We start from the raw sequence: 138,868 nt of genomic DNA, 5'->3' as shown, positions 1-138,868 counted from the left end.
TTTGAGTTAACTAGAATGTAAACTAAAGTTGGGCCAAAATATGACTTATTTGGATTGCTCAAACATCTAACTCGGACCCAATTTGACTTGTAGACTAATGCTTTCCAGACCAAGTCCTTGCTCAGCCAAAAATATTTTGTTTCAAGCTAACCCAAGCTATACGACGGGTCAAGTCTTTATGGTGTGGCATGGCCACTAAATTTAGTGAACTAAAAAAGAATTGTACAAGAAGAGCTAGTTTGGAAGACCAGCTAACTTCTTTTATTTTTTATATTTTTTTGGGAGAGGAAAAAAAAAAGGGAAGACTAATCTATGTTATAATTAACCAGATTCCAAGTCCATATATTTAACTTCCATTTATCATATAAAAGGGCCGGTCATTCTATTTTTGCAAAAGATAAAAGCTCTTAGCCGTAATCTTCTAAAAAAAAAGCGAGAGAGAGAGAGAGAGAGAGAGAGAAACAAACTTTTGGTGTTATTGAAGACATGGATGAAATAATTGTGTCTCACATGCGAACAAATTAAAATATTCTCGTCTCCTTCCAATTAGATAGAAGGTAGGGCCGTAGGGGTAAATGAAACCGTTGGCTCGTTCCTCCTCTTCCCCTTTTTTTCTTTAGTCTCTTTCAATTTTAATCATTTTATTACTTTAAGCAAGCGAGCTAGTATGGACGGACAAAACTGCTGGTCATCGCACTTAATAGATTCTCTAGAAGGTGGTTCACCTTTCACAGCAGACTGCCTGGTGCATTAAATTAGATGGCCCAAACGTAATCAAAGTCTTTCTTTTCTTTTTTTTTTGGATAGAACCAACCATAATGAAAGCCAGGAGCTCAGCGCTCAGTAATTTGGTATCAATTTTTAAATTCCCGGAAAATCAAATGCAAATATACACTTTTCTGGAAGAAAAAAACTAGACACTTCCTGGAAGCAAGCTTAGAAAGAAGTTGAAAGGATGCCTTCTCTGTAACTCGAAGTTGGAAACAATGGATGATCTCCTTTCACAATGCAGCTTCTTTTGGACTAATTAGAAAAGCTGTCTACTCTTTCCCTTCATGTTCTCCGGCCTCTATCAAATTTTGAAATGATGTGTTGGATTAGAGATGTAAAAACTTCCATAAAGCTGCCCAATAGGTGATTCTTAAGCTACTGGCAGCCATGGCATGGGTGTGTTGGAAAGAAAGGAGCATCAGAATTTTTCTAAACAAGCAATCTTTGACGAAAAAAGGTGAAGAACAGGCTCATAATTCTTTTAAAAGAGTTTTTTCGAGCGATGTGCAGTATAAGAGGAGTGTTGTTTGTTTTTTTATAAAAAAAATTGTAAACTGTCAGCAAAAGATTAAGAACTGTTTTTCGGTCGACGCAAACAGTCAATTTCCAGATGCTTTGGTTTCGGCCACAATCCATTTCGCGGGCTGCTGTCTTTATCTTCGTTACATTAAAGAGGCCCGCTCTCTCTTATGGGCTGCTTCTTTAGATGGCCTCTTCCTGGGCTTGATGTAAATAGTTCCCCCCAACCCCCCCCCCCCCCCCCCCCCCCCCCCCTCTCTCTCTCTCTCTCTCTCCTCTCTCTCTCTCTCTCTCTCTCTCGCAATAAAGGCCAGGTGGCTCTCTCTCTCTCTCGCTCTCGCAATAAAGGCCAGGTGGCTCTTTTATTGTCCCTTACCATCCAAAAAAAAAAAAAAGAAAGAGCAGTAACAGCAATTAAACATCAAAATCAACCTCAAGCCAACATATATAGAATTCTCTTCAAAATGAAGACAATAATGACTAATTTTTCTATACTAACACAGAGAACTTTTGGAATATTGCTTTGTCTGCTTCTAAAGATTGTTTCCATGATAAACTGTGTCCATCTTATTCCAATTTCAGAGCGTCGCACCATCTTGATTAGGGATAAGATCCAATAAGATCCAACCTTTGCTCCTCCTATTGCTCTATGATTTATTTATTTATTTATTTTCTTTTACGGTTGTTGACCAAAAAAAGTCATAAACAAGCATTGCAGTAGATCATGCAGCATGGGGAACATGATTAAAGGATGATCAGCCTAGCGATAGGCAGCTCCACATTGACATGGAGATTGAGACCATGTAACGCAAAATCTGATCTCGATCCATGATAATGCAGAAGATGTCAACAAATGTTCGAAAAGAAACAGGTATAGTTGGTACAACTCAAGGAAATCAACAAATATATTTCTGGATGCCATTTTCGGACCCAACAAGGAAAAGTGATCATCAAAGAACTCAACCTGATGATCAAAGCCAAGTAGTTCCCATGGGTTAAAAGTCCATGGATCTCTGAGCAGGCTATTACCATCACAATTTTCTTCGTACATACATATAATGTTGTACCTTTTCTTATTGAAGTTTCTAAATTTTGTGAGGAAGGTTAATAACGCCTACCAAGTTGATGCAAAGGTTTGCGAAGCACAATATAACAATTCAAGTAATTGGAAGAGGGGGAGCCTTCCGTAGAATAGCACAATCATATTATATAAATGAACTGCAACTCTAGCAAATGTACATGGATTTGAACGGGCAAAACTATTAAGTTAGGCAATTGAGAGAAAATTATTACACTGTTACTCAGCCGTTAAAATGAGGGAGATGATAATGGCTAAGAATTTCTAGATATACGTGGCCATGAGGGAAACTAGGTTCATAAATCAAATATGAGATTTGATTTCTGTGTTCTTGGGTGTTCGCCATAAAAATTTAGTTAGTTGAACAAACAAAAGACCATCATTCTTTTACTATTCAAACATGGATTGTTCCATTTATAATAAACATATTTTACAGCATATCAAATTGGATATCTGTTATAAACTATAGCACCTTGGTTCATTCAGAACCACTGTCACATTCGACATGGTTTGATGTGATTACTCTCTCTCTCTCTCTCTCTCTCTCTCTCTCTCTCTCTCTCTCTCTCTCTCTCTCTCTCTCTCTCTCTCTCTTTCTTTTTTTTTTTTAGGAAAAGAGGACTGTTAAATTCTCGGACATCAAAGCAGGACCGTATGGACAGATTGCACACGGCATTGACCTTTACTATTCACAGGACAAGGCTCTAGTCTTTTGCTTATTTCATCATGAATGCACCAATCAAGAAATTAAGCTATGTATCTAGGATGGGGCGTGGAGTGGGGAACACGAGAACCAATCAAGGATCATCAATCAAGGATACGGACATGGAATCTTTCCATATCTAATTTATCATGGCTCCTTGACTGGTGCAAAAAGATCATGTTGGTTGATTTTATTTAATTCTATTCCCTGCTGTTTCTTATGTATATATATATATTTATTTATTTATTTGACTCGAACCACCCCATGCCGAGGTCGTTGCCCCGTTCCAGTAATCAGAAGCCAAAGAGAAACCAACCCGGATACTTGGTACCTTAATTAACTTCCAATCTTTCACTAGCTTCACAGTATTGGTTTGGAGGCTAACTAGATACCGAACTAGAAAGATTACAGTAGACTGAGCTGCTGCCACTTCAACTGAATTGACATCAAAACACGGAGAAGTAGGGGACTAGGAAACACACCAATGGCTGACGACCGAGTATGATTTGCACTGCACTGAACTGAACCGCTGAAGCTGAAGAGAATGAAGTAGAGGGAAGCTATTCATGGGTTGACGTGGAAGGCTACTTGGTCCTCAAACTCCTTGGCGTTCCCCTTGGGGTCCTCCTCAAACCTCCCCAACCTGAACTGCTTCAGCTCAAACCCTGCCACCTTTCCGTCTATCGCCATCTCCGCCAGAATCCTCCCCACCGCAGGCCCCATCTTGAACCCGTGACCGGAGAACCCTCCTGCGACAACCACGTCCTTCCCGAACTCCCCGCCGAGGAAGTCGATGATGAAATCCCCGTCGGGTGTCATCGAGTACAAGCAAGCCTGCTTCATGACCGGCTTCCCGGCCTCGACGCTTCCCGGCAGCAGCACCTGTTCGATCCATGGGACGACCGGGTCCACCAGCACCCCTGAGCCCGACGCCCAGTCCCTCCGGTCGGGGTCGCACGGGTGGCCTCCATGCATGGCAATCTTGATCAGCCCCGGGAACTCCATCGATGGCGTGCCGTAGACGTAAGGCTCGCCGTAGCTCGCAAACGTCGGGAACCCGGCCTTCGGCGAGAATTCATCCTCGTGCCCCTCCTTGATCTTCCAGTAACAAACAGTTGTGTGGAGAGGCTGGATGGGTAGGTCCAGCCCACTAACTTCTTTCACTAGCTTCCTCATCCAGGCTCCGACGGTGAGCACGCACTTCCTTCCCCGGAAGCGCTCCCCGCTGGCAGTTGAAACCCAGATGCCGCCTCCTGCCTCGTCTCTCCCGATGTCCTTCACCTCCATATGGTCTCTGAGAACGGCCCCTCTTCTGATGGCCAATGCCTGGAACATGGCGACCGCCTTCGTCGGCTTGATCACGCCGCCGACATCGGTCTCCACCCCGATCCACTGCTCCGGCAGCTGGATTACACCAGAGAACATGTCATGAAGCTGGCTTCGGTCGAGGATGCGAGCATTGATCGAATTCGGCTCGCAATTGGCGATCGCGCACTGGAGGCTCTTGTTCGCCGCAGGGCCCATGTCGAAATGCGAGGTCCTGGTGAGGACACGGTAGCCGATCTCCGACTGTGCTTCTTCCCAGAGACGGTAGGATTCGAGGACCATCGAGGCGTAGTAGTCTTCCGGGTAGGTTGCTCGGATCGTCCGGGACTCGCCATGGGACGAGCCAAGGTGGTGCAGGAAGTCGAATTTCTCGAGGAGGAGCGCCTTATGGCCGCGCTTCGCCACCTCGTAGGCCGTGCAGCTCCCCATGATCCCCGCACCGACGACGATCACATCGAACCAATCGCCGCAGACCTCCATCGCTCCTGCTCCTCCTCTCTCTTTAAACCGAAGGGGACGGACGGCTGTTGAGAAAAAGAAATAAAAAATGAAAGCGTAACAGAGGAAACGGCGATGTTGAGAGCTCCAGCTGAGATTTTTTTTTTTGATGTGGTAATTTTCTTGGATTCATCCTAACAAACTCTGAACCAGCTTTCAGACCCGTAACAAACTCCAGAACTCGGGGGCTAACGGACAAAAAGCATGTCTGAACGCAGTTTGAACATTTTCCTCGTCAAAGTCTTCCACTTGTGTCCCTTTGTATGGGATGGATTTTGCTGATGTGGCAAAGATAGCAACAAAATATCATTCTTTCAAATTTCTTATAATCTTTGCACGGTATAATGGACCAGATTTTGCATGTGAGAGTCGTGTAAAACCGACTCCCTTCACCATGGCTTCAAGCCAAAGAAAAAGAATTTAATTCATGCAATCAAATTTTATCTTCCTACAAAATTATAAAGAAGTGCCATTATATCTCTACTCTACCACAGGATTTTGGAATGTAGTAATATATATTATGGGTTTATCTCACAGGTAGGAGCCATCATCAGATGCTTCTTTCATCACCAAAAGCGAATATCATTTTACTGCAGCACCGGAGAGAAAAGGAGGTAATTTTTTTTTTGGTACATTGGCTGCTCACACTAATCTTGTGTGAGTATAGCCATCTGAGTCAAGAAAAAGAATACGATACAGAGGTGGAGGAATAGATACAAAACGAGTCCAGAGGATCTCTCCAGAATGGGAGCAGCATAGGAGGCGACCCAATCAACAGATTTGTTCACCTCCCGATATACATGTACAACCTAAAAGGCACCATACTCCCTCATCAGCCTCCGGATGTCATCTAGAAGTGGGTGATCTGTCGCTCCCAACCCCTCCTGTAGAATCTGCTTAATCACCTCCGCAGAGTCTTCCTCAAGAATAATACTCCCAGCCTCTAACACTCGTCTCACATAAGAGATTTCCTCCTATGCGACCCTGAGTTCCGCCCCAGGTAAGCTTTTTTTATTGATATGAAGTATTAGCATACATCAACTAAGCATCTGAGGAGCCAATCAGTAGCCAACACGAGAGGTAAGAGAAGTCTTGGCTGTCAAAAAGAAACTCAGGACGTGATGATATGATCAGAAGACCCACATCCAGAAGGAAAGATCAAGAGGAGGAAATCGTTCTGTGAGAACCACCATGTTGATAAAACATAAGATAATTGGCTCAAAACACCATCTTTTTCCCATTGAGCATTAACAGAGACATATAAACATCCCACGTGGAGGATGAGTATCATGGATGGCGAGTCAGTTCACATTGAGACAGGTAAAGAGTCATGCATGCTAGAAGCCGTCAACATTTGACTGAAGAGTTCGACGGTGATCGGTGGAAAACCTAAGATCTCATGCCTGATGAAAGATTGGCAAAACTTGACCTAGGCATCGACATGCCCGACAATGCCGTGTGAACGATGCAAGCATCTTAGAACTAAGTCATGACTCAACTCCATTCAACTAATCTTTAATTCCAAACTTAACATGAATTCTTTTCATTCATTCAGCTCTATTTCAAGCTATACTTTCTGAAAGACGTAGCAATATTAAGTTTTTTGTTTTACTATAATTTCATCTCTTATTATTTTTAATCTATCTCTATGATGTGACAAGTCACTTATTGATATAAATTTCAAAAAAACCTAGGATCTCCATGTCTATAAAACAAACGTATTCTCAAGTATCGCCATTTTATGAAATCCTGATGTATGAAATAGAAATCGGTAATGATGAGTACAAACAGGGTTGGTAAATGTATTATAAGGAAATATCATGCACTTATACTGTAAGGAAAAAAAAAGCCATATGATGAGGCAACTAACTAACATGCATGCATCTCCAGTAATCTCTCGCACTTTACGCACGCCATGTTAGTGTCGACTCTAGTCCTCAATCGGTGTCATTCTCACTGTCACCTTCCACCATCACAAACAGATGTCTTATTTCTACTATGTGAGTCAGTCATTCTGGCCCATTATTCATAGATCACATCTACCAAGATCTAGTGGATCAGATCTGTTTCAATCATCTTTGTCTCCTTTCCTAAACATGGCCAGCATCAAACAAGTCTTTGCTTCTAAGGAATGCCTCTCCTTGCGTCAGATCGATAGTACCTATGCATAATATGACCCTACTTGATTCTTGACACCACATATCTTCTGTTGTTAATTTCTTAGGCTGTGCCTGGAGGTTGCTAATTTCAACCTCGTGGTTCCATTGTTCTTCTTGATTTCAAATTTTCAATTCCAAAAATTGAATCTTCTTACGAGATTTCTGGTTGCTGAGAAGGATGGAAATTTTGCAAGAAAATTTTAATTTTATTTTTTGTTTTTCTCAAAAACAACTCACCTTTGTGGACCATCAGGCCTCTTCCCTCATTGTTACCATAAGAACATCTTTATGTGTGCACCAATCTATATCAACTTATCATTTATCAAGTGAAATTAAAGTGGCCCACTTTTGCAAAGATGTAGATGAGTTGATTTTTCCCTCCAAAATTTCTAAAAGAGAGATCTATAATTGGAAAAAAAATCTAAGATTATACGCATGAAAAGTTATCAATTTAAGAAATATTACTCGACATATAAGTTTCAATACAACGATTTCATGGAAATTATGGATTTTTATTGCAAGCAGATTTCTGCAGTACGTTCAAACATATCCTTAATTTTATAATAACCTCATGTCCTTCTTTTGGAAAACATTTCGACTAAAGAAGATGACTTTGTTTGCAGTTTTTATGGCTTAATTCCCGACTACACCAAATAAATACAACTATAGAATCAACTTCAGAACTTTCAAACCCAGCAACGACAAATAAAGTATGAATTAAATCAAGTTTTGAAAAGGTTTTGAACTTCATCTTCTACATGAAAAGATAGGATTTTCAAGTGAAAAAATGGGAACCAATTAAAAAAATCCAAAGGTGATCAATGGTGTGTATATATATATATAAAGATTGGATTTGTAGAAAAAATTAGAGTACCTAATAATGGATTGTAACTTCCAAGCCAAATTTTGGCCGCCACCTTCTCCTCCTCCTGCCTCTTTCTCTCTCCCTCCTTCTTTCGCCCTTCTCCTTTTGCCCTGTGGATTAGGCTCAGCAGTAATGAATCTCGGCAAGCCTGGGTATTTGGATAGAACATGCGCACATGTCAGGGGACCTATTGGTACATAATGATGTTTCTTGTATTATAGGAGACATCTAATCTTTTTCTTTGTACTTATCATGTGGATGCGGATTAAAAGTATCTTTGTCCCGTGTTACATGCTTACATTGTATTAGGTCCAAATAAAAGGTGAACCAAATAATATCCATTCATATTTATTTTTATATTTAAATTTATCTAAATATAGCTATAAATTTAAACATTCGACTAATCTCTCTCTCTCTCTCTCTCTCTCTCTCTCTCTCTCTCTCTCTCTATATATATATATATATATATATATATATATATATAAAACAAAAATAGATATAAATATGTATAACCAACTATTCGATGAATATATGAATATCCCAATCTATTTACAATACTATTAAATTTTATATAGTAAATAAAAACTGAATACTACATTAATATTCTATTAATTTGATTTATCTTTTACTTATAATTTTTTTTGATGTTGTGGCATTAAAATTTAATTATCCAACTTATATTCGCATTAAAATCTATATTTTTAATATCAAATTTATATATATATCTATTTAAAATAAATAGAAATATAAAATTTTGTATCTGATTAATATTTATATCTATATCTATTTATTAAAAAATTAGCTATAAACATGGACATACTAGTATCCCATCAATGTCTGATTCAGGTTCAAGTCAATCAGGATTGGGATTTGGGACTCCCAAATACCAAATCCTCAAGCCAACATTCTTTCTTTTCTTCCCGCCAGTCTCCGATCGCTCTCCTGTCCAAAGCTCCTGCCTTTGGATATTGTGGATTCTTGAAGACCCGAGGGAATTTTGATGTCTCGAGGCTCTCATCATCGTCGGAATCGGGCGCTCGGAGGTCTGGCCCATGACGTCTCCGGCAGCAATGGGGGAGAGGATGGGGCGCTCAGGAATGGGTCCGGCTTCATCGCCAATGAGGTTTTGCCTCCGGTTGAGGCATCCTTCTCGCCTTATGCTTCAAGATTCGATTTTCTTGTTATATGAGATGGTTTCTTGATTCCCTAGTTTGATTGTTGAGGTAGGAATAGAATCAATTACAGCTAGATTGATGGTTTGATTCAAGAACGGTTTTCGGTCGGTGGATTCTTAGATGCCTTAGTTTGACAGGGAATTTATTGTTTGTATTTTGTGTCATTGTTTGTATTTTGCCTCCGGTTGAGGTATCCTTCTCGCCTTATACCAAACAAACTATTTGTCCAAGAAAACAATGACGAGAAGATGATAGGAACCACTCGAGCACAAATGCTGAAAGTTTTTCATTGCACTGTTGCAGGAATTAGGAATGAAGGGAAAAGAACATTTATCAAAAACAATTTCCATCCCTACAATCTCCTCAAGCTCTTTTTCCTCGCATCTATCCTCTTCTTATCCATGTTAGCTTTCACAGCCACCACTCCTTCCTTCCTCTGACTGGCTGCTGCCCTGACCGAGGGCTCTGCTGCTGAAACCACCACCACCACATTCTGGTCTTGGACCGTCAATGGAGTAGGTGGCAGCAGCGCCTTGCTGCTGCAAACTGCATCCTTCTGATCAGCATTTCGAGCTGTGGTGGACTCGGATTTTGCTCCTATCTCAGGTTTGAATTTTGGTTTGAGGGCATGGATACCAGTATATAACCTGAAACAGAGTCGTTGCAAAGCCAACGATAAGCACCTTCTACATTTCTGTGTAAAAACAATGATGAGCATCATGGTCATCATTAAATAACTTAAGCTTCAGATCATTGCTCTCTATTATATGCTTAATAAAAGAAGGGAAAGAGATTACTATCTCAAATAGATTTCAAATTTAAATATCAAAAACAATGTCTAAAAACAGCAGTTTTCAGTTTTACTATATCGGTTGAGATTTTGTTTTCTGGCAATTGAGGGGTGAAAGCCCCATCTGACAATGCCGAGAAGGCGTCAACTCTTGTAGCAACACTGAAAGACTACCAACTTGGCCAATTTTAGCTGAGCTTTTGACTTCTTGCCCTGACATAGTCGATCAAGATTCAAAATATCCCATCTCAGCTGAAATAAACTGAGATCTCAATTCATTTTGGTGTCAGTTACCCATGATTGCTGATATTCTCATCTTCCAAAAGCTTTCTTGTTAAGAAATTGAGGGCATCATTGGTTCATCATCAGTGGCCAAAAGTGAAAGAAGTCAGATCACAAAAACGATTTCTGTGTGTTTGGTTTGGTGGAAGCAGTCTCTGAAGTCCCCAATTTAAGCCTTAACCTCTCCAAAATGTGCTGAAGCGACTTATGTTGCAAGCAAAGTCACTCCAGGAGACTAGCAACTTTCGCTTCCAACCACATGATGTACCAACCATGCCAAAATGCAAAGTTCTTCCCCTTGGGTAAGGGGAAGGGAGTGAATCTTTCCTTTTTTGACGCAAATGGAGGAAGAAATTCTTCCCCAGATTTATTAAGAGAACCTTCCTCTCTACGAAAAAAAGAACAGTTCGCTTAGTTATATACTGCATTGCCCTCCATGCAATTATACATGGAATCACCAAATAAGTGGATCTTGCCTTCTGCCCACATTTCTCGCCTATAGAGAAAGAACACTATAAATCTCACAAAGAGATAGACATGGACAAACTAAATTTTATAACACCCAGTCAAAGAGTGAAGAAACCATCAACGCTTTCAGAACGTGACACATATCCTGACCTAGGAAGATGGGTAGGGTGAAAGTTTATTAGACATTGAAACATGAAAACTTTCGCCTTTTTTCCTTCTTGCGAGAGAAAGGAAAACTCCCCCGCCCCTCCCTTCTGAAAAAAGATCGGATTTGCTCAGGACTATATAAATGGATACAAATTCTATAGATTATTGAATATTCTTGATTTATTCATGTACTTTTCCTTCGCACAGCGATTCATCAAGCTATTCATGCAAACAAATCAAATTTTATGATTGTTCACAATTATGCATGACTAACTCAAGAATTGTCTATGAATTACAAATTAATACTAGTTGGTGCGTTTTCTTACAAGTGTTTGAAGTTCTGGCTCGAATCAAATGGAAAGTTAATGCATCTAAGAAAGTAAAATTCATTTGGGTTATTCTCTCAATTCCAATCAAATGCAAGTAGACCTAGTAGAGTATGAATTGGCGATCAGAGCATATATGGATACATCTTATAACAAGGTCTCGAAGAACAAGTAATTTTTTATGGGCTTGTATCCTTTTTTTAGGTTCACTAGGATTCTTAGTTGTTGGAGCTTCCAGTTATCTTGGTAGGAATATGATATTCGTATTTCCATCTTAGCAAATTATTTTTTTCCACAAGGAATTGTGATGTTTATTATAGTATATTTATTGTATGACCAACCAATTACTTATAATGAAATGAAAGATTCAAACAAAAAAACTTTTAACAAAAAAGAACGTTCATAGATTTCGCATATAATTGAAATGTGTGAATATGATAATACCTTTCATGAATTATTAGAACCCATTAATTCACACTTTTCCAAGAACTTTACTTTCTATTACGAAGCCAATAATAGAAACACCTTATAAGGAATTTGAGGAATTTTCTATCGATCTATTGAATAACATAAAGTTATGCCTAGACAATGAACCAAAAAAGAGTATGAAAAAATGAAAAAGTGCTTTCGTTGCCATGGAATAAGAAGCTTTCGTATCTTAATACATATATTTAATTTATTAGAGCTATTAGAGCAAGATCCACTTTTTGGGGAATATAAGTCGAAGCAATAATAAGAATATTTCTAGGGGAATATCCTTCGCAATCCCTAGAGAGAGAGAGAGTTCTCTAATTCGACTCATTCACATACAGATCATGAATGTTTAGAATCCATATTATGCAAGGACATATTGCTTTTGCTAATTCGAATTGAAGGGTGATATCAAATCGGTCTATTTTCGGCATCATATGCATAGTTAGCACATACGTCATAGTTAGTAGCTCCATAAACAAGGTCATCATCAATATCATCAACTTTCCAGACTTTTTCCACATTCTGAATCTTTACTTTTAGTTGAACACTAGAAGTAATTGAAGCAACAGAAGAATAATACATGACTATTTTCTACTATGTTATTGACTATCCGTTGAAGAATAACAACTGCAATGCATAATATTTCAACTAATGAAAAATTATGAAAAATAATTGTTAAAAAGGAGCTGACCTGGCATGCCTTGCATACTCCTCGTAATCTTCTAGCAACATCTTGCCAGCCTGTTCATTCAGTGCAGATTCAGGGAATGGTTCAATCAGCAGACATCTGATAACCTGTCATTAGCGCAGATGTGCACTCAATTATGTTAGAACTTCCACACACCGAGATGAAAACCAGAATAAGGGAAAAAATTATAGATCATAATGGCATTCCTCAAGGTCCAAATTTGACTGTACTGAGACAGTTTTAAAAAAGCCATCTTGCTGTGCAAAGACACCAAATTGACAACTTACGGTAAGAACATGCCGCAATCCAAGACTAGGATTCCAATCCTTTTTCAGTGTGTTCACACAAATTTCACCATTTGTTGCAATATTTGGGTGAAAGACTTTTGTCATGAAGTAACCTATAAAAATGTGGAGCAGAGATGATACAAATGTTCCATTTTTTATGAGAAAGGTCATGCAATAAACTAGAAATGTCTTATATCCAGTATAAAAGGCATACCTTTGGGAGGTGACTGAGGGAAGTCATGAGATAATAACAACTTCATGCGGAAGATACCATTCTCATATGGAGTTCCAGCTACAATTTTCAGATACATAAACAACTCGTCAACCATGATATCAAAAGCTTGAGGGTGTAAGAAGCGATGCAGTTCATGGCTGTGACCTACCAGGGCCTTCAATATCAGCGTATATTGTGGAAAAGTCGTCATCATTTACAATCACTTTAATGCCTTCTGGTGGTGTTTCATTGAGATTCTTGAGCTCCTTAGCAAGCTGTTTGATGACATTGGGTGGTAGATTTTCATTTGCTGCCTGTCAAAAAAAACGGACTATATAAATGCCACTAGAACAGAGTGCCACATAGCTTAGGTAAACTATACACAGTCTTAAGAGGACTGAAATATGCAACACATATGCATGTCTAACTATTGTGTACTTCTCTAAGACTAACATATAATGAAAAGAGAAGCATAAAACATGGGTTCAGATAATTAAAATAAAGACCTTGAAGGGCAAGATATTTAGATAAATATATACATCAAGTGCATTCACTTCCACTGTATAAAAAAATTAGGGAAGCTAGTTAAGTGAAACACCAAAGTGTATATTTACCATTGTCCCAAGGAGTCTCTAGGGTAGACTATCTTTTAGCTGCCAAAGAAATATGCACCAGGTCTGACGATATTACTTGTAGCATTGCCAATGTTTCAGTAGTTATTATTGCTGAATGATCTCCAAGTAAATAAGATCACAAAGCCTGCATTAATATAGAATAAGCAACGGTTAAAAATTGATTGTCTAGCCAGTATTGTTTTCTTCAGAGCAAAAAGATGATAGCAATAACACCAAACTCTCAAAAAAGTTTCAAGGCCCAAAAGTGCAAAGAAAGACAATAGCAATAACACAACTCTCAAAAAAGTCTCAAGGTCCAAGATTGTAAAGAAAAAGATGCCCTCGGCATATCAAACATCGTATCCTAATTCATTATGCCAGCCAAACACTCATAAATATGAAAACAGATTGCAAGGCACAGGACTGAAAAGAAGTGCTAAACAGAACAGAGAGAATTACAAGCAACATATGAAAGGATTATAATAATTCCTCTCTCTCTCTCTCTCTCTCTCTCTCTGTCACACACACACACAGATGATAAATAAGAACGACCACGATGAAACAAGTTGTAAAAGATACATAGATAATGGATGAGACACAAGATGAGTAAGGAAATTGTTTCTACCAACGGCCATCATCTGTCCAACAATACAAGGGGCACCTTAACCAACACAACACAGCCACCAAGATGAGCTACAGGTGCTTCATTTACTAGCACAAAATTTGGAAGCTTGCAAGTCCTTCATGCATTCTAAGAGCAAAAGACGACCAGCAAGAATTATCAGGCAGCCAAAAAGCAGTAAAGCTTACTCTGCATGTTGAAAAAGCAATCAGCTTCGACAAGCTGACTGACAAGGTTTAAAATTTATTTTCTGTTCCAGCATACTTATGAGCTGCCATTCCTTAGAATTATCCAATATACCTTTAACGGCAGCAGAAAATTAGCATGATATACAGAGCAACTTCCAATTAATACATCCAACTGTCAAAAATACCAAGGAAAATGAGCAAGCAGAGGAGTTTACCTATCAAGAAAAAAGGGGGAACAAAAATGGAGGACATTATTGGAATTTCAACAACTATCAACATAGATGCAGAAACCAACAAGGCTTCTATTGTTGTTCGTTGTATACATTTTCATGAAATATTATCCAATCCAGGCGCAGTCATACAATCATTTTAGTGGAACTCATCCTGAAACTGACAAGACCCTAGTCTTATACCATATCTTATTCTCCGAATCATTACTGTGTTCTTGGAAGCATGCAATCATTGCAAGCTACATCATGATTTTGACTTGCAAAAAAAATAAGGAAAGAAAAAGTTATAATAACTAAGCTCATCAACTTACAAGGCATAGAGTCAAATCTAATTTCGACTTTACTAAAGCCTGACTAGAGGCCAGACCCATAAATCTCTCAGCAAAATTGATTTAGATATAATTGTTAAGTCTTCACAAGGAGATGCAATTTTTTTTAAAAAAAATGAATAAGACTTCCTGATTCTGATTATAATGATACTTAAAACCTCCAATTCCAACAATTTCCGGTGATAGAACATTAACGATCATTGGCCAATTTCCACAGACATAATATTAGGCATGAACAACAATGAAAGATGAAACAAAAATAACCAACTAACACTTAATTTAGGAAAAAAGAATATACAGCCCTTTTACAATAAGGTTAGGAGAAATTATAAAAGAGAAGAATATATCTAGTATTAGTAGAAACCCTAAATCACAAGTATAATGAAGAAACATCAAAGCCTGAAATTTCAAGTACGCGAACCATTACATCAAAGGAACAAGCATTCTTCTTTTGCTCAGTGAAACCATAAGGAAAATATTAAAAAAATCAATTATAGTACCCAACTTTACTGGATTGAAATCCATATGCCTAAAAGAAAGAAAACGAAGATCTCAGTAGAATCAATATTCTAAGCGAGATGAACTATGCAACAGCAGCACCCCCCTGGTTTCCACAGCCTCGCCTTGTAAAAAATAAATTAAAAATTTGCGAAAAAAATCAGGGGAACTTGTGACTTGTGAGGACATAGGTTGATGGTTTATCAATAAAAGCCCGACTAGAGAGTGTCTGCGTGAGTCGCATATCCATATTTATTGTATATCGTGACAAGAAGAGAACGAGAACATAGAAATCAAATCTCAACGGAAGAGAGAAAGAAACAAAAGATTTGTCAAAGATACCATAATGAAAGAGAATTTACAAAATCAAAAGCAAAACCCCAACTTGCTTTTGAGAGGGGGAAGACCAACTTGTTCCTGCGTACGAAAAGAAATATCAAATGAAACTATAAATTGAGTGAATACTAAGAACACAATACTGGATAAGTTGCTTCTGGTGGGTGAGTATGTTACTAAAAAAACAAGGAAAAGAAAGGATGTTCAAGAAATTGCAGATAAAGAAAGAGGGAAAACCATAAAAAATCAACGGATTATATCATAGCGGTAAAAAAGATGGTACCTTTTCAAGGATGTTCCATAAAATGCAGATAAAGAAAGAGGGAAAACAATAAAAATACCAACCGATTATATCATAGCGGTCAAAAAGATGGAACCTTTTCGGATCATTCATCCAAGAAATCAAATAGAATAAAGAAACAAGGAGGGAAAATCATATTGAGAACCAAGAATTGCCAAATATCCCAACAGCATGGGGAAACCCTAAAAACCGTAAGAAAACAAGAACGAAAGAAACAAATAAAACTCAGGTCTTGGATCCAATAACAAGAAATTAGAAAGAAATCGAGAAAGAAGGAAAGAGAGATTCCTTACCTTGAAAAGCAACCTCAAGAGATTTCGATTTCCGACTCCACTCGATCCACCGGGGGGGCGGGTAGCGAAATCGTATGATTGGGGAAAACAAAAAGAAGCGGAGGGGCCAAGATATTACAATGACGTGGCGACTTTCGAGGGATTCAGTTATGTGTAGTGGTGGACGGCCCTAGACACCGGATCTTTCAGTTCAATTTATATGACGAAAATACGCCTATGATTTTAGGAATGGCATCTCTAATTCCCTGATTCTTTGGGTTTCCTGAGGACTATTTCGTAATTTAGGGTCTCCCTTCTGAAATCGGACGGGCGCGATCCAATAATTCCGAGTGACGGAATTACCCTCATATGAATCCATTAATTATCGATTAACTCCCCTTTACTAAATGGCTGGGGAGGATTGTTTGGTACCCTTAAGAATGGACCGTTGCGTCCCGGCACGCGGCCCACGTGGGACAGGTGGGTGGGTTCGCCAACGCGGATTCGTGGACTGTTGGATCTCGGAAGCGACGCCCGGCGTGAGCTAGCCGTTGCTGCTGCCAGCTGGCATGGCAGATTGAAAAAAAATTTCGACTTGATCCCCCAATTCCTTTTTCTCATCTAAAAACTTGGTCGGAAACCTAACATACGGAACGCTGGTGTTCGGCACCAGGGAGCAAGCACCATCTGACTAAATAAATATTTTTCTTGCTAATAATTTCATCAGCAACTACCCATTTTATTAATTATGGGTAGTGTACTTATTAATTCTGCAGCATTAGATGTTCTCAGGTGACTATGAATTGGTTCCGGCTCCGCATACCTGTGACTGGTTCAATTATAAGGGGGGCTAATATTTGGACTTTTCTAGTGTTGGCAAGCCTAATCATTGGCACTAGGTTAAAGATAATGAAATTAATGCAATTTTAAGTTTGCTAATGTGTTTCAACTCTAACACCCTCCAAGTATTCCCCAAGTAGTTCAAATTTGAATTAGAGGTGTTGGATTTTTTACTAGTCTCAGCACCCTGATTACCAGAACAAGCTAAAAACTTTATTTCATCGGTAACATTTGACATTCGAAGTACGGTGTTCTAGGCCACTTCTTGAATTTTTTAGGTGTGCTCATACTAAAAATAGTGTGAGCCACCCGTCTTAGCAATATATGTATATATAGTGTTCTACGTGAGATGGTATATAATGTTTGGCTGTAATGCTCAAGTCCGTGGAGGTATTTCTTCTAAAAATTCCTGCTGCAATGATTATCCTGGTACTGCATCCTGATAGCGAGAATTGTTCTAACAATACTAACTCATCTATAAAATTTAGGTTCTCTAGTTTTTTTATATAAAATTTCTACTTTAATTTTTGAGCCAGTCCTGCCAAGCTACTTAACGAACCTGGTTCAAATTTTTGAGGTGAAAACGTAAACTATTGTAAATTACCAAACATTTTAGACTAAGTCCTAAAAGTAATCTTGCATTAAACTTCCATAAATCCTCCTTCAACCCTGTCACTTCCGTGCCCCACTTCCCCCCATCCTGGCCTGCCTCTGCCGCCAAGCTTCTGCTCGCATTAAGGTGTTGGGATCAAAGGGAGTGGGAGAGGGAGATGAAGCCTGGGGGAGACAATGATTGACCTCATTGTAAAACCCCTCCTTTCTTAGATTGTCTATTGGCTTTTTTGTCCAAAAAGTCTTTGGATTCCCCCATAGACCATCACCTATGTAGCTTATAATTCTACTAGTTTCTATCTGTATATGAAATTAGGCATCTCCTCAATCTACAAATTGAATTCGTTTGCTAGTACTGTTTTAAGGATTAATTAATGCATCTATCCATCTCATTGTTTATTTGATGAATACTTGGGAATCCCTCCAATCATACTAACTACTCTAGCACCTTCTCTAGAATTTTTGTGCTGCCTTCCCTCCTTATTTTGTATTTTTATTTCTTGTTGTAATATAAATGTGCATGTAGATAAAGGCAGAGGCATAAGAGTAAAGTACATGTAGAATGATAAGGAAAGAGAATCCACTCCTCATATTGAAGAAGAAGACTAAGTTACTATCACACCAGTTAAGTATCCTTTAGAGCCCGTTACAAATAGTATTGAAAACGGAAATTTACCGAATGCCTACACTTATCTTTTTTCTAATAACAGCCCTCTACACACCAAGAAGGCTGGAAAAAAAAAATTAACTAGAGAGTAATACGAGAACCATTCTCTTTGCTGACAATAAAGAGAGAAGATCGAAGAGGGCTACAGAAGCATGGATAGCTTCAGCAGGTCCTCTCCACTATCTAGTAACTCATTGAACTCCCTGGGCTTCTAGAGCCATCAAGTTCGGCAATGGCGCCCTCTATCTTTTCCTTCAACCGAGCACAATCCATCTCATCAGTCTACACGCAAATAATTTGTTCAAGCAAGTTAGCTAATTTATAGAAAGGCTAGCTATGAGTAAAATACAGTTCAAATACGTAATAGAATTAATAACAACGACATGCTAACCCTAAACATAATAGAATTAATAACAAAAATCTAAAACAATCAGAGACAAGAAAAAATAAAATTTTAGTAGAAAAGATACAATACCGAACCTACGATTCACATATTGTCACAGTATTTGTGAATTATGAAATGCTAATAAATAGTTAAATTACGTAGAAATGTGCACCTAAAATTTTTGCTGGCTATGTAGAATTATTGTCATCTTCAGTCAAAGAACTCATTTGGAAAAACAATATTCAGTTTTTGCTTTTGATTCTTAAATTAAAAATTATTATTGTGCCAAAAAAATATATCAATAGATCAATACTGGTACCTCTAATTGGGCTCATCTATTTTGAAATGGAACTAAATTTTTTTATCAGACTACACGATGAAGCCAATTACCCACTTGGCCAAGTTATGATTTGTAAAAGAATTCTTTTCTGATGGGGGGCCCTTACATCTCTCAACAACAACAAAAAATTAAAAAAAAACAAAAGCAGCAACAGCACCAACAGTTACTACATTGTCAGATGATATCATCCACATGTTTGCTATCTCTATATTATATGAGTTTTTTTCACGAATTAAATTAAAATCACATGATTGAATGACAACAGCGTGGCCGCGGGCCGTATGATGCGACAGATGACAGATAAGGCTGATTCCAACGAATCCGACAAGTTTCTCATGACAATCCTTTTCAATCACGTGAATTGTGTGCGAACCGGAAGCAGACCATGTGACAAACAAGTGGAAACGATGTAGAAAAAAAAAACAAGAAGCCAAATTAGCACATGCCAATAAACTTTCCTGAGGCATCTCCTCCAAAATTGCAGTCTAGATTGCAACAGGCGACAGCTGCCAGTTTCAAATAATTTGGCTTCAAAAGTGTTGGGCTGGAATAAAATACATAAAGAGCGAGAGACAAGACAGAGCATGTGAAGAATCAGCTAAACATTGTAGGGAGAAATAACACATGCTCTACAAAAAAGCTGAGTCAGGTATGATTCTTTGTTGTTGCCAACAAACAAAACTTTTGCAGTTTAAACATGGGCTGAAAGAACTACCGAATAGCTAAAATAACTAATATTGATGGGACAGAGGTTGTATCTTTCGGATCTTGTGAATCTAATGTTAGATTGCATGGTGATTATTTTGAGATTCGTGCAGCAGATGAAGATTTATGTGGGGTCTGAGGATCGAAGGGTCAACATTGTGAAAGGAGAGAGGGAAACACCTTTTACTTTTACTTGGATCCAGTGGTTTAATTTTTTTCGCTGCCCTTAAGAAAGGTTTCTAGAGGAAGTTAGGCATTAGATTGGTCAGAAAAAAGAGAAGTCAGCCAGCTGGTCACTAGTCAACTAAGTCAGTCATCTGGTCAATAGTCAACCCATGCTTGATGCCCCAGAGAGAGAGAGAGAGAGAGAGAGAAAGAGAGAGAGAGGATACCTCAACAAACAGAGTGTGCAGGAGGCTCCCAGAGACAGATGTGATGTTTGCTGTGATGATCTTGAGGTTGAGAGACTCAAAAACCTCACACATCCTGATCATGGTGTCCCTCTTCCTATTGCAAGCGATGCTTACAACCAAAGTCTTGTCCCCCACTTCACAAACTTTGAGCTGCATACGACACAAAAATAATTTTTTTAAAAAAATAAAAAACCAATTTTTAATAATAAATTCAAAAAAAATCTGTTTCGCCTTCTCATTCCCTCCATGAACACTCTTGAAGTCCAAAAAAACTGGGTGTCAAAATTGAAGGGAGAAAGAGAGCTTACGTCCATTACTTCGATGGATGGCAAGCTCGGGGATCCAGGAGCCAAGGGCGAGCCTCGTGAGGATCTCTTCTTCTTCCTTTGCGTGAAGCTTACATCACCGCGCTCGGTTTCGCCAATCGGTGATTTCTCTTCTTTCCCCAACTCAAGCGCAGGCATCTCTGCTTGCATCTTCCTTTCTTGCTCTTGGAGCTCCTGGATGTAATCTATTGCGTCTTTGATGATTGACGCCTTGTCCATCTACAGCCAGCCAGCCCACCAATTAGTAAGCGACGAATGAACCATGATTGGACCAATACTTTCAATGAAAACTCGAATCGGCGAAAGCATTCTTTCATATAGGATACTATAAGCTCGTTGCGAACTTGTTCTTTCTGTGGGGCAATCAGTTTGCGTACCTTAGTAATGTTGGGGACGACACTTCGGAGGGCATAAAGCCTTTCGTTTAGCTTCCTTCGCCGGTTCCTCTCCATGACGATGTTCTTCGCGGCCACGGAGGACGCGGCATTTTCGGGGGAGCTCGAGTCGTAGTAGCCTGAGAGAGCCTCATCCAATCCCCAACCGCTTCAATTTGAGAGAACACCAGTCAGATCGCTAGGAGAGAATGAAAAGGAGGAGGGAAGGCAGAGTAAAAAGATTCAAATGGAAAAGGAAACATAAAATGACTCAAATGATTCCACCGAGCGAGGATATGAAACGTAGCAAGATGGGATGTCCCCAAAACAGGAATTCCATTCCTTTGACCCAAGAGCTATTAAAACACCCGAAGCTATTGCCTCATTTCAGGTGGAGACTGACCTACTTGAAACCTATTCAATATCCCATAATAGGCTAATAGCTAGAAAAGAACTCAAGAAGGCATCTGAAATGACTTGGGGGGAGAAATGGAAGTGGAATTAAAGCGTCTAGTCTCGTCGTTAGAAAAGGCACATAAAGGAAAGAAAAGAAGGTAGCTAGCTGTGACTCCAAAGAAACTCCTCTGCGAACTCAGAAAACCATTACAAGCCAAGTATAAACCAAGCCAACTGACATACTAGCGGGCAATCAAAAGTCGCCCAAATCTAAAAGCTCCTTGCAGCACTGCATCCAATACCATGAGTGCCTGCTGTTCTGCTGGCTGATCGAAAGGTGGGGGAGAGCGGCGTGGAGACTATAAAGAGGACCATCGACATGAGAAGAACCTCATGGAAAGGAGAGCATAAAGGAGGGAGGGAGGGAGAACCTGTCGAGCTCCTCGGACTCAAAGAAGCGCTTGGTTTCCCAGTAGAAGTTGTACTCGGCTTCCATGTCATCCATCCTGGTGCTATGTTGCTTTGTTTTGGTCTGGTGGCAAGAAAGCGAGCTGGAGCTGAGGAGGAGCTCAGCTGGCGTCCGCTCCTTTATATAGACAGCCAGAGGAGGGCAAGAAGAGGGCGTGGGAAATAGTGATAAAAGAAAGGAATGGAGAAAAAAGGGCGAGGGTGTCCCTCTGCTGACTTCCGTTGCACACCCACTCGTAGTGTATAGAAGGGGCCAAGGGATTGGGACGGGGGAACAGGGGGTGATGGGAAGGGTCTACAAGTCCGCGTGAGACTTGCCGGCCAACACGTGTAGAATAATACTTGTGCTTTTCGTGACACGATATCACGTGGGTCCTATTTTAATTAGACTTCTCCAACTTTGTCTTTTATAAAAAGAACTACAACTCTGTTTTCTTTTTTTATTCCTGCCCTCCTGTACTTGGCTGATAGTAATAACGCCGTTCGAGCTGATTCCATGTTATCGATTTTTTTAATATATTTATTTTAAAATAAATATTCAGGACATTTTATTTTTGTAGCGTTGCTGTTGTTATTTATTTTAAGGGTTTTTTTTTTTTTGAGGGGTTGTACGGAGGCAAAGCAAACCAAGTAAAAATTCAACTCAGTCGGGTTAATAGTTGGTTGTTACTATTAATTTCTTTTTGGCACACCTGTTTTTTGATTTCAAAAATATCCTTCAAAAATTTGAAGGCAATTGTGTCCTATGACTTAGCTAATTCATTATTGAACTTGGTTATTAAATAAATTGAAATAGCGATGCGGAGAGTTATAGCTATATAATAGAACGAAACATCTGTCCATTCGGTCGAGCTGCATCATGAGACATCTTATACTAACTATAATATAATTACTTAGTTAAGATTGAAAAATATGTCTCTTCGATGAAGCTACATTACAGGACATCTTATATTGACTACAATGTAATTTTATAACTACTATGTAATTGCTTAGCTAAGTCTATTGACAAAATAGGGGGCTCCTAGTATTAGCCGGTCAACCACGCCACCCAGTCTAGCCATTCCTTGCTCTTAGGACAATAGATGGGTGGGGTCGGACTGGGGCATGCTTGACCATAACTCGATCTGATTTTATAGTCTTGAGGATATTGTAAATAAGAATATACCAAATTAAGTAAGAAAAATATAAATCTTAAAATATACTTAAGTGAAAATAGATGAGAGATGCAGTTTGAGATAGAAAAAGTAAAGTTAATTTACGTAAGAGTCCGTTCAATGATTCAAAAAGATATTCGAGGGAAAGACAAGGAGGCTAATCCAGATTTTTGAGTCGAGTTAGATTAGGTTTAGGTCAAGCTGGGCCTATATTTTAATTTATCCAAATTGGACTTGGATACTTTACGAGCTGGATCAGGTTAGGTTAGATTGAAAAATATAAAACTCAGATCCAACCCAAATCTTTTTATCGGGTCCCGTTTTTAAACCCGACCCAATCCACAAATCTTCAAAAATGGATTGGATTTGGACCCAATGGTATTGACACCGGCCGGATCATGGATGAACCTAACCTATTTGCAACACTACTCAACTCCAACTCACCACCAATGGGGTCCTCGAACAGATGACCCTAACATCATCAGAAGGGTGTTGGAGCAGTTTTTGAGATCCAGATAGACGGACCAATCAGGTGGCAGAGGATTGCCTAGTGAGCCTGCACCGCTGATGTGGGTCTCGAAGGAGGAGAATGCAGTGTTGATCAGGCCGATCTCGGTCATGAAAATCCAGAAGGCTCTCTGGTCTCTGGTCGAGGATAAAGTTCTAGGGTCGGATGGCTTCTCTCCAGTCTTCTTTAGAAGGTATTGGCATATCATCATGCAAGATATGGGAGACTATCTAGCAGTTCTTCATCTCTGCAATGATGCCTTGTGATTGGAAGAAAACTTTCATCTCTCTGATTTTGAAAAGGCATGTTGCCACGGAGCCGAGCCACTACCAATCAATCAGCAATACACTACTTTATATAAAGTCATTGCAAAAATCCTGATGAAGAGGGTGAGGGGTATTTTACCCAAGCTTATCAGCTATGAGCAGGAGGCCTTTGTTGGGGGATGCAGCATCACCGACAATGTGCTTACAACCCAGGAGTTTATGTCCGACCTACAAAGAGCTTCGGGTAGAAGGAGTCTGATGGGCATTAAGCTTGACATAGAGAAGGTCTATGACATAATGAGCTGGAGCTTCCTGACCCACTCTTTGGAGAGCTTTGAATTTCATTAGTTATGGATTAGATGGATCTTGGGGTGCATTTGGGCTCCTTCCTTTGCCATTCTAATGAATGACATGTCCACGCAGTTTTTGGAGTCCTCTGTTGGCCAGTGCTCTTCATCATTTGTGCGAACGTACTGTCTAGATCACTCTAGCATGCTTCTGAGGCTCAAGCTATGGTGGCCTATATATAGGCCAATAGCGAGGCCCATCTAGATCTCTCATTTGTTATTTATCGATGACTGCATGCTTCTGGCCCAAGCAACGAGACACTCAGCACAAGTAGTTTGGAGAATTCTAGAGGAGTACTGTGGGGCTTCCAGGCAATAGATAAATCTGACCAAGTCAGCTATATGTTTCAGCTTGAGGATCAACCCACGACTGAAGAGAACCATCATGGAGATCCTAGGAGTAGGCCAGCAGGGGAAAACCATGAGATATCTTGGGGTTTCTATTATTGGGTGTCGCCTTTATAGAGGGGAGTGCTCAACCATCACGTAGAGCATTATGCACAGGCTAGAGGGATGGAAAGCAAGCACTCTATCTATGATGGGTAGAGTTACTCTTGCTCGGTCAGTACTGAGCTCAATCCCATTCTATTTGTTAACCAACACCAACGTGCCATTGGCACTGCTGAAGACTCTGGAGCAGTTGTTCAGGAGCTTTATCTGGGGCAAGCGAGAAGAAAAGAACAACATTCACTTGTTGTATGGGATGTGATTTGTCAATCGACTAGTAGGGGGTTAGGTGTTCCCTCCTTGACTGTGAGGCAAGAGATTATGGTGATCAGGCATGCGGTTAGGTATCTTCTAGAACTTGAGAGTCCTTGGTGCACACTGATGAGAGCCAAGTACGGAAATCTGTCGTTGGGTCTTCGTACCAGGTGCCACAGATCCTTCATTTGGTAGGAAAATTTGCGCCCATGCCCCGATGATGCTCCTTTGAATCAGTTGGGCGATTAGGGATAGACGGGCTATTGATGCTCTGGAGGATAGATTGCTGTCAGAGTAGCCACTCAGCTAGTGGCCTACCATGTTCAACCCGGGGTGTCTGGTAGTATGCATAGTCAGTGATCTGATCGTCCCTAAGGAGAGAAGATGGAATGAGGGCCGTGTTTGTCGTGCTTTCGAAGGGCAACTGGCCGAGAGGATTTTGGCACTACCATTACCCACTAAGGAGACCACGAATAGGAGGATTTGGAGAGCGACTGGGAGGTCGAAGGTAGGTATCGGAGACCTACAGACCTGATCAGAAAGGGGACAGCCCGACGGATTGATGAGGGTTGGATCTGTAAGATGCGCATCCATCCCCGTGTTGCCATATTTATTTGGAAGGGGGCATAGAGATGTGTGCGAGTTACCTCAGCATTCGAAGGGTGCCCTAATGTAGAGGAGTCTATCAGTCATGTTCTCCTTAAATGCCCATGTGCGCCTCAGATTTGAGGATGCATGCATTATGGTTTCACCGCAGGTTGCGGCCTCGACTGAGGACTTCCTAGGCCAGCTGAAGGAGCCCTTGCGAAGGCCCAATACCGTGGAGTGGGGTATCAGATGTGCCTACATGGTCTATCCATATGGATGGACAAAAATGCCTGGATCTTCGACAACAGAAGGGTGCACCTAAGAACAGTGGTGGATAGAGCATTACTTTAGTGTAGTGACCAAGACTGTTTTTGTCTCATGGGAACCCCCACCCCCTAGCTTTCTTAAGGCAAACTTTGATAGCAGTATTCTTGAGGATGGAGGTAGAGGAGGAGTGGGCTTTATGATTAGAGATCATGACTCCAGACTTGTCACAGTTGGAGGTCGATGTATTTTTGACGAGTCTGTCATCAGTGCAGAGTTGAGAGCTGCATGAGAATGCATGACCCATGCGAGGTTAGTTATGGGTATAGATAGTATCTACCTTGAAGGTGACTCGGCTAGGCCAGCACAACCATGACGACTGGCACCCACTGCTTCGGGATATCTTTAAGCTCGCGAGAGGGTTTGGCTCCTTCCGAGCCACTCATGTTTATCGGGAGGTGAATAGTGTTGCATGCTGACTAGGTTGCCTCTTATATTGCGTATTGTTCAGAAGAGTTCCTCTAGGCGAGTCAAGAGTCCGTTCCTTTCTTTCTCTATCAACTTCTTTTTTCTGATGTGTACCCATACTTGCTTAGCGTCAAGCCACCGTTGTTAATATATATATATATATATATATATATATATATATATATATATATATATATATATATATATCAACACCGTTGCATCTCCCGCATTGCATCCCAGGCCACCACTCCCTTGTTGCACCCCCATCCATGGCACGGGAGCAGCACACATCCCTGCACATGAACACCCAGCCACTCAAGGGCCGGCCGGTAATCCTCAACCTAGATGGTCGAGGAAGAAAGTGACCATCAGAAGGGGGTCTTGGCTCCATCAATATTGATGTGGAAGAGGACAACGATGGGGGGGTAGAAGACGAGCACGATGTAGTCGTGGACCTCATGGTGGAGTGTGTACGTGGAGGCCAACACAATGGAGGCAGGTGAGGTCATAGGCGAGGGGGGACAACAGAGGTCGGGGTGGAGATGGCAACATAGAAGATGGTAAAAAGTAAAGATCGCTAGCTAGATCAGCAGACTCGGTAAGGAGAAGGGGAACCATTGAACTGGAAGATCTAGGGAAAGAGCAGCAATGGGTAAGAAAGAAGCGGGGCATAGGCCAACATTACAGAAGCTGGGCGACGAAGGTGATGCAGGTGGCATTGGGAGAGGTTGAAGAAGGTACAAGGTGGAAGCGGGATGAATCTTTTAAGGATATGATCTTAGATTTAATGACAATGAAACCAACTATAATAACCGATAACACTGATTATCCCGTCGTTCAACCAAAGCTATTCAATTTTAAATAAAGAGCTGGGATTATGGACTTACATGAAAATGAAAATGAATTACCATAGCAAACCTGAGAATATATTCTTTTTTCATTCAATTTCTAGGTTATTAGCAACTGTATTATGTGCAATTTATAACCATCAAGAGTTGAGTTTGACCACATTTGGCACCAAATGTTGCCCAAAATATGTTTTAATTGAGACAAGGAGAAAATTGAATGGAATAAGATATATCCTTTTTCCTTTTAGTTATTCCGTTGTATCTGAAAATTCGGTCATGCATAAAAAAATTATCATAGTCATCCAAGCTTCCTTTCACTCGGGTCATATACCAATAATTAATTTCATTAGCAACGCTGCGATAAATAGTATGTATTTATCATGTATTCTTAAAAAGGGTTTTACGGATTATATATGCATAATATGAAACAGGATTTTAGATAAAAGTTCCGGAGTTAATGGCGTGACTTCTATGTTGCTTTAAAAAAAAAAATAGTAGCTCCATGCATGCTCCAAGTTTGAATGCAATGGACCTTGCAATTTGCAAACGTCTACATCTAGAATGCAAATCCTCCATGAACCTGGTTGTGCGAAATCCCCTATAATTAGGCATCATCTTTTCAGATTGTCTGCCAATAATCCTATGTCGCCTGCACACAGCATTTAAATGGGAATATAGATTTAAATCCTACGACTCCTCTTGCGCTCTCGAGATGCGTCTTTGGGCAGTCGTATCTCAAAATTAGAAGTCTCAAACGTATCCAAAATTATTGGTTGGACCAGATCCAGTAGCTCAGCAATGGACCATTCCAAGGACAAAAGGTTATGCACAAACATAGCATGTATTGGAGAAATTATACCCTACATTGTATGCATCATGTGGCCATGCATGTAGATAATGAAAGGGAGCAATGCACGAAGAAATTATAACCTACACTGCTGCATGCACCATATAGCCGTGCGTACCACCAATCACAACCTCTCATTTCTATAAACCTCATTCATCAAATGCTTATCTCGGTGCACCACTATAAAAACGAGCAGCTTCGATTATCTATATACACAATCATATGGTGAATACAGTCTAGGATATAATTTCTTCCATGAATGTTCTATCCTCTTGTGGTTGTTGCACTAGCCCATTGGTGGACCTAGTCCAACCAATAAATTCACCTCTGGGTGCCCCACGGTCCCACCATGAGCACGAAGTTGGATGCGCCCTCGCAGTCTTCGTGATTCCAGCCCTCTCTTCCGTCAACCACATTCATATTCCTCAGGTCATGGCCTTACGTTTGCAAACTTGGCTTAGATGCTGTGGTCTGAGGTCAATTCCCACTCTACAAAAGTCAATCTTCAGAATTTCTTCATGTGATCCTTTCGGTTGATGACCACCGGCCAAAAACTTTAACCTCGAAAGATTTGCGATGGGAATCGGCAACATTCTTGGGGAGCAAGCGTCGCACATTTGACTTTGTTAGTGCCATTCGTCCTGCTACCCTTAAGTCTCCATGGAATACATCATGCTCTTTTTATCCTATCATGCACTTTGTTCGCCAATTTATCCCAATTCAATCTTGCTAGAAACATATATTAGAGATGGTCGGCAGGTATAATCACATAGCTGCGTGCATATGTTTGTGCTAACTTGATCATGACCTGGACATGAACCCAGTACTAACCCTTCTGAGCTGCCATATATAAGACAGTACTTTTTTTTTTTTTTTTTTTTTGCTGCTGCTAAGACAGATAGATTATATCATACGAGTATTAAATACATCCAATAAAATCAAAAAACAAAATACCTCAGATATATGGCGACCCTTTGAGATGATAAAAAGTTCATGTCAAGGATAGAGTTATCTTTCATGAATAGGAATAATTATATCAAAATTAGATATTCTCTTCCCCAGATAGTATAGTTAATTAACCTAGATTTTGCGTCACAAAGCTTCTATGATATAGAATTGAAAAATACACTTTCCATTAAATCAATCCCAGATCCAAGTTGGTGTTATATTTGCATTTACAATTAACCCAAGAAAAAACAACGACATAGTTCTAGGTCGAATGGATTCAGTACAGCAATCATTAATTGCCTCGTAACACTGCTACCAAGAGAACATGATAGTAACAGTGAAATACCAAGATAAGATGATCAGCTGTATACGCATACATGTATAAGCAATATTGATGTATAAATGGTTGATAGCTATCAAAACTATGAAGTGGGCGCTCCGAGGGAAGGATTGAAAATAGTGAAACAACTAGTGCATGCGGTGAACATTTGAGAACTATCGGGATTCCACCATGACTCACTTCCATATCTTTTCAAAAATTTAAAATTAGAAAAAAGTGGAGAAAAGCTTAGTTTTAGAAGTCTCCAAAGTCCTAATTATATTGGTAAAAGTGTATGCAAATTTCGGCGGGTGTTGATTTTTAAATTTGAGTAAAAATAAAATATTTCACTCATATGAACTCTATTTAAAGGACCTATAGCTTCTCATTTAGTGTGGCATTTAAAAGAGAGAAAAAGAAAGAGTAAAAGTTGTCTTTCCTAGTGAGAAGTAAAAGAGTCTTTTTGTATGGCTCTTTTTTTTTATTTTAAATAAAGTATTTTTTTCTCTTCTAATTAGTTTTCTTCCATTTCTTTTTTTTGTGTTTGTTTTAAATCTTCGGCCGACACGGTCGATCTACTCTGCATAGCATGCCGTTCTACATATACATATACATATATATGCCTAAGTATCTTCGACATATGTGAGCTACACGGTCAACCAATATTTCTTGGTTAGACAACATATGAGATGTTACATTGAATGATGAGGTATTATGATGAAAATGTTTCAAATTTGGTTCAATGAATTAAGATTTTTTTGCGTACATACCCTCCTAAATATTGAAATTTACGTGAATACCCTTCTAAAATTAATATTTACATATATACCCTTATAAAATATTTGTTTTTTGCATGTATATCATTTATTTTCTTTTTTTTGCATATATGCCCACACTATCTAACGCCGTCAAAAAAAATAGCGGTTTAAAATTAAAAATAGCTGAAATATCCTTAATAAGTAGCTATGCAAAAAAAATATTTATAAGGGTATATATGCAAATAATACTTTGTAAGAATATTCATGCAATTTTACATATTTAGAAGGGTTTATCTGCAAAAAAATTCTACTTTTATTTTTCCTATTTCAGCATTTTTCTATTTCAACATGTTTTTACACTCAAATTTTTTCTATATTTAGGATATTTCAGTTATTTTTAATTTTAAACTGCTAATTTTTGATGACGTTGGCACATATGTAAGAAAAAAAAATAAAAAGTATACATGTAAAATAAGTATTTTATTTATAAAAGTATACGTATAAATATTAATTTTAAAAAAATATTTATGTAAATTTTAATATTTTAGAGGATATATATGTGGCAACTTTAATAAAGGCCAGCTGCTTTGTTTTTTTTTTATTGTAAAATGGTACTAGTAGTATTACTAATAATAATACAATAAGAGCCGCTTTCTTGTGTCCCGGGGGGTTGTGGAAGAAAAAGTGTGATAGCGCCGTTATTTTAGAACGTGGTTTATCAGGACGGAGGAAGTCCGGTTTGAAACCGAGTTAAAAAAGGACGGGTAGGCGCCCTTTAGTTTCCTCACGTGACAGGTTGTGGGCACGACCGCATGGTCCCAATATCAACCATGTGCATCACATGGCCGTACGCTATATCAATCAGATTTCTCTGCACATTAATCAACTAATAAAAGAATTTTGATTATGTACTGCATTTACTGTATGGCTGTACATGCAGATAATCTTCATCCCTCTTTTTTTCATGGGGGTATAATAAGCTGTAGGTATCATAAATAAAATTTAATTTTTTATATAAATACTATTCTTAAATATTTAAATTCACATATATACTCTCTTAAAATTTATATTTATTTCTATATTTTTATAAACACTATTTTTCACAAATACTCCAAATATAACCGTTCCTCTAACACTTTAATAAAAATGATATTTATTTTAATTAAAAAAATAAAATTTTGAAATTATTTTTTTGTTCTTCATCATAATTATTTTCTAAATATTTTTTTGCACATCTATCCATTAAGAGTATTTTTGTATTTTTAATTTGAAGCTGTTAATTATTGAACGGCATTAGTAATATGGGTACATATATAAAAAAATTAAAAATAAAATAAAATAGCAAAATAAGTATTAAGAGAGTATATATATATATATATATATATGTATATATATGTAAATATCAATTTTAAAAAGATATACAAAATTTGATATTTTAAAAAAATATTTATAAAAAAATTAAAATTTATAAAGAAGAGCGGTCGCAATTGGCTAATTGCAATATGTGAGGGTGCACATAGGATATAATTTTTCTAAAGCCTAAAGCTTGTTAAATGGAGCAAGCAAAAACGTGCCTTCACGATGCACAGCTAAATGATCGACCTGGTGTGGATTTATGATTTTTTTTATTTTTATTGTGACCATTACATCAACGTGCACTTTTGGTGTTAGGTAATGATTATTTTATATAATTTTTTGTTGACCGGCGGGACGATCGTCAGCAACCACCACTACCACTTTCTTGAGTTCCCGTCACGCGTCTTCAAAACTCCAATCCAAGTATTTAAAGGGTCAACCCCACGTACAAAGGGTGACATCAGCGCTCTGACGTGGATCCGACATTTGTATGAAAGATGTTAGTCAACAAGACTACGTCTCTAATGTCCCATTTAGCGGGCACCTGCATCTCATGCGAGGGAAAATTCCACAAGGAAAAGCACCATCGTGCAGTCGACATTGCGGCAACAGCATTATTCCATGTGATTATTTATCTCATAATATGTAATATTGAATTATAATTTTTGTTACAATAATATTATAATAACAAATAATAAGAGATGATTTATCTCGCTCGGAAAGGAAAAAAAAAATAACTTCAGCTTAGAAAATAATATTAATTTATTCTAAAGAATATTATAAATGTTGAATAATGGTCATTATTTGTGTTATATGATGGTTGTTATTTAAATACATGTATTAACACATACAATGGTGGATCCGTCTTAAATTATTGTAACAATTATTATTTCGGACCATGCTTATAATGTGACATTCTTTGGTTGATTACAGTCAAATGCTTACTTGGACCAGTTTGGGGCCATGTCAAGTTCAACATCAGAGTTGGACTGAAGATGGGCTTGGGTCCAAAGTTGAACACTCAAGCCTAGATTTGGCAGACGTAGTCGATACTTGTCTGACTTACGTACCTACCCTAGATTAAAATATATATAAAAAAAATTCTAGAGAGAGAGAGAGAGAGGAAGAGAGGCCTATTATAAAAGGATATGAAAACCAAGAAATATGCATAAAGGATTTCCCATAAAATTCAATAATCACGCAATCTTCTTTGTTTGTCCAACCATAAACGATGAAGCAAAAGACAGCGTGACTGAGGGTGCTACAAGGAGGAGTAGGAGGCTGCCATGGCCTATCCCATGCTTATTAGGTTTTCAGGATTATATAGTTAGAGTATGTTGCATTACAGCATAATTCGATATTTTTTGATAATTATATATTTAAAAAAATAATTTTAGGGAAAGATTATTTTTTTTAATTTGGTTGGCGTAAAAATTATTCAAAAAAGAATACTCGAAAAAGATCATTATATTTGGTCGAAGGTAATTTTATATTGACATATCATCAAATTTCTAAAAATAATTTTGAATAAATAATTCAAATAACGATATCTTTTTATTCAATCCATTTTTTTTAATGTTTATTCGATTCATTTGTTGGTCATTTATAACCGTCTTTTTTCTTACAGAAAATCACCAAAAACTGATCGATCAACAATAGTGAAGAGCCATATCAAGAAGAAGTGGTTGGTCTACCTAATGAGAGAGAGGTGAAGGAGAGAGATTCAATAAAAATAGTTAGTTAGTATTATGTTTTAAGTTGGAATTATCGTTTATGTTTTTCAATAAAAATCGAAACTATTTCGATTAAACAATGATAATTTCAGATTATCTTTATTAATAGTCTATGTAGAACAAAAAATATTATTTTTGCTAGAATTTATTTTACTATTTTTTTTTTATAAAAATAAGCTTAAGACGTGTCATTTAAAGTATGGCTCTTTCATCATTTTTTAATTAAATATAACAATTTAATTTAGAATTTATTTTTGCATGCTAAATTATCCCCAACTAGTTGCTCTTTTTTTTAATTTGTTTTCCAATTTTAGGCTCTCCCTTCGAGGCCTAAAATTCTAGTGTTTCTCGATCCGAGCCCTCGAAAGACCTTCAATCAAATGGGCTTTGCGGCGCCAATCAAATGGGATCTCTTCCAGCGGAGCCAATCGATTCCAAAGATTTGAAGTTTCCGGTGTTTTTCTGCCGATTTTTATCGATGTTAATTTGTCAAAGTAGCAGTGTTTTTTTTTTTTTTTTAAGAATATTTTCTTTGATCCTGATAGGCCGAAAACCGTAGCCAGGAGGCCGACGTAAAGCCGTTGGCCGGAGGTCTTTACATGCCCTGCTGTACCCCCTCCCCAGCTACACCGACGATGCACCCGGCGGCGACGCCACGGGTGGTGGTGGTGAGGGTCAGTTGATTGTGGCCGCCGATGCACAGGCCATTCGGCGGTACACGGCAGATGGCGTCGGCAGAGATGGGGTGGAGGTAGGGGTGGCAAAATATGACCCGACCTGCCAACCCGATCCGTGTTCGACCCGCCATATACAGGTTTGGGTTTGGCCTAAACAGGTTCGGATCGTAAACAGGTCGACCCGTTTAACTTATTTATTAATTGGGTCGGATACGTGTTTTATATGTCTGACCCGTTTAATCCGTTTAACTGTTAGGCAGGTTAAACAGGTCTAAACAGGTTAAACGGGTCTAAACAGGTCTAAACAGGTCGGATTGGGCTGGTTAAACAGGTTGGGTTGGGCAGATTAAACAGGTTTAAATAGGTTAAGCGGGTCAGGTTGGGCAAACAGGTTAAACAGGTCGGATTGGGTTGGGTAAACAGGTTAAACGGGTCGGGTCGGGTTACCTGTTTAATAAACAGGTCAGGTTCAGATTGTAATTTCGGACCTGTTTAATAAACAGGTCGGGGTTCAGGTTTATGATTTTCTGACCCGACCTGCATGTGATCCGACCCGTTTATGACCCAACCCGATCCGATTGCCATCCCTAGGTGGAGGAGGATCATGATGGGGCTGCGGAATGGAAGGTGGCGTGCCTTCCTGCCACGCCAATCTTGGGGATCCTCATGGGGTGGGCGCGCCACAGGTTGGGGCTACTCAGCTAACCTCTCGTTTCAGGGGGAAGTCTCTTTGCGTTCGACTCTGTCTCCCCCGGATAGGTGACATTTTTTCCCCACTTGTTCCTACTTCCATCGTCTGCTTAGTGACAGAAATTTTATTAAACTCTTTCTCTCGCTCTCTCTCTTTTCTTTGGTTCTTGTAGAGCCAATGTATTGCACCGTGTAGGTTGGAGCTGCGGTTTTGGTACTCGGAGGGCGTGAGATAAACGCCGGCTTGGCTTCACTTCCATCTTCTTCAAATCCATGCGGGTTTGACGAGTTGTTTAAATTGGAAGGTTGCTTCTGTTTTGATATTTCACAGCTAGCGTTGAAATTCCCCCGAAGCGAGTTGCTCCATTGATGAGGTTCCTGGAGAAGAGAAAAGAACGGAATTTTGTTGAGGAGATATGTTACAATGTCCTCCGCAAAGAGGTAAGAGGTGAGTATTCTGAGATTGGTTCTTCTTTTGTGTCGCATAAATTTCTCGCTCTATGTAAGATATCAGCCTGGCATCTGAAGTGAACTTGAGATTTTGAATGAAGATATTCATAGTGAGAATTAAGGTATTAGAGTAAGATGAATATGAAGATATTCATATTGCCACCTCTTTTTTCTTATTTTGTTTTCTATGAAGACTCGTTTTGTAAGTATTGACTCGTCAGCTGAATAGCTGATTGGTCTCCCTGGCAAGCGTGAGTAACAAAGGACAGCAAGAAGTTTTTGGAGCAGTATGGAAGCATCATGTAGAAGAGGACTTTGGAAGGGCGTCAGTATCCTGACGCACCCAACATACATGATGACAGATATTGATGCAACCAGCCTATTCGAGTGTGACATCGAGAGCCCAAGGCGGAATTGATTGGACGCCGGGGGGGGGGGGGGGGGGGGGGGGGGGTGGGTTCAGTAGGTTGCTGGAGCCGTGACGATGGAGTTCGTGTTTTGCCAAGGTAAAATATTTCAAAAAAAGGAACGAACTCTCCCCATCCTCAGAAAGGTAAAATATTTCAAAAAAATACTAGACCATTTGTCATGCCCTCTTCTACTGCCCGCGGGCGGCCCAAATGTGATGGTGTATGGGGCTTGTTCTTGACATCGGGCAGAATAGGTCTCCATCGGAGGTTTTTCTCTTACGATTGATGGCATCTACAAGAAGGCCAGGCACGGTGGAGAAGAGTCTGGTGTGCCTATTTGGCCTATTATACTTGGCTAGATAGAAATGCCCAAGTCTTCGAGGACAAGTGGCTACATTCGAGAGTGGTGGCGGCCATAGCCTTGCTTCATGTATCGAAGGTCATCAATAGTGCACTATCTTCTTCTCTTGAAATGACTGGGGACATCTGGATCTCTCATCTAGTTGAGACAGCGACTAGATTTGTCTTCGTTTCCTGAGAGGCCCTTTCTCCTTATTTTCTTAAGGTAAATTTTGATGGCAGTACTGTTGAGCGTGATGAGAGAGGGTGTGGGCTTTCTTAAGATAAATTTTGATGGCAGCTTTTTTTCTCTGATCTGAATGGTTGTACTCATATACGTATCATGTGAGAAGCCGGTGTACCAAAAAAAAAAAATCTCCTTGTGATATACTTGCCTGCCTATCTAAAATTATGTTAGTGATATTTTGCTCTAAGGCATTGCATGATGGACAAATAATATTGTCAAGCGGCATTTTTTTTTTTTTGAGCACCATTGCTATTTTTTACTATTAATCTACATTGGTCGAATCAGAGCCATTATACTAATTACTTTTTTTTTTTTTGATGAAAAGGAAGGGAGGATTGACCCTATATTAGATAAAGAAAAATGCAAAAGAAAAAAGAGTGCCTAAAAAAAGAAGAAAAAAAAATTCCTATTTCCATCCAACATAAGAGTTGAAATTCAAAATTCAAAAATTAAAACCCCCTCCAAATAATTGTTAAACATCCTTCTAATTTTGAAAATCAAATTACAAAAATTAGGGAATAATCCTTTTTCAAATTGGTCCTTTCGCTTCACAGGGTTCCTAACTTCCTACCCCATTAAAGAAGATCAGGGGCAACATCTGTACCTTGCATGAATCAGTCATAATGTAGGCATTCGTCATCTGCCAACAATAATTGCACCGAACGGGGAGAAGGATTGGATTTGGCAGATTTCGGCCGGCGCCAGAGGGAATGCATATATTAGGGAGAGAAATGGAGTAGAGGAAGGGGCATCAATGGTGAGATATTGGGCTGCATCTATCAGAGAGAAAGAGAGAAGGGAGGGGCTGGATTTAGGGATTGCATCCATGTGTGTGTGTGTGTGTGTGTGAGAGAGAGAGAGAGAGAGAGAGGAGGGAGGTTAAAAGGGATTGAGAGACATAGATAAAAAAAGAAAAAGGGAGAAGAATGAGGGGATCAAGTTGGCAATCACAAGATCTGACCGATGATAACCAAGTCCAAGCCTCTAGATGTGCGAAGATTCAAAAAGAGGAGAGGAGGAAAGAGGGGGAGCACATCTAAGAAGAAGTGGAAAGGACAAAGCAAAAGAAAGAAAGAAGGAAAGGTACTCACCAACCGGCCGATTTGACCGTCATCCCCCTTTATCCGGCAGCTAGCCTGTACATCGGGGCATGGGGGAAAGAGACACACGAATGAATAAGAGAGAAAAACGAAAAAAGGGAAGAGAAAAGAGAAGATGCACAGAAGAGGAAAAAAAACAAAGCAGGAAAGGAGGGGTAGGGGGAAGGATGGCTGACGACCGGCCCAATCTGACTGGCCACCGGCGAGCAGATGACGAGAAAGAAACTAAGTTATGAAAAAAAGGAAAACGGGGAAGAAGAGAGAAAAAAAAGAAAGCCCAAGGGAGAAGCGGATGGCCAGAGAGAAACTAGGTTCTAAAGGGAAAAATACCGTGAGGGGGGGGGGGGGGGGGGGAAGGAATTACCAAGAGGTTGCTATTGTATTTTACTTTAAAATAATCCCAACCAACAATTCACCGTGGTGCGGTCCGTTATTGAGAGAGCCTCCCGCCATGCAGTAGAGACCAACAGGGCTACTGAAATAGTTCCATCTAGAATGATTAGGGATATCTGGGACTCCTCGTGTCCTAAGAGCCCCCACCTCCAGCTATCTTAAGGTGAACTTTGACAGTAGTGCATCCAGCGATGGAGACATAGCAGAAGTGGATTTCATGATCAGAGGCCATGATTCACAGATTATAATTGTGAGTGGGCGATGCATTTATGGTCCGACGGCCTTAGAGGCGGAGCTCCGAGCAGCACAAAAGGGCCTATCCTATGCTCGGAGGAGATTGGGGACGAAGCGTATCATCCTCGAAGGAGATTCGGCCATGGTGATCGGTTGGATACGAAAAAAGAGGAAGAGGACGGTCGGTCGCCTTCTCATTGATGATATTTGATGGTTGGTGCAAGAGTGCAGAAAATTTCAGACGGTGCATGTGTATAGAAAAGTGAATAGAGCTGTTGACTGGGTTGCCTCTTATGCAGTGCAGTACACCGAGAAGATTCTTTGAACGTATCAGGAGACTTCTCCTCCACAGTCATGCCATCTTGTAACTCTCGAAAAAATTCAGCCAGTGAGCAAATTACAATAGACCGTTCCCTCTTCCCGGTTCATGGTCCGGTCGGATTCAGGCGGAGAGGAGAAATAATAATAATAATAATAATGATGATAAAAGGAAGGCAGTTGCTTGCCATCAAATCACAAACCGCCACGGTTTCGGTTCCGCGATGGAATAAATCGCAGACCGCGCTCGGGGAAGAAGAGAGCGAAGGAGGATGAGCCGCCGGCCGTGGCGTCCCGCTCTCTCCGACCTCTTCCTCCTTATCCTCTTCTCTCTCCTCCTCTCCTTTTTATTCTGGAAGGCGATCGAGGTGGGCGCCGACTCCGCCGTGAGGGTCAAGAAGTCCGCCGAGTTCCCTCTCCGCTTCCGCTACGACGGCTCCTTCAAGATACTCCAGGTGAGAGATCTCAGCTCAGCTCGAGCTTCAGCTTCTTCTTCTCCTTTTCGGCTTCCTAGTGCGAGGGTTAGGGTTAAGGGGGTTGTTTCTTTTGATGCGATTAGGTCGCGGACATGCATTTCGGCAATGGAGCGGTGACCCGGTGCCGAGATGTGCTCCCGTTCGAGTCCGCCCGCTGCTCCGATCTCAATACTACCCAGTTCCTCCGGAGGATGATTGAGGCCGAGAAGCCCGATCTCATCGCCTTCACAGGTCCTAACTCCTTCTTCTTCTCCCTTTTCTTGAGCTGAAGTTTCAATCTTTTACTACAAGAATTCAGATCAAGAAATCAACTCCGAGGGAAATTTTGGTGTGCGTCTTCTTTTGATTCTTTTTTCCCCTTATTCTACTCCTCTCTTTGTAATAAAGATTCAATCTTTCTCTAGAGGAAAATGAACCTTTTTCTTATGACCATTCTCTGTGAGAAATTTTCGTCTACGTATATGCTAAGAACGGAGTTTTCTTCTTGATGCCATTTCGGGCGCCCTTATGCTTTGCTTTGCTTCTTTGTACTAAAGATTCGATCTTTTTTCGCTAAAGATTTGATCTTTGACCAAAGACATTCAATTCAGGTGGCATTTCTGAGAGAGATTTATCTGTCCCTGATTCCTCCCCCTTTATAAAGAAATTCAGCCTTTATTTAAACGAAAACACCCGGGAGACATTTCTTGAAATTTTTGGCTACGTGTTCTTTTGGTCTGAACCAGGGGATAACATATTTGGGACAAGTGCAACAGATGCAGCGGAATCACTGTTTCAAGTGTTTCGGCCTGCCATGGAGTCCAGGATTCCCTGGGCGGCAATCTTGGGTAATCATGACCAGGAGTCCACCATGACCCGGGGAGAGCTGATGTCGTTCATCTCCCTCATGGATTATTCTGTTTCCCAGCTCAACCCGCCTGGTTTCAAGATAGATGGATTTGGGAATTATGACATCAGGGTGCATGGAGCGTTCAGTTCGGGAATGGCTAATACCAGCGTGCTAAATCTCTACTTCCTTGATAGTGGAGATCGTGCAATGGTCGGTGGAGTTAGAACTTATGGATGGATTAGGGAATCTCAACTCACCTGGCTTCGCACCGCTTCACAAAACCTTCAGGTATTCAAAAATTCATAACAAACTTTTGCTTCTCTTCATTTTCTTATATGATAATTCTTTGCTTGTCTTACATAGTAGCTGAAAATGATTGTATCTTTAATGACTTCTATAGTAGCTAGGAATCTCATGGTACAATACTGCAATCTCTGCTGTTTTCTTTGAGGACTTAGCAAGAATTAGTCATGTTACAGTCCTCTTAACCATTGCTGTATTCTTTGTTTCACTGGCTCAAAGCAATGAGGCATCACCAATTAGTAGGGGAGGTATTAGAGACCAATCAAATTTGCTGTTGCATTATGCTCCTAGTTGAAAAATTCATCCATACATGGCTGCTAACTTTTAATATGGGTACCAACCTTTGAGTTTGAATATTTAATGATCCGGTGTTATTCTTTAGAGGCTAAAGATTTTGTCTGGTCTCATATCTCATTCATGACATATAGCTCGCAGGTTTTAAGATTGAGCAAGTGTCATTGAAAGACATGATCCGCTAAAATCATTAGTTCAGTGGTCAGTGCTCTGCATCTTTATATCATATTCTGGGTTTGTGCTTTTATGTTGATTTGCCTTCTTTAATTAATTGCTTAAAAAATTAAAAGGAGGACCAAGTTACAGTGTTTTATGCCAAGTGATTACTGGTAGATGTTTTTTATTGCATTTTATGGTGAATTGAATCGGTCAGAGAGTGGGAATTTGCAAGAGCAGAAAATTGATTCAGTGGCCTATATCTATTAGAAAATTAAATAAAGAAGTCAAAATTTCAATAATGCAATTTGCAATGTTTACTCTTAATAATTGGGTTGATAACTAATACTTGTGTTTTTTGAATCTTACTATATGGGCTCATTGTCTTCATATCTTCATGGAGAAGCGCCAATATGAGATCATCAATAATAGCATCAGGTTCAATGAAATGGCTACAAATTTAAGTTTTATATAGGTTAGGCTATTTTCATATCTTTATTCTAGAGCTTCTGGGAGTTCCTTGAATGTTTTACTGCCAACTAGTCTAATAAACTCTATGATATAGATGCAGTGTGATAAGAGAATAATAGGGCAGAGTTTCTTTCTGATTTAATGGGAAAAATAGATTAATCTCTTAGTGCACATGGGAAGCAGCAGGTTTTGGGTATCACATGCGCATGAATTTGCCCTTAGGGTCTGAGTTGAGGTTGGATGGTGAAATGCTTAGCAATATGAGGAGTTTCATACTAAATTGGTGATTGCATTAAAAATTGTAAATTTAGATGTGCGGGTTGCATCTGATAAAAAAAATTCTTAATGTTATCTATCTGATCACTGCTCATGATGGAGCGGAACATGCGGTTCTATCCTGATCGCAGCAGTCTTTGTGGAGTAGAAGAGGTTGATGATTAGATGAAAGCTTTTACTTGCTTTGATGATAAGATGAAAGCTTTTACTTGCTTTGATGATAAGATGTAAGCTTTTACTTGCTATAATGGTTGCTTTACAAACTTAAATAAGAATTGTTTCTGTCTTTGACTAGCAGGGCATCTTTCCAGCTCCAGCACTAACTTTTTTCCATATCCCCATTCCAGAGGTTCGAGATCTCTGGTATGGAGGGTTTGTGGGCAAATATCAGGAGGCAGTTGCTTGTTCTATGTTCAACTCTGGGGTCCTAAAATCCCTCACCTCGATGGGAGATGTGAAGGCAGTATTCCTTGGTCACGATCATCTTAATGACTTTTGCGGCAACATTGATGGTATATGGTTTTGTTATGGTGGAGGTTTTGGCTACCATGGCTATGGAAGGGCTGGCTGGCCTAGGAGAGGGAGGGTAATTTTATCCCAGCTGAGAAAAGGCAAGAAGGCATGGATGGGGGTTGAGTCAATCCGGACTTGGAAGCGGCTGGATGATGAGACTCTGACTAAGATTGATGAGCAAGTGCTCTGGAGTGATGGTGGTATGGAAGATTTGGATCGCTAGATGCACATTTTTTGCCTGATTTTTTTGTGTTCTTGAAGTTTGTCTTCCATCTGTGATAATTTCTTTGATTACAAATTTGTATAGTTACTGGTGAAGCAGGAGAGAGCGCCGACCGGTCCAGTTTGTATAGTCTTTTGTTTCCATTCAAGGGGCATGGGTTTGATCCTGCCTTAACTCTTGATATATCAGCAGGTTTCTACGTGCCCTAGTCCTTTGAAAAAAAGAAATGGTGAGGAAGTTGGAGAGAAATTTCTTTTGGCTAGTCTTGATTGTTGCATCCTTGTATGTGGGTGATGATTGGTTTCCTAGGAGTTACCATCTGCTTTGATGTCAAAAAGGTAATAATCTCGGGGTCTGAATCGACTTTCACTTACGCAGTAACGTGTGCCTGGTCGAGATTGAAAATAATTTTAAATATTATATGGAATTGAATAGTCTGTTAACGAATACTGTTGTTTAAAGCTGAAATATAAAGAAATGATTTATCGATTATTGCCTCTATGATTGAGATATACTTGGTACTATAGTCTTGGATGAATACATATAGTCGTCACATGAAACAGGTTTTATAACATTTTTGGATAACTTTTATGAGTTACAAACATAAAATAACAACGGTTAACAACAATTGTCATATTACCATTCTCGACTATCATAATGGCAATATATATGTGCCATAATGGGTTTTAATATCCCTATGCGTGCCTCCATTTGATCATTGCTGTCATTCTTGTTACGCGCACATAAAAACAAAACGCTTTGGGGATCCAAACCTAGCGCAAAGAAAAAGCTTCAAGGTCACGTGTCGGAGTATAATTAGTTCCTTGCATCTGTGCATGGCATTGACATCTTGAATCGTGCCAAGCTCCTCTTTTTGTCACGTCACACTTGGAACTAATGAAGCATATTTATTGGTAACATGCTTGGCATTACTTGCGCACAAAAAAAAGTTAATGAGATTCATAACAATCGTTTTTGGCAATTTCATAATTAACTTATTCTTATGTTTGGTTGCACTAATCCTTTCTTATTATGTGTCAAGAGAGTTGTTTACGTGCTCATGCGCATCTAATAGGTGCCCATAGAATCACACAAAACCAATCAAGAGCAAGATGAACATTATGTTATAGTTCCATTTTAGTTCAAACTTCCCAGTATCAAGTACAGTGAAAATTGCACCCTTTAGCTGGAAGCAACCCAAACATGGAGCGAGCCGGACCTAATCGCAACCACGCAGGAATGGTAAAAAACCTGGAGGCCCATCAAGGGCACGGGAGACGAACGGGTACAGTACGGCATCTGCCGTGATGAGCGCGCACGCTCATCGTTATCGTTAAGGTAGCACCAGCGATTCGCTCGCGATCTGCATCCTACGGCCCTGATCAATCCTCCACACCGGGCAAGGCCCTGTGGGAAGACCCGATGACGTCACCGCTTCTGTCATGTCTTAGTCCCTCCCCCTTCCTCTCGGCCTCTTCCTTTCTCTCTCTCGCGTCTTCTACTGGCTCTCCCATGGTGCCCTAAAATTTTAGGGTTTCTCGATCCGAGCTCCCGAAAGATTCCTAAGATTTGAAGTTTCTGGTGTTTCTGGCCCAATTTTATTGATATTTGTTTGTCAAAGTAGTTGTTTTTTTTTTCTTTTCAAAAAAATCCTTTTCTTTGATCTCGAGAGAGGGTGAGGGGAATGAGCGAAAGCTCTGGCCAGCCGGCCGACGTGAAGCCGTTGGCCGGAGGACTTTACACGGCCCGCCATCCGGCTCCTGCGCACCCCGCCATGCCCCTCCCGGGGCGGATCGACGATGCACCCGGCGGCGGTGGTGAGGGTCACTTGATTGTGGCCGCCGACGCCCAGGCCATCCAGCAGTACGCGGAGGATGGCGGCGGAGGAGACGCGATGGAGGATGATCACGATGGGGCCGCGGAGGGGGAGGGGATGGAAGGTGACGTGCCTTCCGACCACGCCAATCTGAGGGATCCTCTTGGGATGGTCGCGCCACAGGTTGGGGCTAATCAGCTAACCCTCTCGTTTCAGGGGGAGGTCTATGTGTTCGACTCTGTCTCCCCCGAAAAGGTGACATTTTTTCCCTTTTTGTTCGCACTTCCTCTGTCTGGTTAGTGGCAGGATTTTTGTTAAACTCCTTTTTTTTTTTCTTTTAGAGCAATGCTGTTTTAGAATTGTGATAGACGTGCCTGTGTTGCACTGCGTAGGTTCAAGCTGTGCTTTTGTTACTTGGAGGGCGTGAGATAAACACCGGCTTGGCTTCAGGGCCATCTTCTTCAAATCCATACAACAAGGTAATTCTCATCCCAACCGACTTTCGTAAAGTACTAAAGATTGGTTTGACGAGTTGTTTAAATTGGAAGCTTCTTTTTTGATATTGCACAGCGTTCAAATTTCCCCCAGCGTGTTGCTTCATTGATGAGGTTCCGGGAGAAGAGGAAAGAACGGAATTTTGACAAGAAGATACGTTACAATGTCCGCAAAGAAGTTGCTCTCAGGTAAGAGGTGAATATTCTGAGATCGTTTCTTCTTTTGTGTTGCATAAATTTCTCACTCTATATAAGGTATCAGCCTGGCATCTGAAGTGAACTTAAGATTTTGAATGAAGATATTCATAGCTATGAAAAATTCTTTGTGGAATTTATCGATATTGAATCGGCTCTTGTCTGTTTTTTTATTATCTTAAAATGTGCATGTTTTTTGAACATGCCCCCTTTCTTTCACTAGTGACTTATAATGTAGTATCCAAGAGTGTAGGATTTCTAAGTGAGAATTAAGGTAGTAACATGTGCACATGCAACTAGCTCCAAGCCTGTTGGAGAAAAAGATGGATGGTTGATCCCTGGTTGACAAGTGCTTATTAGGAAAAAAGGCCAAAGCACAGATTAAATCCTGAGTTTATTTTTATCTAATATTTGGGCTCTTCATGCTTTTAGGCGTAGCCCCTGGCAAAGAGACATTCACGATGCCAATTTTAGATGTATGGCGCACAATCTGTCCTTTCATGCAATCTTTTGATAATTTTATATTTGATGCTTCTCCTTGATCTTTGTTTGTAAATCTTTTTTTAGCTGTCGATAACTGATGAAACTCCAATACATCTGTCTCATTTAGGCCTTATTAGTTGCTCAATGTGGTACACAATCTCCAAGCTTTTGGCTGGACATATATTGCCACCTCTTTTTTCCTATTTTGTTTCTAACTTCTTTGTCGACAGGATGCAGCGGAACAGAGGTCAGTTCACATCATCAAAATCAAAGCCTGAAGATGCAACTGCAGGTATTGCAAGTTTGGATGCTTCCCAACGGTGGGGTTCTGTGGAAGGTCGACCAGAATCAGCTGCCACGTAAGTTGTGTATCTAATTTTTGCCTATTTAAGATTTCATAAATGATAATCTAAATAAAACTGTTCTTTGCTGTGGTTATGGTGCAACTTGGCATTTTTTAAATTTACTATTATGATACCAGAGCAATTATTATGTTCCATATATGGTATCTCACTGTGAAGAAAACCAAGTTAGGTTGTGCTTGGTCAAGGGCCTGTGGCATTGCCAGCACATTATTCTTATTGTTTTATGTGTCATCTCCTATTCATAAGATTTCTCCAAGATATTTGTTAGGGATTTTGACTTAGACATCCTGCCCTTGATTATTTTGTAGGCAGGAGGAAACATCCCCTCCAGTCTGACTACAACTTAACACCTTTAAACTTTTCTTTTAAATGAATATTGTTGCTGTAATTAATTCTAACCAAACAAACCAAAAAGTGTCAACTGCAAAACAGGTGTCCAATTGCACGGTGGATGAGATCGAACAACCACCATGGTATGCATGTGCAATTGCTGGTTTGCAGGAACTGACAAACTAAATCAGTAAATTTTATATGATGGTAAGGCAATGGTTTAAGTGAGGAGCAAAAGAACCGCAGTAGAATGTTGGAAGAAGAATCTGTTTAGGTTTAAGTTGATCAAGTTAGCGATGCCGTTTGAAAGAAAGAACCTAAGAAAGTTAATCTTTAGTGAGATGGCAGGGAGTATTGGTCCTGTTCACCGAAAACCAGTAGCTGGATGTATTTTCAGAAGAAAAAGGGACTTTTCTGTGACTGGATTTGGAAACAAGGACCAATTCTTCTAAAGCTTCTTATCACTTTTCCCCTTGGGCTATATTTTTTTTTGCCTACTTTCAGTATCTGTGAGCATGTCTTTAATTAGAATGTAGGTTCTAATGATATTTGATATTTGGGGTTTAATGTTGTTTTGAATATGTTCAGATGCCATCACTGTGGCATCAGCTCAAAGGCTACTCCAATGATGCGTCGTGGACCTGATGGACCCAGGACCTTATGCAACGCCTGTGGACTTATGTGGGCAAATAAGGTGATTATGTTGTATAAATGATTTTACTACATAATTGTGCTTGATTTGATTATCATCTATATTTTTGTTGGATCTCATGTTTCCTACTTTGACCTCCCTCCCCTCTCCCCCCCTCTCTCTATATATGTATATGTATATATATGTATATATGTGTATATATATGTATATGTATATATGTGTATATATATATGTGCATGTATGTATGTGTGTATATGTATGTATGTGTATATATGTGTATATGTATCTGTATGTATATGTATATATGTGTGTATATATGTATATGTATATGTATGTATGTGTATATATGTGTATATATATGTATATGTATATATATGTATATATGTGTATATATATGTATATGTATATATTGCGAACACGTGCATGCAAGTTCGGTGTACTTGGAGTATCCAGAAGATTTTTTAGGGACATGAATGTGGCATTCCGTGCTCCTGCCTGACGGTACTAAACCTTCTGCTGCCATATCCAACTTATACCCTTCGCCACTTTGCTGAGTCATCCCTAGCTGTTTGTGTACTCGAATTGACACTACAGAGCTGATGTTACGAAGCATCTGTTCAAAGTTTTCATTTTTCACAAACAGCATAAAGAAAGTCTACTAATTACCTAGAGTTGTCCTAATATTTCATATAATCTGTGGATATGTAGGAATTTTATGCAAACTATCATATGGTTTAATTTTTCGGTGGCTTTATTGAAGATAACATTTTATCTGCATAATGATGAAGTTATGGGCTAATTATTCTGTGGCAGCACTAGATTTGCTGAAAACTTAATGGAGTTGGTTTTGGATAATTAAGAGTTTTGGAGTAGGATGATATAATATGTAGATAGGTTTCATGGAGTCGATAAGAGGGATTTATAGGTATCCTAGACGATTCCATATCTGATTAAGGCGGGATGCAATGATAAATGCATTTTGCAGGATGGGCATAGGGGATGTTTAAAACAAGAGAACCTTAATTTGTTGGAAGAATCTCTTGGTTTAATTAGATCATTTGAGATAGGGATGTGGCTGCTGCTGTATTTAGAAGGTGTCCACCAACCCCTGCCAAAGATAAACGTTTTTGATTAAACTCAAGGTGATCTTTTACCAATAAAGGCAAAGGAATTGATGTTAGAACTTCTAATGGTATGTTGCTGCATCAACAGTGCTCTTTGAGAAAGTAACTTGTCCTTGGTTTTAAATGCAATTTAATCTCTGTCAAAAAATATACATCCTTCCTCCAATGGGCAGTTGGTGATAATCCAGGACATAATGCTTTGTGATGATACATGTATCTTGGCTTGTTAACCTGATTTTGGTGGGTCAAATCTCAGCCATTTGCTTGTTCAATTTTCTGAATCCGCCTTTAGATGACTAGCGCTCCCCATCAAAATTTTGACTGTCATATGATATATAGGATCTTACTTAGTATCTTAGACAATTATTTACATTGTTGAAGGTAATGAAAAGCCAGCTTTGGCGCTCACCAGAAAAATAATAAAGAGAACCAGATATGGCGGTATACTCATTTTCAATAATTTACTAGTGCTGCTTCTGAATTTATAGTTTTAACATTTCCGTCTCTTTCTTGGTCCAAAATTGGGAGTCTATGTACTACAAACAGGTAATATTCGTACTGTCTGAGCTTAACATTATTTTTGTTAATATCAAATGGAAAATAAATGGATTCTTAAAGATACAAACATTTTCAGAAAGTATTATCATGTTTTGAAATTACCGAATTACAGTTGTTGGGTCATAACTGTTTTCATTATTCGTCATTGGAAAACAACTACTAGGCCTCAGCTTAGATCTTGAGCCTGAAGAATGATCCAGGCTTGGCCCTGAAGGCATTGAAGTGCGGTGTTGTGCCTACAAGTTGACTTTGATCTGTTGACAGCATATATGTTGGCTTTGTAGCATGTCTGAGTATGGAAGATGCCAATTGTATATCATTATTGGTTTACCTTTTCCATTATTAGTGTTAGTGTATAGTATGCACTTCGTCAATACCGTTTGAGCTCTTACTTTTTGTGGCTTACAAAGGCACCCCTAGTTATGCTGAGTTGACATCATATTGAGGACATTGTAAAATGTTCTCATTCTCAAATTTTGATGGATACGTTGATTCATAAGATTGATATAAAAACCCTGAATTCCTTAGGCGTTTATGCTTTTTGGACATGATCCTTGTTGAAGAATTTTCTTTCCCTTGCCTTTTTTTGTCCCCCTTTCCCTCGGCCTTAAATTAGATATCCTTCTAAACTGATAGCTGAATGAGAATTTCCTGTTGACTTGTTATATCGGTGGCGTGTGTTCTCAAACTAGATTGAGTTGCAGTATACTCATATACCAGAGCTTCTCTAGTACACTTGCATGGGTTGATGTTTGGTATGTCAATAAACTTCTTATGCGGATGGTTCATGTTCTGCTTTCGGTGCATCTTGCAGGGTACAATGAGGGACCTTTCAAAAAATCCTCCTGCAGGCACTCAGAATGCCTCATCAGAGACAAAGGAAGGGGTGAGTTCTTTAGTCGTCATTTGGCTTAGAGATGTAAAATCAGCCAGTTCTGGGCTGAGCATATGCAAAATTTTCATTTGGCTTGGAGGGCAAAGCACGGCTTTGTGTGCAACATTTACGACATAAGATTGATAACATGCTTGTATTTTTCTATTGCTTGTTGAACTGAGACCATACACGTTTGTTTGATGCATGCGCATGAGGAGTGACATAAGTTTAGTGATAGCGATAACTTGAGTGGATTGAGTGATGTTCATGGGCGAGATTTCTGAGTTATTTAATAATTTCTTCCCAAGGAAGCAGGAAGAGCTTATCAAGATGTCTACTGTTGATGTGCTCTTTGTGTTCCTTTTCCATTCCGTTTATCTTTATCCTAAACTGTCATTTATTTTTCCCCAGGATGGAAACAGTGCAGCAGTAGGCGAGCAGCAGCCTCTCGCAGTTACTGCTAATGGTCATGGCTCATCATCATGAGACGGGTCCTGTTTTAAGAGATGCCTATTGATGACGGGACATACCCTTTGCTAGGGTTTCCGAGATTGTCCAACATTTTACGTACATGCCTGTGCTATATGTCATTAATGAATTAGATACTAACTTTTCTTGATTTTTCTAGCTCTTGCTGATGCTTGCAATTGATGTTCCAATGTTCATGATGCCTCGGAGTCTTGCACATGTTGCTTGGCAGAGGGATACCATGTTTGCGTTTGTAATTAGATTTTAGACAAGCTTGTGCAGATGCCGTCTTAGAATGAATGCTAGCCACCTGTCTCTACCCTGCAAGGTTTTAAATCATGCAGTTATATGCAAGATTTCGAAGTTTTATAATTAAAATAATCACTAGAATAATGGCCATTATAATGACATTATAATGGAAAATAACAGGCAGGAACGAAGAAATGGTGGTGTTATTATTTTCCTTCGTTTTTATTAAATAAAATAATATATTTTTTGGATCGTGGAAGCCCTTCTGGATGGAATTTTGAGGGAAAAATTGAAATGTGGAAAAATATATTTTATTTGAAAGAAAGTACAAGTGAAAACAATGGCTGTTATGGCCATTATTTGAAGTCAGGCTACTAGGTCACGAGACTGGGAGGGTTTTTTGTTTCATCTAATTATCAGGAAATTTGAATGGTTATCTGGGTCTTACATACCGGACATTGTTGGTCACCCATTATCTGTCTTTATTTGTACTGTAGACTTGGATTTTAACTTGTAAGGGATGCTTTCAAACCAAGCAGCAAGCCTTATTGGAAATATATTTTACTTTCATCAGTGTCACATCGCACCGACTTAAAGAAACCCGGTGATAAATCTTCTTGCCCGTAATTTATGGAACTTCCATTTTCTTCATGAAATCAAGTACTCAATAATTGTTTGCACTCCTTCAGTGCATTTGGTGAGTTGGGTCTGTGGCCTGAAACTTGAGTATGGAGGCATAGAGGGATCGATACGGCTTTGGCATCTGATCTTCTCAAGGCATCCTAAGATGCATGGATTGGACTTCTACCGAGCACTTCTGGGACTCTCAGGTGTTATCATCTGGTTAACGATGGTTGGGAATTGCAATGCTTGTGGTGCAGCAATTTCTCACGTTGCAGCCACTCCTTTTTCTCCATGCGTGTGGTTCAGCCAATTCTAAGGTTGGTTGTTTATATTCTCATGCTTCTTGGGTCTCCTAGCAGTTGGCACCAATGCCATGCAGTCATGGTGCAGCGTAAGGATGATGCTTTGAACATACAACAGAGAAATGAGTGGTCAAGGGTTCGAATTTTGAGTGGTGTTTTCCTCCCGGATTTCAATCTTGAGCAATTTATTTTAGATATTTGTGAGGTCTAACTCCCGGGTTCATGTCTCAAACTAGCATGAATACTTTTCTCAAATCTTCTTCAAGCTTTGAGAAAAAAAATCAAGACCCCAATAACCTTTTTTTCTAATTTCTCAAATTATTAGATAGGATATAATTAGTTGGCTTGTAAATCATGCTTGGATCACTTCATATCTAGTCCGAATTAGATACATTTACATACATAGATACATTTCACACCTCACAAAACTAGAAACCAGCGGAAGCAAATGGAATTGCCTGCCAGAAAACGAATGTGTATGGGGGTGGAGAGCTTGAAAAGGAGAGCCCCATTAGAGAGAGAGAGAGAGAGAGAGAGAGAGAGAGAGAGAGAGAGAGAGAGAGAGAGAGAGAGAGAGGGGGAGATGCATGCGCAACGTTCCAAATGATGGGTCCCACTCCAGAGCTTTTGCGGTGGAATTCTAAGGTATTGGGCTCCATCCATTTGGCATTTTGCTGCATTCCTTCGTATCCTAAGCTGATTTGTCCCCCCAATGCCTTTTATCCATCAAGCTGCAGTCTCTACTCTGGCGTGCATGTTCCCATTCGAAGCGCATCTCAATGCACACCCCCCAATGTCATCTTTCTGCCCATGCTCTCGCCTTGTGCCGCGGCACTGCCTTCGGCCTTCTCAAGGCAGCAGGGCTAAAAAACATTCCGTCAGTCATTCCCCTTTGGGCTCTTCCCCCGTTGTGCAGAGAGCCCAAGAGGAGGACATCTATAGATTTGGGACAGGTCCTTCGCTTTTTTGGTCTCATTCATGTCCCTTCCTCCTTGATATATGGCTCTCAGATCATACCACTGAACCTGAAGCATGTCTCTTAGTAAACCGGAAGACAGAAAACCCCATGCGTTGTTAATCATCGTTGGGATCCAGCATGCAGTATTGTGGGCTTCAATACTTCATACGTCGACATCAACGCAAGCCTTTAAAGCTGAAGAAATGTATGAGTCCAAAACACCAATTTGACATGATTATTTAGCTTAGGCCCTTCAAACTATGAATCATGGAATCCAAGAGGGTATAACAAAAGATGGGTAGGGTGCTGCATTGACAGGTTTTAATCATATTTCTCGATTTCTTTTTCCATGTATACGTATTCGGATGGACCGAGCCGAGGACTCTGTCTTTCTGCAAGACCATGGCTCTTAGGTGTTGATATCGTACTCCTGTGTACTTGGATTGGGCCGCCCCCTCTGCAGCTTCATCCATCCAAGGGGGACGCAGAGAGCAGCAAATCCACACGGGCCCGCCCTATCTGGCCAAGATGCAGACTAAAACTTATCGGGCCGGCCCAACTATGATTAGCCTCCAATGGACCTTGCTCAGCCCACCTGGCCTGTCCAACTCCATGTATCACTATCTGTCATCTTTATCTCCTGTTTGGAATGGAACTCTTTTGTCTCATGCGAATTCTACCACCAACCTATACTCCCAAATTTCTATTATTCTGGTAACATGCAGTGGAACCGATCGCTATTGCTTTCGATACTACTGTTCTTGTCTTCTTTGTTGTCGAGAAATATATATATATATGTATTAACCAAGACTGAGGAGGAATATATTTCAATTTTTTCCTTCTTTTTTCCCCCTTCTTTTTGCTGCTACTCTTCCGGGGAAGGTTCGCTTCAACTTCAATCCTTGTGCACTATGAGCCTGTCTCGTAAGAGCCTCATGCATATCTCTATTCACATATTGTATTTTTTTCTTTCTTTCTTTCTTTCTTTTTTGAGGTATTACATGCATGTAGTGCTGTTTGTTGTAGCATGCAATGCACTGACAAAGACACACACACACACACAGAGAGAGAAAGAGAGAGAGAGAGGTATGTCATCTTATATTTTAAGTCCCCAAAAGGCAGCTGCCATGTTTGCTTGCATGCTTTTAGGGCTTTCGTTCCCAGAGGCATGCTTTTACCCATGCAGTATCGCTCTCACCTCAGGTTCTCACTTTATTCTCTCGTACAAACCTCTCTACGCTATGCATGCCTTTCCCCCCCCCCCCCTAGACTTCACTTTTGTGAACTGTCCCGATGTAAAGTGGCCTTGAATCACTGCCTAGCTAGTTTAGATGACCACAAGTCTGACGACATTTCATTTGGCGATCTTTGATTGTCTTGTGCTGTGTGGGCGCTCACGAGCGAGTGCGTGCTTCCATGAAGCTGCTTTTCCTTCCTCTTTCCTCTTTTCTAAGTTAAGGCTAATACAAGCTTAGTTACGTCTTTTCTACTGTCAAGTAGTGGTGATACATTCACACTTAGTTGCATCGATCTATTCCAATACGATCTTTCATTACGTAAACTATAAAGAAATGTTGTCATACTCCATCTATATCTTTGGTCAATCCCCACTCCAGCATAGTGTTAACATGTCAAGGTCAAACTAGGGAAATTATCTTGCAAAAAAAAAATTAATTTTATGAATAATTCCAGCAACCTTTGCAAGTTGTGCAAACACAGAGATTTGAGCTTTCACTCACAAAAAAAAAAACACAGATTTGAGCAAGAATATGACTAAGGTACCATATCATTGCGATCCGAGCTAAATCACATCATTTCTTTTCTTCACACCTGCAATACTATCGGTGTGAATGTAATGCATGATTAAACTTGATCGGAGTGAGATTTCGATAATTTTGAATAAAAAATGAGCCATGATACATCAAACGTCCTACGTAAGATCAGTGCTTCGAAGATTGGTCAGGACCATTCTCCTCTAGAGAAAGATTTAATATTCTGATTAAGTTAAATAATATGAGTAAAAATGAAGGAATAAAAGGGCCACTTCCAGGATTCTGGGAGAAGCGATCATAGCTTGTTACCATTTTCCATCTTGCATGCATTAGATGGAAACCCTTTGGTCTCTTTCTTCTTTTTTTTTGTTCTGGCTGTATTTTCTTATTAAGTATTAACCCAGAGATTAATTGTTTTATCGGGACCCACCATATGGTCAGAGCGGTCATAAACACCTTTCGGACTTGAAGGGGAAAACGGACAAAGAAATTGGCACGCCGGACCAAAACAAAATGGGAGCTGCGGAAGACGGGAAAAGGCGGTCACAGAACTCATGTAAGCGTGAAGATAACAGTGTCCACTCGAATTTGACGAAAGATTCTGACGTACACGGCTTTGCAGTTAAGCTTCAAGCTCTTTATTGGCTATATCAACAGACGTCATCTCGGGCACATATGCGACGTATTGAATGTTAGTTACATTCGGTATAGAAATCGGCTCAAAATATCGAATGTTACTGCATTTTTTTTGAATCATACCGGTATCAAATCGGTATGATATGATTTATCATGTATCATTCAATTCAATATAATATGGTGCATATTGGGCTATGTGAAGGTATGGGCCATCAGACTAACTTTTAGGTATTTTGTTCTGGGCCGTCAGTTTAGATGAGCAACGATCGACAAAACGATGGTTTATTGCACTCAAATATCGTACAATCTTTTTCATTTCTGTGACGTTAATGGGACATAAAAACAGCACCTAAAGGCCTAAACATATAAGACCGGTAAATTATTAGTTAATTTGGTGCCACAAAAGCATGGGATACATCAATACATCAATATGCTTGACATCACTGCGTGCGTACTTTGAGTGCAAAAGGAAAGATAGCAATCCAACCACTTTCATTTTATTTATGAAGATGGTAGGGGGAGGGGAAAAAAACTAAACACCACCACTCTCCAAAAGATACATAGAAATTGTAGGAGTCAAAAAGCAAAAGAACCGGCAGCACAAAATACAATCCAAATTAACAAAAGGTAAGGACCTAGTTGAAGTATGGAATCCTGAACAATATTTGGAAACGCAAAGAAGTCATTTGGACCAGCCTCTTGTGAGTCTTTATCTCTTAAAATCAATTACAGAAAAAGAAAAGAAAAGAAAAGAAATCATAATTTAGTAGACTGTAGATTCCCGAGGTTGGAGGACAATGAAAAGGATGAAACGATGGGCATATGATACATATTGTCGGGACGCTTGTCTAGAAAAGTTGCTTGCTTTCTGTTCATCCGGTTGGCTTTTATAGTTTTTTGCTGACTCTTCTCCTGCCACCAACTTATACTTGAGATTCAAATCTAATTTCTGACATTCAAATTTAACCTTCCCTTCTTTCTGAAACATCCCAGAGGCCTGTCTTCACTGCGAGGCTACAAACTCTTACGCTATCCTATGAAGACAACACCGTTAACATCAACTTTTGAGGGCCGTGCATTTTCCCTGCATTCACTTAATCCTCTCTCTCTCTCTCTCACACACACACACACACAGACACACACACACACACACACACACGCACGCACACACGCATGCATGCACTTAGGTTGTAGTTGGCATGTGTGATGTACATGGTTTACACGAGAAGAAAGAAGCTGATGGATAGCCACAATCTTATGTGAAGTTTTCCTCAAAAAAAGATAAGTGAAGTACATTTGATAATTATATTAACCATTGAATTTTTACGTCTCTTTCTTTCTTAATTGCTTTAGAGTGAATATAAAGAAGCTTTTTTTTTTTTGTTCTTTCTCAAGAAAAAAATTCTTTCTCGAAAAAAAAGTGTTTTTGTTATATGAAGGGCAAAATTATTAATGGGAAGGGAGGCACATGGCTCAACAATGAAGAGGTGCTCAGAGAAACCAAATGCAGACGAGCGGAGGCCAAAACCAAGTGCTGGAAGTTCATAGGCTGCCGGCCGTACAAGTTCGCTGTATAATAATTGAAACGTCATAACTCATGATAACAGGATCATGATAGGCTTTGAAATTAAGCATCTCCTAAATGATTAAAGGATCTCTGTTTTTGAGTCTTAAGAGATAGAAAAGAATGTGTGGCTTTGTCCTTGATGAAACACCGAGTACTTGCGAAAAAAAGTTGCAGATGATATTGAATAGCTCTAAAATCAGAAAAAGCTAAGCCACTGGGTCTACAGTAGAATGAACAATAATCTAGAGACAATCTTATATAGTGATCCTGAAATTTCCCATATCAGAAAGCTTAATTTGGCTCTGGTACATGGCTGAATGTAGAATATGTCAAGCTTTAAGATTTATGTTTATTAAATGGAGCACATGGTTAAGGCAGGCAGTTCACCGTTCACTGATGCATTTGAAAGCCACTGCAGACCCTTTGGTTCAAGAGGATCGCCTCCGGCTTTCATGCATCGTTAATAAAAGAAAATGAGACTTAAATTTTGCTTCTGTAATTCTTCTACCTTCTAATTTTTTGAGAAAGATTCAAGTCGAGCGCATTGAGGACAATATCCTTTTTCCTCAATCGGATCACCCTTAACAAATTTCAAAGCCCTCTAGGTATTCCTCGTCTTTATAGTAGAAATAAAGTTTCCTGTCACTCCCACATGTCAAACCATGCTTTCTGTCGCTATAACATTCACTAAAACTTATTGTAAGTTTTCTTATACGAATATTTGTCAGCCATGTTTAAAAATTAATTGTATTGTCAAAATATCTAAACATGGATTATGGGGGAAAAATATGAAGTTGGATGGTCATACTATTGCAGGTCATATGGAGATGGTAATTCACGCAAAATACGAAATACCTTATCTGAACAATAAAAGTCACTCCTGGCTATATTTATACTTTCAGCTGTCTATTTCCAGGACATGATGGGTATGTTCATCCAAAGGTGAAGTTTTCATGACCACTCAGCCTTTTGCCCCTGTATATATATATATATATATATATATATATGCAAGAACTGCTCAAGAGAGTGCATAACTAAATCATGATTTCCCAAAGCTCAGAAAGCTACTTGGGGCTACCCTCGTATGAGGAACGGCAATATACCCTTTTGTGGTGCTTATGGTGAAAGCACTCAACCACGATTCTGCTGCTCTGTAATGCTCTTACTTCGTCGAAACTGAAGAAAGAGCGCAGTAACCTCAAGGTCCTTTCCTAACATTTTACTGAAAGTTACCATGTCCGAAAGTTCCCAGAGTTACCACCCATTCAAATGAATGCTTTTCGATCCATAAAGATACAAAGGCATACGCACCTTTCTTGTGAGTTAGGAAACTACTTGATTTGCCAACCCGCCTTTTCGGTTGGGTTGGCACACCTTAAAACAAGTAAATCTTCTACAGGACCAGCTATTATGTTCTACTCATTTCTCAGTTGGAAAAATGCGAGGCCTGTCTTCCCAGCCTGCATGCAGTGGTACAAGGAAATTGGTGCTTTATACCCCAACCCTGCCTTGAAGAGAAGAACTACAGCAGAAAAGGTTGCACAGCTTATGTCTCATTTAATTTCTGTCCTTCGATACAGCTATAGTTTTGTTCAGCAGCAGGTGAAGCAGAGGAGTTACCCATCAACTCTTGTAACTTTTTTTTTGTGTGGTGAGATTTCTATGTTACCATTGTACATTTCTGCCATGAGCCACAACAGTTCTCTAATGCCACATGAGTACGTCTGCTTGGAGCTGAAAGTGTTGGATGCTAGAGTTGGCCTCGTACTTCTTTCTGTGATATTTGTGCTACAACCATGGCACATCCATGAATCGCACAAACTCTCCCATGCCTCGTGGTATTTCATCCGTGAAAAAAAAAGGGGTGAGCTTTTGGTATACCAGAGTTGGCCTTGTAGCATTCCTCTTCACCTTGGGAGTTGTGATTAGTAAAAGTACTTTTTACCAACTTGGAGCCATATTGTTTTCTGTCCTTATTATTCACTATGGTACTATTATTTGGAGCTATGGGATTTGGAAGTGCCTTTTCTGCCTCCAATGCTATTAGAGAATATTTCTCTAGTTCTTATAATTACTGTCTCTCGTTAAGGCATGCATTAATCTGGGAAGAAAGTCCTTTGGAATAATTACACTCATTGTGAGGTGGTAATTGACCGCGAAAGATGAATATTAACATAGCTAGCAATCCTGCCATCCATTCGGAAACATTGCATCTTAATATATTCTTGAGATAAATAGACTGCAACCAATCATACGGTGACCATTACTGTAATGTAACTTTTATATAGACATTTTGAAGAGGATGTATTGAAATTTATGATATGAAACAAGAAAATCCAATCTTTGAGGAGACATTCATAGATACTATTAACTCGACATCAACCCTCTGCAAACGATGCATCCGATAGTATGATTTTAGATCGCCGTCATGCGCAGAGCTGAGGAAATTACATTGGCAGTGAGCCCTAAGGTTACAAATTTTTAGCCATCAACCTCGCTACATTGTTGAAGTTTCCCTTTGTTCAAGTCACACAGTGCCTCATCCAATTCCTACTATTTGCTTCCTATGCTTCCAAGTCTGTCATCACCATTCTCATGAAGGACCACAGGGAGAGGTAGCCACCATCCTAGTACTCCAAACTCCATCCATTATAAGTACCATACAATTGTAGGAAGGAGCCCTTTCACGGGTTTCAAACGGTCCGAGCCTAAAAGACTGGTCAAAAAGCAACCTACCTAGAAGAAAAGGAGCATAAGAAAGAATAAAGAGCTCTGTGAAACATACCTGTATGCTTTTAAACATGCGCATTGAGCTTCTAATCAGCACACTCTTCGCCTTTCCCCTGTTAATAGAAATGGGTGTTAAACTTCTAATAAATACTCAGTTGTTTCCCCAATACCACATCCCATCATGACCTGTTCGTTTATTCCCTATACTTTGTCTTTCATCACACATGCCAAGCGTAAAAGATATCTCCATGACAAATGTGATTTTTCTTGGTTTTGAATTGGAGAGGTAGGTGGTACCACCACTGCATCACATTGATATTAGAAGTGGCCAGTGGGGTACCCAGGGAATGGGGCCTTCCTGCCTTGTCTCCCACAAACCCATCTCACCTAAGTTAAGGCATTGTATGTCCTTGGTCCTACCAACAACTAGGTTTCTTTCTCAAGGTAAAAAGAATAGTTTGATAAAAAGTATTTTTTTTTTTCTGCTATTGATTTCTATATGGAAATTCTTGAACGTACCAGCATTATATGACATGTCCATTGAGACCATGAGCAACAATTACCTCTCACTAATGGATGGGTAAAATATTATAAGTATACATTAACCATAAAAGAATCTGGAGGAAATATGGGGATAGACAAGTAGTGGTCGCATTATCATAAGTATGCATTCATGATGAGATATATGCATGCAGAAAAATGCATGTTGTACTTGTAAAAAGTTATGCAGCGCATGTAGAAGATTTTTCTGAAAAAGGACCGCTTAATATCTTAGCAGTATGCAAGTAATCTGTTCTTAACTACATAAAGACTTCTATCTTCTCCATGGCTAGCAATTTCCAATAAATACAAGGACAAAACAAGACCATTTCGATTCCAAACCTGTAAAAGTATATAATATCAAGCATTCTATTTCAAAAAACTAGACGTAAAGAATCCACATGAAAAAAATCGATAAAAGTGAAAAAATCATGGCAGATTATTATTGTAACATGTCACCTTTTCATGGTGTCGAAACACCACTGCCATCAGTGGCAATTAAAAGATCTAAAAGAAAAAACATGTATTTATGAATATATCACCCATTATAACTAAGGGCTTCTCATCGTTTCGAAAATGATTAGGGGCGGCTAATACTGCAACAAACAATCTTTTTTTCCAGCAATATGGTGACAATCAAAATTATAAATAACCAAGTGCAAGGTTTAACTGTTTAAGAAGGGAAGTTGGTATGCGACAGATGGAGATTAGAGATTACATGACTTTTGAAGGGTCTGAAAAGAACCCAAGCTAATGTAATGCAGAGGAGAAGACATAAGCTTGCTTTTTGGGGTACTTTGGTGGTGAGGGGGTGGTGGGGGGAGGGAAAGAGAGGGAATATAACACTGTCTCTCTACGAGGATTCGTGCGAGGGGATTCCTTTTTCTTTTGAGACAACGAGATAGCACTTACATGGTCATTCCAACTGAAAAGAAAAGGTGGGACACCAAAACACTTAAACACATATATATGCGTATAGAGTTATTAAAATCGTATGTATGTGTATAAAGTTAAAAGAAAATTCCTTGCTGCTTTAGCCACGCTTCCAACCTTTCTTTTTTTCATTTTATTTATTTTTACCTCTGTTCTGCTTTCACTTTTCGTTTTCTTTTGAAATTTCTGATGGCTTTGTCCTGCTGTTGAAAGAATGATGTGGTAAAGGAGGGAAGGCCTCTGAACTCATTCGAACTGCGGGTCCCATTTCTGCTACCTTTCTGAAAGCATGCGTATAAGAAAAATCTCACCATGATTATATTTCTGATAACACTCGGTAGAGTAGTAGTATATTTGCATGATCTTCTTGTAAAACGAGAAGATCTTCTTCAACAGTTTTTCAATATATCAGCTGCTTGTAACGGGAATTAGCGCCCCTATCCAATGGCATCCTAGACCTTGTGCTTCATGTGTTATGGCTTTAGATTCTACCCTAGGCTCTGGAAGGGATATCTCTATTGTTCGATTGTGTAATCTCTGCTTCAGCGGGTTAGTTCGGTTTGATTTAAAAACAGATGCAACTTAGAATGATCAAAAAATTTATCTTTGCGTTTTACACAGTATGGCCAATATATGTTATGTGATAAAATGAATCTTGACATGGATTTGCCGCAGCAAAAAGAAATGGAGACCAGCAAACTTCTTGCCACCATTTAAGGTTGATAGAAAGTGTGTCCACAAATCACAATAACCTGATAAAATTTCCGGAACTCTGATAAAGCAAATATTTCTTAAATACATTAAAAGAAAAAATATTTAACAATTAATAATGTCATATGCATGCATATACTTTCTTATATGTACGTATGTATGTAGGTGCGTATGTGTATATAGGGTCACTATCTTGCTGAAGCGATCTTCTCTTAGATAGAACTACAGTGAAGGAGGTCATCTCCGCGAGATTCTCTCTTTTTTTTCTTGGTAGGAACTTCCCATGAGATTTTGTCCTAACTATCCCATGAGTGGGTTCTTCATAAGTTGCCGACTATTTTGGCCATCGTTTCTCTAATGCGTGGAGGAGCGCCATTCGGATGCCTTTGGCTGTGGAGCGATAAGGTGGCGAAGCAAACATTCTCTTTGTCCTTCCATTAATTTCTCACTGATAGATTCAAATTATCGTGATACATCAATACCAAACAACAAGAGAACAAAGAAGGACTGAAATTAAATATGAACAAAGTAAAAAAAGGCACAGAAAGAGAAAGCGAGCATCTCCTGCAGTGGAAAGAGAAAGCAGCAGCAACAGATGGAGAAGGAAAGCTATTGAGCTTATAAGAAAGAACGAAGCTAACCTATCTGTATAAAGCTTCCCCTTCTCACTTCTCTCACCCCTTCCCCTTCCGACCCTCCCATTCCCGTCCCCTCAACGGGTGGTAATCACTACCCCTGCCCTCAAACCAAGTAAAAGAGAGTGGTGTTACCAAGTTTGGAGGAAAAAGAAACTAAAAACTAGTAAAAACAAGCAGAGGAAAGCTCTGCGAGGAATTGCCATAGGAGCTCAACAGAGCTGCTACAACTTTGGGGTGGTGGGGGTTGGCGTTGGGGGCCAAGTAATGCGCACAGGAGCTTGCACGGTCCAGCAGGCCCTCACAGCAGAGGCTGCCTCAGTTCTCAAGCTCTCCCTCAACTTAGCAAGGAGAAGAGGCCACGCCCAGGTGACCCCTCTCCATGTTGCTGCCACCCTTCTGAGTTCCTCCTCCTCCTCTTCTAACCTTCTAAGAAGAGCCTGTCTCAAGTCCCACCCTCATAACCCTGCCTCCCACCCACTTCAGTGCAGGGCTCTCGAGCTCTGCTTCAATGTGGCCCTCAACAGGCTCCCCACGACCCCACCCCCCTCCTCCTCTGCCTCCTTGTTCCACTCCCAGCCTTCTCTGTCTAATGCCCTCATTGCTGCCCTCAAGAGGGCTCAGGCTCACCAGAGGAGGGGCTGCATTGAGCTCCAGCAGCAACAGCAGCCTCTCTTAGCCATCAAGATAGAGTTAGAGCAGCTCATCACCTCTATTTTAGATGACCCAAGTGTGAGCAGGGTGATGAGAGAGGCTGGTTTCTCCAGCACCTGTGTCAAGAACAACTTAGGAGAAGAAAGCTCTGTTTTAGGCCAATCCACCCCTCCCTTTTTCTTCGGGTCGCACAAGGAGATCTTAAGCCAGGGAAGTTTCTGGCAGTCCCAGTTCTTGAAGCCATCTTCTGAGATAAACCCAGTATACCCACCCTCCCAAAAAGAGGATTTGAGGGTGGTCCTGGAGGCGATGGTTCGGAAACAGGGGAGGAGGAAGAACACTGTGGTGGTGGGGGACTCTGTTTCCATGATAGAAGGGCTCGTATCTGAGCTCATGGGCAGGGTGGAGAGAGGGGAGGTCCCCGATGAGCTCAAGTCTGCACGCTTCATCAAACTCCAACTATCTTACGTTCACCTTAGACTCATGAGCAGGGGAGATGTGGACATGAAGGTGGATGATCTAAGGAGAAAGATCTTCTCCTTAGCTTCAGATAGAGTTGGAGGGGGTGTGATCATCTATGCAGGGAACTTGAGATGGGCTGTGGATGAGGAAACCAAAGATGGACAGGGCTTCAGGCCAGTGGAGCACATGATAGGAGAGGTGGGGAGGTTGCTATCAGAGCTTACGAGCAGCAATGACAATGGTGGTGGTGCTGCGACCAACAGGGTGTGGCTGTTGGCCACTGCCAGCTACCAGACTTACATGAGGTGCCAGATGAGGCGGCCGTCCCTTGAGGCCCAGTGGGCACTCCAGGCGGTGGTGGTTCCCTCGGGTGGGCTTGCACTGAGCCTCCAAGGTCAAAGGTTAGTCCACCAACCAAGAGATTCTTGTCTCTTTCATTTACTGATGCTGATTTCCGAGTGTCAACTTCGCTGTTGTTTCTATGAAAGGGAAATGCAGTGTGTGATTTCTTCTTCTTCTTCTTTTTCTGATGAAAGATGCAGTGAACCATGTTGTTTGGTTCCTTCTACTTGTTCTTGGGTTTGGTTTCATGGTTTGGGACTAGGACCACCTTAGAAAGGCTTCGCGGGCACGGTCATCTTCTTTTATCTTTCGCTGGCTATAACCTGCCATTATTACGTAGTTTTACTCTTAGAAACATTAGTGCAATATATCTATGTTCTATATAATAAGCTGCGACTTATAACCATATCGACCAAATCTGATGATATTCTGAAAGAGTGAAGATGAGACATCATTGGAGATGTTGTTGTCTTACATGTTTATTATAATTTTCCTCCAGTGGTATCACCTTAGTGTTTCAATTTTGAACCCCCAGAAAAACAAAAAAATCACCAATACGGTTTTGTAATTATTCGGTAATAATATTAAAGAGGAAGAACTAGATCTCAAAACAGGAAGATATTACATGAGACTTGAGTAATTAGCTTATTTGAGTTCTTTTTTACTTACTGCTCGTGCTCTACAGTGGCCAAGATCCGAGGATGACAACACTCTCTCAGTATCCATTCCAAATGCTAGCATCCATTCCAAACCATCACGAGGAAGAAGAAAAGCTCATGTGCTGTGCTGAATGCGCTTCCAATTTTGAGATGGAAGCATCAGTTTTCAAGTCAGAAAAGAGGGACACTGACAATGGCTCAAACCACTTGCCAATTTGGCTGCAACCACATAGACCACACAGCCATCACAAGGTAAAGAGATGCAAGAATTTTACCCCTACCACATTGGTTTCACTTCAGATCTCGACTTTATGAGTGAGTAACACCTGCGCCGTATTGATTTCAGGATGCATTGCCTGAATTGAGGAGGAAATGGAACAGATTATGCCAAAGTCTTCATCATGGCCGACATAACCAGGCTCATTTGTATCCACTCCTCGTCACTCAAGGCCTCATTGCAAAGAGCTGCACTCATCATGCTTCATCCCATCAATGGTGGCCTGCAAGCTTACCTCACAACCCGAACAAATTCTTCGTCGAGCCTCATTCAACATCCTTGCCCGAAAATGCACTGAAACTCAATGGTGGGAGTTCCAGATTTGCATCGCAGATTGAAAATGGAACTGGGAGCTGGCAGGAGAGAGATGCCACAAAGAATTGGCCTTGTGAAGTGAGTTTGCGTTTTGTCAAGAAGCCAGCAAACCAGGAGGTGAGGACTACTCTGGCTCTGGGCAGCCCTCTGTTCTCGGATTCGGCAACATCGGACGACCAAAGAAGAGGAGCGATGGCAGACCCACAAGAGTTAAGGCAGCTACTGGAAGAGAACATCCCCTGGCAATCCGGAACCATTCCTTCAATCATCGAAGCGCTGCATGATCGCAGATCAAGTGAGAAGAAGGGAACTTGGCTACTGATACAAGGGAACGATCACATCGGAAAGAGAAGACTAGCAAGGGTAGTTGCTGAGATATTTCGTGGATCCTCTGATAGGCTCGTCCAGATTGACATGAGTAAATTGGCTAGCAGAGGTAGCTCGTGCACTGATATCTTCACAGAAGCCACCAGAAAGGACCAAAAACGGGTGGTACTTATTGAGGGCATCGAACGAGCACACCCCAACTTCATAAAATCGATGGCCGAAGGCCTCAGAAACGGGTTCTCCGGGTACGAATTCAGTAGAGAAGCTGGCCTGGCTAATGGTTTCTTCATTCTAATTACATCGAGCTCTACCAAGTTCGACGATGATGACGAGAATCCTGATGCTGTCCTGAAGATGAGGTTGTCGGTTGAAGAGAGCAAGAGTCCCCATGATCTCAAAAGGAGGCCCGAGAGGGAATTGCCGAACAAATCGAAGAAATCGAGGACAGAGGAGAGCGGTCTTGACCTGAACCTCTGCGCTCAGGAGGAGGAGGTGGACCAGGGGGGTGACGAAGAGGATGGTGTCCCCAGTGATCTGACCCACGAGACAGACGCTGGCGATCCCAATCTCCCATATGGGCTTCTTGAATCAATCACGACTCGTTTCACCATGGATGCAAGCCCCGACCGGTTCTGCCGGCTGTCGGAGAGCCTCCTGTCGAAGCTCCACCGGGCGTTCGAGGAGGTGGCGAGCAGCGGACAAGGGACGGGGAAGTTGTGCGTGGATCGGACGGCGGTGGAGGAGCTGATCATGGCCTCTGGTTCTTTCCTGGAGAGCTTGTGGGACAAGTGGGTGAGAGAGGTTTTTCGAATGAGCTTGGCAACGGTCAAAAAGGGCGGGAAGGTGAGGCTGGCTGTGGAGGGCAAAGTGGGAAATGTGGGGGAGTTGGGTTTCCAGGGTTCCGCCCTCCCTCGCAGAATTCGTGTGGACTAAAGCGCCCATCTGTTCCTCTCCCCTCTGTGCAAAAAATTGAAATGGCCAAATTGCCACCTTGTAATCTTTTCTTCTTCTTTTTTTTTTGGTATTTTTCCATTTTGAATGACTAGTCCATTTTAAATGGGATGGGTTCGGAACCCATCCCATTTAACAGGCTAGATCAAGATGCTGAACCGGTCAATGGACCAGATCTCGATTCTGCGGCTGAGTTAGGTCAGAACTCAAAGTTGGGTCAGATCAAGACGGCCTAAACCATGGTCCAATCGGGGTCTTCCTTGTGAGGCCTCGAGTAGCTTTTGCCGCAATAGAAGGAGAAGAAGAAGCCACAAAGAGAGGCCAGCTGAGCATTCTCAAATCTTGGATCTCAATTTCGCAAACTTGTGTTCCCAATTATATAACAGTAGGTTTATAAAAATTTAAAATTCTAATAAGAGTCTCTATAGAAATAAAATACTAAATTTTTCATAAAATACTGGATTCTAGTTCTAGAATCCAAATAAAAATAAAATTTAATAATTCTTAGATAAAATAAAAAATTCTAATTTTATATTTGCGTCTAATAAAAATATATACCTAAATTTCTTATTAGACGGTCAGTCCTCTATCAATACCTCTACTTAAAGGACAATAAATTGGAGCCACATCTTCTCTAGGTTAAGATAGTTTATTTTTTTTAATAATGGAGGTGATGTGAGCTAGAATCAATCCAGGATCAAATGGGCAAAGAAGTGATCTGATGGCATTCGTCATACTGCCGAGGACCATCCGTTGGCACAAAGTTTGTCATCAGAAGTATTCCAGTGCAGAAGGATCTGACAATAGAATACCTTCCAGAAGCCCTAGAAAGCCTCTGAAGCAATCTGGTCCTGCCCCAACTCAACTTAGCTTGACAATAATGCATACACCATCCATTAGGATTCTGGCAGCACTAGGTTCACTGCACAAACATCAAGTGGCCCAGTCCAAGGCAAACAAGGAGCTCAAGAAATCAAATGGCCACTACCACCACCAGATCCATCCCGATGGCAACATAATTGTCGTTCGATCCGATCTAACAGCACTAGATCTACTGTTAGAATGAAATTTGCTCTAGAAACACTCCACAGTGAGATGACTTGTTCTGATGGTCTTAGAATTTGTTTTTCGAGTTTTGGTTGAGCTTTGAGAATATCCACTCATCACCAATATTGTAAGGGCACCAAAGCCTGTAAATGCTGTTCTATGTACTCTAGTTGCTTACACATCAGGTCAAAAAAAATTTCTTGAGTACATATTAACTCGCGGTTACTTTTTAAATTCTTTTTGTATAGCAAATTATACTGCTGGATTCCGGGGATCGACAGTGGCGATCTGATGGATTCAAGCGAGTCAATGCCTCCATCTTGGATGATCGATAGATTCCGAATGATGGCGAGGGCCTTTAATAGCAAGGTAAGCTATTAGTTAGTACTTAGTTCTTAGATTATCTTTCTATTTTAGATTTTAAAATTCATATATATCTTCTCGCTCCTACAATTAATTTAATTTCTATGTAGGTTGGTTTAGTCTTCCACTGTCACTTTGAAGCTCATCCTAGGCCTTCCGGCCTGCATCAAGAGAGATTTAATTATATGCGATGGATAGACTTGTGTTTGTTGGCTCAAATGCTTAGATTAAGATGAACACCATATGCAAGTCTGTCCATTCATCCAATTCCAAACTAGAAGTGATCACAATTTCACCTCCTCAATATAAGCTTTTCTTTTTTCTAATTCGTGCTCCCTTTGCTTTCAACCACTTATTTCTCTGTTCTTTCAACCCGAGAAGCAGCATTTTTTGTTGAAAGGACCAATCTCCTTCTTTGGGGAAGACTTGGAAGGATCCCATAAATACATTTCAGAAGTAGAAGAAATGGAAACAGCTCAAAATCCCTAAGCTTAAGATGGTGCTAAGAAGTTTATTGAGCTAATATTTGAAACAACCAGCACCTCACAGTAGTATCCATTGTTTATGAAGACCATCTTGCACCAACATAAATAAATAAATAAATAGACCGTCTATTATGATCACTGGCAACAACAACATAATTTTCCAAAGAAAGAAAAGGCGTAGGCTTTTGATTGGAACTCACTCAAAGCAAGCTGCCCTGGAGCTTTATCCATCCACCTTTCGCCAACCATTTTGACTTCAAATAATGCAGTCATTTTATCTGATAAGGAAAGAGCAATCCTCCACTACTCGCACCCAATGATCCTTCGAACCTTTATTCATCAGAAAAGGCAAAGAAACTTTTATGTTTCATATCATTGCTCTGACCTAAGCTCCATTAATGAAGAGAGGAGCATTCAAAGGACACGCACACAAGAGAGAACATCATTGCATCAGACGGCAGATGTGGTGGGCCTTTCAGTGCAAACGGACTGGCAAGCATTCATGATCTAACTTTGATGCCTTAAAAATTGAACATCCATCTCCTCAACTCAGCTTTTCCACTATTCAGGAGAGTAGCTAACAAAAGATGAAGCTATCATCACTGATCCCATCATTTCCATTCCATTGGCTGCCCCATCTCTGGGGAACAATGCTTCTTTTCGTACTGATAAAGAGGAACTCGTATTCTAATCAAATGCTAGTGATTCAATTATCACCGAGAGCACTACAAAGAGAACCATATACAAGTTCTTCCCACCGAGACAACCGAAGTTGTGCGAATTCAGAGGTTTTTTATACTTTTTGGCTAAGTGGTATCATGGAGTTGGTGCACAAAAAACTGGCAGAAATATTATTTTGTCGTGCCGGTAGGTGGCAAGATAAGGAAGATTACTGCACAGAATTTTTAACTTCACATCTTATCATTTCATGAAAACCAAGAACTAGATTTGTGACATTTTGACTGCGACAGCATTAGCCCCTCATAGATGGCAGACTAATAACAGTCTTTTAAGGGATTTAAGCCTCTAACTAGCTGTCTCCACTAGAATTCCTGGTGGTAAGATTGTTGTTTAAGCTAACTAGCCATCATTACCACGACAACTTTGGTTGGAATGGGACGCAATTATTGACCACTAAGTAGCATGTTCAAGTAGACTAAACCAAACCCTCTTGACATGCAAAAATCTTATAGGAAAGAGAACATATACTAATCCAACTTTTGAAGTAGAATCGGGAGTTGGAAGTACAGCACCACGTTGGGGCTTGGCTATTGCTCCCATAAATAAATAATGGCAAGGACCCAAGGGAGTAGTGCTTTTCCACTCTCCCCTATCCACCTGCCATAAAGATTGGGGAAAGGCGGAGAAAAGAAAGGCTCTCTACTTTTTTTCATGTAATATTAGACTAGTGATAGCTAATTGAATGGTTTTGGAATCCAAAAAGGCGTTCATCCATCCAAAGCCATAGATGGTTGGATTTAGACCATTCAATTGCGAACAAGGGATCATACATTTGAGAAACATCCTTGCGTCAAAGATGTTTTTTTGCTGTAAAACAGTCGACTGAAATCAGCATAAAAAGTAGAGTTTCTTCCTTGTTTACGTTAATAACTTGCTGGGTGTTCATTCGATATCCTGTGCCAGGCTTTAGTTGACCCTCTGTTATCTCCATGGTCCATGCTCATGCCAAGCGGAGTCCCTCCAAGTGCACAAGGGACCATCACTCCGATTTTTTGGTGTTGAATTTTAGCCTCCCAATGGCCATATGACTGCTTTCTCCATAGTTTTGCCGCATCCCCGCATAGACTTTTCTTAAACAGAAAGGAAGACCTGGTCTCAGAAATATCTAGCTTGGTGTGGCGAACTTCGGAAGAAAGGCACCAGCCAACATGAGAAACAAAGAAATATGCACGCACGCACGCACACACTACAAATCAGCCTCAATTTATTCCCAAATACAACGAGCCAGCAATAATTGAATAGCTATCATTATCATTGCTGTTGTTATGCGTTCAAACTTCCACATACCTAATCTGCTCAATGGGCTGACGCACAGATGATATCCCATGCAATGCATCCTCCCTTGCAAGCATATAAACTATTTAAGCATAGTTTAGATATAAACAGAAGATGAGAACTACGAGACTTCAATAAATAGATACAAAAAGAAATACATAAAACCATCATCACAGTGCTTATCCCTGACATTGGGCTGGCAAAAATTACAGTCTTTTTGGTAACAAAAAAGATTACATTATTAATAACCACAGAAAATATTTCAATAACTTGCGCATTGCTCATTGTTAGGTCATGAAATTACCTTACTTCCACGGGTGCTGGTTTTCTTCCAAACTCATGTTCAACCCTCTCCAAGGCTGTGCGGAAAGAATTGAAAAGCTTAACAGCAAAACCTTATAAAAGATGGAAAACTGTCAAGGATTTAAAAACAGTAGCTTTCTTTAATGATACAACTTTTGATGCAACAGAGTGTGATACACAGACTCAGCCCAAATAAGATTCAGACAAGCTTTTGCTGCTAATAGCTTGCTTATGTTTAGCTGCACCTCTTTTTTCATCTCTTTTTCAATTTTTGCATGCAGCACTCAAATTACATACACCATATGATCCTGAGCCAAGATTGATAATCCTGAAATTGTGCAGGAACTTAGAACCACCACCAACCAGTATCATCCACGTTGCTCCATAATACAAAGAGTGAATGCAGCATGTTTTTGCTCTATGGCCGGTGAAAGAATGAATATTGGAACATACATAGATTACAGAAGAGAAAAAGAAAATACAACCAATGTACAAAGAATGGCATTGAGCCGTACTTAAATGGCTCAAACTCTACATTTTGCATGTCAAAATGGTCACTTAGGAGAACTACACTGCCGATATTATACTCATGTTAGTGAGTACCCGTACAGGATGCCAGGCACGACTCTCCACGCTGAAAAGCTGCTGTTATTTTACAATTCCGCCACTTGGCACCTACAAAGAATCATTAACCAACTTCTGCTGTTGGTGCCTTCAGAGGAGTACAAGGTTCTGGGGCATGTCCAGGTATATCAAGTTCAAGCAATGGCTTCAGTCTCTCCTCCACTTCTCTGCATAGCAGATTTATCCCTTCAATTATCATAGACTCAGCTGTCTTGCAAGCTTGCTCATCCCTGAAAGCTAGCGTCCATCTCCCATCAACTAAAATCTTTGACTTCCCTTTACTGAAGGCATCATACTTTGCAGGGTCCAAAAAGGGTAAAGTTGATGGGCGAATGCGTAGATGCAACCACTTTGAATGCTTTTCATCTATCCTGGGCTGATGTATAATGAAAACAAGAAACAAGTCAGAAGATTTTCACTATTTACTATCTCTTAGTCAAAAAACTTTATTTGAAAAGGCCCCCAAAGAAGACCATGCTTCTGCATATTTCATCTCAACAGAAAGATCTTTCAACATTAAGCATACTTGTTTTAAAGGGAGCAAACAAAGGGGCAGCATTTGTCAGGAAGCATCCTACCAAAGTTAATAACTTGTATGCAGACACTAGTGAGAGCAGTACCTAGACAGCATAATTCATATCGTAAGTTGGGAGGTTGCTGGAGCATAACCCAAAAATAAAAAGTCGACTAATTAACTATAAATCCAGGTAGTAGGATTGTGCTCAGAGAATTTCACTCAAAGGGATATCTGAATTGTGGTTGTCATGACACTGAAATTACATTCTGGCTTGATGCTTGTTCAAGAGTTCATCCTACAGTATAGTTTCCAAAGTTATTTTAATTGTCAATGCAACAAGAGTTAATGAAAGTGAACCTTATAATGGTTATGGCTCCTAGGTTACGTAGGCAATTATTGGTGCGAGAAAAACAGTATCATGATTTGTTGCTTGTTAAGTTAAATGATGGATAGGTGGATTTTGTAGCATGAGACCTTTAAGTAGATAATGGGTTAATAATTAATTTTCTAACCCCTACCAGCTTTTGCATATGTTGGATCATCCAACATTATTTCTTCAGTTGGCAAAGGGATAATGAATTATGACACCTCTTGTAGAATCATGCAAGGCATCAAAAGATAACAAGAAACTGTGTTCACTTGACCAAATCCTATATTGTACTTCTGCACAGTTTTTTGAGGAATTTGAACTTCAATACTTCGAATTTTGTGGAGTGAATGCTTTTGTTTTTGTTCCTTTTTCAGAGTAAGTGTCAGCTTCTTTGATCCCTTCGGCCTTCAAGGCTTAAGGAATCATTTGGGCAAATTGGGAGGAAAGTCTTGTCAAAACTGAAAACGAAGGTCATGCAAGAATACAGATCACAGTGAGGACAGTATTTTGAAAAATTTAAAAACATGAATTGAGCAGAACCAAGAGTGAGGAAATTTTCGATATTTGAAGTAAACAAAATAGTGCCACTGCTTGTACAAGAAATCAGCTACAAGAATACAGATCGCGGAGAGGACAGTATTTTGAAAAATTTTAAAACATGAACCGAGCAGAACCAAGAGATGGAATTGTTGAAATTTGAAGTAAACAAAATTAGGCCACTGCTTGGACGAGAATAAGCTACTTCACTGCAGAAATTAAGGAATGCAGCCCATCAGTGAGGCGGCGCTTTCTATGTTCTCAATTAGAAGCACAGGAAAATCCTTAACATTCATTATGTACATAATGATTAGTGTCACACCAAGTTCTAATAAACTCTACCCAAATTACAAGGTCTTAACAAAATTAGGGGGAAAATCAAATAGCGAGTCAATAAAGTAAGAATCACAAAAGAAAGGCAGTCTGGAAGATTGTGTCTGGGTGCTCCTTCACGAGAGTCATTTCAAAAGCTTATGCCTAGGCTAATCTAGATGGACTGAAAAACGCAAGCTGATAGGACAGCGGATTTTCAGATAAGACATGGGAAAACCAGATCAGAGTTCGTAATTAACATCATAAACATACATACATCAGAGCCGGCCAAGGGTGCTGTGACACGAACAATTCCATGTTGCTGCTTGAGTGGTAATTCTTCTGCAAGGAGGATCCACCCAGATGTTCCCCTTGAAAGTGCTAAAAAGCAAAAGTGGCGTTCTTTCCCTCTCTCAAATGCTATTCTACATGGTACTGCATTGACTGCAATTATCAACAAAAAAAGGAAAGACAAGGGTTATGGTTCAAGAAGTTGGCATAAAATTTAACATACGGACAACCTATGCTAAAGGTAACTTCATACTAGTAATACCAATTTTAAGAAGAATGTGAAATGAAACGCAAAGTAATCATATAGCTTACCTAAGTTAATTTCACAGCCAGGTTTTGGTGCTAGAACATCAGTTTTTACTTGGGAAGATACAGGAGAATCCATGGGAGAATGTACAGGGGATAGGTCAGCTAAAGCTCCTCCAAATGAGAAAACTAGAAGCTGGCGTTGAAGTACAAACACCTGAAAATATTATTACTGGAATCACTGATACCACATGCATCAAAAAGAGACCGCAAGTACATGTTTGCATATTATGAACAATTGTACCCACAAAGATGCTTAAATCTGGGAGATAATCCACCTTGCCAAATTACAGCGACCAGTATGCCACTAACATGTTACATTTTCCATTTTATAGAGGTCTTTTGCCATTATAATTGTAATTTAACACCCTTTCTTTTTTCTTTCTATCAAAAGGTCTTCCCGCCTTTAATTTCTTACCAGCCAGCCATTTTCCAACAAAGCCCACGCCCCAGAAGGCCAACCATCAGTGGCAGCTAATGTTTATGGAAGTGCGCAACTAAGATTCTTCCTTATTCTGTGTGTGGACTATACCCAACCTTGAACAAATGGGATAGGAAGAAGCTGATGTAAATATGTTGACATCGTAACTACTTGAGGACTTCATCCAGAAATGTTTGATCAGATTTTGCTCTCATTTACTTATTCATGCCCTGCTACTGTTGGATTACTAACTACGACGTTGACAACTGCAATGTTTCCAGGCTCCTTTCTCGCCCTGTTTCTCAGTTTGGTAACAGTGGCATGAACAGTTGTTTGCATGTACTTACCAAACCATGACTCTAAGCTCCAACACCTACCCATAAAAATATGAGCATGTGCATGCACACACCCATACATTCATAAAAAAGAGCGGCCCAATGCACGAGGCACCCACCTTTACGGGTCCAAAGAGAATCAAATGTATGTACTTTACCCTTGCATGTGAAGAGGTTATTTCCATGTTTCGAACCCATGACATCCAGGTCATAGTGGAGCAACCATACCTTTGTGCTAAGGATCCCCCTCACACCCATACATTCACAATGGTGTAAAAATAAAGTCTTTAATGTACTTGCTCTCATGGGCTATACCAACCACTCTGTGGCACATACGATGCACATGCAAGGAAGCATGGATGATTGTGATTTCTCTAGCATGCTACATAGAACCCAAAAAAAAAAAACTTTTGCGCGGGATCTGTGACTCCATGGGTAATAAAAAGAAAAATTCAAAAAGCTAATATTAAAAGATAATATTTCATTAGAAAACAGTATGCTGTAGGACTTTAGATGTTGCTTTCTCTCACCACTGAGAAGGGGATAAAAGGTCTCCAAATAAAAAGTGCCCACCAATAAATAGAAAAATAAAAAGTGACCAACCTTGACCATCTCACACATTCTTTCACCAGCAGTAAAAGAGGATTCACCTGGAATACTATCAAGCTGATATTAAGATCCATCATGGTAAGCATTCTCTTTGAAATAAATTGTCAAGCACACCTGGCTATCAGGAAAGAATGTAATCCATAATCCAAAGCAAACACAAATGACTTATAGATCTAACCTCCAGAAGAGAATGTTTTGGATGGCAGAAGTATGGATTTTGGGTTTTTTGGCAGTAACGAAGCCTCAATTGCTGATTTCAAAGTTATGAAGACCAAGCATTAGCCAAATCAACGTAAGCATGCATCTGTCAATAATGCCCAGCAAGATTCAAAGGTACCTCTCTTGCAATTCTTCCATTCATCATTAAGGACAGTTACAAGCAGATCGCACCACCTTCCTTTAGTTTCTGACAAAAGACTAGCAGTGGAGTACTTGTGTGAATCCTGTATACAGCAAGCTTTTGATATTATGAATGTGTAAGCATGTACAACTGAACCAGAAATTGTTCCATGTCAGATATAATACAAAAATTTGCATGTAATACTTCTATATGAGCGTAAATGGACATAAAGAGGTTGGCATGTGAAGTCAGCAAATGGATAGCAACTAAATGAAAGTTTATACTTTGCTGCTTCCACTTGAATACTGAAGAGGTTCACAAGTTGGGAAAATGGGTTTGCTATCTTCATCTTTGTGCATAGTTATTCCAGCATGAGAGTACCAATATAATTAAGTAATTTACAATAAAATAGTTCTCATAGTTTTTAAAAAAATAAAAAATGTTACAAAAAACCCTAAAATTTATATCAAAAGTAAAGAAACAAATCACAATTTCCTGGCATCAATCCTTTCATGATCAAAGTCGGTCGAAACCCATTTCATGGCATGTTTATTTATTATCTCACTATATGTGTGAGGTTAAACCCTAACATTACATTCTCCCACAGTCCCGCCTCCCCATCTCAGGTTTACATTCTCCTCCATTCATTACTATCATATTTTCATCTTACTTAACAAGTTTGGTCGGGCCACTAAGAAAATTCATTTGCCAAGTCGCGCAAGCATGAAGTTTTCCATGGACATCCAACATGCCGGTTACTTGGGTTATTTCAACATTTAGAACTCGTAACCCCTTCTAACTCTAGTGATGCACTCATATCAAAATATAGAAATTGTCAACCTTTATAGCTCCCCAATAAAGCAGACCACTGGAAACCTAAAATCCACAATATAGATACATGCAACATTGTAAAGCATATTTTAAGCCCTACCAAGCATCCTTAATTCAACTAGGAGAACCAATCAGAAGGATGAAGTACTTCTCTCCAGTAAGCTGCATTTCACGGAACTAACTGCAAATCACCTAACCAACCTCCAGCTCTCCTAGTTTTTGGATCAACTACATCATCAAATTTGACAATTAACCACCTATCTAGATAAATCCAGCAGAAGGCACCCACCTAGTCAGAGCATTTATCTTGTGGCATGGAATAACTCCTCTCTTACCACTCCAAGCAGCTTATGGGAATTTAGCGTATAGTACCGTCTAGCTCTAACCGTGTTTCCTTTTCCAACCTGATGGAGTATGCAAAATAATACCAAGCTCTTGGCTATTCGTCACTTTCCCAAGCATCATGTGGATGGATTTTGCCACCTAGATATTGATTGGTCTTACTTTTGTTTCATCGAACAGGCCCATCTATCTGCTATTTTAGTCTACTTGATTTAATAGAACATCACTTGCAAAGAAGGTTGCTGCCAAAATTTTGCAGCTTGCCAAAAAGTAACCACGTGAGCTCATCTAGGTTGTTCACCTTACGAAGCCATTAACATGTTAGACTTACTCCTGCATATGTAATTAAAAGCAGCTGACAAATGTAGATTGTAAGTGGAAGTAGCGTATAAATTGATAAGATAATAAATAGTTGCAGTAAAACTTTATGACATGGCAGCAATATCATTCATCGTCATAGATGGATGAAAGAAATATTTAGCACTTTACAAGTCAGCGGAAACTGAAAAAGCTTCCTAATTTACTCTATTAGCATTTTCTCAGATGGCATAAAATGCGAAACTCTTTTTGTTCATGTAAAAATAGATGCAAATGTGGTTAAATCCCATCAAGATTTAGCATCAACAATGATCCAAAAGCATGTATCCCTAAACAGAGCAGAATGGAGGAGAAGAATTCATGTAGCCGACCTCAACTTGTTTGGGATTAACTCTTAGCTGAGTGATGATCCAAAACATACAAGTGAAAACACACACACACACAAAAAAAAGCAAAACAACTCATTAGGAGTTTACCTTTAGTCGTTTAAGATGAAGAGAAGTGAATTCTTCCTCCCCATGTGGAAGTAGCTGCCGTAAAAGCCAACCACCAGCCCATAGTATATCTGCAGATACATCAGACCTGCAGAAAAGACTGACTAATGCATCGAGCACCTACAGAACATAAATAACCATTATGTAAATGGTGCATTCCAAAGTTCCAGACATACATTTTACTCTGTAATGATATGCTGTTTAGTTCAAAAAGATAATAGAATTATAGAAAGGGGAGGAAAAGAAAAGGGGAGAATCAAACAGATGAACCTGTAGTTCCAAGACAAGCACAACTTTAACCCAATGCATTGCAGATTGATCATTAATGAAAAAAATAAAAAAATAAAAATCAAATAAACTTCAATCACATATTAGGTACTTAAGTATGATTTTTCTAAAAACAGAAGTGAAATTTTCAGTTTCGTTTTCTATTCCTTTTTCTGATTTGAGATCATCCGAACAGCTTCCCAAAATTGAAATCATTGTTGGAAAAACCAAATAAAAGCAAGAGTCAAGAAAGCACAACAAGTAGACCTGAGATCTGTTTAGTTCAGAGTTAATCCTCCATTCTGTGTGATGATTCAATAGCCCAAAGTGATCCTATAAAAGAAATACAAAACAAGCTTAATTAAACTCTAAACACAGGTCAGGCCCAAAATGAAATAATGCAGCAGAGAGAATGTAATTCTTAATTGACAGGTATCTCAGAGCCTGGTAGAGGCATGAGCATGTTTTCAAACCACAATGCATCAATTAACAAAACATACACAGTAATCTTGTAATTACATTGTGACAAAGATAATTTGATTTAATATTTCTTTTTTGGTGGTCTAAATTGAGGTTGTAATAATACCTCTCTCTGCTAGCAGAGAAATAGTGATCTAGCCCCTTGTGTATTAAGCCTGGATTTGGGGTTTTCGGATCATTCTAATAGTACCTCAACTATTGGAGGTGTTACCGCAAGATATTATTATCCTTGCTCGACCAAAACAATTTCAATATTGACAACAAGTGATAAGTTTATCAACTCAAGCAACCTGACTGTCTACCATGGAAGATAGTGGAAGAAAAATATGGGCTCATCCGTAGAGAGTAGAAGAAATTCATTAGCAAAATCTACGAGTCATTGAAAATCATAAAGGAACTTGGGGAGACTGAATAAGACACTGACAGAATCTGATGAGACTGCACTGCAACCAGAAATAATATAAGAGAAAGGAGAAGCAAGAGGAATTTGCATAAAGACAGCATGAATACCACAAGTTTGTGCAGGTATCTATCAAGTTCAGTACTGACGCTATCCTTCATCATACTGTTCTCCAAAGAAAAGAGCTGCTCCTCACCCGAGTCCTCTCCTACTAAAGCTTGCTGCAGGCAAACCACAAATGTCATAGAGACAATTGTGACTTTGAAGAAAATAATAAGATAAAATGGCATTGGAAAGCAAAGTTATTTTTGTTTCTTCAGAAATAAGGAGTGTGTTTTCATTACAAGAAACAATAGACTTTTCTTGACAAATATGTGATAGGTTCATAAAGTTAGATGGAATCCTGCCACATGCCCAAATACAAACATAACAGATGGCAATGGTATGACATCAGTTCATTATAATGATGAATTTTCATCATAATCATCACTGAAAAAAGATTGCAGATATTTTTGGTTTTAATGAAGACACTTCAAGCTTTAGATATATAAAGGAAAAGCCAAAATTTTAAATTCTGATGGACAGCAATTGTCCTTTATATGCTTTTTTTTAAAAAAGAAAGCCTACTTGTCTAGTCCATTTTCATATAGGAAGCACAGATACTTCGAATTGTAAGCCCCGCCTGTATCTATGTGTATTGGATACCGATACTTGTTCGACAGTCCAAGGACTTTTGTAGGATGCTTATGTTTCCTAATCTTTAAAATTAAAATAAGGCTTTGGATACTTCTTGGATACACCCAAGAACTTCTCAATGCCTCCAACAATGAGAGAGAGGCCATTATTTTCTTTCTTCTTTTCTTTCTTTCTTCCCCCCCCCCCCCCCCCCCCCCCTTTTTTAATGAGTGTGGACGTTTTAACAATGTATTGCTAATTTTGGAGTTTGCAAAATCGACACATCGTATAGGTACGGATTATTGTCTATGGTTTTAAATGAGTAAATGATAGATTCTATGGATTTTGATGCTATAGTAGTAAGTACAAAATATCTCATTAACAACCTACTGTGCTTTATGGATGATATTTTACATGTGTGTGTCTAGCCGCATCATAGCCATATCATTTCCTACTTTTCCAAGAGTTGCCTTCTCAGCATATCCATATGGTGTTGTATCCATTTCCCACATCCATGTCCATGCTTCGTAAGTTCAGTTATCAAAAACAAAAAAACAGAACTCATCAAAAGGAATGCATCAGCTCGAGACAGCAAGTCACAACATCTGACAATTAAGCTTCGCTTTTGAAGTTTCTAAAGCAGGACATGCTTAATGTAAGATGGAGAAATCTTTCATGCTGTGTGGAATATTTTGTGACTTCTATGTCTAATTCAATGCTTTAAGGGCTGGCCCATGCCAGCCAGCATGCAGCACCCCCGGTAAGTACAGACACCAGAACATGGGGGCCATGGCACCCATTAAATTATGTTTAATATTTTAATTTAAAAAATATTTTCTTGAAATTATCTCTTATAATATTTTTTTTGTTTCGGCATGGCTTGGCACATGCTAAGTGTGTTAACATGGCATGTGCCATGTCATGCCAGCTGGTGACCAGCACCCATACTGACATTGATACATGAAACCTTGGTTTCATTAGTGTAACAACTCAGTAGCTCAAGCTGAATATGATCTATGAACTTCTGGTAAGATACCATCTAACCAACTGAGTCTCAGATAAAAATAAAAATTCAAGAAACAAGAGAAGCTGCAAGGAAAGATCAAGAACACTTACTAGCAAGAGCTTTTTGTGTTGCTTTCTTTGAGGAAGAATTCCAAGTCCATCTAGCATTGATTCATCTAGTTCTTTAGATTATGGCATAGATGTCAATAAATAATGCATCAAGATAGCTAAGCAGCACAACAAAATAAATGAAGCAGTTTGAAGTTGACCTTTTGTTTGCAGCAAAGTCGCTAGAAAACTCAAAGAACCCAAAACTTGTAAATCATTTCCACCAGTGACATATGATAGCAAAACCTCCCTGGAATGTACAAAGATGACTATAAGATCAGGAAAGGCAGGAAATGGCATGAGAAGTAATTCTAGTTGTGTCCCGAATGACTATTGTCAAAGGCAGAAATCGTAAGCAGACGCAGCTGAAAAAACTAGACGTCATAGGCTAGCTCAAAACTTTAGATTCTATGATGACCAAAGGAATTTAGAACAGAATTATTTATACTCACAACTCCTAGAAAACATACCAACGGTAGTTCAGTGACTGATCCAAAACAAGCAAACAACCACTACACCAATGAAGGAACTCAGTTGTATACTCGTATGTCTAGCACATGAACAAATAACTAGGTACAAGGAGCATATTTGGGGAAGAAAGATTGACTGTGTAGTATTCATAAGACCCCTTTACCATGTAGCTACAAGGAGCATATTTGGGGAAGAAAGACTGTGTGTGGTATTCAAAAGATCCCTTTACCAGGCTCCCATGTTTTCAATAAGGCCCCAAATAATTCTCGGATATGCAAATTCTAGCTAATCATGCCTCCAACAACTATGAACGAAAAAGTATATCCACATCTAATGGTGGATCCCTTTTTTATTGTTTTGAGTAGCAAATGGCTGTAAGGTCATATTTAATGTGTTTTCTTCTTATGCATCGTTCTATATTGTAGGAGGCTGTACATGATAGCATAAATATATTGAGCCACTATTCTACCCTATTGTGGTATCTTACTAAGAATAACTTCTGTAGGTAGATAGTACATCTGCTCCACATTCACTCCTTGATTTTCACTTAGAATATCAAATGGCAATAATAAGATATTTAACCCTTCTCTTTCATCATTTCAAATAGCAATAAAGGATTGTGAAATCCACATGGCGAAGTTGATTTCAAAGTTTAATTTCTCCCTACATTTTCATTTGAATCTTATGTCTCCAGAGCCTTATACCCTTGACAATGGATAAACTAAGATAAGAAAGAAGTGAACATAAGAGAAAAGGATACAAGAAGGTATCCTACAAAATGATGTGAATGTCATTGGAACAGTAAAATAGAAAGCTACAAAAAGACAACAACAAAAGGTGGCCTAGATATCACAACCGAAATGGCTAGATGATCCCTGCTATAGTACTCTGGAGTTTATGGAAAAAAGGATTGGTTTAAAGGATAGGTATTACAATCAAGAACAGGGAAGACCGTAGAAGATAATTTTATAAACAAAATGTTCCGCTTGCAACAGTTTCCAAGCGGGTATTATCAAAATAAGTAGACCTATAGAAATTGAAAATCTGTGAGCTACTGACTTCTTTGCCACTGCATATGAGTGATTAGTATTTAAATAGCCATTCGCAAAGCAAGAAAACATGTAAGGAAGAAAATATTTAATTCTCCATACTTCAAAGAGAATATTTTGTCATATTTCTAATGAGAAATGGAAGAAAAAATAGAGAATAATCCAAAAGAAACCTGCTGTGAGCCTGATAAAAGCTTTCATTGAGTGATAAAAAATCCACATCCATAAAGAACAACATTTGAAGTTTGGTTTCAAATTAAAAGACATGTAACTGGGGTTAATGAATAATGGATGTGGAACTGTGTTGCTTATATCCTGTCCAATTGATAACAAAAGTTGAAGAAAAATGCAGAACAAGTGGACCGATGACTCATTCCAAGGAAGCTTGAAAGCCAGATTTTGGAGGTGATTATATAATGCTATCACTAGGATAGAAGGGAAGTGCAGAGAAGTTCGGAATTCTGTGCATTTAGCGATTATAGATGCAAATATTCGAAAACTTTTTACTTTGCTAATGACTTAGCAAAGAAATTTGCTTCATGTTCTTAAATTTGCTAATGACTTAGCAAAGAAATGAATGTATTGGACCACTTCCACTTTGATGTTTCTTCTTTTATCATTGAGTACATTACTTATTCTTAATAATGATATCTTACCATCACAAAAGTTTGGACAAAAAAATTGAATGCCTATAGAAAATGACTTAAAAGTTTGTTCACGATTAATCATAATTGAAGATGCAATCTGATCAATGAAGTTACCTCAAGGTACACTGCAAACCACAAATATTTCGTGAGGGGCAATTATTTGGCAAAAAATATTGAGCAGAACCAGAAGAATCTAGCATAGAAACTCCTGAGTCTTCTGTATTTTCTTGAGCACCAAGAGAATAAGGATCATGCTGCTGGAGTGCTTTAGAGACTCTATGCTCAGGGGCATAACCATTGGACGACGACACAAATTTCGTAACAAAAACCTCTGGCGGGTAGAAAAGTGTGGCAGCAATAACACTTGCCAATTCCTTGCTTTTGAAAATATGTAAGATACAGCAAAGTAAATATAAGGAGGTGGTGATGCCTATTTGTGCACCCTGGAGCAGCAAAGGAACAAACTATCAAAGTAAATCATTGAGCAGACACTTCCTATAGGACTGATGTAACTTGACTGCTGGAGGTAAATTAGTAGCACTTACACTACTTTGCTTTTCCAGTGAGGGCAGAAGCAGTGGAAAAACCAAAAGGTGCAGCATGTTATCAGTTATCAATCTTCCAAGATCAGGAACCCCAGCTGATATAATATCACTAAAATAGTATAAGTTGTCCTCGATTTCATCCACAGCAGCAAGAATGCAGGAGGCTGAATCAGACGAGTCTGTGTTCCTGTCCCAGAAGGTAATATTAGTTTCAAGACATAATGAACAGAATATATTATGAACAACAGGACCCAATATGAACAAAAAATTATCCCTCTTCAAAATATTTTTTTGTGTGCGCACAAATCTGTGTTCGTTGAATGAAAGAGATGGAAGCCACTAAATCCTATCAAATATACAATAGTAAGAGCAAATGATTGGCGAACATAAGACTTTCCTTTACAGCTGCCAACTTCTCTTTCCTCCGTCACAGCCTTTTCACATATCCCAACCTCACCTCCTCATCCATCCACCACACGATTTTCAGCGCAACAGATTTTTGTCCATCTGCTAAAATTGAGGATGAAACAGGGATGACTGGGTGACACAGATGTTCCAGGAGGGGTAGACAAAAACTGCGAAGCTAGAACGGAAGTGGGAGATGGCAGAGGCAGTATACTGGTGACTGAAGGCAGAGGAAGTTAAAGGTAAAGGAAGTAGTTGATTGACGAAGATGAAGTGAGAGAAGTAAATGAGATGATCTGTTTCAGAAGGAGCTGTTGACTGACCAAAAAAAGGTTTCTTCAGAGAAAACGGAGAAACTGAGAGGTGGGGGAGAGGAGCTGGAAGTGGTGCAAATGATCCATTCTCAGAGAATACAGAGAGCAAACTGGCATGTTCACAAAAGTGGGAGAGAGAGTGCACGAGATCAAAAGTTACTAGAGATATAAAAGTTTTCAGTTCATGCAAGTGTTATCTTTAGGCTGTGTGATTTTATTAATGAAAATGGTCATTCAATACACAAGCATAAAATTTTCTTGACACTTCTAATAAATTAATAGCCCTAATCTCACCTAACCACTTGAGAGACCAATTCATCCAGGTTGGCACATTGCTTCCAGAAAGATCTAACCATATTCGAAAAATAATCTGATAATGGGGTGCGTGAAACATATCTGTTAACACATTCATCTCCAACTGCAACAGGAATCAGTAAACAAAAGGGAAACAATTAGATATGGGATCATTATGCAGAAGAAACGGAAAAGTTAAAAAAAGAATATTAACAACAAATGAGACCTTACCAACTTACCATGATAGACATTAAGGGTCAAGGCACGAACTGCAATACGGACCATACTTTCTTCATGGAAAGCAAACCGTATGGCCTCAACATAGAGTGGAAAGGAAATTACCTCCTCCTGAACGCAGGAAAAAAGAAATTAACTAAATTAAAAAAAAAAAGGAAAACACATGTTCAACATCTATCCAGCACAGTAGAAGACATTATATAAATGCATGGTTAAAACTTCTTGTTTTCATGAAGCCGGATGGTCACTCAAATATCCATGCTCATTACTGAATGAACCAAAACCATAATCCTGAAAAACTATCCCCAGAAGAGAAAAATGACACACACGTCCAGTGGCCTAACGGAACTGCCAGTTATGCATGCAGTGGAGCTACCAATCATGCATGTAGTGAAGTCCATAAATTATGACTGTGATAAACCACAAGGAGTGATCTATATCACAACTTTTCGTACTCAACGATGTTTCTAGTAATGACCTAACTCCCCAATTAAAGCTTTTTTAAATCCATGTTACAACTTCGAATGGGCTCTTATATCCCTGCCTAAACAAGCTCAAGCCCCATCTGTAAGAGCCAAATGCCTTCAGGAGCATAGCTAGGAATTCTGCATGTGGATGGGTGCGTTGGAGAGAAGGAGTAGGAGGAGGAAGGGGGTGGACAAAGCAAAAAGATGATTGTTATTTGTTAGGCTATAGTCTTTAACATGTTAGCAACTCACATAAAGTTTAAACCAATGCCTAACAACATAGAAATCTAATTTACTAATATATGAGTGACAATAAAATAATACGCATATCTTAACATCCACATACTAGAAACTTGACATTTTCAGAAAATATTTAAAAAAGATAAAAAGGACTTACAGGAGATACGACCAACATTTTGCAAAAAAGTGTAGATTTGAACAAAAAGAAGAGATGGTACACTTTGCCACAGCACTATCAATGACTCTAGCATAGAATTTCAAGAATTTGGCTCTGAATAAGGAGATACAACACAAATTCTTGAGTGCGAAAGACTCTGCATGCTTTTGATTGTTTTTCATATCATTATATTATAAAAATTAACATATATTTTATTCAGTTTTCTAGTTAGAGCTTCACCAAGACCTAGAAATTAGGGGAAATGGGCCATCAAAAGAAGTGGAAAACTAACCAAGAGACCAGCCACATTACTTAGTAGCATTCATATTTATTCAAACCAAACATCTATATGAGTCCTGCTCAGGAATCCAAACTCTCATCTCTACAAGAGATAAGGCCTATGTTGGAGAGTTTGAAATAGGCCAGGCAGCGGTGGCGGTGCATGTGCTTTTTTTTTTTTTCTTGGTGGGGGGGGGGGGGTTTCTTGGGGTTGAAATAACAGTGGGACCTGCAAAGACATGTCCTGCAAAGTGGAAATTCTCAGATTTCGAGGGAGCCACATCCCTCCCCTACAACTACCCCCACCCCACCGTAACATGGATTCATCCCAAAGTGTGCTACATATAAGCATAATCACATCCATAAAATTCAAGCCCTTATCCTTTCGGTAGCACCATCAAGAGTTTGTTGAACACAACCATGACAGCTCGATCAAATTCCTATGACATTAAACTTTGTCCTTCCTACATCTACTGCACATCAAAAATATGAAGACTCAAGCAAAGATGCCAAACAAATCAAAGGGTGTGTTTCAAATAAAACATAAAAAAGTCACCTTTATGTACGAAAGTGTACAAACCAAAAGCTACAGGACTCGAGTGTAGCCTCAAAATAGCATGCACCCGGTTGTAATCTCGGTCAAATTTCCAAAATCCTTTTTTTTCCATATCTAATAGCCATTAACATCAATTCCCAAACTTACTGGCTTAACATATGATTCATATCTCGACGGGCCAACAATTGATATGCATCAGCCTAGCATAAACAAGAATCTGTTTGTATAAGAGAATATCAATCATATATCATGATAAATGTAAATATGTAGCAATGCATGTTGACAAACGTATATCTATGGACCACACTTTTCTTTTAAGACTTGTTTATTGTAACAATGTTTTGTTAATTTTATGTTGTGTTTTAAAATTGCTGATGTGGTACTATGTTTTTAATGATAATATGGTATATTATGTGTACAATGACTTTTTAGGAAACAGAAAGCCAGTTTAAAAAGGCTAACAGTGTTTGATGTTTAAGATAAAATACAAATACTGACCAAATGTGTATAAAATATCAATTCATCACTAGAAATCTATCCAAAGTAGTCGAATTCGAAAGGGGAAAAAGAAAAAGAAAGGTTTCTTTGGAATATCATTATGCATTTTTGCAACAACCCTGACAAGGCTTGGTATCCTTTTTTTTAATAATATATTCCATTCAAAGCCAATTCCCAGCAAGTATGGTATGATTTTAACTAAAATAGGCATCAGGCATATTAATCTAAATTTTAGGAAGGAATGGTCATTTTTCTTCTATCACTTGAAAGCATGATTCACTTCAAGAAGCAACAGAATACCGAACTACAAAGCCTCATTGCGCAAATCTTGGGGAATATTGCAGTGGTTTCATCCTCCTAAGAGACATTTACTTTCAAACATAGTGACAAGTTAGGCATTCAACAACAATTTGGCAAGTTAGAAAATTGCAGAATTTGGAAAAGAGCAAATTCAGGAGAAGTTTGGAAGAAATTAGGGGATTTATTGTTAAAAAAATATCAAAGCATAATTATTTATTTATAAAAATGATAGAAGCATAAATTCTCTTACTTTATATATTTGCATGTCTTCAAGGATGTTCAAAATTTTAAATTAAATATAGAAAAATCAGTTTTATCTTTTATGTATAAAAAATAACAGACATAAATTTTCACACTTAATATATGTCTTCGAGTATGTCCAAAATTTTAAATTGTTAGGCTTCACTCAGATCATATGTCTTCAAGTATGTCCAAAATTTTAAATTGTTAGGCTTTACTCAGATCAAGAAAAGAGATTTAAAGGTAAAGATTTACGATGTTCAAATCCAAAAAAAGGTAGAGGGAGCTGAAATTTTAGATGTATAAAAGAGGGATGTATAAAAGGGGGAGAAAAGAAGTTGAGAGGGAAAATTTTTCAAATCATATATATTTTAATACCATTGGGACACTAAAACATTGGAGTTTGGGCCAATCTATTTTGTTTCTCTTTTGATGATATTACAATATTTTGTGCAAACACATCTTAGCCACATATTTGTGGAGATCTCCTTATTTCATTATGTTTCCACCTCCTGAGAATTAGGCCCTATTGCATCCTCTCATCCTTAGTTTATTTTTCATGCTTCGCGAGACCTAACTGCATCCACCCTTCCATGAGTGGCAAAGTGGCTTTGTAATAAAACTTAGTGCCAAACATTTGACTCGCAATTTATTTGAGAGATTCACGAATAACACATATTGTCCATGTTCTGTTCGCAAACCACCAAATAGTGTACACAAAATGATTTAGTTGACTCTACAAATAGTTTGCCACTTTTTCAAAAAGATTGTATCTGTGTTTCCAAAGCTTTGTCATTATTTAGGAGGATTTTCATATATCATGACCCCACCAAGACACACACCTATTAAAGACTAGCTTACTCTAGAAAACCCTCAAAAACGATGACAAGTATCTACTTTCAACACACCATCCTTCAAAGCCTACCAGCAACAAAGACGTGAATGGACTACACAAAGAAGATAAATTACTTTCTCTTCCCAACAAGCTAGCTTGGCAACAATTATCTGCATCAAATTGCATATCCAAGATATGTTCTTACAATCTTCGATGGATGCATTCCTCCATGGAACAAAATCAAACATCTCTCAACAAGGTCCTCGCTTAGCACCTCAAAACTACAGCTACTCTTAAATTGATCCGGCTTTTCTAATACAAATCTCAAGCATGATTGCATGATAAGGAAGCATTCGTAAGAGGGTTGACAATTGTCAATCAGGTAGATACAGGTCCATCAATATTCCATAAGCACTTTAAGCATCCTGTCTCACAATCACTCAATAGCACAGGTTGCCAACCTCATATTTGAATGTCATACTCCTAGAAAGCACAAGCTTATTCCTACAATTAGCTGACCTATCATGTTTGATCACTAGACTAATTCCAGGAGTAAAGCATAATGTACAAATTTCAGCATACAGAAAATATCATGTTTGTCATATACACATATTTATATCACATTCCTGTCTTATGTGTCTTATGGGTATTAATGTATGCATGAACATGTGTCTTACAAGCTATACTGATTTTTTTAATTAAATTTTATGCTGTTTCTAAAGTAAAAAAACAAGATTTAACAACTTGATAATAAAAATTGGAAGACAGTAATATGATGGCACTCTAAGTGATCAGACAACAGGATGTCAGGTTCGTACATTTTGAGTCTTCACAAGCAATGAGATTGTATTCTTGTTCAGCTTTCCACTTACAGCCCTTCAAGAGACCAAAACAAACGAAAATCCATGAGCAACTAAATGACATAAACTTTTATTTTATTTTATTTTTTGGTGTGGGTGCGGGTGTGTGTGGACATCATAAATCAATACTAGTATTAAGGAACATGATGAATTGACAAAGGCATGGACATACCTTAGAAAGGATATGTAGTATGATAGAAGCTCTTCATTTTGAAAGTCAAAGGAATTTGTTATGAGGGAGTTAATGTGTTCATTACTGAAAATATAGTCTGCATCATACATGAGAACCATATCACATACAAAAATTATAGAATAGTGACTACTATCTCTGCCTGTTGATAGTGGCAGTTGACCATTTATTACACTTACAAATCGCATGTTCACTTCTTAGATTCTGGATCATAATGCTCATCGTCTGTAGCAACTGAAGTGCAACTTTGTTTGGTCTACTAATCCTCAATATGCGTACAAATTCACCCATTATCTGTTTCTCCATGAAGAATCTGAAAAAACGGGCAGCATGTTGTGATAAATAGATGTTCTAGAAAAACAAGAACTAAGGCAGCTTAAAGAACTTACTCAAAAAATGATGGATCATGCTGATCGCCATATGTCACTAGTTCCGCAATTGATCTCAATGCTTCAATTACAAAATCCTTCACAAAAGATCATTGGAAATTTAAAGATCCATAGACAAAGCTCAGAAAATAGAAATCATGTCGAGGGATCATTCACCTTGTTAACTTCATTCACGATTTGAACCTTCTGCAGCTGATCCGTTAGATATCTGCATTGGCTTGATATAGGTTATTTAATGGAAGTTTGATAATAGAAGGAAAGAAAGGTAATGTGCTCTGTTATGGAAGTGCTAGCAATTACTGATCAATTACATCAAGAAAAGAATATTGGCATGTAGGGTTTACAGCAACAAAACATGCATAGTAATCATTACGTGTTTGGGCACTAAATTTAAAATTGAGAAGAAATGTTTGCATGTTTTAACTCAAGGGATCAGAGCCAGCTAAGCAATCCATAAATATGTGTACAAAAATTGTACAACAACATCCAGTAAATAAGCTCAATGTGGTCCATTTATCAAAGGATATCAGCATGGCAAATGGCCACACAATTGAGTAGCTGTTCTTATAGTACAATATCGCACTAACATGAGCATATCCAGACATATCGCACGGTTGTCAAGACTATGGAAGCAAACTAAAGAAGTGCAACTCCATATCAAGCAGCCTAGCGGTGTTTGAAGCATGGCAATACCTTAGCCAATGCATGAGTTGGTAGGATCATTAGAGTTCAGCTTTTCTTCACTTGGTGAAACAAGGAGAGGCCATGCAGGTTAGGTCTCCAGAAATTTCAGGGAGATCCAGCCGTAGATGAAGATGATGCCTTGATAACATCCTTCCATCATATCATGATTCATCATCAACAAACTTCCACATGATGTGATAGTGATTTAAAACACTAGAAAGGTCACCAAAATTAGACTTACTTTATTCGAAAAAACAATTGATTTTCTAAGAAGTACCGGACCCCGGTATTTACTATGACTACATAATGTTGTTATATGTATAGCAACAAAATAAGAAAACCTACATTTGAACTTCTATCTTACAGTCCTCTTAATCGTAGTTTTTCTTCAAATTTTTGAAGTTGTCTTAGCAAATTCTTCATAGATTATGGATCTTCTATTAACAAGTTACAAGAAGTTTCCCCCATTATAAATTTTACTGCATAATGATTCTAAATCCCAATTTTATAGCAATAGTTGATGCTCGGCATAATTTCACATTTTTATTCATGTTGTAGTCATGAATATCTTCCGAGTCATTGAGAAAGCCAATAAGGATCAATTCAAAGTTATGATGTTGAGTTCGTCCATCCCAGGGTTGGTGGAATTGCCCCGAACCGAGCGGTTCCGGTCATATCGAGTCGTTCCGACGGCCGACCGGAAGGATTCTGGCAACGGAAACGAAATCCGTTGCCAAAGAGGAAGAAGGAGAAAGAAAGACAGAAAAAAAAGAGCGAGCAGGAGAGGAAGAGTGAGGGAGGGAGGGAGGCCGGCTCCCGGGCAGCATGCGGAGGCCGCGGCCGTCCCCTTGTTTCGAACTCCATCGGAGGCTAGCTCCCGGGCAGCAAACAGAGGTCGTGGTCGGACCCCTGTTTCGAATGAAACAGGAGAACAGTCGTGGCCTCTGTAATGCCGACTTCACTTAAAAATTCTAAAAAATTTTAGCGGTCGAACCCCTATTTTGAACGAAACAGAAGAACGGCAATGGCCTCAGCCTGTTGCCTGAAAACCGGCCTTCGCCAGCCTTCCTCCTTTTCTCCCCCTCTCTTTTCCTCTCTCTCGTTCGCCCTCTCCCCCGCCTCCTCTACTGTCTCGGTGCAGGCCCAGCACGGCCCGACGCAGACCCGTGCCGCCGGACAATCGGTCTGGTACCTAGTACCCGCACAGCAAACCACGATCCATCCCTTTGGTACAACAACTGATGTAGTTCAAACACATAACCTTCAGACTTCATCATTTCTTCGTGATCTTGAAGAATGTTTTTTCAGAAAGAATGGCACTTGTAATCATGGTCTATGGAACCATCCCGAATCGAGCGGTTTTGGTTGTACCGAGCCATCCCGGTTGCAGACCGGGACGATTCCAATAATGAAAACAAAATCCGTTGCCGGAGAGGGAGAAGGAGAGGGAAAGAGAAATAGAGAGCGAGCGAGAGAGGGAGGGAGAGAGAGAGAAGGGTGGCGGAGGCAGGCGCCCAAGCAGGAGGCGGAGGCAGGCGCCAGATCCCCTGTTTCGTTTGAAATAGGATCCGGCCACTTTTTAATTTTGCAAGTTTTAAGTAAAATCGACAATGAAACAGGGGATCCAGCTACGGCCTCTTCTTGTCTCGTAGATAGCAAGGTCAGTCGATTCTTGCTCATTACAAGGCAAGGAAATTCCTCCTTCCTAAGGCAGTAGATTCGGGATCTAAAACAGATTTTCTATGCCACTAGAAAGCATCTGGCTAGGTTGCCTCCTGCCCGGGCGCCAGCCTCCGATAGCCCTCCGTCGGCCTCCACCACCCTCCTCTCTCCCTCTCTCTCTCTCCCCCATCTCTCTCTTTTTCTCTCTCTTGTTCGCCCTCTCCCCGCCTCCTCTACTATGTCGGTATAAGTCCAGCACGGCGCGGCGCGAGCCCCTATCAACCTATGCCGCCGAGCAACCGGTCTGGTACCCGGTACCGGCACAACAGACCATGCTTGTAAGTATGTACTACTTTGTCATTGTAACGATCGACAAAGTTTAACGATGCCTTTTGATGAAGTAACTAGCTTTCAGACAACAATCTGGTCAAAGACAGTTCCAGTAATTTGAGTTGCATGCTTAATTCTTGGGCTGGGTAGGAGAAGTTCAAGTCTTTGCATTACCACAGAGATAGGAACTATCAAATGTTAAACCTGTTGGGAAAAACTTAAATGCGCACACGGCCAAATCTCGGGCCGCATGCGCGTTTGAGAAAAAGGAAACGCCAGCGGGTTTACGCGTTTAAAATCGGATTATTTGGATTTGAGCTGGGGACCACACGCCTCGTGGCTCTAATTGGACGGTCATGCATGTGCGCGTTTGAGAACAAGGAAACGCCAGCGGATTTGCGCGTTTAAAATCAGCGAAACGCCCGTTGACGTTTCGCTAGCAGCTTGATTACCACGGACGCGTCCACAAAATTACCATTTTGCCCCTGATCACATACCCCTATATATACCCCTCAATTTCATCTATTTCTAAACACGAAAAATTAGAAAAAAATATTGGAGAAATTCTGGAGAAAAGTTCTTCCTCCTCCTAGCCACTTGTGATTTTTATTCTTGCTCTTTTTTTATTTTATTTTATTCTTTTACTTTCGTTCTTCGCTGGATCTACAAGTCCGATCGGGTTCGCTTTGACTTCTTCTGAGACGTGCCGAAGAAGAAGTTGTAGGATTATCGTATCTCAGAGGAGGATTGCCGGAAGACCCGTACGTGGGGGCAAATACTTCTTTGGGACAGCATCTACGCGCTTCGACCTGCCTTCAATCAGGCTACTTTCTTTTACCTTTATTTTTAATTTAATATTAGTAGATCTATAGGATTTGAAATTTTATGATATAAATTTATTAAATGCATAGATTTATTTTGTGCTAGCATAGATTTATTTTGCATTAAAATAGAATTATTTGGATTCCGGATGATATATATATTATTCCTTTTAAAAGTTTCTATTAATTGCATTTATAGATTTATTTGTTTATTTGGATAATATATTGCTAACAATCCAAAAAAGTATTTATTTATTTTTTGTTAGTAATATATAATTCATTAAATCCTTTATTACAATTGTGACATATTAGATTTTAATTAAAATAATTGTTTTGCTATCATAAAAATTAATTATCAATTATTCTAAAAAGGTAATAATTTGCTTAACCTCCAAGAGGTTTATTATACCTCCATTTGGACTTCTCAAAGAGTAATTTTCATATCCCATTCAAACGAAAAATTTGAAAATTGGTTAATACATAACAATTTAATTCATAGAATTGACATTTTAGATCTCAATTACAATAATTAATTTGTTGGCACTAAATTAGTAATCAATTATTCTAATAAGGAAATAAATCAATTCTAATATATATAATTCATTGAATTGACAAATTAGATTTCAATTACAATAATTGCTAGTATTAAATTTAGTAATCAATTGTTACTAATTCAAAAAATTCAAACGAAAAATTCAAAAATTAGTTAATCCATAATAACAAATTTAAGTTTGCACTTAGATTTTTCTAAAAATTGAATCTGTGTGATTTCTAGTGACTATATCCACTAACTAATAGTATCAAAGAAAAGCTTGTCAAAAAGGCATACGTGCCTAAAAAAGGCTGGTACTTAAGTGAGCCTAGTACTCCACCACCAATCTGAAGTTGATCTGGCTATTAGTTTTTTGGATATATCAATTAAATATCCAAAGTTCAATATAAATATTAGTGCAATCTTTTGACATAGATTTTTTGCCTTCATTCAGGTTTTTTTTGTCTGATCCTATGGCCTCAAATACTAGTGACCACCTTAGCGCCAAACCTGAAAAATTTGATGGCCATAACTTTAGAAGGTGACAGAACCAAGTGCGGTTCTGGCTCACCACATTGGGGTTGATCTCAGCTATAGGTGAAAGTACTACTGAAGTTGATAACAGGTCCAACCCAACTACTTCACGATATGCTACTCATCAAAACTCAACCTCTTCCAACACTGAACCTTCTGCCTCCACTAGCACACCCTCTAGGACACCTGATGAGATAGATTATCATTGTATCCATAGAATCCTAGGTGCTCTTTCTGAGAGGCTGTATGATATCTATTACACAGCCAAGAGTGCCAAAGAACTCTGGGACATCCTAGATAGCAAATATAGTCTTGATGATGCTGGGGTAAAGAGGTTCGAGGCCTCCGACTTCAATAATTTTAGGATGGTGCACTCAAAGCCTATGAATGACCAAATCCATGATTTTGAAACCCTGATCCACCAGCTTAGGGCTAATGGAACCAATTTGGATGAATCATTCCAGGTAGCCTGTCTGATAGATAAACTACCTACTTTCTAGTCTGATTTTGCTAAGACCCTGAGCCATACCCAAGGAGTTCTCACCCTAACCCAAGTCTTAGACTCCATTAGGATTGAAGAGCAGAACAGGCTCACGAGTAATACCTCTACTGGACCCAAGAATAATGCATATAATGTGGAGGCCCCTCCTAAGAAAAATTAGAACCGACCCTTCCATAAGAACTTCAAAAAGAAACCCTACAACCCTAGAAACCCTAACCACCACTACAATGGGAAACCTATTCAATCCCATGAGCAGAAGAAGAAGAAAGAGGAAGGTGGTGCTCGTTTCTGTTATATGTGTGGTCGGACCAACCATTTGTCTCCCCAGTGCTTCTATAAAAAGACTGCACCTCTTCAATCTAAGAAGAAGGATCCACACACAACCAGTGCTCAAGTCAACATGGTGACTTCCGGCGCTAGCTCCTCTGAGACAGCTTTCAGGTCTGTTTTCTTCACTCCTGAAGTTAACATGACTTTACAAGCACTTGATTGGTGGATTGATACCGGAGCTGGTATTCATATTTGTTCGGATCGCTCCTGGTTTTCTTCTTATCAGATCTCAAGTGGAGGAGCTGTGATCATGGCAAACAGCTCGGAGGCACGTGTGCTAGGAGTAGGACGTGTGGACTTAAAGCTTACCTCTGGAAAAGTCCTGTCCCTGCACGGCGTCCAACATGTTCCAGTTGTTAGGAGAAACCTCATTAGTAGTTCCTTACTTGTCCAGCAAGGCTTTCGTCTTGTTTTTGAGTCCAATAAGGTTGTAATTTCTCATGGTATAATATTTATTAGAAAAGGATTCCTAAGTGAAGGATTGTTTAAGTTGAATGTAATATCTCCTTCAATGAATGAAAATCTTTTGATTATGAATATAGAACCTCCTTCTATTTGGCATGGTAGATTAGGTCATGTAAATTATAATTCAATTAAGCAACTTATGAACCTCAATCTAATACCAAAAAGTGATCTTAAGAACCATGAGAAATGTTAAATTTGTGTAGAAGCAAAACTCCCTAGGAAGCCTTTTAAATCTGTTAATAGAGATTCGGATCTATTAGAGTTGATCCATAGTGATGTTTGTGACTCAGGCAAAACTTTTAGAGGAGGTAACAGATACTTTGTGACCTTCATAGATGATCTATCCAAATTTTGTTACATCTACCTAATTAAAACCAAGAATGAGGTGCTCAGCAAATTTAAGATTTTTAAGATCGAAGCTAAGAACCAACAGGAAAAGAAAATTAAAATTCTTAGATCAGATCGGGGAGGTGAATATACATCCAATAATATAACTCAATTTTGTGAAGATCATGGAATCATTCATGAAGTGACTGCACCATATTCTCCTCAATCAAATGGAGTAGCAGAAAGGAAGAATAGGACTTTAATGGATATGGTTAACTCCATGCTTATAAGCTCAAGAGTACCAGAGAATTTGTGGGGGGGAGCTATTTTCCTATTTAAAAATATTTAAAAAGTCAAATAAGAGGTGTTAAGCTTTTTATCATTCTGGCGTCGAGCTATTTTTCTGCAAGACCTCCCCTACAGTATCGTCACCGCAGTAGAGTTTAACCACCAAGTTCGGGATGGATTGATGTGGTTCCTCTACGCCTAGGACACCAGAATATCGAACCATGAATGAAGAAAGGCATGAGAGAAAAGCATATTGGCTAGTGATTGTGGGGCCCCAATTCTTGACTAGAAGGGACACCAAAGGCCTCTGCCCTTCCATCCCTTGGATAGATAAAGGGGGAGGGCAGAGCTTTTGGTTTTTTCATGTTGTCAAACAGTTGAACAATGAAAATAGATAGCGAATGCCTGATCGAATTGATCAAGTCGTATAGGAACAAGGTTCAAATCTCTCGGTCTGTTAGGATGCCTCAGCTGCATACATCACTGCACTTCCACTTGACATATATTATTTGGATGCCGAATGATATATATATATATATATATATATATATATATATATTATTCCTTTTAAAAGTTTCTATTAATTGCATTTATAGATTTATTTGTTTATTTGGATAATATATTGCTAACAAAACCATTATCATGCACCACTCAAAAAGTTATTTTGCCAAAGAGAGAGACGGAGTGGGGAGGGGGGCAGAGAGAAGAAAAAGAAAAGTTTACAGCTTACCATCCAGTAGAAAATCTTTAGAGCCTATCGGCAATCTCGAAATTTTGGGTCAAATCATTCAAAACTAGTCTACCATAAATCCAAAACTGTGAATTTGTTTTTTCAGAAAGCAAAAACATAAACATTGTCCTTGACCAAAAATTTATCAGGGTTGGAGCAGTTCAAAGCTCTCCAAGGCTGAAGGCTGAAATCACAAACCTTCTGCAACCACTGCCATCACCCACTAAAAAAGGTTCACAACTTGCTGGTTGCAGCACAAATTTTCCAGGGCCTACTAACGCTAGAAAGTTTTGCATGAAACGATCCAAAACCAGTCCAATCTAAATCCAACTATTTACATAAAATAACCATTCCTCAATGAATAAGTTTGTACTATGCATGTAGTTTCAGGTTTTAACAGCATCTTTCTCAGAGAGATCTGAAATCTTTATTAATCAAGAATCTTCACATTCTTCGATACCAGTTCTACAGGTCATCTTGGAAGCCTCCCTCCTCTTTCCAACCCTACAGAACAAATCCAAGCCCTCCATTATGGCACTAACTTAGAGCTTAACTGCAATGGAATAATTCTTATTTTCCAATCCTCTTCTCAAGATCTACTTATGGTTCTTGTATCAATCTAACTTGGCATCTGTACACGTGCAAATACTTAATAAGTTCAAATATGCCTCTTCATTGAAATGGGAACCCCGCAGAAATGGAGGTGGTGCCTTCTTAAGGCTACGCTATCCCAGATGCTAAAGAGGGTAGTCTGAGATATCACCATGGTGAGATTTTCTAAAGCCTGAGAGCCGCCCATTCCTTCTTCGAGCTTACTCTGAACAAATGCAAAGACGACCCTCTACACATAGAATAGCATGACCCAAATTCTATTTTTCTTCCTGTTCTTTTTCTTTCCTTTTTATCTGCAGAAGAATCAATTGACTAGTTAATGGTTAGCTATTTTCATTGTTGTCTGAACACTTTCTGAGATTAATCCCCAGAAAAGGATAAATAAAGTTCGAAGTTGTCTAAATGTCTTATTTAGCCGTCAAGATTTCCCCTCTCTTTTTTCGGGGGGAGGGGAGGGGTGCTAAAAAACATAAAACCCACCATGTTCCAATGAAGATGGAAAATCAGAAGAACTAGTTTTACAATTAAAACCGTAAGGAAACACCCAATCCTTCTAAAATTTAGAGATTCCGGATCAGACAGCATAAAGAAAGATTCTAAAATCTATACAGTTTAAACCTCTTATTCTAGCCTTCAAGATTTTACCTTTCTTGGATTTTTTTCCTAAAATACAGTCCACCGCATTCCAGTGAATAAGAAATCAGACGAACAACTTTGCAACAATTAAGATGAAACTTACAGAAAACAGCCAATCCTTTCAACGTTAAGAGATTCTAGGCGAAACAGCACAAATACGTATTGCAGTTGGTCTAAAACTCCTCTTTTTGCCGTCAAGATTTCACCTTTTTTGTAACTTTTTTCCTAAAACGCATACATCCAACCCACCGTATCAAGCAAGGACCAGACGAATGAGTTTGGAACAATTAAAACGAACTGTAACGGAAACACCCAATTCTCTCAAGGTTAAGAGATTCTGGACCAAACAGCATGCATAAAGATTGTGGTTAGTCTAAAACACCTGTTTTAGCCATCAAGATTTCACCTTTCTTGGATTTCGTTCCCTAAAATACATACAAACCACCATATTTGGGTGAAGCAGAGACTCGAGAAGTCTTTTAAAACGAACCGCAAAGAAAAAGACCCAATTCTTTCAAGGTTAAAAGATTCTAGACCAAACAGCACGAAATTAACAACAAGTTCCGACTCAGGCATACCCGGATAAGATGTTGGAAAACTTAGAAACCCTAAAGAGAAGAGGGTGACGACATACCGGAGCTCTTCCAGAGAGAAACGATTTCTGGATCGCCAGAAAGAAAACCACATCGTGAGCGCGATCCGAGCTCCAACGGATCACACGACGCCCGAATCCCGCCAAAGAACCATCGCATCCGCCGACCAGTGGCGGAATCTTTAGCTTTCCTTCGCTCGCTTTCTCTATCTTCTGTCCTCCTTTTCGTTTTCTCTTCTTGTTTTCTTTCCTCCCTTGGCTTTCCACGCCGTCGAAGTACAACAGATCGGAAGAATCCTTCCAATCCCGCTCGGGAGGATAAAAAATAATTTAAAGATCTAAATTAAAAATATATATAATAATAATAATATCACAAAACTTAGTCGGCGTATATATATGTATATAGCACGGAAAGTTTCTACATGGACCCGTGATCTGCCGTTAGCGTTGCCCGCGGGAAGCCATCGAGTCCGTTCGTTTGAATCAAATAGGTTAGACCGTCCGGGCGCCGGTGAAACGGTCGGGTTTCTTTTGGTTAAGTAACTCGGTCCTGTAGCCCTGTTTGTGGCTGGAGAATGGGGCGGGGGTACGTGTACGTCCAGTATCCCGTATATGATCTACCGAATTTTCTTATGTCGAATATCCGTTATCCTGTGTGGGAATGATGCAAGATCTAAATAAGTAAATATAGACACTGTTGTCCGACACGTGGTAACTTTACCAACCGGCTAAAATAATGATGCAAGTTGGTATACTCAAAATAATAGATTCATAAATTATTGCATTCCAACAATAACTTTCCTACCACAGTAACAATATCTGCCAGATTTTGAGAAAAATTGTGAATTATTTAAAATCATCAAGAATGAACCAGGAACGAATCAATTCATTGATGAATCTTGAATAGTCCATGTTTTTTTTTTGTTTGAACTGTTTTTTTATTATGTAGCGGACTAGAAAGGGTGCATGGGCATACCCATGCTTCGAAATTCAAAGTGTTAAGATGAGCAGCCCGCATGGTGGATTTAGGGTGAAGGTAGGTATTGCCACCCTAGGACATGAGATCTAAAGGTTTTATTTGGTATTAGAAATCTTTTAGCAAGAAACTAAGAAAACATAATCAAAAGTTATCTCTCATATTATTTCTTCTATTGTTCTTCTCCTTTTAGCCCTTTTCTACTTGTTCTTTTCTTTTCATCCTCCTTGGTCTCTCCCACTGTTCTCTAATTTCTAATATGCACTTCTATTCTTTATTTCCACCACTTTTCTTATACATTTCATCTTCTTTATGATGTCTCTCTCTTTCTCTCTCTATACATTAATATATTTTTATTTTTTAAATATCTTAAACTTTTTTTATTTTTTTCTTTGAATTTCACACTTTTCAACATTGTCAATTTATTTTAGAAAGCCAAACATGTGGCGGTGTTTTCTGCCATAAAATTCGAGGTTTGTCTCATTTTTCTTAGTAACTAACTTTCTTTTGTTGCAAGAGACAACTAAAATTTTTGGTTTCCAACTTAGTTTGCCATGTTTTATATCTTTAGTTGTAATCTTTATTCAACAAAAAATATATATATATAATCATCGATCTTTCCTCTTCTACCCACACTTACAAGCCATCCAACGAGTTAAAAATAAAGTAAAAGCGTAAAAGAGGCAGCAAACAATGGTATACTAAACCTTCATTGCTTATGGCTCTTTCTAGCACTAGCATGTTCTTTTGATAATGGCAATGCTATTGGTAATATCTTACAGGCCAAATGATAATATGCATAGAATTTTCTATCATGTATAATAAGTTATATATACAATATCATACATTCTGGTAATTATTTTATAATTCTTCTTATTTTAGAAATACTATTCTGATGCTCAAAAAGCCTCCAACTCTGATGATAGAAGGAAGCATAAGCTATTTACATCATCTTTATTTATTATATGATAAAATTCAATACGAGTCTCAATAAATATATTAAAAAAATTCTCTCTTTTCCTAATTTTGTGTGGCGGATCAAGATTCATCTCATTACTACTAATATATATATATATAAAAAATAAAAGATTCACCATCAAAATGGGCAACTAGGCCCTTTTTTTCATTTTTTTTATTTTTTGCTGGGACGGGCAACTAGGCCATTTACAAAAAATTGGTGGTGAAAAATCGATTGTTCCTTGGGTCAAAGGCTTTCTCAAACTTCTTTGAAATTTGAAGCTTGTGGTCATTATATATTCTGATGTTTTTTCTTTAAAATTTTGTGAAATTGTTTGGAATTTTCAGACAATAAATGCTTATGTTTATTGGTCTGCATGAGATTCTTTCCTCTACTGATTATTGGACACTTGGTTTGGAACCATTTAGCTTTTTTTTCTCACATCTGTTTTTTTTTTCTCATGACAATGTAACTCATTTCTACCCTCATCTCTATCGTAAATGTGGTTAATATTCAATAAAAGCCGGTCCTTTTTTGTGCCTCCTTTTTATATATATATATATATAAAAAAAAAAACGTCGGTGGAGCAAAAAAAGAACAAGAAAAGTCCTGTTCATCTCAAGGGGCTTATTTGATAATTTTCCCGTCTTATATGCCATCAGGCTTTACATGGTCTCCCTGCGGTCAAAATAATTATCCGTAGATAAACAATGGTTCACGATCATCCGCCTCACATCACGCGGTGCCCACCGATCGATCCCAGAACCTCACGCGATATTCCTCCTCGCCTGCGAACCTGCGAACGCCCACAAACCGCACGATGGACCCGTGGATCAGATCCAACGGTTCCTCGTGAATTGAAGCGGCTTCTCCCCATCTCGTCTATTTAACAGAAAAGAGTGCATAATTACCCCCCCTCCCCTGATCTCATCGGCTCCCCCTTCTTACATCGCCGCTCGACTCTTTTTATTCTCCCTATCGACTCTTGGAGCTCCGCTCTGTTCTATCGGATTTCTAGGGTTTGAGTTTCAGGTCGATATCGTGGGTTTCCTGAGACTTCGATCCCTTTCCCCATGGCGGAGGTGATCGACATGCCCGCCGAAGACCTAGATCGCCGCCGGGACCGCCCGCCGGAGAGGCGAGAGAGCCCGACCGACGGATCTCCGCCCCCGCCGCCGCCTCCCCCGAGAAGAAGGGACAGGGATTCGAGGGAGAGGAGGGACGAGAGGGACGACCGGCCTCCGAACCGACGGGACGATTACCACGACGTCAGGAACCGGTCGCCTGCGCTCCCACCGCCTCCGCCGCTCGGGCCTTCGAGAGGGGAGAGGGATCGGGAGTATCGGAGGCGGAGCAGCCCCAGCCCGCCGCCTTATGGCTACCGCAGGCACTCTCCTCCCCGCAGGTCCCCTCCGCCTGGACCCTTTAAGCGGTCTCGGAGGGATGACGGTGGATACGACCGGCGCCGGGGTAGTCCTAGAGGAGGATATGTCTCAGACGATAGAAGGTGAGCAAGGAATTTGGTTCTTTTAGTATCCAATCGCCAATTTCGTGTATAAAGATTCGTTCCTGTTTCCGGCATCACCATGAAAGGTTTTTTTTTTTGTGTGGGTAAAACGAAAGGTTGTTTTCTGTTGCTGATGCTCTTCTTATGCTTGTAGGTACGGCTATGATTATGGTGGAGGGTATGATCGAGGCAGAGGTGGGTATGCTGATGAAAGGCCTCATGGCCGTTACATGAATCGTCTATCAGGTAATTATCGGCACAATTCCATCCACTACCTGTTCACAACCTGAATGTGGTTTTCTGATACACCATATTTGACACGTAAAAGGAAGAATCAAGCAGAACAAGGCTTTACCGAATGTGTGGATTGTCTGAACATCATCTTCAGTGCCCCTTCAAATTACATGTGACTTTAGATCGACTTGGATAAATTACCTCTTCCAGCCCATTGTTTTCTTTGCTGCACTGCTCCCTTGCCCCACTCTCCATCTCATCCACCACTCTTTCCTTTTGGCTTTGTCCCATGCTCTTAACTGCCATTATTTTCCTCTAACATTGTAATACTCCATTCATCAGTCTCTTCCCATGCTACTCACCGTGTCCAGACAGAGTACCTGTCAAGGCAAGTATTAGTGGCGGTTAAAATGTGCATCAAGGCTTTATTTGGTTGCAGGTTGAATGAGGGTTAAATGGAATAACAGTCTCCCTTAACCCACTTATTCCATTATAACTGACCAAATGCTAAAAGAACGGCCAATTTATTTCAAGGACAGAATGTGTTGATTTTTAAGAAGTTTGTATAGTTACTTTTCCATTTAACTGGGAGTAAACTATTCCACCCTGCACGATAGACTAATTTATTTTGAAGTAAGGTGGGCTAGGAAAGTAAGTCAACCAATTTGCTCTAAGCAAACATATTTCACAGCCAAATACAGCTGAAAAGTGACAGAGAAGGGTGAACCTTTACCAAGGTGATGTACTGACCTAGTACCTCATCCGAAAAAGGGCTAGCCAAAATTATCAGTTCGTGCTTAAGTATCTAAGACCTTCCCAAAATTTATTTGATGTGGAACTGAGCAAATATCTGCATGGGTTCTCATATGCTTTTCTTGTTTAAGCTCCGACAACCTTGCTGTGGGAAGGGTCCAATCACCATCACCATGACCGGCTCATGATTAGCCCTAAAAAGATCCATGTTGTGGTGTCTCCTAGCTACAATAGCTATGAGTTGGGTTGACTCTGATATCATTTGCAATGACGTAAAACCTGACCCAAGAAGGTTTAGCTAGAAGTTATGAATAGGGATCCTAGGCCTTGCTTGAGTACCCAAGATCTCCTCAATCTGCAACTAATGATATGCCCATGTAGTTCTTTCATAGGTACATACATATTGCATGCTACATGTGCATAACTAATGTATCATGATCCTTTAACTTTGATGGTTAACATAGTGGTTCTCTTCCAGTATACTGGATGATGTCACAATAATTAAATCATCAGATAGACTAGTGGATCCTATGAATCATTTTTCTACAAAAAGAAAAACTAACTTTAGCTTTCACCATTGTTTTCAGAAATTCAAGGTTGATTTGTTGTCCTTTTACATTTTCTTCAGATTCTTTTTTTAAATGTTGGATTTGCAAAATAGCTGCATTTGAACTTTCTTTTGGTGATGCATTGGCTATGACCACTAGGAGTGAATTCAAGGATAGAGTACTTATTAATTTCTTTTTTTTAAGAAAATAGTATAAGTGGCTATAGGATTGGATTTTCCTCCTTAAAATTGGACGTGAAGGTTTCCTCTCATCCGGCTCAAGTAATTACACCAAAAGGCGGTTCTTTCTTATTTTTAAACTTTGCGTTATTCGATGAAACCCTACCCCACAAAGAGCTACTCCTTACTCAAGTTCCTATTAAGGACCAACTTTTCATAGATTCGTTCTTTTCTTTTTTTACTTTCAATTTTTTTTTGAATAAATTATGACGAAATGGAGAGGTGAAATTTTTGAGTTGTGTACTCAACCTCAAATGATGAATTCAAAGGGGATCCTTTGGGACTTGTAAGGGATTTGCTTGTCTATATATCATTCTGTTCGATCTTTTAGGTCTCTACCACCTCGATGGTCATGCCATGATGTCCTTTGCAGTATATATACGGTAAATAAACTCCAGTAACAGTGCTATATATATTTGCTTGCTTAAAGAGTCTCTCTCTCTAAAAGAAATGGAATGGCTAATTTCACGAAAAAGTCTTTTTTTTCACGAGGTGTAACTAGTAATTCCTATTTATCTGTTATAGAATTCACCATAGATCATTTCCTCTTTCATTTGGAAGTATTGAATATACGCATAATTGTGAGTTTCATGTTTCTTTTCCCAAAACACATCAGAGCTAGGGCATCCCATTCGATATGATTGGGATGTGAGTTTCTCAGCTCATATCCATTAAATGAAATTTTTGATCAAATCACATCGCAGAATACTAGGCCTTCTAATTCTTTAAGATGTTTATCTAAAAGATTCATGATATAACTAGGAAGACATTTCAAATACCACACATTAGTCATTGGACATGCGAGTTTGATATATCCCATTTGATATCTTCGTATCCTAGAATCAACAAATTTCACTTTGCATTGTACTCAAGGTTTTTAGTTATTGGGGTCTCAGCCATCCTAGAAGGTCTGATACTAAGATGGATTGAATTTCTTGGTTTATGTGACTTAGATAGGAAAATCGAAGAAATAGGAAAGAAGTCAGATTTTGAAGATCTTGTCTAGTATTATAGGAATGGAGATTTCTGGATCTTGATTAATATATTAAATCTTGATTAACCTACATCTTAAGACAATAATTTGAATGTGTAATAAACTAAGATACAAATTTAAGATTCTAAAAAGGTATATTAGGATATCTCAACCAATACTTTGATATCATATCAGCTGATGCATAAGAATATATTGGTTTTGTAACAGCCAGTATAGTAATGGGCCAACATATAGGTTTTATCATATTGGTGACTGCCCAATAATGATACAAACTGATATCTCGGCCAAGATGAAAACCATATGATAAAACCTATATCTTGGCTGAGATGAAAACTATTGTAATGAGCAATACATGTGAGATGTAAGAAAGCTGAAGGAGCAAGTGGGAAAAGAACAATACATGTGACTAGAATCCCACCTCCTTCATTAAGAGGGATCAGGTGATAGGGAACTCAAACATTCTTAAAAATCTGCTAATAGAATAGGTCTTAAACATAAGATTCTCATAAGAAATGATTGAGTTTTAAGGATGCAACATACTCGTGTTAAAAGCATGAAATCTCATCAATCAAACTTATTTTTCTACTCATAGATACTGCATTAATGTTGCTATTAACTTGACAAATTGTATATCCACCAGCTTTTTTGGAGCAACTCTAAAAAGAAATTACAACACCATAAGGTTAGATTTTTGACTATTCATGTACTTTGCTTATGTTTTCTACCAATAGTAGTTATTCCCTCGCTCCTTCTCTCTCTTGGATTGTTGCTAAGATTTAGACGCTACTGCATCATGGAATTATAATTTCGTTTGTTAAGATAATTTTTTTAATTCAGATTTGGCTGCTTGTCTTGCCTCGAAACTTTCTATGAAATTCTGAATTTAAAATCAAAAAGACATGGCATGATTGGCGATCTAAAGAGCCTACATTTTTTTCCTTCCCCCTCCTGTATCAGATTCTCAGTGAAGCAACAAATAGAAAAAAAAAATCCTCAATTTTCCCTTTTCAATCATCTTTTGAATTTTTCAGGCTCCATTTAGCTTTGCTTGTCTTTACTGAAAACTCAGATTTTATTTGGGAGATTAGGAATATTTGAATTTCCTAGAAATGTAAATGTTATCAGTTTGACAATCCATTAAGTTCATTTCATCAATAGACTACTGATTTTTTTGTAAACTATGCTTCTTTAATCTCTTAGTTTTAACATTGAAAAAGGATAAATAATGAATATTGTATTTTTGAATATGATATATTATATGTCTGTTTACAGCATTTGTATTTTGGATATAAAAATGCTGAAGGTTACTATTAGTATGTTTGTTCCTGAACATCAGTTTTCTTCTGAAGTTACTATCTTGTGGCAGTAGCACAGCTACACACGCCCTTCAAAATTTTGGAATCACTGTTTTGAAGCTGAATTCGTTGCTTAGAGATACAAATGGATAATGGTTTGAAATATAATTATTAATCATTTATTCAAGTAAACTGTAGATGATAAGTTATACATGCATGCACAGTGTAGCATGCCTTCATGATTTAAGTCTGAAGCTGATGGAACTCCTGTATTATGAGGGAGCACATGAACTATATTAATTATTTTCTTGCCTTTCTTTTTTAGTGCATAGGGTTTTGAACTGTTTAATTGTTCATCCAGGAAATATTTGTTCTTACTTTTTTATGGGTCTCGGAGACTTCCGTAGTACACTCTTTCGACCCTCTTTATTGGAAAGGCATTATCAGTTCAGTTGTTTACTGTAATGCTGGTAAAAGTTCCTTTGCAGGCTTATAAATAATTTATTAAAATAATTCAATATCTATTTTAATCTTGAGAAATACTCTGTATTAGGGACCATTATCAGCATTTCTCTTCTTATTTCTGCTTATCTTGAATAATATCTCATTCTCATCTTTTTCCTTCCCTAAATAAAACAATCTTCAGATTGGCCTGATTCAGGACGTGGTGGTTTTGGTGATGGAGCAGAGGTCATTCAAAGGTTTGTAACATGCCATGTCTTGTGAAACCTGTTTCAGCTTCTTTCGTGGTCCAGTATGATGGATCTGACTAATGTTTTTTTCCCTTGCCGCTAGTTGTTTAATATCTTAGTTATTTATTTAAATTGATGTTCTTTTTCCTTGTTATTGATGCATTGTATAGTTTGCTTTTGAAACTCCTTTGCGTACACATTTGTTTCATGATTATCTTAGCATGTAAGGTCTGCATTGGTCTAAAGTTTTGGTTAGTCTATATGCTGAAGAAAGGACACAATTAACTCTCCCCTGCTTGGTCACATAATTGCTCTAACATTTCTATGCCATCTGAAATGATGCGCCGAAGAGGTAGTAACTAGGAAATGTGCTGGTTAAGTCACCATTTGATCATTTAGTAAGATTATGTTAAGATAGGGTCCAATTATGTTTTCTGCAAACGAAAAAAAACTTCTGTTGAGTCTTCACCTTTATATGCCTCCTCACATTCATACTTGGATTAATGAAAGCATTTATTAATCAGCGTGCTACTTTAAGATTAAAAAAAAAATTTCTTGTCATTAAATATATTGGTTTATCAACTTTTTGTTTCTTCAAGTTTACCTTGCAACAAAATTTTCTTTTTATAAATTTATTGATATGCAAAAAAGGCAGTAAATATGAGACTCTTGCTTTTGGCTTCTCTTTATTCTATCCAATAAATCTATAAAACATTTTCTGAAGACACTTGCCAAAGAAGTAGTAAATAAGAAGCGTGCTGATTAAGTAATTATTTGTTCAGCTAGCAAGATTTGTTAAAATAATGTTTCATTATATTTTTCTCCAAACAAAAAAACTTCTGTTTAGTCTTAACCTTTATATGATCTTGACCTTCATACATCGATTGTTAAAAGTGTTCATCCATCAGCATGAAAAGAAAAGAAACTTTTCTTTATCATTGAATAAATTGGTTTATCAACTTTTTGTTTCTCCGAGTTTACCTTGCAGCTAAACTCAACTCAATTGAGCCTTGATCCCATATAGTTTAGGTCAGCTACATGAATCCTTTTCATCCGTTCCACTCTGTATAGGGCCATACTTTCTGATTTTAGCCAATCTTTTTATAAATTTATTGTTGTATAAAAGAGGTAATAAGTATGGGGCTCTTGTTTTTTTTGGCTTCTTTTCTATTCTATCATTCTTTTGCTCCCTCCTTTTTTACACTGAAAAGCTGAAAGAGAAATCAAGTTGAATGCATGAGCCATCTTTGAAGAGGATGCACAGTCCATCAGCTTGGTGGATGTGAAAACTCTGGATGCTACAATAATAGCAAGCTTTTGGAGGTTATATTTTTTTCACCCCATGAGAGAATATTTTGCAATTAATGGTAAAATTATTTTTGCTTTGGAAAATTATTTCTAACCTCTTTATCATTCCCTGGTATCATTTACTTTCAATCTACATTCTTCTCCTTTGTTTTCTGTCTATCCAGAAACACTATAGCATAACTATTGATAAATCATAAGTTCTGAAAATGCATATAACCTATAGTCTATATTGGTTCATCTTCCGATGATTTTATCATGACAAAGGTCACATGCGGAGCCAAAAAAAGAAAAGAGAGAAGGTGATAATATGAAAATCTTAACAGGGAAGGTTCAAAAACCTGATCAAATACTGGATATTTGATCTTTGAGACCAACCTATTTAATGATGTTGTTGGGTAACATTCAAAAGATGGAGGCTAGGCATATAGGTGCACGGTCTAGTTTCCTGTTCAGAAAATTATTTAAATATAGTTGTTGTATGATGCTTGTTTTATGTTCGCTGTTCACATCCTGTTCAGACAACCATGGCTATATGGTTTATTAGTTGGGTACAAGAAGTCATAGCCAACACTTTTGCCTTTTGTTATAATGGAAGGTAGATCATATTGATGTTCTTGAAGCCTGAAGAAGACAAGCAAGTTTTAGAGAATTCATGATAAGAGTGAAAAGATTCAACTATGTGGAAGTGGTTCTTAGTTCATGCTTGGGATGGCTAGACTCATCAAAGTGATCATTGAACTCAAGTTTGTGCTCTTCACAAAAGGTAGTGTTTGAGATAGGATAATCTTTGGGTGTTTGAGGTTGGGGGACGTGGATCAATGGCAATTGGTGATCCATTGCAAGCTCTTTAAGGTGACATCTAATTGCTTCAACATCAGATATATCTTTGCGAATCAAAACCTGAATTTTACTCTGGAAATGATTTCGTCCACTTCATCCTTTTTTTAATCTTCTGCGACCTCATTTTTCTCTTCTTGTTCTTTGTTTCCTCTGTTCTGCCTTCATCATCTTTCCTGGGCAGGCCTGCTGCTGGTACTGCTCTCCATCTTCTGTGAACCTGTCTCAAAAGTAGCATGCCTCTCTTTTGACACATTGTTGCTATGGTTTCAAATGTGCTTAGAGTCATTTAGAGCCCCTAGATGTCCTAGAATTTGTTTCCGTGTCTCTTCATATGTTCGGTTCTAAATCTCAATTTTATCTTATTCATGATTTTTTTACCCAAGATCTCGTCAGCAATTGGAATCTTGGTTTGCTCGTGTAGAGCTCTTTTTATTTGTGCTGGACTTCTTCAAATTCCATGGACACGAGTTCTGTTTAGAGATTTATGATCTTTGATGTTGAACTCTGTTCAAGGATTATACATGCACTTCTGTCAAAATTCGTTGTTGTTTTTTCCATTTTCTATCTAATTTCTATGTTTGGTTTGTGGAGTTTATTTGGCCTTGCCTTTCAAATTTGGTTGGAAGTTGGAATTCATTAGGAGTTTGTTTTGCATTTTTTCCAACTCAACTGGGTACATTATAATCAATATATTCTTAATGTGTAACGTTATTTTATTACGGTTTCTTCCAGGGAAGGCTTGATGTCTTACAAGCAGTTCATTCAAGAGCTTGAAGATGATATTTTACCAGCTGAAGCTGAGCGCAGGTATATAAAATAGAGCACGGCTGTTATTATCTAAAAAAAAAATTGATGCATTTCAAATGAGCATTTGGATTTGCATGCTCTTAATTTTTTTATTTAGTTTATTGATGAGATTGGCTATTGTTCTAAGTAGTCTGATGATGCAAGGAAGCATTATTTTTATTAATTCTATATTCAAGCTTTGCTGTGATTGTGTAGGTATGAAGAGTACAGATCAGAGTACATTTCTACTCAGAAACGTACTTATTTTGACACCCACAAGGATGAAGAATGGTACTGTTACTTTTATTCATAATATTTTTTCTCCTGATTATGGTTGCAGATTTCTACCTATACGGTTCATGTTTTCTATTTGAATGCCTTTTGAAGTAGTATTACCTAATGTACCTTGACTCGTTTGGGTGTAGGCTGAAAGACAAATATCATCCGACCAACTTGGTGTCAGTTATCGAAAGGTTAGTTGCTGGCAAGCATGTCTGAGGTGTAATCTAGTAACTGGAGGATTATTGTTCATTGGAAGATGATTTGGTCAACGTCCTACTAAATCATCTCTACCCCTTTTTCTTGCCTGCGCTCTTCCACATGCTTTGCTTGGTTGTACCCATGCTATATTTTGTTTGCTAACTTGTATCATCAGTCATTACTGTATTCTATTTTATTTATGCAACCTTTCACATTATTTCTGCAGGCGGAATGAACATGCAAGATCTACTGCGAAGGAATTCTTGCTGGATTTGCAGAGTGGAACACTTGACCTGTAAGATGTTTCTCTGCAGTCCTAGGTTTTAGTTGCCCATTTAGTTTCTTGGTTTGACCCTTCTGTGCTTATCTCCTATTGAATGCAGGGGCCCAGGATTAACAGCTGCAGTAGTGAGTCAATCTGGAAATGGCAGTGATCCAAACTCTGAGGATGAAATGGACACTAGTGGCAAAAGGAGAAGGCATGGTAGGGGCCCAGCAAAAGAAAACAATCTGCTTTCAGCTGCTCCCAAAGCCCATCCAGTTAGTTCTGAACCTCGAAGAATTCAAGTTGACATGGAGCAAGCTCAGGCGCTTGTCCGTAAACTTGACACTGAGAAGGGTATTGAGGATAATGTTCTATCCAGTAGTGATCATGATAAACTGGATGGAGAGAAATCCCACGGTGGATCTATGGGGCCAATCATAATAATACGAGGCTTGACGACTGTCAAGGGTCTTGAGGGTGTTGAGCTGTTGGATACCCTAATTACTTATTTGTGGCGCGTCCATGGCGTAGATTACTATGGCACTTCTGAGGTAAATGAGGCCAAGGGCCTTCGGCATGTGAGAGCTGACAGTAAGAGCTTTGATGGATCTAATACGAGTGGAGCTGATTGGGAGAAGAAACTTGATTCATTCTGGCAGAAGAGACTGCAAGGCCAGGATCCCCTGGAAATTTTGACAGCCAAGGATAAAATTGACACAGCAGCTGTTGAGGCTCTAGATCCTTACGTGCGGAAAATAAGAGATGAAAAATATGGTTGGAAGTATGGTTGTGGAGCCAAGGGCTGTACAAAGCTTTTCCATGCTGCTGAGTTTGTTCATAAACATCTTAGACTCAAACATCCTGACCTTGTAATGGAGCTGACCTCAAAAGTTCGGGAAGATCTGTATTTTCAAAATTATATGAAGTATGTTAACTGATAGCATCTTGTAACAAGACTAGAAAATTGTGATCAGATTACCTAAGAAGAATATGCTAAAGTCGTTTGTTTCTTTATCCAATGCAGCGATCCAAATGCACCTGGTGGAACACCCATCATGCAGCAATCTGCACTGGTAGGACTCCTTTTGTGAGCAACAATGCTTTCTGCATTATAATTAAGAAGCATATATTTAGTTCCTTATATGGTTACTAGGGAGGCAGTTGCATTTTGTTTAGCTGATCTGCATTTTGTTTACCTGACTTGCAATGGTCAAAAATACTTAAGATGCCTCCAAGTTGCTGGTAACAGCATGAGTTACATTTGCAACTTGCTTCTGGTGCATCTGGTTGGGTGCAAAATTTTGAAATATATCTTCTTCCTCTGGTTGTTCAAGTTACATATTTTCTTTTGGGACAAACAGCAAGAAATGGTTGATGACTATTTTTTTGACATATCTTATATTTATTTCCAACATATTTTAGATTCATGGTATTATAATCAGAATTTGAGTTGTTTGAACATTTTAGGTTTCTTTGTATTGACTGTGCACAAGCTGTCTGAGGTTGCTGAAATTGGAGTTTGGAGACCTTAGTGGTGCAATAACAAAATTACTAGACAGTACAGAGAAACAAAATATTTACATTTTTGAAGTAGCAACTTATTGTACATAATGGGCTTAAAAGTCTGCACACTTGGAACAGCATTTAGAAGTGTGTTCTGACAACAACTGGCAGCTGTTACCAAGCTTTAGTGAGAACAGATGTATATCTAAAACATTCTATTTGGTAGTTATGAATTTTGATATTTAATACCTTTTTGCAACCCCTGGTCTTTCTTATTCTGGTTGTTTTGCTCTCTTCCTTGTGATTAAATGCCACTTTCTTCTTTTGTTGTAAACTGTCAATTTGTGCAGAACATTGTCATTTTATTAGGAGAAAAAAATTATTGCATTGCTTGTGGAATTTTATCATTTGGTAAACAGCGAACCTATATCGTGTCACTTCTTGAATCTAAGGCTTATGAAATGATTGGCAACAGTATATATCTCTGGTTTTGTTTTTTTGTTAAGTCCAATTTGGTGTTTTCACGTTTAGCCCATATATTTCTTTGTTTTTTCTTTTTATTTTCATGGCCTTCTGAAATATAGTTCATGGAATTATCTGTGGTTATACTTTTTCTTTATTTATTTCCTCTTTGTGACCTGTGTGCACATGCATATACATAAAAAGGAATAATGCTTACGGCTATAACATGCTTATGCATAGGGTGTACCAAATAGCTGTTTCTTTTAATTGTCTGTGCCTGGGCACTTACCCTTGTGGCCTTGTCGTATTACTGCACTTTCTTGCAGAAGTTCAAGACACCAAGATACAGGCTGATTTCGGAGAACCGTCTTAGGGATGAGCGTGGCAACCGTAGGGAGCATGACAGGGCTAATAGAAATGATGACAGGTATGATAGGACTGATCACTCACCAACTCATGATGCAAATGGTGGGTCTGAAGGGGGGAATCATGATGAAACAATGTATGACGCATTTGGTGGACAAGGGTTGCATGGAGGTCCTTTTCCTGCAGATATGCCCCCTCCTCCACCAGTATTGATGCCTGTACCTGGTGCTGGGTAAGCAAACAGTTTGTAGAGTTCCATGTGTACCAGCCTGATGTTTTCTTCGCACTTCTTATCATCCAATATCTTTTGCAGTCCATTGGGACCTTTTGTTCCTGCGCCACCAGAAGTTGCTATGCGCATGATGAGAGAGCAGGGTGGTCCATCATCATTTGAAGCAAATGGTGGCCCTCGTGGTAGGAAAGGAAGGCTTGGTCCTGGGTCAGCGCCAATTCTTGCTGTACCTCCAGCATTTCGACAAGATCCTCGTCGCATTCGAAGGTTAGTGCTGCTTAATAAAAAATATAATAACCTGCATTTGATTATATACTTGTAATTAACCACATATGGAGGTGTGGGATAGGTTCCTAATGATATAAGTTGCATCTTCTAGTCTTATCCTAGACAAATGAGCTTCTAGCTTTTGCATGACTTCAACTTGTGGTAGTCCATCCTGAGAAACAAGGTTCGCCAAATAGGTACTGGAGGGTGTACTAACCGGCGATCGGCTCGGCATGGTGCGGGTCCATATTTTGTCATTCCGGGGTGTACCAAAATTATGGAGAGGAAGGAGGAGAGGGAGAAAAGGAGAGAGGAAGAGAGAGGAGAGGAGGGAGGGAGGGAGAGAGAGAGAGGGGGAAAAACCCTAACCTTAACCCTATGAAATCGAGGGTCAGAGAGGGGAGAGGGAGGGAGAGAGAGAAACTCGTCAATGAGACTAGTGTTTCCATTGAGCAGGAGGGGGAGGGTTTCCATCGGTTTGGCCAGCAAGATGCCTTGAGAGAGAGAGAGAGAGAGCAAAGGAGAGCCTTGAAGGCTCTCGAAGCGTTGTGGGGTGGGGTGGGGTGGGAGCCTCGAAGGCTCTCACAGTGTCTTAGCGTCGAACTGTGTGGGGTGGGGGGCTAACAAGGTTCAAACCATTGGGTTTTTTTTTTGGGGGGGGGGATGCTAACACCTGCTAACTTAATAAGTAAATACTTGTTAATCAAACTACATGGGGAGGGGGGACTAACACCTGGGAACCGAACCAACCATGTAAAAAAATGACTTAGCATCAGTTCGATCCAGGCCGAACCACCTGGTTCAGGTCGGTTCGGCAATCCCTGCTGAGAAAGCATATGGATGTGGTTGCAATAACTGTTTTTAATAGGGATTCCAGGACAAATTAATAGATATGGGAACTTCCTGTTAAGATTATTAGTTTTTGCTGAGGTTCTGATTGGGTAGTCAGCTCCACATGGACAAAAGAATATAACGTTGTGGCACATCCATTTCTTGCCATGTGTTTGCAGATTGTAAGATTGTATTTTGCAGGTATTGGCAAGAGAGAGTGGAAGTAAAGGCCATTTATCTATTCTTTGTTTATTTTGTTTCTTCAAGGCCTCTTTCCTGTCCAAAAACAAACGGCACAAAAGCATCTTTGATGGGTATTAATTTAGATAGTAGTCGTACTAATGCAAAATAGATCATGTTAAATTTTCAAGTGAACAGGTCTAGCAATATCTTATTTCCAACTTTCTAAGGAAATATTTGTAGGCTTTATTGAAAATTGGTTTCTAGAATAGTAAGGATTTATATGAAGACTTGTAATCATCAGGTCTGCTTAATTTATTTTTCTTGGCCATCATCTTTTGCTTTCTTGCATGTTGCAAAACTTAGAAATAAGATTCCAAATGTTGAAGGTTGGAACAATACTTCGTTTGGGAAGATTGGAGCAAACAGACTTTGTTGGACATTTCAATACTTGACATGTTTGTTAAAGATTATGAGGTATATCTCATGATTTTCATTAACTCACACAAGAGCTTATTATGGGGTATCAAGAAATGAAACTTGGTGGGCTCTCGGAGAGATGTACATAAACAATACATTGAATATACCTTGATAATTTCAACGTGTATGTATAGGAGCAATAAGGAGTGTTAGCAGTAACAGTGATGCAACTGGTATAATTTTTGTTGTGGGCTTATACCGTGGATCGGCTTTAAGCCCATATATTTTGGCACTAGTTATAGATGGATTTACTGCTAATATTTGGGAGGATGAATGATTGTGTATGCTATTTGTAGATGATGTGGTGTTGATTAATGAGAAGAGGATGAGGTTAAATGCTAAATTGGATTTTTGAAGGGAAGTCTTTGGACACGGTGGTTTAAAGATCAGTCGTATGGGATGCATTTGTAGTGAGAATGAAAATGAAATTGAAGATCAAGTCAAAATTGATGGACAAAAATCTTAGCGGTGTTTGTTTTTTTTTATAGCTAGGACTATTATGCAAAAAGAGTGTTAGATGAAGATGCATGCAATAAATTGAAGCGGAGAAGGTGCTTTCTGGCATTGTGTAATTGATATATACCTTGGTATTTCAGGGAAAGATTCTATAAAATGGCAATGAGATCCACAGTATTGTCTGGTTCAGGATGTTGGTCAGTAAAGAGGGTCTAAAAAGGCACAATCATGTAACAAAATTTGTTGTGTCGTAAATCTAGAATGAATATATTCTCCGAGTTCGTTGGGCTTCCCTCTGCGGGAGCCAGCGTCCCGGCATTTTTGTGACACCAGACCGCTCGTGCCCGCCCATTCTGTCTCGCCCTAAATGGAATGGCTCTCTTAACTAATCTTCTTCGAACTCCCAGGCCGAACTCGGAAAGTCCAACCAATGTATGATACACCCGACACTGCAACCGTCTCTTCAATCGGGTCAAGCCAGCCCTCTTTCCATTCGTAGAACTAAATAAAATAAGTGTACCTATTCATCTTTCTACACGAATATGTATATGGAGATTGAGTTGGAGTTTCATTCTAGCCAATTACGGTGGTTTGATAAGTGGCATGGCTGAGATGGTATGGGCATGTGCAATGAAGAATTAAGGAAAAGTACTAAAATTTGTGAAAACTTTAGTAAAAAGAATGGAAGACGAACCATTGTCTGAGGGATTTAAAAAGCTTACAATAACTTCAGAGATTTAAAAAGCTTACAGTAACTTCAGAGGAGTCCTGAGAGTGATTGGCAAATGTGGATGGCTAAAGCAGACAGCAGACAGGTGGGAGAAGGCTTTATGGGTATGGTGACAATTATGCAAGAGAATGCTAAATACTTCCAGCTATTTTTCCATAAATACAACTTTTCTGTCATAATCGGTAGCAGCTGTAACTGGTTTACAATTTGTGGTCTACTACATTTGTATATCTTACTTTTTTTTAAGTTCATATATTTGTATTTCATTGCTGTCTACTCATTTCTGACATTATGTAGTTGAGACGGTTTGTATTTCGTAAGGTGCCAGTCTTAAGCCCGAATAAAAAGGTAGAGTGTTGTCGTTTGGTTGACAACATATTGCAAAAGCTTACCAATTTTGAAGTTGATTGAAATTTGATATTTGTAAATGCCATGTGGTCCTCTGTGTCTGGAAGTTGCAAGGAGGATATGAAAATGCTTAAATTAACAATAGAGGGTCCCTAAATGGGAAAGCATGGTGGATGAGTTTTTATAAAGCTGACCAAATAGTTGCATCAATACTTGATGGTTATGGTTTATATCTGGGTATATATTTGTATGAAGCATGGTATGTCATACCGATCGGGACCAGTGCATACCAAGCTTACTTTGAAGTTTTTTTTTTTTCTGTTTATTCACAGCAAGTTCTTACCTGTAACTAAGACACGTATTGTTTATTAAGGTTTTGGCTATACATTCATGAGACGCAGATGACTCTTAATTCTGGTTCCTGATTTATCTTGGTATAAATATATCATTGTATTTTTGTCATAATGTATTCAGTTATTTATTTTGTTACTTAAATCGAATATAGATGATGGTGATGTTTCTAAAATACTAAGATGCTTTCATATTCCTGAATAACAGCAATCATGTAGTTTGAACTGTTCTTTGATCTGTTTTTATAGCTATGATACTGTTGTAGTATTTATTTCAGCATTATATCTTTGCAAGCATTTTTCTGTGCATGTGCTCTTTGAATACCTGCTTCATTCTGTATGCATGCATCTAATCTGATCGACTTCTTGTTGTAGTTACCAAGACCTTGATGCCCCAGAGGACGAAGTGACTGTTATAGACTACAGGAGCTTGTAGACTCTTCATTCCTGTTATACATTGGAAGGATATTTATATCATGATCGGAATACAGGCTCAAAAGCATTACTGTAGTCTAATTGCAATGGACTTGGTTCGTTTGATGAATTGATCTTACATTTGTGCCATACTCACAGCTATGCGAGACCCTTTGGTCATGTTCTAGTTTGTTGCAGGAAGAGGTGACATTAATCAATCGAACTTGATCCGGGCGCATGATGTGTTTGCATATGGAATATCATATATCTGATAGTCAGATCGTGTAATTGTTTTTTCACGTCAGTTTCCGAAGCTGGCAATGACCCTGAAGACTTGAAACATTGTGGTTTAAGTACAGAATTCCAGAATTTAAATTACCACGGATGAAATGAATTTGTGATTTAAATTTTTCTTTTTCTTGTGATTTAAAACCATAGAGCCTCATTGCCTGCACCTTGAGTTTCAGCTTGACAGTTTGCTATGATCTTGAGACCAACATGTTTGGATCCATATGCATAAGCTTGCGGACAAAACCATGAGGATAGATGCATGAGATTAGGAGGGATCAGTCAATAATTTGGTGTTCTTGTAAATGCTTCTGTGGATATACTGTATTGCTTAATTAACTGGAGCTGCGTTCTCTTGTCGAAAAGATGGCTACGGGCTGGAGGATATACTATAAGTCAGTTTGCGTGCTGGTTACCTTACGTGTATTCGTGCATATATGTCATAAAAGCTAATGAGCTGAATCAAGGACCTGACTTCTTTCCTCACCCGAAGCTTCCAAGCATATGGGCTTCTTCGTTTCTTACGTGTTATGATTTTAAGTCCATCGGAAAATGGTTGCAGGAATCTCGGGCGCAGAATGTCAATTCAAGAGAAACTGCGCTATTACATCCCAACTAACAAATAATATGGGTTGCTTTCGTCTGAGGTCCTGCATATCTGTTTGCTTCTTCCTCTTCTTTTTTTTTTTCAAAAAAAAAAAAAACAACGTCCATCTGCTGGTGTTGCAAGTCCAAACTCCAATGGAACTTTATTAGAACTAACTATTATCCATGAAATAAACGACGCCCAAAATCATACTACCAATAAAAATATCTGCCAGCCACCAAGGTGGTAGCCTAGTGGTACTGGGCAGAAATTCTAACCTTAAGGTCCCAAGTTCGAATCGCTGCGGCGATGATTAAATTGTGGATCGGAGCTCACTACTTTGGCCACTGCTTGGACTTGAGGTATAGGACCGCTCTTGAACCGCTAGTAGCCGGGGGTGGTGCCGGGTGTGACGTACTCACACTTGGGACTAGAGCCAGAGCCCAGAGGGGTAGCTGAGCCGGGCCCATGGGTGGGGAGGGTATGAGTAAAACCGGTCGGGGTGCCCAACACACGGCCATTTCTGCCCGCATCGAACATTCTCCTGGCGGGGCGGGGGCCCAGTGGGGACTGCTACGCGGGGTTGGGCTTGTCTCTTCCTCCCCCTTACCCCTTTTCACTAGCAAAAAAAAAAAAAAAAAAAAAAAAAAATCTGCCATTATCGGTTTGTTGAATCCAAGTTTGGCACTTGCGATCAACAGGAAAAGTACTGCCTAAATCAAAAAATTAATCGAAAACCTTAAATCTTAATTTTTCCATAAAATATTTTTAAACTTATCCCAGCATAAAAATCTTCTTTACAATACATGCGCTAATTTTCACATCAGCTACACTTGGATACTATGAATACAATCATTGAAATAATAATTAGACAAAAAGGTTGACTTTTTTTTTTTGCAATAAGAACGGCAAATTATATAGCCCTAAAGTAAGTACATCCTACCTGATCATGAGAAAGTAAAGAGTACAAAGAGGGAGAAATCTCTTCTATAAAAGTCTAGAAAAACTCTCCGGAGTACCGGACGACGAAGAAGGCGATCCAATCTGCTGTCCTATTTGCTTTCCGAAATACGTGTACTGCCTGAAAGCAATTCAACTTCTGAGTCAGTCTTCGACTCTCTCTAATGAGGGGATGGTCGTCATCAAATCTATCCACACCTCGGATCCAGTCAATCATCGCACAAGAGTCTTTCTCAAAAAATACCCACTCAGCATCGAAGACCTTCTTTGCATATGACAATCCTTCTTATGCAATCCGAAGCTTTGCCCCAATAACGATGTCCCGACCCTTGGCTGCCATCAGCCTGCTTCAGAAATCTTTGATCATAAATCCGAAGCTTTGCCTCAATGGCATACTTCCTCGAAATTTATTTTGAGATGATAAGGGTGGGGGTACCCAGGAAACACAAAAAAAGCTGACTTCGGGAGGGGCCGAGGGCGGAGGCAAATACCAAACATATTCTTTAAGAACCTCTTCACTTCTCTCCCTCCCCCATCCCCCTTCCGTTCGGGACTTTGATGGAAGCTGCGCTGCGACGGCGGCAGCAGCGGCGGCGGCGGCGATTCCTTTGATGCTTACATCCCGCTGGGGGGGGCACCGCCTCCGCGAATCCCTCCTCCTCTCTACCCGACGGTCGCCCTTTCCTCCCTCCGTCGCCTCCGAGTCCATCCTCGCGCCCTTCGCCTCCTCTTCTTCCCTTCTCCACCCACCCTTCGGACGAGAGGACAAAGCTCCACCTTGCGGGTTTCTCCTCTTCACCTCCGCCGCCGGCGCTCGCTTCTTTAGGGCTCTCGATTCATCCCTTAACCTCTCGAAAGCTTGTTCTAGGGATTTCTCCTTATCGGCGAGACCTTCTGGGATCGGTTCTTCTGCTGCTCTCCTTTCATTCTTTCGCAGTTGGTTTCTTCTCGTCCCACCTTTTACCATGAAAATCTCTCTCTCTCTCTCTCTCTATCATATAGGTGTTCTTTGCTAGTATGTTTTTTTAATCTAATTAAATTTTGGGCATTGCAGCTTATTCTCTTAGAGTTGCGAAGGTTAAAAGAGCCGAATTTGATGACACCAGGTAATGCCATAATTTACATTTCTTTTCTTTTACCGCCACCCTTTCAAGTCAAAATTATTTTTGTGGGGTTCCTCAAAAGGGAATTATCAGTGTGGAAATAGTTGTTGCCTTTTGACCGTCGGTAATATTTTTGTCATTAACTCCCACTGATGATCGAAACACTTCAGAAAGAGGCACTTGTCTCCCCAAGTTCATCCTTCTGACACACCATTAGCGATGTCATCATCTATCTATCATTCTTTCATATAAATTTTATAACAAACTGTACATAAGCTTTCAAAATGCGGCCTTTAACAAGACAATGTCTATTTCATTAAAGCCAATGCCTGCTTGACTACTTTACATATAGCTAAAGGAGAATGGGATGGAACATGGAAGTATCCCATAATTTTGGTGTTATAGTGTTTTGTCTAACACATTTTTTCTATCAAATTATGTTTGTCTATCATAATTTCACAAACTCATACAAGCAATGGGACCATCAAATGTTCTGAGTGATACGATACATCTGTTTGCGACTTTTCAATCTCATAGCTTCCTGTCCATAATATCTTTTTTATATGGATTCATGGATTGTAGCACCTATACATGCATCAGGGTGTCTCCCGTTAGTTAGCTAACTTGAAATGGGATGCTTTTTTCAGCCAACGTGCAGTTACAACTGCATTATGGTGCAACTTTCTTGTCTTCTCTCTCAAGTTTGGGGTGTGGCTCTCAACTTCCAGCCATGTTATGTTAGCTGAAGTGGTGCACTCAGTTGCAGATTTTGCAAACCAGGTATTTTTTCACTTTTCAGGCACTCCCTTTCTTGTTTAGCTGTCATTTGATTGCTTTCGACTATTTTCTAAGCATGTGTCCTATTTATCTCTACAAACCTTGCTTCTAACTTATGCTCTTGAGAATTCAGGTCAAAGAGCTGACTCCTGTTGATTTTATAGGCCCTTCTTGCTTATGGATTGAATAGCTCCAGGCGTGCTCCAGATGCTCTGCACCCGTAGGTTTACCCCCTATTCATGTTATACGAAGTAACATTCTTTTTTTTCCCTGTCACTTAATTACCCTGCAATGAAAATCTCTCTTATAGCATTGCCAACACTGAACAGCAATGAAAGGCTATAGTTTGCATTTTCCTGGTCATGTTTTGGATCTGATGATTAAGGAAGAAATTTTAGACTAACCGAGCTAACATATCGGGATTTTCATCATTAAATCATTGGAGCTGTTGATTTTTTTTGTTTTTGTTAATAATCTTGTCTGTTCTTCTGCAGTTATGGTTATTCAAAGGAAAGATTTGTCTGGTCTTTGATATCTGCTGTCGGCATCTTTTGCCTGGGCTCTGGCGCAACAATTGTGCATGGATTTCAGAATCTATGGAGCTCTTATGTATATCACATTTATCTGGCTTAGATAATCGCATCTGATTGAAATCATCCATAATTTTCTTATTTTGATTTACATTGCTCTGTCAAAATTTTAAATATCTCTGGTCATTTACGAGCATTGATTTCTTGAACAGCCTCCTGAAAATATTTATTATGCTGCTTTAGTGATTGGTGGATCGTTCCTGATTGAAGGTATGCCCCATGCATTCAAAATTGTGTTCTTTGGTTGTTTGTGGTCTTTGGTTTGGTCAAATAATATAAGTTGATGACTTTTCCAGGTGCTTCTCTGCTTGTTGCCATAAATGCTGTCAAGAAAGGAGCAGCTGCAGAAGGAATGAAGGTGTGGGACTATGTTTGGCGTGGGCACGATCCAACGTCAGTTGCTGTTATGACAGAGGTGAGTCTGTGTCACAAATAGTTGTAAAATATTTACTAATTTCAAGTATACATATTTTCCATGAAAATGCTGGTTACTGCAGCCATTTTTTGCTCGCAATTTGGCAACTCAGCATCATTCATATGTGGTTAATATATTTAATGTTTATTTATTATTGGTTATTTATGTGTTTGGCCATGATATGATCATGCCATGGTTCATCTTCTGGTCTTTCAACTAGTCCTTGCTATGCAGGATGGTGCTGCAGTTACGGGTCTTGCTATTGCTGCAGCTTCATTGGTGGCTGTTAATACAACAGGAAATGCAATTTATGACCCAATCGGTTCTATGGTAGTGGGTAGTTTACTTGGAATGGTATGCTATTTTTCTTAGCCTCAATTTTGAATCTTGATAATTATTTTTAGGCCAATTAATATTATTGGTGAATGCTAGCAATTGATAACTATTTATGAACAGATGCCTTTTGGTCTGTTTGGATTGACTATATGATACCTGTTCATATTACATCTCTTACATCATACTTCTTGGTTGATAAAGGTAGCTTTTGAGATGGATAGTATATAGGAACAAAATCTTATTGTTAAGGTAGTTGTTTGAAGCATATAAAAAAATTATATAATGATCGGAGAAATTGAGCAATATGGACAAATTCATCCTTTTTTCATGGTGGATAGGCTTCATTATTCCTAGCTTATAGGAACTGGTTGTGCCTTATTGATATCCTTTGATTGTGTGCTAGCAGAGCTTAAGGTTTACATCATTTGACCATGCAACTATGATCTTTTTTGAGCTCACCTCCCCCTCCTCTCTCTCTCTCTCTCTCTCTGATTTTGAGTTTGTACACCAATTTTGGATTTAAGGATAAGCTACAAGATGACTCCTAGCTTGTTTCCATTCGAAATTAATCTATTACAATATGTTGAAGCATGGGCTAGTTGTGGGGGCAGTGATTGAATTGTTTTGGGATGTTAGGGGGTCAAATATTGGTGCTAGGTGTTATGCTGGCAGGCGATGCTTAGGATGTGCGATAACAATTGATGTGCAAACGAGATCTGAGAGTACTCAAAACTTTGTGAAAGTCTGCTGAGTGATAAAAATATAAGGGAAATCAAGAAAATCAGAAAGAAAAGGAGGTCATAAATCACAAAACGATTTATATAACCTCATAGAGGATTTGTTATATGAAATTCAATTGTTTAAATGATGAAAAAGCTCCTTTTAGCTTGTATCAACTTAAATGATCCCAGTGAGCTTAGAAAATTATTACCTTCAGTTGGGATCAGACATTAAAAAAGGTAAAAGGAAAAAACAATCCAAGAAAAAGAAGGAAGCAGAACTAGATTTCTTCCTGAAAAAATATTTCCTTTTCCAATTAAGATGGGATGACTCCTTGAATCAAAGAATAATCAATAACATCAAGGTATATTGTCTCCTACTTAGACTGATAAATCCAAGGAAAATTGCTATATCCTTGATTCAAATAGGAGAAATGGTTCAGTAAACCACACATCTTTAACTGGTTCATACTCCAAAACTGCATTTGGTGGGACAATACCTTTTTAACCCTATGAGGAAAAGCAACATGGTTAAACTTGTAGCACTAGTAAGTGATGGTGAGATGGAAAGTCTCATCGTTTCTGAACATGTGCACTTATAAAATAGAATAAGGAACACCACAGCTAATGGCAAGTACGAATGGTTTAGCACAACACAACCCCCCCCCCCCCCCCCCCCCCCCCCCCAACACCACAGCTATTCGTCATTTTCCCAAGCATGATGTGGATGGATTTTGCCAGATATTGATTGGTCTTACTTTTGTTTCCTCGAACTGGCCCATCTATCTGCTATTTTAGCCTACTTGATTTAATAGAACATCACTTGCAAAGAAGGTTGCTGCCAAAATTTTGCAGCTTGCCAAAAAGTAACCACGTGAGCTCATCTAGGTTGTTCACCTTACGAAGCCGTTAACATGTTAGACTTACTCCTGCATATGTAATTAAAAGCAGTTGAATCGGTAGACATGATGGCTACAGGTGGGTCTCTGGCAGATACCCTGTATGCAGAGCTGCCGCATCTTGTAATGCATAGTGACAATATCTGGATACAGAATTAGTTTAAGAAGGTCGAAAACTAACAAGTAACTGGAAGGAAGTTAGGAAAATGTTATAGGGGGATGGAGGGACGGAAAAAATAATTTAAGAGTTTGATAGAAGGAGATAGTATTAGCAAACTTACGAATAAAATTGAATATAATTTGTCTTGTTTTGTAATTTTTATCAAATAAAATACTATTATAAGCTTCACAAGTAATGATTTTAATGGAAACAGTGAACTTTGTGCCTGTTCTTGTGTTTTTGTTGCCATCATTTTTTTTAAAATTATAAATATTTGAAAATCAGATTAGAATGGTAAGTTTTAATGGGGAAGTTTTGACAAGTGGCATCAAATCAATTATTATGCTGAGATTTTATGTGCAACTGCTAGTTAAAACAATAAAATAACTTATGAATAAAATTGAATATAATTTGTCTTGTTTGTAATTTTTATCAAATAAAATACTATTCTAAACTTTACAAATAGTGATTTTAATGGAATAATATGTGAAGTATGAACAGTGAACTTTGTGCCTCTTGCCATCAATTTTTTTTTTAAATGCATAAATATTTGAAAATTGGATTAGAATGGGAAGTTTTAATGGAGAAGTTTTGATAAGTGGCATCAAATCAATTATTATGCCGAGATTTTATGTACAACTGCTAGTTAAAAGAATAACAGATTTTCATCATTTTCAGCATCTGTTATAGTTATCTTGATATTCCTTTGCAATATATGCCTCAAGGTGGTGCAACTACAATTATGTTTTCCTGTTGCAGGTTGCTATATTCCTCATTCAGAGGAATAGGCATGCTTTAATTGGTAGGGCAATTGATGATCATGACATGGAGAGAGTACTTCAGCTGTTGAAATCTGATCCGGTGAAGATAATACCACAATAGTTTTAGATATGCATTACATGTTTGGGTTTTGTAATTCTGCATTAATTTGTGACAGGTTGTAGATGCCTTGTATGATTGCAAAAGCGAGGTAATTGGGCCTGGATTTTTTAGATTCAAAGCAGAAATAGGTAATTCTTCTCATACCTTATAATTATGCACAATACAGAATTATTTTACAATGATAGGTTTTTAAGTATTTTTTAAGACCAGATTAATATCATTGTATGTCTAAATGCACAATTGAGGTATCTTCTAGGTAGATACAAGAAACTTGGAGGTGGTGAATGATGTGTAATTTCTATAGAGTTCTATTCATTAAATACTAGTTAATGGTTTGATGTTCATAGTCTGGTCTGGAAACCCTTAATTCAATGGGTTGAACATTGAAGTGTTTGTATGACTTGTCCTATAATAAGATCCCTGCATCTGAAATCCTCGTGAGAAACTAAAGGTTGATAAGGTTCACAAGCTTTGTGGGGTTAGTAGATGAAAACAGCTCTAACATTTTAAAGGCTTGTACATTCTGATGGTAAGCTTGGAGGAGATTTTGGACCTTCACCAATACTCCTGGACATGCTTGGAGCCTTACACAATCTGGCAGCTCGGTTACATTTTGGGGTCATGTGGGCTAAGGTGCCCACAAAACTTTGTGAGGAATCATTCGTTTCATTTTTTGGAGGAGAGAAAACTATAATGTACAGATGTGGGACATGAATGGATGTTCAAACAAATGGTGAAGCTTAGGCCCATTTCATTGGGAATAGTTTTGTCCGAGTTAATGGGGCATGAGCAATTTCTTGAGGTAAAAAAGGAAGTAGAAAAAAATGTTGTCTTTTTGGTGGACTATCTCATTTTCTTGTAAATATCTGCAAAATATGTTTCCATGATTCCAATTTTTATCATGACAGGTTAGAACTATTTTTTTTCTTGTTTTTTGTGATTTACTCTAGTTCTATTTGATTCCTGATTGTGACTGTCCTATCAACAAGATCCTTTTTTTCTATGAGTGAGTAATTTGCCCAATTCATGAATAATTATATTATGTATTGTAGAATATTAAATTTTCATTCGGTTCTTATACTTTTAGCTTCCTCAATTCAAATAAGAAAATGGGGTTTACTTTTTGAAGTTCCTTCATGGGAGATAAGTGCCCAATTGTTGTTTTTCTTCTTTTTTTTTTGGTCTATTCCTTGTTTATCCTGCAAACAAGCAGCCTAGGGTTCTTTTTTCCAATAAAATAATTAAAGCTGCTTGAATATAACTCTTTGGGGACATCTTTTGGTGTAGTTTGGATGAGGACCTAATTTATGTTCTATTCCCTTTTTGAAGAGAAGCATTCCCTTTTTTCTGAACTTTCATCCTGTTAGTGGTGCAGTTCAAAACTCCAACTAGATAAGTTGATAAACCTTTTGCTGACAAGACTAGCAATTAGTTTGTATCAATATATTTATTTCTTAGAACTTGAATGTCAACCTTATTTGTGATGTTGGTTGTGACAGATTTCAATGGCGTAATGGTGGTGCAAAATTATTTGGAAAGAACTGGACGTGAAGAATGGGCAAAACAGGCACGTTATTATTCTAGCTGAATATTGCTGCATTTTTGTACTAGTTCTTTACATAGTGTACCTAGTATGCACCAGTTTACTTTCTGTTTTTCTTTGAGCTAGTTTCAGTATCTTTTGCCTCATAAAGTGCAAAAGCCTTGGATGGTAGAACTACAGCGAGGCTGACAAAAACAGTAGGGTGCCTTTGGTCGTTCTGTGCGTGCTGCGTGCTTTTAGACCAGTAGAATTCCTACAGGACAATGTTGAGGTCTTCAGAGTCATATGCAATGGAATGCTGGACTATAATTTTATAGGATGCGTGTGGTGATGACCATCATGGTTAAGGATATGGAGGAGGCCTTGACGCTGTACCAAGATGAAATGGCAAAGAATCAATATAGCGTGGATATGTAGCAACGGGACACAAGGAGGTGTGTCAAGGAGAGGGTCGTAGAATCCTAGCAAAGAGTCATGAAAGAGGATGAGATAACCTACAATAATCTGAAAATAACTCATGACTTGTGAGAAACGATAAGTAAAATGTTGCATAGACTTGGAAGTAGTGAATTGTATAGAATTGTGAGGTGAATTGCAATTAGATGGGATGGTGCTTTGCGGCAATTATGATTTCATTTATGTAAAGCTATATTATATATCTATAAAGATCTAGATTTATTTTCTAGTTATGATGACAATGCCAAACCAATGTGCTTCTGTTGTTTGTATTTGCTTATTGTTGTTCCATGATGCTCAGATTCTGGGGCCGCTAATTAATGCTGCACTGTCTCCTAAATAATGTGTTCAGGGCTTTAGAGTTAGATAACTTAGGTCTTAAAATCAGTACATGAAAACATTTTTTTGGCGCTCATCTTTATTAGAACTAACATCTTTTTTAATATAAGAACTCTGAATTTGTTTAAGTTTATACGATAAGTGACTCGCTTTCCCCTTTTGTTTCTTCTAGTTTCTTGGTAATCTTGTTATTGAGCATTCAGTTCTGCTTGTACAATCAGTAAATTGAGTTCTTTTTCCTCATCAAGGGATGAAACTTGCCTGACTTCTACAAATAACCCTCTCCCGGTGCAGAGGGCAAAACCCGTCCAGGCACAGCAATTACCAGCTCTTGCCTGCCAGTTTTTTGCTGTGCATTGTATATAATTCTTTTTTGGGTGCATCCTCATTTTATAGATCTTGTAACTAGACACTGGCATTGCAACAATTTTTGGAAGAAGACAATGAGCGTTCATTGAAAGGAGTCTCCTTTCCATATATAGATATATTGAGAAACTTATACTGATCGCTAACACTTGCTGATGCTTACAGTTTCGGGAGGCTGCAAAAAGTGAAGATGATGCTGCACTCCTCAAGGTCATGGCTAGTTATGGTACGTGGATATGCTTTACATGCATATTTTTTCACAGCTTTCTTAAGATGGATTATAAATAATTTGTTTATGGAAGGTGAGGACGTCGTTGAAGCTCTTGGCAGTGAGGTGGATCGGCTTGAATCAGAGATTCAGAAGATTGTCCCAGGGATCAGGCATGTCGACATTGAAGCACACAATCCAGAAGGGATGTCGATATGATTTCCAATTTGCGTGGCTAACATAGACTGACCATCATTTCCTTCTGATTGATTGTTCGCCAAATTATAAGTCATTTGTTCAAGTCAGGAGGCTTCAGTTTTATTCCCTTGAAGCCAGCCATTTCACTGATAGATACATCGGTGCCTGTAAACTGTTTGCCGCAGAGCAGGAAGCTGTGATCATTTATGAAGGAAAATATAATTTCTGGGTGTCTGGGAATCATTGCGGAGTTGGTTCAACCCATAAAGCAGCTCGGATTCACGGAGGAAATGTGTCTACTCGACAACAAAATTGGATGTCTTTCAAATTATTCTTTCAAAATTGTAAGTTGACGTCATCTGTATGGACTTGGGAGCCGAAACTTTTCTTACTTCATTGCTGATAAGTGATCCACCTTCCAACTAAAAAATGGATTTCTAGAAAAAAAAATTAAAAAAATGCGGGCTTATTTTTTTTTTTTTTTGCCTGCTGTTTTTCTGATATCTTTCCAACCGCAATCTTTTCCTCGAATTTTAGTTTCTAGAATGAGGTAAAGTTTTTCAATTTTTTAATTAATACTTCAACTAATCCATACTTCAATATAATAATTAAAAAACATAGATATTTCCATCCACGTGTCCCCGACAAGCGGACAAAATAAGGCGGCCCTGGAATGTTCCCCCGGTCTCGCCCGTCTCGTTGTAAACCCGGGGAGGCCGCGTGAGCCCGCCGCTACCACTCCAGACCTGCGATTAGCGGCAAGAAAAAGGAGGGGAAGAAGAAAACAGAAACGAAAACAGAGGAGGGATGTGCTTGGTGTTCGTGTGCGACGAGGAGGAGAGGGTTTTGGGGAGCCATCAGGCGCCAGGGAGCTGCCCTTACTGCGGGGGCGTGGTGATGGCCACCGACGTCGAGAGCGCGTGGAGGCTCTGCTTCCTCCCTCTCTGCTTCAGGGCCAAGAGGAAGTTCTACTGCACTCTTTGTGCGCGCCGTTTGGTCGCCTATGCCTAAAGCCCTACCATAGGAAACTTTAAACTTAGAGGCTGTTATCAGGTGAAGGAATCACCATCTATTTCTTATGAGCTTAGAGTGTGTATATGTGAATACCTTTTGGTTGGTTGTAATTTTCGATGTTCCTGCTATGATGATGGGTGTGTAAGTGTGAATTTTTTCTTGTTTTTGTTTTATTTTTTTGTTCCAACTTGTTTGGATGAGAGGAAGGGGGGGGGGGGGGGGGGGGGGGGGGAACCCAAAGGGGTTTCGATAAGGAGAGGACGGAAGGGGTTTTCTTATGGTTGGGATCAGATACCTCTGCTCGAAGAAGACTTGGAGACTCTGTTTCCTTTTGCAATTATATGATGATGAATTAATAAAGCCTTTCCCCTTCCTTTTATTTCCTCATCAAAAAACTAATGAATGGGTCTGAGCTCTCCGCTATAGTTTTATCGATTTCTCCATGTTCTTGTTCTAGTTGATTTTGCCGGATGATGAAGAGGGTGTTAAATTTGCTATGGTTGCGTGTTTGAAACGCGAGAAAGAGAGAGAGGAGATGTGATACACGTAAGAACGCACGCTGTAGCTATTTTGTCTTCATGGCTTTTTAATTGAGATGGTGCCTTCTCGTTGAAGGTGGCCCATGGTGCTTTCAGATAAGCATGAGCTAAACAGAGGAATTTCTTAGGGATAGCATCAGTAATACAGTCGTCATAACATGACCATCATAAATTTTGGACCGTTTGATCGGCCCTAGGTGGCGTGAAGAGATTCCGAACCTCAAAACCCGCTCTGAATAATGCTAACCATATGCTTTTTATTTTTATTTTTTATATTAATTTTTGCGTACCTTGAGGACCAACCTGAACTGATCCAATCTTAATGAATCCACTATTTTTCGATTCAATATGATCCAAAAATTGAGAACTGATCAGGATTCAAAAGATCATCAATAAATTCTCGGCTGTTACTTTCTTGTAATAGTTGGGTGCTCAGGTAATCGGTCCAAATTGAAATCCATTGCCCAGAATGATTGTCATTTGATATCGGATCCTTGTTGATTGAAAAGTTTGATTTGTCTTTCATGATCATTTTGTGCTTAATATTTTGTCTGCGTTAAAAATATATACGACCGTTTATAATCGTTTTCCCAAAAAAATGATCGAGGCTCGATGGCATCTTTAGCTCTCGCAAACTTCAAGTAAGAAATTTTAAAATTATCAAATTAAATTACTAGATTTAATCTACTCCTATTAAAAAAATAAAAATAAAATCTATATAATAAAAAAATGATCAAAAAAAGGGACAATGAAGTAATACAAAAGAAATTCTATTTTTTGTTAATCGTATTTATAAGAGGATATCATATGAAAAATGTAGTGTGTCACTGGCCATTAGGGGTTTTGGATTTAATACCAATATTTTAGCAAGTGTATGCGAGTTATGTATTTAAAGAATACGTTGGATCTATTTGACTGCATTTATTTATGGTATTTTATTTATTTTATAGGATAAATAAAAAAATTGCACGATCTTCATAAATTATTTCTAAATAAATTAAAAAATTATATGTAAGAACCATAGCATTTTGTGACTTATTGGTAAATTTGATTTTAAGAGATGGCGTGTTGTGACGTTCGATGTTTATAAAAAAATAAATATAGCTGCCAAGTTGAAACCTTTTTGACGCATTCAAGCCATTCTAGAACTTGGAAATACATCGGAACTTACCAGCAAAGAAACCAGCCAAACATGTTCAACAAGTAGGAACGCTCCAAGTTCTATCTCACACCATGACATCAATTCAAGCACCGGGAGAATAACCATCTACAATGTTCACACGGTAATCGCTAAGGACTCGTTTGATTCGAGGGAATAGCAAAAAAAAAAAAGTGTGGTAAACATGAAAATAAAGAAAGATCTCTTGTTTGGTTAAAATTTTTAAAGAAGAGAGATAGAAAATAGCATTTCCATGGAAATAAAAATTTCATGTTTTATGGAAAAGAAAAACTCATGAAGAACATGGAAAAGCTACATTCCCTCGGGTTTGGAATTGGGATCCTTTATTTTTTCAAAACTACTATTAAGCCATCAAAATCTATAAATAAATTATTTTTCTTTATTAAAGGTATAACAGATATTTCACACAACTTTTTTAAAAAAATAGTTGCCCGACTAAACATAAGCCACTTGGAATGTACCACTTTTCTATGATCAACCAAATATACTAAAATCATTTTTGCAGGTATTATATTTCCATGAATCAACTTTCCAGAAAACATATTTTGGTGAGGAAAAAAAAAATTTCCGCAAATCAAACGGTCCTAATATTCTCGTCCTGCGAATTAGTTTTTCTCTATCAGCTTTGAGATATCAGCCCTCATGTTTTCCAACTCTCTCCTGGTCCTTCATAAGCTTTGAATTTGATCTCAACAGAAATGGTTCTTTCAACATTAACAATATGCCACCTCAAATATTCATTCTTGTATTCCTCCACATCTTTGTGAAATAACGTTGTCTTCCAAACGTATCTCATTGGGTAATCAGGCGAAACATAAGGATCACAGATGAATTGCTGAAAAGGAGAATCCGAATTTAAATACTAACTATGTCGTTTGCTTAACCAACAAAGCAACTGAACTTATATCGAAATGCTAATACCAAGAAACTTCATGTAAATGTGTTACTAGGGATTCTGGTAGATACAACAACAGTTCACATTGAGGAGATCACAACAGGTTATAACTACAATCCATTCCACCCAATACAAACTAATGATATTTAATAGCGCTGACTGCGTGGACCTTCGTTGACTGTTTGATTGGGTGTCCACTCGAATTAACACCCTCCAAGTGGTGTTCAATCTGCCATGCATGGATGCCCAAATTCCTCTAATAGGATAGATAAAGTTCATCATTCCATCAACAGCATAGCAAAATGTATTCATATTCAAGCATATCTATTATGGCAGAGATAACACAATAAACAAATACATAAACAGAATGGAGAAATTGAGAGCTTGATATTTTTTTTTAGATTTTTTTACATGTAAATCTTTCTAAAAATTTAAATTTGTATGAATATCCTCTTAAAATTTATATTTATGTTTTATCCTCATAAAATACTATTTTTGCACAAATGGCCACGGTTTCTTTTGACACATCTACTCATTAAGGGTATTTTAGTCATTTTAATTTAAAATCGTTAATTTTTTATCGGTGTTAGACGGCATGGGTACATATGCACCAAAAAAAAGTAGAATAGTAAAATAAGTGTTTGACGATGGTATACATGTAAATATCAATTTGGAAGGGTATTCATGCAAAATTCGATATTCAGAAGGGTTATTCATTCAAAAAACCTTCTTTTTTTTTCTTGGAAAACTTGGTTTGCTTTGCATCATCCAAGCTGAACGTTATGTTAGGTTTGACAGTGTTTCAGGAGTAGGACTCAGGATAACTCATCAAAGATTCAATCCAAGACAAAATCTAAACTTTTGAGTAGGCAGAGATCATGCCCCAACACCCAAGCTCTACGAGCATTAGAAAGTTGCATGCAAAAGATTTGTAGGGAGGCTCTCGAAAGCTTCAGTCAAATCGGCCCTGGCTTAGGGGGCTGCAGTCACAGCTGCGCGAGCAGTTACCGTTGGGCCCCGAACCTTCTCGCTGTTTTTAGACAGGAAGGGAAAGTCCCAGCTGACATCCTGAGTTCTACAACTACCAGTGTGGCCTTTTCGGGTTCTGGATACTCGCATTCTGTAGCTCCTCTATTGATTGAGCTTGATCGATCTTGCTTACAATCACCAGATCAAGACCCCGCCCTTTCTCCAACCAAAGAAAATGATAAAGTTTGCGAGGTAGGAAAGGAGCCATTTCCGAGGGCGAAGGCAACAAGGGAATAGAAACTACCGTAAGCCATAGGCAGTGTAGTAGGAATCTTCTCTTTTTTTCTACGACTCTAGGTCGTATATTCATATATATTTGTATTTGTATCTATTATGTTCCCCAACCAAGTGGATTATCTTGAATCATGCATGAATTGGGATAAGCTTAAAAAAGACTATTTCGAAAACTGATCGCCGGAAAGAGGAATAATAAACGCAAGAATAGGTTAATGAAAGAAATGAATCCCTTGTCCTGAAGGTCCTCCTAGTTAGAGGCCAAATGAGGTCTCTGGGCTTCCCGTGTATTCATCCAAATTAGATCATGATAAAGTTATGGACACGTTCACGAAACCGGTCCGCAATCGCTCAACCAATACCGCCCCATCCGCCTATGTAACGTCGCGTAGATGAAACTTTGCTTGGAAAAGATGTCCGCACAAATGGCTTCTTCGCAGCAAGAATGCAATAGAGGACTTTTTAGATTTTCATAGATGCGAATCCGCAGCAACCAACCCATATGTCTTTCGTCTTCTTTCATTTTTATTTTCTTCCTTCAGTGAAGGAGGTATGGTCGGAAGAAGTGGTGGGTACCCCTATGGTCGAGTCATTGGGCCTGTTGGGCGGATCGAAGTTTCAATTCGATGGCCCATAATAAGATATATTATTACCTAGGCTGGATTGCCAAGAAGATATCTCTCTCTCTCTCTCTCTCTCTCTCTCTCCCCTCTTCGCTTCCGTCGTCGGGAATGGCGCATCGGCTGCTGAGAGACGCGCAGGCCGACGGATGGGAGCGCTCCGACTTTCCCATCATCTGCGAGTCCTGCCTCGGCGACAATCCTTACGTTCGAATGGTATGTCTTCTTTGATGCCTAAACATCCCCTCTGCTCTTCTCTTCTCTTCTCTCTCGAACTCTCTTCCTTCGAAAGAGGATTCGAACGAGGTTTTAGTTTGGAATCCTTGCATTGGATACAAAAATACCGGGAAACCAAATCGTACTTTTCTTGTACTCTGCCTAATTTACTTATTCCATCTCTGATTTGGGGTTCTTGTAGGCAGGTAATAGAAATGGTTCTAATTAGGCAGAGAGGAGGCATGGGAGGATTAGGAAATCTGGGTCTCTCTCTCTTAAAAGAATAAAGATCAGATCTGTCAAAGTTTGTTCTATTGGATCTGTGATTGAGTTGTACTTTTTCGTGCCGTGTTTTCAGAATGGCAAAGAAGGAACAAGCGGAAGCCCTAAAACTTTCCAGACAAAGGGGGAGGAGCCCTAAGATTATTTTCTCAATTTTTACGCCTATGTAGTTGTTTGTGCTTAGGTTTGGGTTTCTTTTGGACGCTCACATATGATTTCCATTCATTATTTTACTATAAAAAGCGAATGCTTTGTTTCTTGGACTATGAATTCCAGGTCCTGTAAAATTGAGCATAATTCATTTTTCTTAAATAAAACTGATATCTCTTCAAGGTTTGTTTCATAGGATTGGTGATTGGGTCAGAAGCTCTTTCTCCCATGGTAGATGCCTGCAATGATCGACACGAGCTGAAACCCTAACCATACACGGAAATTGAAACTCTACTTTTTTTTTAAAAAAAAAAAATCTCCTAGCTTCTGTTAAGTTTGGTTCCCTTGTAGCTGTCAAGAATTTTCTCTCTCAGATAAGAGTAATATAGGACGAAGTTGGTTTTTCTGAATCTGGAGTGGTGATTAGGGCTTTAGGTTATCGTCACATAGTTTTTTGAGTGGGAAAGTAGAGGTACTAGTGGAAACCCTAAATCGGTCATACAAATTAAAAGAATAACTTTTAACTTCTTTATTCACCAAAACTTTTATTGCCCCCTGCGTTTAGATTTTATTTTTAACTCTCAGAATTGATTTCCCTTACTTAGAATGACAAAGGAATGTATTGGTTAGTTGGGTGTAGAATTCTGGCCAGAGTAAACTCAGTGTTTTGTCCTTTTATTCCATTTAAGGTTCAACCTCTCAAAAATTTGTTTTCATAGGATTACAATTCTTGACCACGACTTGATCTTAATCTATGACTTATTTAAGTGCTCAGAACTGGTTTAGGTTTGAAGGAGAAAATCCTAATTGTATCTTTCTGCATGTGCGGCTTAGAATGTGCATCTTTTGATCTATGAATGCGGTATTCTTGTTCTAGCTGCACAGGGTGAAACTCTTTCTATTGTTTGAAGCTCAAACTTGTGGATAATTGTTCTCACATGATTGGTGATGGGGCGTCTCTTGTGCGATGATCTTTTGTTTCATATACTGAGTTATTCATTGCGGAAGTGGGTAATGACTTTTCCGGTTTCTATGCTTGGATTTAACAGACAAGGGCAGATTATGACAAGGAGTGCAAGATCTGCACACGACCATTTACAGTCTTCAGATGGAGGCCGGGTCGTGATGCAAGATACAAAAAGACGGAGATCTGCCAGACATGCTGTAAGCTGAAAAATGTGTGCCAGGTCTGCCTCTTGGATCTTGAGTATGGGTTGCCTGTTCAGGTTCGGGACACTGCCTTGGCTATCAATTCCAATGATGCTATCCCGAAGAGCGATGTGAATAGGGAGTACTTTGCAGAAGAGCATGACCGCAGGGTGTGTTGGTGAAAAGCCTTTAGCTATTTTTTTGCTAACTTTATTGTTAACTAGTATCTCATTCTTACACACCATTTTACTGCTACGGTGTTTTCTTTTTATTTATTACTTCTTTTAATGCTCATCAACTTTTCAGATAAAAGGTGCAGATCACTATCAAGATTATACCAAAGCATGTATTTAGTGTTACATCGACACTCTTTTGGGTTTTTTTGACGTGCTGGACACTTGGGACACTTAAGACACTTCATGACACTCTTTGGCAATTCATACCCCAACTTATAATGCCGTCATCATTATGCATTTTTGTTTACAATGAAAAATTTTAATTCTTACATAACAATTAGCTACAATTTTATCAAATTTTATGAACTTTAGAAGCATAGCTCTAGCTCATTATTTATTATATACATACGTCAACACGTATTTGCACATACTTACATAAATTATAGATGTGTCCCTATGTCTGATTTTTAGAAGATTTGAGTGTTGGATTCTTCTAGACAGTTGGATAGAATACCCATGTCACATGTCTAAGATTGGTATGTCTTGATTAGAATTTATTGTATATCCTCTAGACTACCCTAGGATAGTGTTTATCTTATTTTGTGGTTACTCCTTTTCTTTTTGTCGCGCCATAGGTACTTAACGTAGCTTTTTTTTTTTGTGTGTGTGTGTGTGTGTGTTGGATCACTGAATCACAAAAGGATTTAGTAGGTATTAAGCATGATAGGTGTTGTCTTATTTGTGCACTTGTTTATCTTGGGATATGTAAATGGAACTTTAATTAGTCTGTTTGACTTTTCTTTTCTTGAATGAGATCTGTAGGTAGGATTAAATCAACTAAAATGAAGACTTTGGTCCTTAAAAAGGCACTTTATAAAAGGGTTAAGTATTTTACTGAATGTTAGATTTTTTCCCACTAATATCTTCCCTTCTAGATTTAGGGGTTCCTTTTCTAGATTCAAGAGTTCTATTCCGTATGAGAGAAGTTGGGCCATTTTTTCAGTTTATTCATGAGGTTAGTTTGTATTATATATAGTTTAATGATCTCCATGCCAAACAGCTCTCAGTGACCCCAAATTGGATAATTGCATGATGAAAGTGGTGTACAATCAATGAAACATCACTATGCTCATTCATTTGCTCAATGCACTACTACATACCCACCCACATCTAATAATTTTCCATGTGGATGGACATGATTTTTATGGTTGTAACTTGTAAGTGTACCATATCTGGGGCGTATACGTGTGGCTACTGGATCTGACCTGAAAGCAGGAAAATATCCTGATTTGAATTTATAACTATTTTGATATCTATGACCGTAACAAGGTAATAAATAAAAATTAACTGTAATTGGTACCACTTAATCTGTGATATATACAATCTACTCTTATCTGGTATGCATATATGCTTCTTTTAGAGCGACAAGTCAGAGTGTCATCTCTCCTATTCCATTACTTGCAGCAAATGGACATCTGTTGACAAATTACCTGTATTAACTGTTTCTATTGCAGGCTAGAGCTGGCATAGATTATGAGTCTTCATATGGAAAGGCTCATCCAAATGACACCATTTTAAAGCTTCAAAGGACGACACCATATTACAAAAGAAATCGGGCACATGTCTGTAGCTTTTATGCACGCGGTGAATGCACACGTGGTGCCGAATGTCCATATCGGCATGAGATGCCTGTTACTGGGGAACTATCTCAGCAGAACATAAAAGATCGGTATTATGGGTATGTATGACTGCTGAGCATCAAAGGGATGTAAGTTTAATTAGCATGCAATAGAGAGAAAAAAATATCAGAGAATCAATATGATGCACATAAACCTTCTGGCTTGTGCTAGTAGCTTGATCTTATTTGAATTCACTCAATGGTTGCCTTGGAATCTGCTATAAGCTTCTGGCACAAGCCATTAAGGTTATTTTCCATGTTTTAATGTCTATTGAAAAGTTTATCTGTTGATTAATGGAGCCGCGGTGCTAACTCACATTCTAGGAACAGTGGATACTATTTAAGATGTTATATGAAACTTGAGCATTTGCTTCTAATCAATTTCTTGCATTAGAAGGTTTTTGCATACCTTCATCCCCCATCCCCTTACCACCCCTCGAATAATATGTTCAAGTGTTTAAGTTCCTCATCGTTGATTCAGGTCATATTCTATACTTGCTTATATGTTCCATGTGCACCATATTTCTTATTAGCATTACGTGGATGCCTATGATACATCACAATAAACATTGCTATGAGCTTGAGTGCTGCGTGAGTGTCTCATGCTAGTTGAGCTTTTTGGGTCCTTCCACCCTGATATTTGTTTTCACTATGATGATAACAAAATGTTACATTTGGCCAGAATATTGGTTATTGACCAGATCATGCAAGCCCATCAGTTCTTAATATTCTGCAATCCATTTTTCAAGAGTACCAACTGAGCCCAATAAAAGAACTGATTTGGGAATACTGGGTCAATTAGAAATGTTGGTAATTTTGTACCCATTCGGTTCATGCTGAAAATTTGGTATCATGAGGGAGGGACCAGAGCCGGCCCGAGCTTTAGGCGATCGAGGCGGTCGCCTAAGGCCTCGGGCCAATGGAAGGCCCCCGGGAGGCTGACCAAAAGGAAGCAAAGGCCCCATATAAAACGGGAACAGGAGCTGGCTACGAGTCTTCCCCCTTGATGGAAGGGAGGTGGAGAGTTTCCTGGCCTGCAGAGGGGCAATTTGGGAAGTTGGGGACAGTAGTTTTGTTTTGGGTGGAGAGAGAGAGAGAGAGAGAGAGAGAGAGAGAGAGAGGAGGGATTTGGTTGGCTTGATACACGCCTGAAGCCACTCTTATCTTTCATCCCTTCTCTTTTTTGGCTTTGGTCTTGGTTTTCCTTCCCTCACATTACTCCTGACCCAGCTGGGCTATCAGGAAGAAAGGGGGATTGGAAATGGACTTCTTGGAGGGTGGAGATTCTTTTAATTTTCTCCTCTCGGTTTCTTCTCCCCTCTTGGGTGGTAGAGAGAGAAAAGGTGGGAGGGGGTTGAATGGCTGCTGTGCTTAGGGGTGGCAATCGGGTCGGGTCAGGCATAAACAGGTCGGGTCAAATACAGGTCGGGTCAGAAAACTATAAATCTGAACCCGACCTGTTTATTAAACGGGTCAGGAATTGCAAACCTGAACCTGACCTGTTTATTAAACAGGTAACCCGACCCGACCCGTTTAACCTGTTTAATAAACATGTAACCTGTTTACCCAACCCGACCCGACCTGTTTAACCTGTTTGCCCAACCTGACCCGTTTAACCTGTTTAATCTGTCCAACCCAACCTGTTTAACCTGCCCAACCCGACCTGTTTAGACCCGTTTAACCTGTTTAGACTTGTTTAACCTGTTTAACCCGTTTAATCTGTTTAGACCTGTTTAACCTGCCCAACAGTTAAACGGGTTAAACGGTTTAAACGGGTCAGACATCTAAAACCCGTATCCGACCTAATTAATAAACAGGTTAAACGGGTCGACCTGTTTACGACCCGAACCTGTTTAGGCCAAACCCAAACCTGTTTATGGCGGGTCGAACACGGGTCGGGTTGGCGGGTCGGATCATATTTTGCCACCCCTAGCTGTGCTGTGATGTTGCAGTTGCTGCTTGGGTACTTACTTGAAGGGGAGATGGTGGGACGGGACTTTTATTAATTAGATGGAGTGAATTTCCCATAATGCCTCTACTTTCTCTTATAGGGAGGCTCCTTTCTGGACAAATTCTTTTCTTTACCTTGGCCATGAAGTGCCATGGGATGACCTTTTCCTATTCTGCTCTTGCTTGACAGGGTAAAAGTATCATCAAGCATTATCTCAGTTATTTAATCAGTTTCATGGCCCTTTTCTTAGGGTAATTACTTTTCTGTGCTCCCATTCAAGAATTATATTAAATTGAAAAGGCTTCTTGTCTATCTTTGTTAGATTCATGTATCTTTGTTAATAGTGTACTTAATAGCTATCTATTTTCATATCATTTTTTTAAATATTTTATATTTATTAAAAATTTTATTATTAAAAAAAGAGGCATCATTTATTGGATTCGCCTTAGGCCCCCAAATGTATTGGGCCGCCCCTGTGAGGGACACGGTAAACTATAAGTATTGATGAAGCTTTAATGAGCTGGTCATTGCCTTATTGGCGCTATTAGATTTTGGGTTTAAAGCAAATTTATTTTATGGATAGAGTTCTAGTGGGCTTGAAGATATTGTTCTGGTGGCATTGACTCAACAAAGACCTAATATTAGCATCTGCATCTGGATTTCAGTCGTTCTGCAAGTGTTGTGCATCTCTTCATTCGGTCATTCTTAACTAACTTTGTAAATTTTTTCTTTATTGTCATTTTTTTCATTGAAGTGCTGTTCTCTCATAATAATGGCATCTCGTTTTGTAGAGTGAATGACCCAGTCGCTCTGAAGCTCTTAAGCAAGGCAGGTGAGATGCCATCTCTGAGTCCTCCAGAAGATGAGAGCATAAAGACCCTGTATGTTGGGGGCCTTGATGCTCGAATCACCGAGCAGGATTTGAGGGATCACTTCTATGCCCATGGTGAGATTGAGTCAATCAGGATGGTGCTCCAACGAGCATGTGCTTTTGTGACATACACAACAAGAGAAGGAGCGGAAAAAGCAGCAGAGGAGCTTGTTAACAAGCTGGTCGTTAAAGGATTGCGTCTGAAGCTGATGTGGGGAAAGCCACAGGCATCCAAACCAGAGGGAGAGGTGCCAGAGGATGATGTCACAAAGCAAGGGCTCATGTCACTTGGAGGGATGCTTCCAAGGGCTGTTATATCGCAGCAGCAAACTAACCAGCAGCCTCAACCGCCAGGCACACAGGACCAACAGCAGCCAACACTGCACTACTTCAACATTCCAGCACCGCCCCCAGTGGAGCGAACCTTCTACCCCTCGATGGATCCCCAGAGGATGGGTGCTCTGGTCCCGTCTCAGGAAGCGAGTGATAACAAAGGGGGATCAGAGAAGCAGCCACAGCAGCAGGGACTGCTGCGAGCTCCGAATAGCTCAGGGCAAGCGTACCCTGTCTTGCCGCCACATCTTCAGAGCCAGTACCCACAATATTATCCACCATATGGTTACATGGCCCCGCCACGGCCACCTTATCAACAGCAGTATCCTCGTTACCAGTCAATGATGGCTCCACCCCCACCTCCACCTGCACCACCTGCAATGCAGCAGTACCCTCCAGGTGCACCTGGGTCATCTTCTCAGGGCTGAGATCCTTTTTTGGCTGTGTTTCTTTTTTTCCTTGAATTCATGTGCTCTTTGCTATCCATCGAATCAGGCTTTGTGCAATGTTGAATTATATATGGATCACAAAATCTAAGTTCTCTCTATGAGATCGTCATATTTGGCAGGATTATAATGAACAATGGTATGGGATGTTTATATTTGCTATCCAGAGATATTATTGCCAGTTAGTCTGGAGGAACCTTCCTCGTTAAACACCCGGGAGAGTAAAATTCTTGTTTGAAGTGCAGTGAGCTTGAAGAACGTACATCTGAACCACGGTGCATTTACACCCCAATTCCAAGGTGGGTGAGCCAAATACAGTGGATGTTCGGCGGTAAGATTTTCAGAGCTACCAGGTTTCTGATATGTTAAATTTCCTCGTCTGTTGAAGCTGGTACTTGAAGAGCCTCTCCAGTGTCCATAGATCATTCTTGAGAGCAGGATATCTTTGCCTGGCTATGATTCTATGCTGTTAATACTACAATGAAGGATACCGTTGATGATTCTATATTGCAGTTCTACTGCTAAGGCCTTCCCAAAATTCATGATTATAAATCCTCGTTTTTGTTCATATTGCACGCGTGGCTACCTTTGCTAAATAATGCCCAGCATCAACATATTCTACAGCCGAGATTAGCTGTGATAAAAATCATGAAGAAGAATAAGCTCAAGTACAGGTCTGAGCACCACTGTGAACGTGGCTCCTGTGAATTATTGCTAAATTTCTGGGCTTCCAACATATTCTGCAGGGCAACCAGGTCATCAATGAATTGGCTGATAT

At 39.1% G+C, this 138,868-nt stretch overlaps 11 protein-coding genes across 34 annotated transcripts; 7 read left to right on the top strand and 4 right to left on the bottom strand.

The window, feature by feature from the left end:
* Positions 1-3,376: 3,376 nt before the first annotated feature.
* On the bottom strand, positions 3,377-8,106 carry LOC103722608 (putative sarcosine oxidase). The gene is made up of 2 exons (XM_008813217.6): positions 7,929-8,106; positions 3,377-4,921 (listed from the first exon to the last, which is right to left on the bottom strand). Exons 1-2 carry the CDS (start codon positions 8,086-8,088, stop codon positions 3,636-3,638), a joined length of 1,446 nt encoding a protein of 481 aa, XP_008811439.3. The 5' UTR covers positions 8,089-8,106; the 3' UTR covers positions 3,377-3,635.
* Positions 8,107-9,343: 1,237 nt separating this feature from the next.
* LOC120111277 (ubiquitin-conjugating enzyme E2 22-like) lies at positions 9,344-16,563 on the bottom strand. Of its 3 annotated transcripts, none has more exons than XM_039127824.3 (7): positions 16,182-16,563; positions 13,385-13,529; positions 12,940-13,084; positions 12,771-12,848; positions 12,557-12,669; positions 12,273-12,376; positions 9,344-9,741 (listed from the first exon to the last, which is right to left on the bottom strand). In XM_039127824.3, exons 2-7 carry the CDS (start codon positions 13,385-13,387, stop codon positions 9,447-9,449), a joined length of 738 nt encoding a protein of 245 aa, XP_038983752.3. In that variant the 5' UTR covers positions 13,388-13,529; positions 16,182-16,563; the 3' UTR covers positions 9,344-9,446. The 3 variants fall into 3 exon arrangements, with proteins under 3 accessions (XP_038983752.3, XP_088563947.2, XP_088563948.2); XM_088707821.2 differs by lacking the exon at positions 16,182-16,563 and adding an exon at positions 15,594-16,149; XM_088707822.2 differs by lacking the exon at positions 16,182-16,563 and adding an exon at positions 15,614-15,916.
* Positions 16,564-18,175: 1,612 nt separating this feature from the next.
* LOC103722607 (transcription factor bHLH35) lies at positions 18,176-21,837 on the bottom strand. Of its 2 annotated transcripts, none has more exons than XM_017846537.5 (5): positions 21,650-21,837; positions 20,826-20,991; positions 20,440-20,667; positions 20,102-20,272; positions 18,176-18,561 (listed from the first exon to the last, which is right to left on the bottom strand). In XM_017846537.5, exons 1-5 carry the CDS (start codon positions 21,721-21,723, stop codon positions 18,463-18,465), a joined length of 738 nt encoding a protein of 245 aa, XP_017702026.4. In that variant the 5' UTR covers positions 21,724-21,837; the 3' UTR covers positions 18,176-18,462. The 2 variants fall into 2 exon arrangements, with proteins under 2 accessions (XP_017702026.4, XP_008811438.4); XM_008813216.6 differs by having other exon boundaries at positions 20,431-20,667; positions 21,650-21,815.
* A 15,993-nt stretch (positions 21,838-37,830) lies between these two features.
* On the top strand, positions 37,831-41,453 carry PAP28 (purple acid phosphatase 28). 4 transcript variants are annotated; one of them, XM_088707820.2, is made up of 4 exons: positions 37,831-38,105; positions 38,210-38,357; positions 38,852-39,243; positions 40,803-41,031. In XM_088707820.2, exons 1-4 carry the CDS (start codon positions 37,923-37,925, stop codon positions 40,884-40,886), a joined length of 807 nt encoding a protein of 268 aa, XP_088563946.2. In that variant the 5' UTR covers positions 37,831-37,922; the 3' UTR covers positions 40,887-41,031. The 4 variants fall into 4 exon arrangements, with proteins under 4 accessions (XP_088563946.2, XP_088563945.2, XP_008811435.3 ...); XM_088707819.2 differs by having other exon boundaries at positions 37,833-38,105; positions 38,717-39,243; positions 40,754-41,453; XM_008813213.6 differs by having other exon boundaries at positions 37,834-38,105; positions 40,751-41,453.
* Positions 41,454-42,600: 1,147 nt separating this feature from the next.
* On the top strand, positions 42,601-48,701 carry LOC103722605 (GATA transcription factor 20-like). Its single transcript, XM_008813212.5, has 7 exons — positions 42,601-43,262; positions 43,400-43,486; positions 43,578-43,690; positions 44,410-44,538; positions 45,463-45,568; positions 48,023-48,094; positions 48,494-48,701. Exons 1-7 carry the CDS (start codon positions 42,876-42,878, stop codon positions 48,566-48,568), a joined length of 969 nt encoding a protein of 322 aa, XP_008811434.1. The 5' UTR covers positions 42,601-42,875; the 3' UTR covers positions 48,569-48,701.
* An 11,474-nt stretch (positions 48,702-60,175) lies between these two features.
* LOC103722619 (protein SMAX1-LIKE 4) lies at positions 60,176-64,387 on the top strand. The gene is made up of 3 exons (XM_008813235.6): positions 60,176-61,724; positions 62,351-62,576; positions 62,671-64,387. Exons 1-3 carry the CDS (start codon positions 60,475-60,477, stop codon positions 64,174-64,176), a joined length of 2,982 nt encoding a protein of 993 aa, XP_008811457.5. The 5' UTR covers positions 60,176-60,474; the 3' UTR covers positions 64,177-64,387.
* A 4,413-nt stretch (positions 64,388-68,800) lies between these two features.
* On the bottom strand, positions 68,801-96,371 carry LOC103722618 (protein TRANSPARENT TESTA 9-like). 12 transcript variants are annotated; one of them, XM_039127822.3, is made up of 22 exons: positions 96,051-96,163; positions 87,657-87,797; positions 87,120-87,171; positions 86,964-87,040; positions 86,754-86,887; positions 86,557-86,653; positions 86,343-86,400; positions 81,955-82,063; positions 81,716-81,839; positions 80,703-80,889; positions 80,272-80,600; positions 78,152-78,240; positions 77,994-78,064; positions 76,313-76,423; positions 75,590-75,655; positions 75,038-75,175; positions 73,068-73,173; positions 72,909-72,980; positions 72,725-72,771; positions 71,372-71,522; positions 71,046-71,212; positions 68,801-69,408 (listed from the first exon to the last, which is right to left on the bottom strand). In XM_039127822.3, exons 2-22 carry the CDS (start codon positions 87,668-87,670, stop codon positions 69,097-69,099), a joined length of 2,511 nt encoding a protein of 836 aa, XP_038983750.3. In that variant the 5' UTR covers positions 87,671-87,797; positions 96,051-96,163; the 3' UTR covers positions 68,801-69,096. The 12 variants fall into 12 exon arrangements, 8 of the variants coding, with proteins under 8 accessions (XP_038983750.3, XP_038983751.3, XP_038983748.3 ...); XR_015971571.2 differs by lacking the exon at positions 87,657-87,797 and having other exon boundaries at positions 72,725-72,779; positions 96,051-96,371; XR_015971573.2 differs by lacking the exon at positions 87,657-87,797 and having other exon boundaries at positions 72,725-72,779; positions 77,994-78,043; positions 96,051-96,371.
* A 2,379-nt stretch (positions 96,372-98,750) lies between these two features.
* LOC120111275 (serrate RNA effector molecule-like) lies at positions 98,751-114,911 on the top strand. Of its 2 annotated transcripts, XM_039127819.3 has the most exons (12): positions 98,751-99,449; positions 99,604-99,695; positions 104,159-104,213; positions 107,085-107,159; positions 107,355-107,429; positions 107,564-107,611; positions 107,845-107,913; positions 108,002-108,808; positions 108,908-108,956; positions 110,175-110,446; positions 110,528-110,713; positions 114,464-114,911. In XM_039127819.3, exons 1-12 carry the CDS (start codon positions 99,016-99,018, stop codon positions 114,522-114,524), a joined length of 2,223 nt encoding a protein of 740 aa, XP_038983747.3. In that variant the 5' UTR covers positions 98,751-99,015; the 3' UTR covers positions 114,525-114,911. The 2 variants fall into 2 exon arrangements, with proteins under 2 accessions (XP_038983747.3, XP_088563939.2); XM_088707813.2 differs by lacking the exons at positions 98,751-99,449; positions 99,604-99,695 and adding an exon at positions 103,895-103,982.
* A 1,694-nt stretch (positions 114,912-116,605) lies between these two features.
* LOC120111273 (metal tolerance protein C4-like) lies at positions 116,606-125,733 on the top strand. Of its 6 annotated transcripts, none has more exons than XR_015971567.2 (13): positions 116,606-117,272; positions 117,391-117,442; positions 118,087-118,219; positions 118,381-118,436; positions 118,711-118,825; positions 118,959-119,016; positions 119,103-119,221; positions 119,456-119,575; positions 122,095-122,196; positions 122,273-122,345; positions 123,547-123,784; positions 125,087-125,147; positions 125,224-125,733. XR_015971567.2 is itself a non-coding variant. In XM_039127815.3 (13 exons), exons 1-13 carry the CDS (start codon positions 116,948-116,950, stop codon positions 125,346-125,348), a joined length of 1,407 nt encoding a protein of 468 aa, XP_038983743.1. In that variant the 5' UTR covers positions 116,606-116,947; the 3' UTR covers positions 125,349-125,733. The 6 variants fall into 6 exon arrangements, 2 of the variants coding, with proteins under 2 accessions (XP_038983743.1, XP_038983745.1); XR_015971569.2 differs by having other exon boundaries at positions 123,505-123,784; XM_039127815.3 differs by having other exon boundaries at positions 123,717-123,784.
* Positions 125,734-126,003: 270 nt separating this feature from the next.
* On the top strand, positions 126,004-126,514 carry LOC120111274 (uncharacterized). The gene has a single exon (XM_039127818.3). The coding sequence runs from the start codon at positions 126,135-126,137 to the stop codon at positions 126,336-126,338; it is 204 nt and encodes a 67-aa protein (XP_038983746.1). The 5' UTR covers positions 126,004-126,134; the 3' UTR covers positions 126,339-126,514.
* A 4,358-nt stretch (positions 126,515-130,872) lies between these two features.
* On the top strand, positions 130,873-138,256 carry LOC103699000 (zinc finger CCCH domain-containing protein 40). Its single transcript, XM_039127814.3, has 4 exons — positions 130,873-131,054; positions 132,536-132,805; positions 134,326-134,549; positions 137,232-138,256. The coding sequence occupies exons 1-4, from the start codon at positions 130,950-130,952 to the stop codon at positions 138,070-138,072; spliced, it is 1,440 nt and encodes a 479-aa protein (XP_038983742.3). The 5' UTR covers positions 130,873-130,949; the 3' UTR covers positions 138,073-138,256.
* Positions 138,257-138,868: the final 612 nt, after the last annotated feature.

Source organism: Phoenix dactylifera, chromosome 11 (genome assembly GCF_051530095.1).
Source record: "Phoenix dactylifera cultivar Ajwa chromosome 11, Ajwa_hap1_PhDact_Kaust_v1.1, whole genome shotgun sequence".
In the NCBI taxonomy this organism is placed as follows: domain Eukaryota; kingdom Viridiplantae; phylum Streptophyta; class Magnoliopsida; order Arecales; family Arecaceae; genus Phoenix; species Phoenix dactylifera.
Note: the sequence above shows the minus strand (reverse complement) of the source record. Positions and strands in the feature narration are given on the sequence as shown.

What these genes read in the sequence shown, in the direction of transcription:
- LOC103722608 (XM_008813217.6), bottom strand. Translation starts at nt 8,088, where the DNA reads ATGTTCTATCCAAATACCCAGGCTTGCCGAGATTCATTACTGCTGAGC. An exon ending in AAGTTACAATCCATTATTAG is followed by an intron (nt 4,922 to 7,928) that starts GTACTCTAATTT and finishes TTTTCTCAACAG; the next exon opens with CCGTCCGTCCCCTTCGGTTT.
- LOC120111277 (XM_039127824.3), bottom strand. An exon ending in CGCTGATATTGAAGGCCCTG is followed by an intron (nt 12,849 to 12,939) that starts GTAGGTCACAGC and finishes TGAAAATTGTAG; the next exon opens with CTGGAACTCCATATGAGAAT. An exon ending in CCCTCAGTCACCTCCCAAAG is followed by an intron (nt 12,670 to 12,770) that starts GTATGCCTTTTA and finishes ACATTTTTATAG; the next exon opens with GTTACTTCATGACAAAAGTC.
- LOC103722607 (XM_008813216.6), bottom strand. Translation starts at nt 21,723, where the DNA reads ATGGATGACATGGAAGCCGAGTACAACTTCTACTGGGAAACCAAGCGC. An exon ending in GAGTCCGAGGAGCTCGACAG is followed by an intron (nt 20,992 to 21,649) that starts GTTCTCCCTCCC and finishes CTCAAATTGAAG; the next exon opens with CGGTTGGGGATTGGATGAGG. An exon ending in TGCACACTCTGTTTGTTGAG is followed by an intron (nt 18,562 to 20,101) that starts GTATCCTCTCTC and finishes ATTTGCGTGTAG; the next exon opens with ACTGATGAGATGGATTGTGC.
- PAP28 (XM_088707819.2), top strand. Translation starts at nt 37,923, where the DNA reads ATGAGCCGCCGGCCGTGGCGTCCCGCTCTCTCCGACCTCTTCCTCCTT. An exon ending in GCTCCTTCAAGATACTCCAG is followed by an intron (nt 38,106 to 38,209) that starts GTGAGAGATCTC and finishes TGATGCGATTAG; the next exon opens with GTCGCGGACATGCATTTCGG. An exon ending in CGATCTCATCGCCTTCACAG is followed by an intron (nt 38,358 to 38,716) that starts GTCCTAACTCCT and finishes CATTCAATTCAG; the next exon opens with GTGGCATTTCTGAGAGAGAT.
- LOC103722605 (XM_008813212.5), top strand. Translation starts at nt 42,876, where the DNA reads ATGAGCGAAAGCTCTGGCCAGCCGGCCGACGTGAAGCCGTTGGCCGGA. An exon ending in ACTCTGTCTCCCCCGAAAAG is followed by an intron (nt 43,263 to 43,399) that starts GTGACATTTTTT and finishes TGCACTGCGTAG; the next exon opens with GTTCAAGCTGTGCTTTTGTT. An exon ending in CTTCAAATCCATACAACAAG is followed by an intron (nt 43,487 to 43,577) that starts GTAATTCTCATC and finishes GATATTGCACAG; the next exon opens with CGTTCAAATTTCCCCCAGCG.
- LOC103722619 (XM_008813235.6), top strand. Translation starts at nt 60,475, where the DNA reads ATGCGCACAGGAGCTTGCACGGTCCAGCAGGCCCTCACAGCAGAGGCT. An exon ending in CTGAGCCTCCAAGGTCAAAG is followed by an intron (nt 61,725 to 62,350) that starts GTTAGTCCACCA and finishes CGTGCTCTACAG; the next exon opens with TGGCCAAGATCCGAGGATGA. An exon ending in GACCACACAGCCATCACAAG is followed by an intron (nt 62,577 to 62,670) that starts GTAAAGAGATGC and finishes TATTGATTTCAG; the next exon opens with GATGCATTGCCTGAATTGAG.
- LOC103722618 (XM_039127820.3), bottom strand. Translation starts at nt 96,103, where the DNA reads ATGTGGTTTTCTTTCTGGCGATCCAGAAATCGTTTCTCTCTGGAAGAG. An exon ending in GATACCTGCACAAACTTGTG is followed by an intron (nt 75,656 to 76,312) that starts GTATTCATGCTG and finishes TTTCTTTTATAG; the next exon opens with GATCACTTTGGGCTATTGAA. An exon ending in GAATGTGTGAGATGGTCAAG is followed by an intron (nt 71,523 to 72,724) that starts GTTGGTCACTTT and finishes TAATATTTTCAG; the next exon opens with GTGTTTGTACTTCAACGCCA.
- LOC120111275 (XM_039127819.3), top strand. Translation starts at nt 99,016, where the DNA reads ATGGCGGAGGTGATCGACATGCCCGCCGAAGACCTAGATCGCCGCCGG. An exon ending in TTACATGAATCGTCTATCAG is followed by an intron (nt 99,696 to 104,158) that starts GTAATTATCGGC and finishes AACAATCTTCAG; the next exon opens with ATTGGCCTGATTCAGGACGT. An exon ending in GGAGCAGAGGTCATTCAAAG is followed by an intron (nt 104,214 to 107,084) that starts GTTTGTAACATG and finishes GGTTTCTTCCAG; the next exon opens with GGAAGGCTTGATGTCTTACA.
- LOC120111273 (XM_039127815.3), top strand. Translation starts at nt 116,948, where the DNA reads ATGCTTACATCCCGCTGGGGGGGGCACCGCCTCCGCGAATCCCTCCTC. An exon ending in TGGGTAGTTTACTTGGAATG is followed by an intron (nt 119,576 to 122,094) that starts GTATGCTATTTT and finishes TTCCTGTTGCAG; the next exon opens with GTTGCTATATTCCTCATTCA. An exon ending in AGCTGTTGAAATCTGATCCG is followed by an intron (nt 122,197 to 122,272) that starts GTGAAGATAATA and finishes AATTTGTGACAG; the next exon opens with GTTGTAGATGCCTTGTATGA.
- LOC120111274 (XM_039127818.3), top strand. Translation starts at nt 126,135, where the DNA reads ATGTGCTTGGTGTTCGTGTGCGACGAGGAGGAGAGGGTTTTGGGGAGC.
- LOC103699000 (XM_039127814.3), top strand. Translation starts at nt 130,950, where the DNA reads ATGGCGCATCGGCTGCTGAGAGACGCGCAGGCCGACGGATGGGAGCGC. An exon ending in ACAATCCTTACGTTCGAATG is followed by an intron (nt 131,055 to 132,535) that starts GTATGTCTTCTT and finishes TGGATTTAACAG; the next exon opens with ACAAGGGCAGATTATGACAA. An exon ending in CAGAAGAGCATGACCGCAGG is followed by an intron (nt 132,806 to 134,325) that starts GTGTGTTGGTGA and finishes TTTCTATTGCAG; the next exon opens with GCTAGAGCTGGCATAGATTA.